At 40.2% G+C, this 144,179-nt stretch overlaps 1 protein-coding gene across 1 annotated transcript; it reads left to right on the top strand.

Annotated features, from left to right (window-relative positions):
- The first annotated feature begins 26,799 nt into the window (after positions 1–26,799).
- On the top strand, positions 26,800–92,454 carry ngfra (nerve growth factor receptor a (TNFR superfamily, member 16)). The gene is made up of 6 exons (XM_033971285.2): positions 26,800–27,180; positions 32,584–32,746; positions 53,178–53,540; positions 74,740–74,971; positions 77,422–77,645; positions 92,027–92,454. Exons 1-6 carry the CDS (start codon positions 27,118–27,120, stop codon positions 92,077–92,079), a joined length of 1,098 nt encoding a protein of 365 aa, XP_033827176.1. The 5' UTR covers positions 26,800–27,117; the 3' UTR covers positions 92,080–92,454.
- The last annotated feature ends 51,725 nt before the right edge of the window (positions 92,455–144,179 follow it).

Raw genomic sequence — 144,179 nt, 5'->3', positions numbered from 1 at the left:
TATATTTTAAATTATTGTCTGAGACCTGCTGAAAAGGCTGAAGATTTATTTTTAACACATTCATCATTTGAGGAAATAGAAATATACAAATAAAAACAGCTGGAAAAAAATGACTGATTCAATTGTTTCTGTTGAACAAAATTAAGCTCAAATCTTTATCAAAATCACCACATTTGAAGCTTTATAAAACTTTAACCTTTTACACTAAGTACATTTTTAAACAGGTACTTTAATACTTTTACTTTAGTTGATGTGATACTTTTACTTGAGTGCATTTTGCTTTGGTATCTGTACTTTTAAGTAACAAAACTGAGTACTTCCTCCACCTCTGTATATCATATCTGCATATCAGTTGAGGCTCGTTGCTAAAGTAAAACTCTACCTTCCATTGGCCCATTTTGAAAAAGTAATCATATCAGTGGCATCTGGATCGTTGTGATTCTTTATCTGTGGGGCTGGACGAGAGCTCCCTGCAGAACTCACAGAACGGGTCAACTCAAAATGCTCTTTATTGTGTTTAAATGTGTCACTCTATGGGTCCTCTTTAAATGTGTCACTCTATGGGTCCTCTTTAAATGTGTCACTCTATGGGTCCTCTTTAAATGTGTCACTCTATGGGTCCTCTTTAAATGTGTCACTCTATGGGTCCTTTTTAAATGTGTACACAGTTTAAGACCAGACTGAAAACCCACCTCTTCTCCCTGGTATTTAACACTAGACAGGATACAGGTGTTTTATTGTTTTATGTGTTTTGTTTGTTGCTGTTTATGTGAAGCACTTTGAGCGGCTTAAGTTGTATTTTAAATGTGTTATATACATAAAATTGAACATCTCTTCATGTGTGGTCTTGAGTTTCAGTTACACGGCACCTTGCACCTTGAATACAAATAAATATTATAAACAAAAGTGGTTTATTTTCATGTTCATGCGAGGAGCGAGCACAAATAAACAACACAAACATACAGACGCATTTATATCTGAATTAAAGGAGACTTTCCAGGACATAAACAGGTCTCTGCCTGAATGAACAGCGCGGCCCATTACACGTTATCACTTTTGATCACTGGTAATAAAACAGGTCTAATTGTCCACATACATCTGCATCTACAGTAACTTTAATCCAATCAGGAAGACGGATGCAGGCAGATGATTGAAGCTCCGAACAAGAGCTTCTGCCACATGTTATTTAGTAATATTGAGTTGTTTGTGGAAGTCCAATGCTCAGGAGGAAGGCAGAGGAAAAGATCAGGTTATTTATGACTGATATTTGATATGGTCCAACCAGCTAATACTATTACCCAGCTTTCTATGTCTCGATGTCGATAAACCGCTGGTCAATGTGCTGCTTTTAGAACTGCAAATGGTTTTAGTTCATCGAAAAAGAGAAAAGTATTGAAATTTTGGGTGAGTTTTGGGAGTTGAAGTTGCAAACGCTCCAAGGTGCAAAGGGAACATGCACTTTTGTTACTGGAAAAACTGTGTTATAATTGAAAACATGCAAAAGTTACCTGTTTTTAAAGACTATCGACTGAATTAGGGATGAACTGATCCGGCTTTTTCAGGTCCAATATTGATTTCAATAATATTATATTGTAAATATCTTTTAAAAAAGAGAAAAAATATTGAAATGTCTGAGAAGTTGAGATCGCAAAAGCTCCAAGATGCAAAGGAAAGACCCACTTTTTTTTGCTTATTTTTCAAACTGGTAAAACTGGGTCATAATTTCAAACATGTAAAAGTTTATAGAAAGAATTAGGGATGCATCGAACCAGCTTTTTCAATTCTGATTTCCGATTTCAATACTATAGCTGTAAATATCTGTCAATAATCGACCGAAAATCAACCGATACTGGAGCAGACACTGAAAACAGCATTTATTTCTGGTCCAAACGTGTTACGTTTGCTGTTACATAAAACTTTAAATACATACAAATTCTGAGACTTTCTGGGACAAATATGACCAGGAAATAGTCTTTTTACATCAATTTATGTGTCCGACCAGGATGATTCATGGATGGCACTGTAGCTTCTTCTTCATATCCAAATATTTAAATAAAAATATGACACTTTTAGGCAAAATCATGCTAATATTTTGCATATTTCTTCCCATTTTAAGAGCTAAACATGTTTAATTCCAGTTTATGGTGTCATTAGATGTTTTTTCTCCGTGTTTTTAAGGTCCACATTCTTTCTTCAGTTTCATTCTAATCATGTCGGTGTCTATTCCTTTCACTGTCGGCTACAGGTCACGTTTCAGGCTAACAGCTATTGATTCTAGCCTAATTTTAACTGCTTTGTCTCTGCACCCTCTGCTGGCAATCGTGACACAGTGCAGGCTCAGAAATCCATCTGAAATCCAGTCTGCGGAAGCGCCCGTTGAGTTCAAACACCTGAATTATACTGAATATCTTAAACCCATTCATACAAAAGCTCTGTCTTCACAACAGAGAGTGGAATATAAAAGGGATTTGCCCATGAAGATGTTACGTTGCTGACAGAACGCAGTCACCAGCCTCGCATTTACATATATTTGAATGACAATTTGAATTTTCAAGCAGTAAACTGAGTGATGCCGGAAGAAGCTCTGTCTCGTGTCTTTGAGAGAATGAAAAAAGTATCCACGAGTGACAAGGTTCAAACTCACACAAAAGCGTCAGCAGCCCATCATCTGGAGCGAAACGGCTCATTTGCACAGGTGAAAGATGCTCAGAAAGACGCGTGATGGCTTTTTATTCAACCAAAAACCAAAAGTAAAATCTAACAACTGGGAGAAAAAAAAAATTGTAGGAGTGAAAACAGATTTTACATTTAGCTTTTACTATGGATCAGACCTGGACGACTGAGGGATTACACAGAGATATTCAGTTTTAGGTCGTTTTAGGATTTCAGGTAGGATCAGATCTGAACTGTCTCTATTCATTTTGATAGACAGAACATGCAAATGAATGCCCACCGCAATAACAAGGGAAAAATCCAATCAGTTGTACAGTTATTCAGTTTCTTTTGGGAAATCCTCCATCTGCCTGTCACCGTAGAAAAGCTACTGCTGGATTTCAGACAATATCACAACATCATAACAATCAAGAGGCCAATAATATTTAATCCAGATGGGGGCAGATCAAATGTATATTGTTAAAATTCACTTTTTTTTGTACTACACTGAGTTCTTGGGTCTAGTCGCTAATAAAAATGATTCAATCCCAAATGTATGCGTTTATCTTCTGAATATTTCATCAGAAAGTACAAGTAAACCACAAATTGTATGGCCTAGAATGTTCCGCAGTATGACATTAACCTGATCTATCAAGTGCTTTCTTCATTCTTTTTTTTCTTTAGTCTATTGTAGGTGTTTTTGTTGCTCATGAAATGCCTCAAATTACATGCTTTCTTACAGTAAGTGGAACAGACTCTCCATAGATCTGACCTGTTACTTAGCCTAGTAGTCTTAACTGCTTGTCTCCATGGAGATAGATCCCTTTATTGTGGAAAATTCCAACATTTCTATTATACATTGAACTTTTTTTTTTACAGTAAGCAAATATTTGGCTCAAGAAGGATCATATTGTCAAAAATCTCAGCGTGTTTTGGAGGATTTTGACAAAAATAACAGTATTTTTTTGTAATTAGAAATGAAAATGCCTGCAGATGTCTTGGCTCCACAGAAGTGAATGTAAAACTAACCCATTTTTCATTTGCTGATTCAACTTTCTCCATTCATATGCTCAGGGACTTGTGCACACATTTTGAATTAAACTCCTGCTTTGCACATTTAAAGGGACAAATAACTGTACGTAAAACCAACTTTAGCGAGTTTTTAGCCATGTTTTCAGGACCGTCGACAGAAATTTGGGGGCATGGAGCAAGAAACCTCACATGGGCCCCCGTCTAATATAAATGAATAGTGGGAGTTTTCAATTCTGGGCTCTTAAAACCTCTTTGTCCCACCCGTTGACTCCCCTGCATGGTATAATAGTGTTTCCTCATCATCATCTTACCCAAATTTGGATTTCCATTAATTCATGTAAGTAAAGTAGACACGAGGGAGGGGGACAAAGGGGCGTGTTGTCTGATCTACCTGTTAAAAGTAAAATACGTCTTCTTTAAAATAACGTATTAGCAGAAGTCCGTGGTCTCTGGGTGGTATTACTCGCCTGTAGCTGTTTATGTCTGCGGTGAATCCAGACTTTCCATGTTGTTAGGTTTTATTCCTTTGTGTGGGTTTGTGAATGCGACAGTAAAATGGCCTGTATACTGTGTCCTCCTGTTTCACCTGTGTAAATACAACCTGTCGTCTGCGGTTTGCAGGTAAAGGTCACGACCTTTGAGGGGCCAATGCTTTACAACCTGCTGCCTCAACACAGGGCACGAGGAGGTGAACGAGGGGAGTCTGAAGCAACAGAGGAGGGAGAGAGGAAGAAAGAGGGAGGGGGGGAGATAAAGAGAGGGAGAGCAAGAGAGGGGAGAGAGAGAGACAGTGAAAGAGAGAGAGTGAGAGAGAGAAAGAGAGAGAGAGGGAAGGTTAGATAAGATTGAGACAGGGAGAGAGAGATGGGTCAAAGAGAAATGAAGAAATAAAGAAAAAGAAAGAAAGAAAGAAAGAAAAAAAGAGAGAGGTGTGAGATGGACGGGGGTGTGAGATGGGGAGAGAGAGTGAGAGAAAGAGAGGGGGAAAAGATGGTGAAACAGAGAGAGAGCAAAAGATAGAGAGAAAGGGAAAATTAGATAGGATTGAGATAGGGAAAGAGAGATGGCTCAGAGAGAAAGAAAGAAAGAAAGTGAGGGGGTAAAATGGATGGGAGAGTGAGATGGAGAGAGAGAGAGAAAGGCAAAGAAAGGGGAGAAAGATGGTGAAAGAGAGAGAGAGAGAGAGAGAGAAAGGAAAAATTATATAGGATTGAGACAGGGAGAGAGCAATGGATCAGAGAAGAAGACAGAAAGAGAGAAAGAGAGAAAGGAAGAAAGAAAGAGAGGGGGTGAGATGGAGAGAGAGAGAGGGGAGAAAGATGGTGAAACAGAGAGAGAGAGAGAGAAAATTAGATAGGATTGAGACAGGGAGAGAGAGAGGTGGATCAGAGAGGAAGAAAGAAATGGATCATAAAGAGCAAAAAAGACAGGGGTGAAGGGAGTGTGGGAGGGTTAGGGGGGTGAGGGTGAGTGAAGAGGGGAGTGCACAGAGCGTTTTATCGAGTGGTCTGGAATGTGAGTTTTCACCTGTGTCTGTGTTTATGTTCAGGAGCCGAAGGTCAGACTGTGAGGGTCAGAGTGTCCGACAGCAGGACCACACTCCTGTGGAGCACTGGCTGTGGGCTGGTGAATGATGACTGGTCAAGGTTTGGGAACAGCACAGACCCTAAATATAGTTCTAAAACTATATTTAGTTTTCTCCATGGAGATTTAGCATACAGAGCTAAAGCCTCAGCAAACCGGTACAACTACGACCACGAAGAGTCTGGAGCCTGATGTTCACTCAGACAGACTTTAAACCATTGCACAGTGTACAAATGTGCTTTTGAGGTGAACAGATACTGCAGAGACTTATTATTATCATAAAACTGATAATAAAACACCTGACAAAATAGCCAAAGGAAAAAGAAAGAACAAGAAAAATGCCCATGTGACACTGAGGTGGGGCATCTCATCAGCCTCTTGAGCCTCATAAAGAGTTTGTTCAGTCTTCAGTGATGGACCACACATTCACTCGAGAGCCAAGACTTCAGCTCAGCAGCTTTCATGGCTTCCCATGTAACTCCTTAGAAAATTGAACAAAACATAGATTTACTTTTTGGTGACAAAACATGGAGATGCATCACTAATTTGCTGAGTGGCACTTCTGAAACAAGTGCTACATTTACCGCTTCTGGTACATTAGGAGTGAAGCTGGTTAATGAATCCATCCATCAAGGGAAGCAGTGGAAGCGGGGACTCCCAGACCCCAAGGCGTTCCCAAGCCAACTGAGACACATTGTCCCTCCAGCATGTCCTGGGTCTTCCCCGGGGCCTCCTCCCTGTGGGACAGTGGGACATGTCTGGGACGTCTCAGCTGATCTGTCCAACTACAGTGACTTTCCCGAACAGAGCCTGATGTTCACTCAGATAAACTTTGGTCATCACCCCAACTGATCATGTGTCCATTGCACAGTCTGCATGTGTGTTGTCTCACGCTGTTTAGTGCGACATCCAACAAAAAGACAAAAAACAAAAAAACGTGCAGTGGACACCAGGCTTAAGATTTAACAATCTATATATATTCTATATATTCCAGGCAAAAAAAGTAAGATAACTGGGACAAACAGGAGATGGACCGTCCACTAGAAAGGTTACGTAGTGCACCTTTAACAACTCAGCTATAAATACCTATTAAACTATTTTTAACTTCACAATATTGATTTTTTATTATTAGATTTTTTCAGTCTGTTTGTTGTTCTGTGCTGTCACATAAAAAACTATTCACTGTAAGATAAACTGTCTGAAAAATGTTATTTATAACCAACTTTTAAATAAATATGATTCGCCTTTGCAATGGGAAAAATACAACACTGAAATAATGTTGAAATGGTGCATTCCTTATCAGACTTTTTAAAAAATCATGAAACATAAAAAGAATGATGCAATTTATTCCAACCTGGAGATTCTTTTGTTGCAGCCACTTCACTTTTCAATCAGATTCACTTGTTTAATTTGGGATGACGGACTCGGGCCATCGATGAGTCACACACGGAAACAAGCACAAAAAGTTGAGCTACAAATCTCTATAAATAAAACTCTTCAAATGTCATTAATCTTCTTGAAAAGCAAACTTCAAAAATTTCATTAACTTGATGCGACCATAAATATTTTCCCTATCTTGCAACATGGGTCATAAACCATCCACTCCCCAAAATGAATCCGGATTTAAAGCTTCTTGGAGGGCACCGGATCTCGGTTTCAGAGTTTATAATGACAAATATGTGTAGAGGTTATTTCATCATTATTATAAGGTGCTGGGAGTTTGGACATGGGTTTTGAAATAGAGAGTACAGATCCAGTATTACCACATATATGCACTAAACCAAGACGCTCAGAAGTACTAATACAATTGTCCCTCACTGTAACGCGGTTTACCTTTCGTGGCCTCGCATGCTTTTTGTACAGAGTATGAACATGCATTGTGTTCTGCGTCCTGAGTGACTAAGGGACTGTAGACCATTGTCAATCTCTCTCTCACTGTTAATTCACAGTGAAAGTACGAAGTAGGTCCAAGTCATTTCCCTTGTGGATCAGTTAAGTTTGTCCAAGTCTAAACTAGCTTGTTCTTGGGCGTTGGGAGTGTTCATGTTGTTGTGAAGCTTTGGGGCATGTGCAGTTCTGTCAAACCAAACAAAAAACATAGCAACATTCTTTCCTCCATGTGTTTGTGCTCAATAATATGTTTCATAATTAGACGCAGACACTTCGCAGCGGTCGGATTTGTCACAAATTGTTGCATTTACAGTATGCTCGATTGGGAAAAAGTCTTACAAGAATAAAGCTGGATTTTCCACTTTTACATTTATAGCCCTATGTGACAAACTATAGCATGTATCCAGTCTGTAACTACCAAAGGTGGAACATAACAAAGTACAAGTAGTAGTACTGTACTGAAGTTTACATTTTAGATATGTAGATTTTAAAGTAGATACTTTATACTTTTATTAAGGTATCTCTACCTTCTACTTCACTACATTTTTGAACTGAAATGAAAACTAAAAGTCCATCCTCTCCACAGTATTTTAAATGAACGCCTCATACTGACCACTGTGCATTTTTTATAACAAACACTTTGTCTGAAACGGTGGTATTTACATGTGTTGATGTTTCAGTGGGTCTTGAGTCCGTTATGCGTCTAGTGTCTGTTTGTATCTGTGTTCATGTGTTGTGTACATGTAGTTTGTATGTGAGTCCATGGCATTTTAGTTTCCCCTTCAGGATCAATAAAGCATCTGTCTTTCTGTCTGTCCGTTTACCTGTCTATCTATCTATCTATCTATCTATCTATCTATCTATCTATCTATCTATCTATCTATCTATCTATCTATCTATCTATCTATCTATCTATCTATCTATCTATCTGTCTGTCTTTCTGTCTTTCCGTTTACCTGTCTATCTTTCTTTCTATCTATCTATCTGTCTTTCTGTCTGTTTACCTGTCTATCTATCTATCTATCTATCTATCTATCTATCTATCTATCTATCTATCTATCTATCTATATATCTATCTGTCTGTCTTTCTGTCTGTCCGTTTACCTGTCTATCTTTCTATCTATCTATCTATCTATCTATCTATCTATCTATCTATCTATCTATCTATCTATCTATCTATCTATCTATCTATCTATATATCTATCTGTCTGTCTTTCTGTCTGTCCGTTTACCTGTCTATCTTTCTATCTATCTATCTATCTATCTATCTATCTATCTATCTATCTATCTATCTATCTATCTATCTATCTATCTATCTATCTATTTATATATATATCTGTCTGTCTTTCTGTCTGTCCGTTTACCTGTCTATCTTTCTATCTATCTATCTATCTATCTATCTATCTATCTATCTGTCTGACGGTCTTTCTGTCTGTCTGTTTATCTGTCTATTTATCTATCTGCCTGCCTGTCTGTCCATCCGTTTAATATCTATCGATCTACTTATCTGTCTATCTGTCCATTTATCTATCTGTCCATTTATCTATCTGTCTGTCTATCTATTTATTTATCTATCTATCTATCTATCTATCTATCTATCTATCTATCTATCTATCTATCTATCTGTCTGTTTATCTGTCTGTCTGTCTATCCATTCATCTGTCTATCTTTAAGTTAATTTTTAACTGAGTACAATAATACTTTTGCCTAAGTAGTTTCTTCATGTGATACTTTTACTTTTACTTGAGTGTTTTTTACTCCAGTATCTGTGCTTTTACTTAAGTAACAAAACTGAGTACTTCTTCCGCCTCTGTTAATCACACGTTAATCCAAACTGTACTGACTTTACACTGGAATAAAGCCCCAAGTCCCATGTTGTTTATCCTAATAATATCACCGGCTCATGAAATGAACTTTAATCCTAAACTATAAACCTGAGATCTCATTAGATGCAGACGATTATTGTGTTGAGCCTTTGCGTTCATTTCAAAGGTTACCATCACAAATCAAACAAATCAACCCGTTAAACATGTTTGCTAATTTGTGGTTGTAAAAGCATCAGTGCCTTATCAAAGCGTTTCCACATAAAACAGGGCCTGGATCCATGTTGTCAAAGTTATACCAGCAGAAAATGAGCAGATTTATTCTACCTGATATTTACAGAGGCATTTACTACACGTATTAATTGTGAATAGAAACCGGGTTTGACAATCAGCCGCTGCAGAATCGGCCTGTTTTATGACTTTCTGTTATTTTATGAGCCAATAATTTGAGTTTTTACGGTTTCGGAGGTCTGTGTTGGCAACATGTATAACACACGCTGGCCTAAAATCAAGCTATCCTGTTCAGTTAGCTACAAGTATCCGCACTGCTGAAGTAAAGCCACGAACAAGCGCAAACTGTGTGTAATCATGGCTAACTCGGTATGCTAATTGCGCTAACTGGGGCTTTTTCTGATCTAAACGATGAAAGATTTACCACTTATCCGTCAACACGTCAGGAGTAAGCTGTCACTCACCTGCTCCAATTAGCGCTTAAGCTAATCTGCGCACTGCGAATTCGTGTTTTAAAGCGACTAAAGTGTAAATGTGCTGCCGTGTTTAGCAAAAATGTGTTGATGTGTGTTTTGTTCAATAAACCAGAAGCTCAAAATGAAACAGCCACAGGAATGAGCTGCCAAACAATTGATTGTGGTTTTCTCACTTGTCAAAAATATATTTTCAAAAGCGCGCGGCCTGGGTTGTCTGTTTTAAATAATAACGGGGTTTAGGCAGGACTTAAATTGATCCAGTTTCTCTCAATTTTCGGCCCATAAGGATCTGGGAAGTGTAATTGTTTGATCCGGTCATTTTCCTGACTGCTCTCTCTGGCCGTAGAAGCTAACAAGGGCTTTTCCAAATGACTGTAACTCTGCAGAAGAATGTGCAATCGTCACAATTCAAACAGCTGCTTAAAGCTAAGACCTGGCGCTTTCAAATGCTACCAAATGTTATTACGGTAACTGAAGAGCATGCTAACCCCGAGTTCAGCTGGTAAGTGCTTTAGCCGACTTTTAGCGAACTTTCAGTGGATCTTTAGCACATATTTAGATAAAACAAATACACATTGTTCTTGGGTGTTCTGTATCACATTTTTTACCCATTTTATGAAGTAGAAGCACCATTTTGTCTAAGTTTTTCATCTTTTTGCTGTCATTAATCAGACAAAGCTGTAGTTTTACCTAAATAACTGGACTGCATTGGTAAAACGATGGGCTGTGAGGAAGAGAAGGCCCCAGGGAGACGCGTGGCCGAGGATGGACAAGCGGAGACACCCTCATCCATAACAAAAGAGAAATAAAATCAGTCAACTGGACAAAAAGTTGTAGGAGTGAAGACGTTTGGGTGCTCATCTTCAATTCTGGTCAGATTACTGCTGGACACTGCCTTAAATCTGTCTGGACGACTGTGGGATTACACAGATCATCCTTCATCCATAGTAAGTAACAGGGTTGAGTTTACAAACTGATCGTGTCACAGTCTAATAACTGTATAGGCCATTTGTTTTATTTTTTTTACAGGCGTTGAATAAAATGCCTTTCACTTAATTATATTTTGTGTGTTTGTTTTTTATTACTTAAAAAAAAAAAGTTTTCAGGTGTTCTAGTTAAAGTGTTTATGACTTACTGCAGACATGTCAGACTCAGGCCCGCAGGCTAAAGTTGGTCCACGGATCTCTAATACTACGAATCCCAGAATGCTTTGCAAATGTGTTGGCGCTGACCCCCACCAGTTCTGTTAACACTCATTAGCATCTACTATCTGTCGCCTCACTCAAATTTAATCCACCTCTTCAGAAAAACATGCAAATGAAATTTTTCCAGCGACTTTTCACAGTTTTTTATTTTGGACCTCTGTGAATTTGAGTCTGACACCCCTGACTTACTGGTTCTACTTACTAGGCGGCCAATACAGGTTGATTAGGGTCGTTAAGGCTGAAACTGGAGACAATAGCTGTTTACAGTTTCAGTCTAGTTAGCTCCTCCCTTCAGACAGATATCTGACCAGAACTGAAGAATGAGCAGCCAAACATCTTCACTCCAACAACAATTTGTCCATTTGACAGATTTAAATTTTGTCTTTTGTTACTAAGTCTATGTTTATGACTTACTACTCTATTTGAAGGACAACATACTTCTGTTTTTTCCCAAACACCATCATTTGACCAACTTTATTATCCAATTTAACTTTAAACCTAAATGTTAAACCTTCTCTAAAAGAAAGATACGGTCGGGGAGCAGAGTTGGAGACAGTTTACTGATGCTGCTGGTCAGACCTCAACAACACCACCCAACCACCCAGACTATCCCAAAGTGAAACAGGGACATGTCTGGGCTTTAGGTCTTTGTTGAGGAGCTGTGAGGAGGACTCCTGGATGGTCCACCTCAGCGCCACAGTCACAGCTCCTCTCAGGACTCACTTTATCACGTAACACAAGACCAGCCCAGACAATGTGACACTTTGTGCAAAAGAAGAACCTCTGACATTATGACATGTGACAGACTAAGCCCTGCCATCAAACAGAACAGTTTCAGACAAATCCACTCAAATAAACAAGCCTCAGAACAGCCTGTAACATGAGCCTGAACACAAGAGTTTGAGCTGATGTAAAATGAGTGAAGTCTGAGTTTTGTAAATTTTTGTATGCATTTTGGTTTTCTCAATATTATACAAAGCAGTTTTAAAGCCCGTAACAACCACTACTTGCTAGTTTCTCAAAATGATATTACTTTTTGACAAGTGTGTTAAAGTTTCATGAACATGGGACATTATGGGAGAGTTATTACAGGCCTAAAATAGAGTTGTGCTGTTTAAATAGATGCACATGTCTTTTTGTGCGTTCTGTAACTGTTTTAGCCTGATCCCCTGCCTTTTCACTCAGTCTGTGAAGTGTCCCTGAATATGGATTTACAAAGTAAGCACTGATTTATAGGGAAAGCTTAAAGCAACGCAGGTTTATTTGAAGAGCAGTGTTAGCATAAAGCAAATCAAAGTGCTTTATTGAATGAGAAAGACATTAAAATCACTATAACAGTAACTTTAAAAGAAGCCACAGCGCTGTCACTAGGGCTAGTTTAATTTCTCCAGTCATTAAACAAGATGCAAATACAAGATGTTTTCACTGCGCCACGTAAATGCTCCATAGTATGGCATTAACGTTGTCTGTCTTGCATTTATTCAATTGCAGGTGTTTTTATTGTTGGAAAAAATTGCTTGAAAACCAAAATTCTTACTGTGAATGTTGCTTCTCTGTAACTTGGTCTATAGTGGCATCACCTGCTTTTCTCCAAGGTAAGTTTAATGTTATACTGTGGAACATTCCAAGCAAAGCAGTCACCGAACATCTCCATGAAGACGAGCTGACGACGTGCCATGAAAAGTTACATAGCGTGACGAAAGCTATTGTATGTAAACCAGGTTAATAAGATGAATCATTTTGCGTACTAAACCGGGCAAATGTACTCCTCTAATAACTGTAATAGCCCTAAAGAGTCGGCTAAATGGCTTGGATGGAATTGTCTGCTCCAAAGTCCATTTTCATCCCTCTCTTTGAACTCCTGATATCCGAGCTTAACATTCCCGATGGAGCCAGTCCTTTCAAGTCAATGTTAACCAAGGACAAAAGCCTATAACCACAAATATGACAGCTTGAAAACAGCTCGCACCCCTACCATTTCACTGGCCTTTTTCCAGTTTTTGGCATGTACTTTTTGGGGTTTTTATCTGCAAACCGCTTGTGAAGGGTGACTACATCTCCGCCGTTACGAATAGGGGCTGTAATTCTTGTTTTTAGAAGTTGTAACCAGTCGCAGGTGAAGTCCTATCTCTCCGCTTGGCTCTTGGTCCAAAACATGTGGTCTGCACCCTATACACTTTCACTACACACCCCCAGCTGGTTTTCCCAAAGCATGCTGGGACAGTTCTGGCCTGCTCTATATCAGCCTCGCAGTGTCAGATCAGCAGTAGAAAGATAAGAAATCACTGTAGCTTTGTAACACTAGATAAGGCTCATACTGTCTTTTAAATGGGAACAGGAGAAGTATTTGTCTGAGAAAGACCTTATCGTGCTTAAACATATGTGTCCATTTCACAAAACCACATTTTTAACTGGGACGAACTGCTGAGTGAAAGAGTGTATCTAAAGGTTTCAAAGCAGAGGCTGAAGTCTGGATGTAAACCACAGCTTTATAATCTAGGACAGAAAGAAACGTTGCTGGAACAATTTCTTTTCTGTAATTCAATGAGATATAAGGTTTGTTTCTATAATACGATGATCATTTTGATTTTAAACTGTTACATAGTTCTAAGGTATGTTTTTTAAAGGATACATCAAGCCAAAACCCAAATATTTACAGCTGGTAACTCTTTTAATCAATGTACCATCTATTATATAAAGATTTGTAGCTTGCATACTCACTTATATGTTTACATATTATTTGCATTCAATGATAATTTAAGATTTTTTGGGGAATTTTGGATTTGCAGTTTTAAAAGTGCCTGATCAGTAGAGGAAGCAGAAAACAGCATCATCTGTATATAAATGTATGGAATTAATAAATATAGTAAAAAGTAGCGGACCCAAAATTGAGCCTTGGGGCACCCCTTTGCTTAAATTTAAACATTTGATTTAAACCCATTGCCTGCTACTGCCTGGGTTGTGTTTGAAAGACCATTTTGGAAATTAGCTATGCTGGTACAAACATATCTGCCACTGTGCTTAATGTAATTGTACACTGTCCTAATAAACCAATAAATGAAATGACATGAAATGAAATACATGTACAGTAGCAGTGTTTATTCTTCAGATCTTGAGCACTGATAAATCTTCAAAATATAAATGTTTTTAATGCTTAAAACTTTGAAATACCTGCATTCTTACTGAGTGGCCTCGCCTTTCCACGAATCTGCTCTATAACTTGGCCTGGTGGGGTCACCTGCTTGTCTCCATGAAGAAAATTCCAAGCAAAGTAAAAACATCTCAAGCCAAGATAAGCACGAGGAAAGTGTCATGGTGAAACTTTATGGAATGTTGCAATGAACAGATTTATACAAAAACACTCCAAAAACAAATTCTGCTTTGGGAGAATAAAAGTAAACATCTTTTTTCAACCATTTCAAAACACAGAAGTAGTAATTAGTAATAATTCAAATCATCAAATCAAATGTGACAAAACATATTCATTGACCCTAAAATTAACTGATAAAAAGTGTCTGAGAGAGAAGGAAACTGAGTACAAGAACAGAAGTATACAAAATATGACATCAAAAACAAAGTTAAATAAGTACAGTGGTCCCTCGTTTATCGCGGGGGTTACGTTCTAAAAATAACCCCCAATAGTTGAAACCCGCAAAGTAGTCAGCTTTATTTTTTACAATTATTCTATATGTTTTGCAGCTGTAAAACCCCTCACCACACACTTTACACACTTTTCTCATACAGGTATTAACATTTCCTCACATTTCTCTCTTGTTTAAACTCTCTCAAAGTTCAAACCTTCGTAGGTGTCTTTGTCGGTGCAGAACGTTTCATCGACATTGTGGGTTTTGTCGGGGAGAAAACTTGCAAACATACAGCACTTCAGAGTCACACTGCGATCCAACATTTACACGTCACCCACCTCACCCCCAGTGTCTGTGCACACTGGTGTGTGAATGTGTGTTTGTGACTGTGTGAGTGGTTCCTTGCAGTAAAGCGCTTTGAGTGTCTTAAATGTGGAAAAGCTAGATATAAAAATGTGTGTCCAAACGATTACTTCTCTTTGGTTACACAGTACAGTTGGACGAGAATAAAATGAATAGCAGGTAATGTGTCTTCAGTCTTTTGTAGCAGTTAACATTACTGATTACTACAGGTGGATGACACGTGTGCAGAGTCTGAAAACAGCAGGAAGAAAAGACCTGCGAGACACAGTGAGGATACATTTGGAGGGTTGACTGGTATTAAATGAGTGTTGGTAAGTTTGTTTATGGAGAAAAAGCACAAACCAAGATGCAATATATAAAGGCGAGAATACTTAGCACGCACATTTTTCCATTAACAAATACAAGTCATGACGTGTATTTTGGTTTGAGTGAAATTTTTCATGTATCTTTATTTCTACAGGGAGAGCCCAATGAGAGCACCAGACTCAGACAGAACAACACAAGCAAAAAACAAACAAACACTTAACTGCATAGGTCCATTTAAAACATTAAAAACAGGAGCATTATGATTATAAATGTTTATTTCCTGATTATTAAAGTGCATTAGTGGCACCGACCTATGCAGTTTTACATGTCTTTGAAATGTGTTCCATTTTTGGGAAACAAAATAAGTAGAGGGAGCACAAAAATTCCATTTCAGTTCTAGTGCAGCGAGTTTTTAGACGTAGACAGTCATGAGATCTTGGATTAAAAGTTCCTGTATCAAAGTTCAACAAACACATGAGATATTCAGGCAGGCTATCAAGTAGCCCCTTATAAATACATTTTTGTGTTGCTCTCTGCTCTGGCTCCTGTGGCTCAGAAAACAGACTTTAAAGCAGCTCTGCTTGTGAACAAGTCTCTCCATGGACCAGCACCAAAAAACAACTCCCACATGTTAGAGCCACATGAGCCATCTCACACTCTGAGGACTAAACCAGGACTAAATCAGGACTAAACCAGGACTAAACCAGACCTGAATCAGGACTAAACCAGGACTAAACCAGAACTGAATCAGGACTAAACCAGGACTGAACCAGGACTAAACCAGGACTAAACCGGGACTGAACCAGGGTTCTGTTTATCTGTGCATATGACTGAAAGGGTTTTATTCTGCCTCTTTTCTTTTAATGTCAATGTTATGATGATTATTTATGCTTGTCTTTGTTTGTATTGTATTGTATTGTGTATTGTCTCTCTTATTCCATAAAGCACGTTGAATTACCTTGCGTACCAATTGTGCCGTACAATAAACTTTCCTTGCCTCTTCTCACAGACAGCGATGGCCAACCTACTTTTTCATAGAGTGAAAAGTGATGGATTTTAAACTCATCGCCTTTTATGAAACAAATGACTCAGTGAAAGAGCGGATCTAAACGTTTCAAAGCAGAGGCTGAAGTCTGCATGTGGATTATATCTACATAATCTAGTCCATCGTCTCAAACTTTAGGAACGGTACACTGAGTTCTTTCTATTTCAAACAAAGAAACCACCACCACTGAACAAACGCAATCAACAAATTACAAAAAAAAAACACGAGTCTTTATAAATCCACAACGCCTTTTTACAGATGAATGAGAACTAATTGATTCCTTTATACAAATCCCATTCACGACTCAATTATAAATATTAATGCACATAATCAGGGCACAACACAATACACACAGTTTTATCTTCACTCATCTGTAACAATACAACGTCTGCAGCTAAACATGGAAACAGATGTGACTAAATGGCTTCTTTGTTTTTCTTTGGCAAAATTAAAAACATTTACATAATGAAAATGCAAAACAACACAACTAAAAGGATTGTGTTCATAGAAGTTAATGATCTTATTAAGGAATTGTTCTAGTTATTTCCCTAAAGGCTTCGTCTACATCCCCGTGGTTCAGTTATAGTCAGTATATATTTAACTTTATGGTTTGAGAAAGTGCAGATAAACGGCCAACTTTTGTTGCAAGGATCACATGTGGTACTCAGAGTCACAGCGAATGAAAAGGGCTGCATCTGGTAAGGCATCTGGCGTAAAATTTATACTAGAATGCTTTCAAAGAACACAGTAAAAGTGTAGGATCCAACAACACTAACACTCCTATTATGGTTTCTACCCATTTCAAAGTGGCTGCATGGTCCTTTAATAACAAAAAATACACAATACACAAAAAAAAACAACCAATTTTATTGCTTGACTGCTTGACTCAGCGCTGCCAGGCCAAGTTACAGGTCAGATCTGTGGCGAGGCAGGCCCTGTCACAGTAAGATTGCTTTGTATATGAAGAGTTCATTTGCAAAAACAAACGAAAAGTCATCAGAGGCTTGCAGTTTACTCTTTGTATAGTACATAGACTGTATATATAATATGGACATAGCTAACCTACTAGCCACCACGTTTCAGATATGAAGTGATCATAGGCGCGCTTCCGGCTCCATCGACTCTGGCTCCAATTCACTTTCTACTGAAAAACTGTAGCCCCTTTCTCCATAACTGCTGCTGTCAGACTCGTCATTTTGGTCTTAAATCGTTCGTATTAACCCGCTCTACATGGTCCTGTTTTTATTTCACTATTGTGTCCGCAAATCAAGATATGAACATTAATAACAGACAAATCAGGTGCCATCTCTCTCCAGAGATCGCTCCTGCTAGCATTTGATTGATGTCGTTGCTAAGTGTCCGCTCCCTGCTAAATGGATTGGCTCTTTGGTTGCTATGATACTCGCAGTTGGAATTCCAAATACGAAACTCATCTCCAAATTCGCCGCTATAACTGCTCTAGCCTTGATGAGCTTCAAGTGGATGACGTCACACTCACTCAGTCCACGTTTTCAAAAATCAAATGTATTTTACTCTTTTCAAAATATGAGTCCGTCTCTCCTTAATTAAACACGCTAGAAATTGTATTAATTGTTATTGTTTATATTTACCTCTATGGCTATTTTATTTTTAAGCATATCTTTTTTAACTTTATACATGCCCTTATTTGTATTTATAATAGCTATATTTCTACTATTTAATATTATTATTATTATTCAATGCTTTATGTTTCACTTTATCACCAAAGAAAGTTCTTAGTTTGTGTTCACTGACAATGGCAATAAAAGTCTTCTGATTCTGATTCTGATTCTATAGAAGATGGTAAAAAGAGGACATTTTTCAAAACGGAGATAGCTGCTTTTGCTATCGGACTCTTCATATCTTTTTAGCAATGAAAATGTATTTGAATAAAAGCAAGATTTAATGCTATCCTGTGTAACATTCCAGGCAAAGCAATGCAGTCTTGATGTAGAGAAGCATCTTTCATTTGCCCCATGTAGCTTATTGTTTGAATATGATTTTTTAATTTTTTTTTCTACTGGACAAAAATAGTGATTTCCAAGTCTATTTTAACCCTTTGTAATTCAAGACCCCGCTCCACACGTCCAGACTCGGTGCCACTCTCCTGGACTGTTCTTAATGACTTCCGCTGGCTGCAAGGATCTTCATCAAGATTGTGTTTTATTGGCGACCTTGCAGATGGACACGACGTTTCCTTTCGCTGACCAATCACACGGCTTGAAATCTGAGAAGTCCAGAGAAAAATACATGTACCCGAGTAAAGGTCCGGTCAGCAGCTTTCCTTATACCCATAATGCTACAGCTACAGGGGTGGCTCTAGAGGACACTGGCTATTTCTGGACTTTTAGACGATATACGTTTCATCTGACGGGGAGTTGTACTACAGATCAATTACACTGTTGTCTGGCTTTGTCAACAACGCGGCGTTAAGTGTTAAAAATGATGATTTGCTGCTTTTTTTACGGAAACATCAGAGATATGATGTGCTGTGGTCAGGACGTTTGGGTGCGTGCCTGTTCTCGAGGAATCTGTATGATAAGTCTTACTCAGCAGTGAAAGTACGCCATTTTGTTATGTAAAAGCACAAGTACAGAGGTAAAGTTACTCAAGTAAAAGTAAAAATATCACATGAAAACCTTATTACTGTATTTTCCAGACTATAAGTCGTACTTTTTTTCATAGTTTGGCCAGGGGTGCGACTTATACTCCAGAAAATGTGGTACTTAAGTAAAAGTATTGAAGTACTTTTATACCTTTGTATTATAATGTTACCTCTTCAAAAACATACCTGGATTTGTGTTTTGTTTCATTCACACATTTTTGAGTAGCACTTTATTATTATTATCATCTGTCTACATCTAAAAAGATCCAAATGCTCTGTTCCACCTTGTGATGTCATGAAGTGGTAGCTCCTTTTTAACCTTTAGTTCAGTAAAGATTGCCAATTCCACAGCAGAAATCATCCAAATGATTCTAGTGAAGGTGTATGGAGTTTAAAAACACAGTGGAGCACTTTCTGTATTGCCACTTGATGACATCACAAGGTGGAACAGAGTGTTTTCTGTTTGAGAGAAGAACTCAGAAGCCTAAATGTGCAGGGTTTGTGTGTTAAACATGTGTGAATGAAACAAAACAGAACTCCAGGTCTATTTGTGATGAGGAAACATTAGAACACAGATAAGAAAACAGTGTAATATGAGCCCTTTAATGTCTCTATAAGATGAGACGTTTTATGGCAACCTAGATTATTGTGATTATATTAAACCAGTAGAGACACACGGAGCGTTTGCCTTTCTGTTATTACAGCCTCTGTGCCTGATTTTAAGTCTTAAAACATGAAAAGTTCAAAGTAGTTACCATATTTTCCGGAGTATAAGTAATAATAATGAAGAAAAAACATATATTTCACATATAAATCGCATCTAAGGTGCACTCCTGACCAAACTATGAAAAAAACGTATAGTCTGGAAAATACTGTAATTTCAAAAGGTTTGCAGTAGTCCAAAGTTATTCCTCACTTACTTTATGCATTCCGGGCATCCTACTTATTCACCATGATGAGTTTATAAGCACTTTTCACAACTATGAGAGACACCAGAGCAGAGTTTTGTCATCACAGGAAAGCTAATAACAACTAGCATGCTAACACACAATTCCTGATTGTCAGTATGACTAGGACTAAGGACTAGGACAGTATGCAGTGGAAACGTTTTGACCTCAAGAGCTGCTTATACACATATCACACTACAGGGCCTTTAATACTCCATGTTTTGATCGTAATGCTGCTAATGAAGCTTTTATGAAATACTCTGGATGCCCTTCCGCACTTAACCCTCTTCACGTAGCTGTTCTTTCTTCATGCACTATGTGTTAGGTCAAGGACTAACCCTCGATACAAGAGGAGAACATCTCACTCCACATCAACTTCAAAACGCATCAGGTGAGTCATCAGGGTAAAGCTGCAGTTGTGGTAGATTGCTGTAAGCAGAAGATTGTTTGTTTGTCTCTAGAGAAGAAATGAGGATGTGTCTGGGATCATCTTCCATAGAAAATATATGGTAATCAGTTCTTCTTTTGATATTTTTCGACAAACCAAAAGGTGGCGGCAACTTTGAGGATTTGAATATAAAGTATGTTTTAAAATGTATGTTATTCAAATCATCCGTATTGTGTTTGTGTCGCTCTATAGTTCTCATCTGACACCTGTGGATCATTATATTATAATTTACACATTTTAAAACCCAAGCCTTCATCTAAAATGACTTAATAAAAGAAACACGTCTGCTTAGTTCCGTTAGAAAACTGTGGTGCTCAATGGGAGCTGACGTCGCCGTAAAGGTCATCACAACAAAGCGGCGCTTGCTGTCGGTTCCCCCTACAGATAACTGCACATCACACTAGAGCAGCACATTTGTTTTCATTTGTACCAAAATGACTCCGCAACGCTGCTGAATCCTACGAGTATCACCGATTAAGAAAGTAAAACTGGAGAAGGAAGTGCGTACGTCACAGTGGGCGTGTACCAGTGGAGGCGAAACTCAGCAAAATGGCGTCTTGAAAATAAGAGATTAAAGATTACTCAAACACGAATCACTCCAAAACAACAGCTTTGAAAGTGTAAATAAGAAGGAAACAACTATAACATGGTTAAAAGCTCTGAGAAAAGTCTGCTTTAAATTTTTTTCTTTACTACATAATTCCATATATCTTACTTCATATATGAGATGTCTTCTATGTGTATATAAAATGTAGAAAGTAGTAAAAATAGACAGGAGGAGGAGCTAACTATACCGAAACTAAAAACACTATCTGTATCTGTATCTGTATCCTATCTATAACTCCATCCTCTGACCCAAAGCAAAACAAAGAAAACATTAGGGCTAGCCAGGATGCTAATAGGTGTGAAATCACTCATTAGGGGCTTGAATGACTATGCTAAGCAGGAGTCAGGCACAGCGCACACTTAGGATAGTAGAATAGACCTAGAATACACACAAAAACTGTAACCAAATAGTTGTTTTAAGTTTCACTGTAGTTAGCTCCTCCCTTCAGACAGATATAAGGCAGTGTCCAGCAGTAATCTGACCAGAACTGGAGAAGCCTCTTGGATGAGCAGCCAAACGTCGTCACTCATACAACTTTCTGTCCAATTGATCAGATTTTATATTTTTCTTTTGCTATTGAATGAGAGGGCATGTCCAAACTTCTGACTTGTTGTGTACATCCATGGCTTCATCAGATGGACAAAATGCTGCCTACAAACACCAACGCAACTCCAACAAAGCTCCAACACAATTTTTTTTTGTAACCCTCACATCAGAAGTGGACAGGCCATGATCCACGTCGGGAAGGGAGGTATTGATGCTGAATACTGCTGTCGAAGGCACCTGAAGGAGGTTAAACCATGACAAAGGATGGGTATAGGAAGTGAGGAAATTGATGTGTGCTTGGATCAATAGAGCAGAGCATTGAGACCTCTTTGGTGAAACTGAATCACACTGTACTCTGCGTCCCCTGAGCTGAGACGAGGACGCGACAGGGTCATGTGACCAGCAGAGCCACAGAATCACGAGCTCAGAACAAGATAAAGCCTTTATTATTATTATTATTTGAGGGGATTCCTGCTGTACGACTTTGGGGAGCGGCGTCAAAAATCCACAATGATCATGTCTGGGTTTAAGGGTAAAAGTAGTGCCATATGAATCATCTCACACTCTGAGGAATTCAGGGACTAAACCAGGACTAAACCAGGACTAGACCAGGACTAAACCAGGACAAAACCAAGACTGAATCAGGGCTAAACCAGGACTAAACATATGCATATGACTGAAAGGGTTTTATTCTGCCTCTTCTCTTTTAAGGTTCATTTTATGTTGATTATTTTTGTTTTGATTTGTTGTATTGTGATTTGGCTCATCGAAGAGCAAACACGATCAGGCCAAATGTATGCCTTTGCTCAGTCGCCTTTTCTTTTCAAACCACCAGACAGAGAATCAGCTCCAGACTCTGAAACTGTCTGTAGATTTGAATAATTTCACTAGAAATTTGAAAAAGTACATTTTAGATAATCAAATGTGTCCACATCAGTCTGGTTCATTTATATTGTTCTGTTTCACTGTAAAAACCTTGTTGATGACCTTGATGAAATGATTTTTATATGTGTTTGGACTGTAGGAACCATCATGTACTGGACATGGGGACATTTTATTGTATTTAACTGCAACTGAACTGATAGTAATTAATGTAATTCTAATGAAATGTGTATTTTAATGTGTGTTCACTGCACATGGAAAGCCGCAGTAGCTAAATCTGGTTCAAATCATCTTTTCTTTTGTAAGATTAATACATTTGTGCATGGTCCCTGACAAATAAAAAAAAGAAAAAAAAGAAAACAAGAGGAATAACTCAGAAGTGTGTAATGGATTAGTGCAACTTTCTGAGCAATTATTAGTGAACGAGACAAGAGGTTTGCTGCCTCTTCAAAAACAGACCTGGACTTGTGTTTTGTTTCACTCACACATGTTTGAATAACACTTTATTATTAGTCTGTCTACATCTCCAAAGCTCAAAATGCTCTGTTCCACCTTGTGATGTCATGAAGTGGTAGTTTTCAAGTTAACAGCTCCTTTTACCTTTAGTTCAGTAGAGATTGGCAATTCCAGGACTGAAATGATCCAAATGATTCTAGTGAAGGTGTGTAGAGTTTAAAAACATAGTGGAGCACTTCCTGTGTCACCACATGATGACATCACAAGGTGGAACAGAGTGTCCAGGTCTGTTTGTAATGAGGAAACAATATTATAACATAGATCCGAAAACAGCCTAATATGGACCTTTTAAGATGCTTTAGGGACATGGAGGAAAGAGAGGAATTTTGTTAATTTAATACAATTTTAGGAGATGAAGATTTAAGTTTTGTTGTTTTTAGTAAGACAAAATGAAATGTAATCCAAAACTTGATCAGCAGAATGAGCAAAACAAAAATCCTGTTCTTGTACTTACCTTTTTAGTCTGTCTCAAACAAATGTCATATAAAACTGTGAGTATTTCAGCAGCGTTGGAAGAAGTACTGTAGTAAAAGTACAGATATTGGAGGGGAAAAAAAAACTCAAGTAAAAGTAAAAATATCACATGAAAAAAAATAAAAAATGCACTTTAAGAGTAAAAAGTACAAGTATTTCTGCAGATTTTGAGGCCTTATAAAGCTTCAAATGTAGTGATTTTGATTGTATATTGTATATTTTTAGATGTGTTAAAATAAACCCCCAGCCTTTTCAGCAGATCTCAAACTGTAATAAAGATACTTTTACTTTTCAGTCCTGTTTAAAAATATAGTGGCATAGAAAGTACAGATACTGGTCTCAAATGTAGTGAAGTAAAAGTAAAAAGTACCCTGTTAAAATGTTTTTAAGTAAAGTACAGATACCTCACATTTTTAATTCTTAAGTGCAGTCCTTTATACTTTATACTATGACTTTTATACGTTCCACCTCTGTATTTGAAGCACATTTTATTTCAGGCATGACACAAGAAAACGTCCTGATATCGAAGCGCATCCGTCCCATTCTCTATATCTGTGTTTACATTGTGAGTTTCGCTGCTGCTGAGTCTGGGCGCTGAACTGGATTAAAATAAATGCTTTTTCCGAGTGAACGTTCTCTGGGTCGGTCTCATTTGAAACGCCAAACCAAGTGCAAACAGATAAATAAAAATGATTTCCCCACAAACACTGTCTTGGCTGAGGACTCTCGCCTTATAGTGAAATAACAGCCTCATCTTTCATAGTTACACTCAAGACCGGGCCGCTGCTGAGAGGTGCGGCGCCCTCCGGTGGTACATGGAGGAAACGCTGATTGATTCTGAGCCAATGAGCCTACAGCAATGAGCGTTTTCAATCAATCAAATATAGCCTGAATGTGTTCAGTGCATATCAGGAGTCGTGCATTTGTGTAGAGCTTGCTTAAACGTGAGCACAAAACTAACTGTAGATCTAAAACATTTTAATCTAAATTTTGTGTTTTGTCTCAGTTTGACAAAGCGAGCCGTGTTTTCGATATTATTCCTGGTTCATTTGTGCATATGCAAGTATCGAAAACACATGTGTGATCAAATACAGGGTTTAAATTCTTGGAAATCTACAGAAGATTCAATAAAAATGAGACAATGAGAGACTGAGATTAGAGTCAAAAGTGAGCGGTATAGAATTAAAGGTACTATATTACGCAAAATTGACTTTTGTGAGTGTAAAGCCATGTTAGAATGATGTTACATCATCAAAAACATACCCAGATTGGTGTTTTGTATTAGTCTGTCTACATCTCCAAAGCGTAACATGCTCTGTTCCACCTTGTGATGTCATGAAGTGGTAGTTTTCAAATTAGCATCTATGTTTTACCTTTAGTTCAGTAGAGATTGGCAATTTCAGAGCTGAAATGATCCAAATGATTATAGTGAAGGTGTATGGAGTTTAAAAACACAGTGGAGCACTTCCTGTATTACCACATGATGACATCACAAGGTGGAACAAAGTGTTTTCAGTTTGAATATGCAGCCTAAATATGGAGGGTTTGTGTGTTAAACATGTGAATGAAACAAAACACAACTCCAGGTCTGTTTGTGATGAGGAAACAACATTAGAACAGATCAGAAAACACCCTAATATGTGATCTTTAAGACGCTTTAGAGACATGGAGGAAAGAGAGGAATTTGTGAAATTAATACAAGTTTAGGAAATGACGGTTCAACTTTTTAGTTTTTAGTAAGACAAAATGAAATGTTATCCAAAACTGTGATTGTCATAATGAGCTAAAAAAAAAAAATCTTGTTCTTGTATGTACCTTTTTAGTCTGTCTCAAAAGACTTTTCCTCAAACAAATGTCACTATAAAACTGAGTATTTGAACAGTGGTGAAAGAAGTACTCAGTTTTGTTACTTAAGTAAAAGTACAGATATTGGAGCAAAAAAAAAAAAAAAAAAACCTCAAGTAAAAGTAAAAAAATCAATGCATTTCTTGGAGATTTTGAGTCTTATAAAGCTTCAAAAGTAGTGTTTTACATTTGTATATTTTTGAACCCTCAGCCTTTTCAGCAATTCTCAAACGACAGATAATAAATGAAACAAAACACATCTCCAGATATGTTTGTGATGAGGAAACAACATTATAACACATAATGTTATAATGTGTTAGAATGTCCCTTTAAACTGCATTAGTTATGAGCATTTTCAAACTCAAAATCATGATTAAATTTGGAGGTACAGGGCTGTATTTGCACCTGACCCCTGCTCTACATCAGAACTAGTTTCTCAGTGGGCAAACCAGTTCATCACCGTGAACTTGGCAGAGTGGAGCAGACAAGCTGAGACGAGAAACACGTTTACTACTTACAAAAGCATATTTCTGCCTTGAAAATATTTGGTTTTAACTCTTATTTTTCTATTAAAACAACACAACAACAGAGATATGTTCCTCACTTAAATACGTCTTGCAGGTATCGAATTAAACTAGTATTTATTGGTCAAATATACATGGAAAAACAATGTGTTCAGTATTGCCTCTCCGCAGATCTCACTTGTATGATGCTTGTTTCCATAAAGACACATACAGTAAGTTAATGCCTTTCTGGAAAATGGAACATTCCAGGTGAACCAGTCACGTCTCTGATAAGCAGGTGGCACATCCTAGCAGAAAAGTTACAGAGTACAGCTTTAATCAAAACTAAACTTAAAGGGCTCGTGTTACGCTATTTTCTGATCTGTTCTAATGTTGTTTTCTCATCACAGACAGACCTGGAGTTGTGTTTTGTTTCATTCACACACGTTTAACACACACACCCTGCATATTTAAGCTGTGTTCTTCTTCCCTCAAACTGAAAACACTCTGTTCCACCTCGTGATGTCATCATGTGGTAATACAGGAAGTGCTCCACTGTGTTTTTAAACTCCACACACCACATGAGGTAACAGCATTATAACAACTTAAACCTCACAAGAGTCCATTTTGTGTAATATAGCATCTTTAAAGTGTCTTGTGGGTAACGCGTCGATATTTCAAAAGTCTGGTCAGTCCCAGCTAAAAAAAACAAAAACATCCTCATCGTTTAAAAGTGACTCAAAGTGTTGAATGTGCTGCGTGACTGCTCGAAATATCTGAAATTAATTATTCATTCCGGCCAGTATTAACGAATGTAAATCAGTTTTATACCACTCAACAAGACCTCAGACGAGATGAAAGCCCGCACTGACAGACAGAGAGAGAGGAAAGAGAGGAAAGAGAGAAGGAGAGAGGGAAAGAGGGAGGGAAGGGGAGGAGGAGAAGAGAGGGGGCAGGTTGAGTCGTGCTACCCTATCCCGCCACCGGAGTGCAAAGGAGCTCTCATAAACCAGCAGACTGCGAACGTTCCCTGCTCCTCTCCCTCTCCTCTTTCCTCCGCAGTGCACTTGCAGCTGATGCCCTCCCTCTCTTCCCTTCCCTCCTCCCCTCTTCTCTCTCTCTCTCTCGCTCTCTCCCTCTCTCTCTTCCTTCAAACCTTCTTCTCTTTCCCTCCCTCTCTCTCAGTGTGTCAGTAGCTGTTTGGCTGCTGTAGGGTGCACTTGCGTCGTTCCTCCTCTCCTTCTCTCCTTCACTCTACCTCTCTATCCCTCTATCTCTCTCTCTATCTCTGCATGTGGAGTTTCCCAGCCCGAGCCGCGCGCCTCAGTGTGTGTGTGTGTATGTGTGTGTAAAAACCTCGGGGATCTCAGAGCCATTGATAAAAACGCCGGATTAGAAATGAGTTGTCCCGCTGCGTTCCACTCTTCCTCCTCCTCCTCCTTCTCCTCCTCCTCCTTCTCCTCCTCCTTCTCCTCCGCGCGCTGTTCTTCCACATAGCGCTGCCTTCCCTTCCCTGCTCTGTATACATCTGTTTTATGGGACTTGGGCGAAGCATGAGGATGAACGCGGCGTTAGCAGTACTCCTCTGGTGCGCCACGGTGAGTACGTTTGCTTTGTAGGGAGTATTATAGCGTCACGCATGTTCATTCATGAGTTTGTGGCAGATTTTTTGGGGGATTTTGAGTAGGATGCATGGAAACTGATTTGAAAATAGATTTTATAGTAATTGTGAGATGCTGAAATGTTGAAATTACTTGCGTATAAATGGAACTTTTTTTATTTTCATGGGAATGCAAACACAAGATTTGGTTGGTTAGATGCAAGTATATGAAGTTTATGGTTTTGTGGTTTCATGTCTTGAGTTAATTAAGTTAAGTTTGCACATAGGGAGGGCATCTGGTTTAAAAAAAGAAAAGAAAAGAAAAAAGCATGCCAGTTGAATACGCTGCATAACTATCAACATTTCAAGCCGCTTGAATTGGATTGGATTGTCTGTTTCTGCAACTTTTTCCCATTCAAAAAGATTATAATATTTAGTTTAAAATTGTTTATCGCTATGGTAACTTGTCATTTATCACCATTCTGGAGCCCGTGCATTGAAAGTGTTCAGATCAGTTAAGTGCTGGTGGCAGGTGTTTGAGAAGGACCACAGTTTGCAGTTTTTCAAATGGAGTTACTGCACATACAAGGTGATTTTAATCGCAAAATCCGATCTAATTTTGCGGAGTATGATTGACTGCGATGTTTCAGGACAGTTTAGTATCCCAACAGGTGAAAAAGTCCCTGTCCTGACTGGTAGATGGGGGCTTGTGTCTCGGTGCAGGCTGCTGTAGCTGATAAGAAAAGCAGTACGGAGCAAAGGGGGCCCCGTCGCTGTTCTTACCCCCACGGCAGCTGCTCTAATTGGGCTTGTGTGCTTCCCGCGGGCCCCCCCTCTCCGCCGCCTCAGCCCCGGTCGTGTTAGTGCAGCGGGGATGTCCTGTTATGACAGTTGGTACAGAGGGGCACGGTCGGCTGCTCTTTGGCTACGATTTCATTACAAATAAACGGTCAAATTGGGCGTGAAATTGGGCAATGGTGCAAAGTCGGAACGCTGACTTCGAAGTGTGTGTTTAGCTCGTTTAAGAGTGAGTTTACAAATCGGTCTCACGGGGTTCTCACGTGCATCATGTCTCACGATGGAGGCTCGTGTCGGTGGTTTTTAGGACAGTCAGATCTTGCAAACCTGCCCTGAAATGTACTGGGGCTGTTTGTCCATTGATCTGAAGGTTACCGGTTCAAATCCCGCTCTCAGCATCAACATAAAATCATTAGTAGAACAGTCTGATTTACTGACGTACACATTGGCGGCACAAATCCAGCTCTTACAGATTAATGCTGTCATTGTGTCCTTGGGCAAGACACTATTGTATACTGTTGTTTGGATGGGTGAGTGGTTCCTTGATGTAAAGTGCTTTTGAGTAAAAATTTTATAAATATGTGGCCAAAATTGTAAGAAGTTTGGATATTGCAATATGGACAAGCTGAATTTGAATTTTAAAATGTAAAAGTCAACTTGAAGTTTTTATATAGCACTTTTCCACCTTCAAGGGACTCAAACCACTCACCCATTCCAACCAACGACAGTATTCATCTGTGGGAGCTGGAATCGCATCGCCAATCTGTGCGTCAGTGGATCTGACCGCTCAACCAATGAAGTTTGTGTCGAGAGTGGGATTCGAACCGCAGACCTTCAGACCAGAGGATGAGCCACTGTCGCCCAAATCCAAATAAAAATATGTTTTGAATGTTGAAAAGTCCTCAAAATGTTGCCTCTATATGAACACAGAGCATAAGAGTGTTTAGAATCAAGGTCCAGCAAGACAGGACTGAAAGGATGGGACTCAAAAGGCCAGATTGACAGGACAGGACTCACAGGACAGGACTCACAGGACAGGACTCACAGACGTCTGCTGGAGGAATCGTTTTGGTTCATACAGTTACAGCCTCAGGTCTGCTCAAGAGAAGCTGCCTGTACTGTACTGTATTACACAGCATCGACTGTACGCAACACCAGAGAGACGGAGGGAGAGAAAGAGGAGAGAGGGAGGAAAGAGGGAGAGTAGGGAAGAGAGGAGAGACGGAGGGAGAGAAGAGGGAGAGATGGAGGAGTGAGGGAGAGAAGAGGAGAGGGGAAAGGGAGGAGAGACGGAAGGAGAGAAGAGGGAGAGATGGAGGAGAGAGGGAGAGAAGAGGAGAGTGAAGGGTGAGGAGGGATGGAAGGAGTGAGGGAGGAGAGATGGAGGGAGAGAAGAGGGAGAGATGGAGAGAATAGGAGAGGGGAGAGACGGAGGGGGAGAAGAGGGAGAGTGGAGAGGGAGGAGGGATGGAGGGAGAGAGGAACGAGAGACGGAGGGAGAGAGGGAGGAGGGGAGAGGGAGGAGAGAGGGAGAGTAGAGGGGGATGGGAGGGAGAGGGGGAGAGGGAGGAAAGAAGAGTGAGAGAGGAAAGAGGAGGGAGAGGGGAGAAAGGGAGGGGAGAAAAGAGAGAAAGGACGAGAGAGGAGAGGGAGGAAGGAAAGGAGAGAAAGGGAGAGTGAGGGAGGAGAGAAGAGGAGAGGAAGAGGACAGAAGAGTGAGAGAGGAAAGAAAAGTGAGAGAGGAAAGAGGGCGAGCAAAGAGAAGGAGAGGGAAGAGAGAATAGTCAGAAATGAGAGAGAGAGTGAGAAGAAAGAAGAGTGAGAGAGGGAGAGAGAGAGGGAGAGAGAGAGAGAAGGGGATAGACAGGAAAGAATAAAAAAGAATACAGAAAGGAGAGAGAGAAGACAGAAAGTAGACCACAGGGAGAAGGAGACAGCAAGTGAGAGAAGGGCAAAAGAGAGAGATGGAGAGCGAGAAAGAAGGAGGGAGAGAAGACAGCGGAGGGAAAGGAGCGAGAGAGGAGATTGGATAAGTGAACACAGGGGAAAGAGAATAGCTCTCTCAAAATCTAAATATAGAGACACAGAGTTTCGAGAGTTCCTCTGCAGATATTGTTTACGTCGCTGACCAGACAAGAACGATTCTCAAACTGTGGTCCACGTCACTCTGGCGACAGTGTCCTTTATCTCAGAGGTGAAGGGGTTAAATGACAGTGTTATTGGACCTGTGTTCTGTTTATGTCTTGGGTTAAATCCTGCGTTAGATTAATAGAATATATGTATAAATGGACATAGCTAACCTGCAAGCAGCCGGGTTCCAAATAGGAAGTGATTATGGGCCGCGCTTTCGGCTCCAATTCACTTTCTATTGAAAAACTGTCTCTGCTCTCTGTAACTGCTGCTGTCAGATTCGTCATTTTGGTCTTAAATGTTCGTATTAACCCGCTCTACATGATCCTGGTGTTTTTATTTCGCTATTGTGTCTGTAAATCAAGATATGAACATTAATAACAGACAAATAAGGTGCCTTCTTTTCCAACGTTTGATTGAAAGGTTTGATTGACAACCTTGCTGCGTGCCCACTCCCTGCTAAACCAGCAGTGTGAGCGGAAAGGGGCGTTAACTTCAACAGCCTCACTCTGGATTGGCTCTTTGGTTGCGATGATACTCACAGTCGAAATTCCAAATGTGCAACTCTGCTCCAAATTCCCCCCTATAACTGCTCTAGCCTCGATGAGCTTCATTTGACTGGAGCCGAACGCTGTGGGTGACGTCACTCTCACTTAGTCCACTTCTTTACGCAGTCTGTGATTAAATTAATCTGACAGAAGAGTTTTTCACTCATCTCTGATCTAAGCTGGTGGAGAGATTACACATAAAGGCTCAGATTTAAGATAAACTTAAAGATCTGTGGAAACAAATTAAAAGAAGTGAGATAACCTGAGGACGGCACCTGCCCATTTTCAGCCTGATCCCATCTCCTCAGTGTGTCCAGCTCCAGGGGGCGCCATCGTTTCCAGTATGGTGTAATAGGGTTAAAGCACGGCCCGCACAGCTGTATGCTTTCAGTTTAAATATATTCAGTTATATTAAGGATTTATTATGTGAAGACAGAAAGAGATACAGGGAGACAGTAGCTCAGTTGGGCGAGTGTTTGTTCACTGATCTGAAGGTTGGCGGTTTGAATCCTGCTGTCAACAAAAACATCACTGGATAGAACAGTCAGAACTATCAGGGCAAGTTACAGGTCAGATCTGAGGAGAAGCGAGCTCCCACATAGAATCCATACTTTTTGCAATAGATACATCTGTAACGGAATGCATTTAAGTTAGCTACATTTAACGCTATACTGTGGAAGATTCCAGTAAAAGTAATATTTGCCTAGTTTGTCCACTGACCCACAGATTTGCCGTGTGATTCCAACTCCCACAGACGAACGCCGTCATTGTGACCTTGAGCAAGACACTTAACCCACCTCACCCCCAGAGTCTGTGTACACTGGTGTATGTATGTGTGTGTGAATAAAGATAAAGATAACCATTATTGTTAGGATACATCTAGTCTTATCAAAATCTGAGAAAGAAAACTGGGAATCTAAACAGTTTTGCTTTGAGGGATTACATCGTCTCATTCAAGTCACTGTTTTAAAAATAATGTACTGGATTTATAGAGTTGTTTTAGTCACTCAAAGAAGCTTTACAGTGAGTTATTCATGCACTAGACACTCGGTGGAGGTACTATTAAAGCCACAGATGAACTGGGATAGACTGACAGACGCGAGGCTGCCAATCTGCGCCACTAGCCCCTCCGACCTCCATCAATCACTTACACACTTATTACTGATTATGTAGATATAATAAACATGCAAACTTCAGCCTCTACTTTAACGTTTAGCTCCACTCTTTTACTCAGCCCTTTGTTTCATAACAGGTGATGAATTTAAACCCATCACTGCTCACTCTAAGGAAAAGTAGGTTGACGCTATCTGTTATCTGTCAGAAGAGAACAACACTGTATAAAATGTATTTATAAGGGACTACGACGACAGACTGACTCAATATCTCACATGTTTGTTGAGGTCTGTTTGAAGAGTGCGAAGAGACATTCAGCAAACAGTTAAAGCTGGGAATCAACTTTAAGACCAAATTATAATATTGCAAAGTAAAATCTGTATTAACTCATTTGTTTATTTTCAATAATAAAAAAGCAAAAGGGCCGTGCAAGCTAGGTTGACACTAATCTTGAAATTAAAGCGCTTAAAAAGATGTAATCAGCGGCCGGTTCCTCTCACGTTTTGACATTAATCCTTTCGGACGTCTGAGTAGCGTTGTGCACATGTGACTTCACCGTTTTGTGTCTGTTTTGGGGGGGTGTCAGGAGTTCACTATTAGAGCTGATGGACCTCGGGGGTAGAGCTATTACGCCAAGTTACGGCGTTCAAAGTGTGTCCGGTACACTCCAACAACATGATTTATGATCAACACTGATTTTGAGTTTGCGTCTCACACCTGGCAGTCATTTTCACCCATTTGTCCAGCTTGATTTGCGGTGTAATAGCGCAGTGTTAACGGTGTTGTTGTTGTTGTGTCTCTTCGTGCACTAGGTGGCGCTGGTGGGGACGACAAAGACAGAGCGAGCACTGTTCTCGTCATGTGACTCCGGGCAATACACGGATGATGGCGAGTGCTGTAAAGAGTGTCCACCAGGAGAGGGCGTAGTCCAAAAGTGTGGAGCTGCTCAGACTGTCTGCGCCCAGTGTTTAGACAGTGAGTACGATTCCTATACTGACCCCTATGGAACGGGATGAGCATTACACTGTGAGGTTGTGTATTTTTATGATGCAAGGAGATTCTTAAAGTGATACTATATAACTTTCCGGAGGTGGAAAGTCAAATGCGTGATTCCATGGAGATAGAAACCTAAAATTAGTGCTGCAAGCGTCACCGAACAGCCCTCGCTGGCAAAATAAGAGTCAGGTTTGTGGAGATGCAAGCCCACTCACAGTAAGGACGCATGTTTTTTTTATACATGTTTCAGCGCTTTAAAAACATCCATAATGAAAAACATGCTTTTACTGTAGTTTTTTCTGGGAGGCAAAAAAGCTTTAAGTGAAAAATATGCTAGTTTATAATGTATAGCTCCTTCGTTATGCCCTACTTTATGAATTTTGAACATGGTTGATCTCAAAACAAAAAATCCATTAAAAACCTCTAGTCCCGCACACAATATTAAAACAACTTCACCAACACGTGACAAACACAACATACTGAGGGAAATATTCACTGACAAACATATATTAGGCAAATGTGTTCACCAAACAGCTGCAGGGTCGTCATTTCAAACCTTACACAGACTATCAATGTGGCCTTTGACAAGACACTTTTTACCTACATTGAAATTCCTTTCACAGTTGCACCATAAAGGGCATCTGGCTTGTAAGAAAATGACCATACAACAAATTGGCTATTCATCCATCTTCTTCCACTTATCCGGGGCAGGAGTCTAAGCAGGGACTCCCAGACTTCCCTCACCTCAGACACACTTTCTCCTGCTCCTTTGGGGGGATCCCACGATGTTCCCAGGCCAGCCGAGAGACATAGTCCCTCCAGAGTGTCCTGGGTCTTCCACAGGGCCTCCTTCTGGTGGGACATGAACATCTCCCCATGGAGGCGTCCAGGAGGAATCCAGAACAGATGTCCGAGCCACCTCAGCTAATCCTCTCAACACAGAGGAGCAGCAGCTCTACTCCAAGAACCTCCCGTGTCACTGAACTCCTCACCCTATCTCTAAGGGAGTGCCCAGCCACCTTGTATCTGCGATCATGTCCTTTTGGTCATTACCCAAAGGTCATGACCATAGATGAGGGGAGGAACATAGATTGATCAGTAAATCGAGAGCTTTGTCTTTGGACTCAGCTCCTTCTTCACCACAACAGTCTGATTCAACGACCGCATCACTGCAGACACTGCACCGATCCAACTGTCACTCTCACGCTCCATCCTTCTCTCACTCATGAACTCCACCTTCTGACAATGTCCCCAGTAGAGGTCTCCATCTGCGCCGTAAGCAGGGCTGGTGAAGCACTGGTCCCCCTCCTGAGGCATCGTACGTTTTGCCAGAATTTCCTTGAGACCGACCAATAGTCCTGTCCCATGGCCACACATTAGCTATGGCAAAACTAAAAAAAAAAAAAAGTCCATTTTACTTTTAACTCAGTCAGCTTAAATGATGCAAACAAAAGTTATTTAGTCACTTTTTCTTCTAATCAAAGAGACATTTCATAATTTGACTCAGCATTTAGAAAGAGAGTGGAAACAGGAAAGAGATTTAAGAATCACACAAGTGGGGTTTAGTTCTACAACTCAGAATGACTCCCTTATACACATGGCATTTTGATTAGCATCCAGCAGCCACATGGAAGAACAAATGGACATCCGCGGACATCACTTGAGGCTATATTTCTTGCAGAGGAAGCAGCTCTCTCTGTTCAAAGCAGGTCTTGTTTTATATTTACGTGTTCATTCTGCCTACGGACATGAACGGATCCACTCTATTTACTATTGTCTCTCCCATTCCATTTGACATAGTAAGCAACTGTAATAAAATAAATCTGTAATTTTAACAACAAAAATCACTTAAAACAATATTTGGCTCTCAGTATCCAAACTACTTTAATAATGGCACAGCATGAGTCTATATATTGACACAACGATCTGAACCAAGTCTAAACCATAGACTGTATAAAAAAGTGACATCACCCACAGCGTTCAGCTCCAGTCAAATGAAACTCATCGAGGCTAACAGTTATAGGGTGAATTTGATGACTGGAATACCGACCGCGAGTATCAAAGCAACCAAAGAGCCAATCGGCAGTGAGGCCGTTGAAGGTAAAGCCCCTTCCCATAGCTTGGCAACACTGTCAGTCAAACCTGTTGCCGATGCTAGCGGGAACAACCTCGGGGAAAGAAGGCGCCTGATTTGTCTGTTATTAATGTTCATATCTTGAATCAAGTACAAAATAGCAAAATAAAAACACAAGGATCATGTAGAGTGGGTTAATACGAATGTTTAAGACCAGAATGATGAGGCTCAGAGTCGATGAAGCCGGAAGCACGTCCATGATCACTTCATATTTGGAACGTGACAGCTAGTGCGTTAACTATGTCCATTTATATATACAGTCTATGGTCTAAACCACATAATGAACCCACATAAAATTAAACAAAGATCAAACTAAAGCAATAAGAAAAAGGCAAAGTCAAATTGTATTGTTTTCATTGGAGACTTTCGTTAGAGCCAATAGTTTAAAATAGAAGTGGAAAGCAAGACTCGTGTGCAATTTGATGTTCAAGATTCAACATTTTTATTTGGTATGAGTGGACTTGTACAAAAATGATCAGGTTTAAAGCGGCACTATATAACTTTTCTGGTAGAGCAGATTCCACCATCTGATTATCGCCATGGAGACAGTAATTTCTATGAGAGAGTAATTTCTATGCCTAAAAGATTTCACAGTTTGGCATTAAACTTTTCAATCTTAATCGCATTTATTCAATTACCTGTGTTTTTGGTGCTAAATGAGTTCAGCGAAAAACATGCTTTCTTTTTGTGAATGCGCTCGCCTCTCCACAGATTTGAACCTGTAACTTAGCTTGGTGGCGTCGCCTGTTTGTCTCTATGGAGATAAATAAGTTTAATGCCTTACTGTGTAACGTAGGCAAAACAATATGTATCCAGAAAGACAAGCAGTTGACAGACTCTTCACCTTCCCCACAAATGGTCATGGCTCTTCACTGAAAAGTTAATAAGACAGTTAATACAAAGATGTAAATGTACAATGCCATTATAACTAAATATTTGATCAAACCGCTTCTACCCTCCATATTTATCATTATGCTGAAAATAAATATCTAATTTCATGTTGGAACTCAAGCCAAACTCCAGTCGTGTCACGGGTCAGATAGCATGCTAATCGACGCTAATAACGGTATTTTCCACAAATCACTTCCACTTCCTGATACAAAACAGAATTTCCTTGGCATCACGTTCAAATACAAACCAAAGAATCTGCTGCAGAAATGATCACTAGCATTCCACATATGTTACTACTTCTAATAACAAAATCTTTCCATACGTCATTTTTATTTATAACGCCATTTTTTTCTATGACAGCTCCAGCTCGGAAATCCAAACATATTGTCACTGCTGCCAGAACAAACTAGTGGCTATAGTACAATTTGTATAATGTGTCGGCCGGTCCTTTTTTAAGTGTCCAGTGAAATAATGCAGGCGATTCTCATAAGCTTGAGGCTTGTAAGTGGCTCCAAATGTGTTCGCTTAGATTTTGGCCCGGGCTGTGAATCATTAGAAGAGAGCTGGGAGAGGTGCCAACGCTACAATATCTCTCAAAGCATATAAAGACATAACAAACAAGTTGGTTTTGATTCGGTGGTTTAATGTAAGACAATCTCACATAAGCTACCCGTATTTTACACCCAAGAACACAAGCTCAGTGTGTAGTACAAGGGCTGGTAAGGCTTTCTTCTGGCTGCACATGGAAGTTTTTTATAGTTTAAGTGAAGTTTACCTAAAGGTCCACTATGCAACTTTCCTGCTGGAAGATCTGCTACCTGATGCCTCCACATAGACTGTATATATAATGGACATAGCTAACCACGTTCCAAATAGGAAGTGATCATGGGCGCGTTCCTGCCTCCATTGACTTTGGCTTCAGTTCAGTTTCTATTGAATAACTTTGGCCCCTCTCTCTGTAACTGCTGCTGTCAGACTCGTCATTTTGGTCTTAAAATGTTTGTATTAACCTGCTCTACATGATCCTGTATTTTTGTTTCACTATTGTGTCTGTAAATCAAGATATGACCATTAATAACAAACAAATCAGGCACCTGCTTTCCCAGAGGTTGCTCCTGCTAGCGTTAGCAATCAGATGATTGACAGCGTTGCTAAGGGCCTGCTCCCTTCTAAACCAGCAGTGCAGGTGGGAAGGGGCGTTACCTTCCACAGTCTCGCTCTGGATTGGCTCTTTGGTTGCTATGATATTCGTGATCGGAATTCCAAATATGGAACTCGGCTCCAAATTGTCCGCTATATCGGCTAGCCTTGATGAGCTTCGTTTGACTGGAGCCGAACACTGTGGGTGACGTCACACTCACTTAGTTCACTTCTTATGTGGTCTGTGTGCCTCCATAGAGATGTTATTGCTATTACATTTCTTCCGTTTTATTGCTAAGATTAAGATGAACAACGTGCATTCTGTGAGTGGGCTCATCTCTCTACAGATCTGACCTGGTGACCCGATGAGATGGTGACGGTCTCTGCTAGTCTCCATGGAGATATAGTTTAGCACTTGTTTAGACCCGTTTTATTCTAGTTTAGTTCTTCATGCATCATGTGCATTTAAGCGTTTTAGATTTAACTTGAAAATCCTGTGTGTTTTTGCCAGGGATCTAGAACACACATTTCTTCACTGCTTTACAATGATGTGAGCCTAGTCACTGGTTAATCTCCCAGTGACTGACAGGTGGATTATCCGATCGAGGACACGCATGGTCTGGTATTGGAAAAAATAAAGGAAAAAAATATCACAGGGTTGAAAAACATGGTGGATTTCTGCAGAATCAATTAGTGAAGCCTAAACTCTGTTAATCTGAGGTGAGAAAAATGTGATTTTATTTGTAAATCACAGGTGACCAATGAGCTCCTTCATTTCACGTATGTCACTTTGTTACACATATCTATCTTATATCTAGCTTGTATTTATTTATTTTTGGACAGCAATACCTTGAAAACCATGCATCCCTATTGTGGATGGGGCCGCCTCTCCACAGATCTCACCTGTACTTTGTCCTTGCATTTTGGCTTGAAATAAATGGATCTGATTGGACAATCACGTTTGACTGGGCTTGAGACACAACGGAGGACACGAACCAGACTCATGTCAATCTGTATAAAACATACAAAGCGATAACTGTCTGGATTGGCCGGGCAATACGTGGATAGTACTTGGTCTGAGATGTATATATATATTTGTAGCCGTACTGCATGCATACAGAGCAGCTACAGTATATAGACTTGATGTCACGGGCCGGTCAGTTACAGCTAATGTCCAGTCTTGACTTCATAATCACTGCCGGATTGTCACGACTGACCCGTAACTTCATTTATAAATAGACTTGGAGAAAGCTTTGTTCTTCATTGATTGATTAATCCACCGAGAAAGCAAATGTAAACTTTTGCAAATGGCGCGTTTAAATCGCCGTACTTCTATCAACCGTGCGAAATTAGCAACAAGAATGTATGTAATCATAAGACAGCACTGTAGTCCGTCCAAAGCAAATTCTGATTGTTCCACAGATGTTAAACTGTTGTGTTTTGTTACTAGGAAGATTCTCGACTGATTTAGAAACTTTGAAGTTTTTGTTTTGCCAAGAGTTGAGGTAACGGGCAGTAGGGTCGATAGCCAATTCCTCACATCGAGAGTGTGACAGACAGTGCCATGAGGTGACAATAAAAAAGTAATTTTCGAAAAGCGCCTGTCAAACCAAGTCATTGTTGAGGGAAAATTGAAGCAACGAAATAAATGAAACTCCAGAGAGAAGAGAGAGGCTTCCGGTTACTGCGCTAAATAGAGAGTAAGCAGCACAATTACCAGTCATCAGTCACATGAGGGTTGGGAAAGATTGGAAGAAACGGCTGAATGATTATAAGGTGTCTGTAGCATACACCAGCCATGTAATGGACAAAACACATTATTGGATGAAAACGCATTTCAAACAGAGGCTCAGCTGTGAACACACGGAGGGCACTGGCTTCTGCTTGGCTCTCCCGACGCAAACGATAAAGATCATGTCCAGTTCATTGTTCATCTACTTTACCTCGAAAAATGAACTCAAAGGTGCACTGGAGTGGCAAAGGTGATCCAAAAGTTGCCGATTCGAATCACGCTCTTGACATAAACATCATTGGTAGAGCGGTTAAATCCACTGAAACACAGGTCGGTGGTGCGATTCCAGCTCCTAAAGATGAATACTTCTGTTGTGCAAGACACCCCCCTCACCCCCAGTGTCTGTGTACACTGGTGTACGAATGTGCGTGTGAATGGGTGGGCGATTCTTTGACGTAAAGAGCTTTGACTGTGGAACTGTGGAACATTTCTGGATGAGGGTACCTGCTTGTCTCCATGGAGATGTTATTGCTTTGTTTGGAATAACCTACAATGAATCCAGCATCCCGCATTACACATATCCATCTAACTTATATCTAGCTAGCTGTTTATTTTTGGACAGAACCTTGAAAACCATGCATTCTTATTGTGGATGGGGTCGCCTCTCCACAGATCTGGCCTGTATTTTAGCATCACCTGCTTCTCTTCATGGAAATAGACACATTTAATCCCAAACTGTGGAACATATAGGCAAAGAAATACTATCTCCATGAAGACAAGCAGGTGGGAACGCAGGAGGCAACGAGACGAGAAGGTGGCAGATGGTATATCAGAAAACACAGTACAACTTTAAAAATCTATATTAAAACATGACTAAGTAACAAGTTTTAGTATCTATATATAGATCCACTGAAAACACATTTGCACCTTAACTAGAATCTCCACTATAATGGGATTTTTCATTCATCCCTTCTTCATGAACAGTTCCCTGACATAATAACCGACACAATTCCCACTACAGGACTGCATTTGTCTTATATTCGCTTTCCATTTTCTACCCTGCACCAGCCAATCTCCCTCCAACTCCCCAGTCGTGATCCCCCCCCTCCTCCCTACCCCCCCCACCCCTGGACGCTCCGCTCCTCATCCCCTCCCCTCCCGTTGTTGTATGAGTCATCCTCTGTATTAGTGTATAAACGGCGTTACAGAAGCAGGTAGCAAATGGGCAAGATCAGCATATCACGCGTAAGGCTCCAGCAGCTTCCCTCCTCTCTGATCTGACTTATTAAAGCGTATTTAAAAACCTTTTCGTGTCTGTAAGAGTGAACCATTACCACCGCGATGCAGGGACGGGAGCTGATAAACACTCCACAATTAAGCCCCAATGCTCACGAGGTTGCAGTCAATTTCCGGAGTGAGTCAATTTTCATTTCTGTTTTTCAATTTTGTTTTGGTTTCTGGGGATAAGATCTTAATGAGGCCCAAAGGAACATGCATAGTTCTAATAAAATGAATATTGAATTTACAGATTGCGATCTTAACAGTGCTGACAAAAATAGTTATGACTGCTGTGGAATAGTGAAGTCAGCGTCTCCAGTGGGGGAGGGTCTGGAGCGCACAACAAGGGTCTGGAGCGCACAACAACATTTGGCTCCCCGTGGCTCGTTTACAGATGACTGATCATGTACCTTTATAATAAAAATAATAATAATAATACAGTAGACCCTATTCATAGAACCATCTAGCCTATTCCTGCAACATTCATTCTCTCAGTGGACAGCAGGTTACAAATGGATGATCACAGACACCATGTTAAGACCTTTACGACGCTAATGCTAATGCTCATCTAATTAAATCTCAAAATGGAACACAAAACAACGTTATGACAACACATCTAACGACCCGTCTATTGTTTTTCTGTGCAAAATCATTCAGATTGTTGAGCGATTTTAACACCACTCATTCGTTTTTGTTTCAGTTAGCGTTAGCATTAGCTTCAAGATGCAAATACGTACTTTTCGAATCACAGAAACTTCCTCCGGTGAAGCATTTACATCGTCTTGACATGTCGTATGTGATTATCTTCTGCCTGGTAGTTAAATATTGATTTATTTTAGCATGACATGGCTAATTTCCAATACACAATGAATGGAAAAGGAAGTGTGGCTCTACAGTTTTTGAGAGAACCGGAACTAACCAAACAACTCCGGGAAAAGGGCCTATCGTACTGCAATTCTTGTCTGGTTTTGTAAATGTAAAAAACATCTCCTCTCAGAGCAAACTTCATAACCTTTCTCATAACCTTTCTTCAACGTAACAAAGCCGTCATGTTTGTTTGATACAAAATAGACGCTACATTTCTCCGACTGGTAAATATGCATATCAATCCGGCCAGCTGGAACGTGAAAAGAATCCAGTCTCTTTTATTGTTAATATGAAAAAGGCAGACCAAGACGGTAATACTTTTGGACATTGACTTGCGGCTTTGCATTGGGGGCGACAGTTGCTCAGTTGGTAGAGTGTTTGTCCATAAACATCATTGGTTGAGCGATTAGATCCACTGACGCATAGGTTGGCGGTGTGATTCCAGATCCCACAGATGAATGCTCTCGTTGTGTCCTTGGGCAAGACGCTTAATCCAAATCGCCCCCAGTGTCTGCGTACAGTGATGTATGAATGTGCGTGTCAATGGATGAGTGGTTCCTTGACGTAAATCACTTTGAGCTCCTTGATGGTCGATAAAAAATGTTTACAATCGCATGAGTTGAGACACGATATGAAAACGCTAAATCCGTCAACTGGACAAATCGTTGTAGGAGTGAAGACATTTCGCTGCTCATCCAAGCCGCTTCTTCAGTTGTGGTTCTGAGAATGTTCAAAAATAAACCTGACAAGACAAAACTGACAAAAACGGCTTTAGATCTAGGACAAAACGTCTATTTCAACGTTCAGACTATGTCCAGATGTTGTCGTCTTAACCTTTTGTTCCACTCACTGTCTAAACTTCAACCAATAATGTCCGAAACAGATGCTTCCATTGCCAACTGCCGCCAAACAGCTCCCACATGGCCAACATCAAAGTCTGCATTAGCCCTACAATGTGATTAACACACTACCGGACACATTATGATAGTACAGTAATAGAATCAGGCTAGATGACTTCAGGGCAAGCTCTAACGTCCTCTGGAGCCAGGGCATCTGACATTTACACATTTTTCAAACAGATTAGATGTTTGCAAATCACATTATCAATAAGTGTTTGAATGCTGTTTGCCATTGTGCCACTGGGCAAGACGCTGCTAAATCACATGCAATTGGATCTCAGCTGCTAAGAAATGTATACATGGATTATTATAGGCCTATCAAAGATTATTATTCTCATTTTAATACTTTAAAATAGACTTAGATATAGAATTAGATAAACTATTGATTGTTACATTGCAGCTCATTAAAATAAATAAATAAATAAAATACTGGAAAGGCCAAGTAAAAGATAATAAAATATGAAAAAATAAATAAATAAATAAAAAATCTAATATTCAGATTTACACAACAAAAACCTATTGATCCTTGTGTTAAAGCTCATTAAAAAAATGCATGTTTTTTTAATAATGAAAAGCCAATTAAAAGTTAATAAAATATTTTTTTTAATTTATATTTTATATATATATATATATATATATATATATATATATATATATATATATATATATATATATATATATATATAAAATCTAATATTCAAATTTATTTAAAAAAAAATACTAGAATGTTTTTTTTTTTATAATGACAAAGGCCAAATAAAAGTTAATAAAATATAATGTGTTGTGTTGAAGCTCATTAAAAAATAAAAAAATAAAAAAATAGAATGTTTTTTTGATAATGAAAGACCAATTAAAAGTTAATGAAATATTTAAAAAAATATATGTATATCATATCCAAATAAAAAAAAATCTAATATTCAAATTTTACACAACTACAATAAACCAAGCAAATATTATCCAGTTTTTGTATACTTTTTATATTGTCTCTTATGACTTTCCTCCAATGAAACTCCATATCTGTAATACACATTTCCTGTTTGACGGTAAATACGTTTGAACCTTTATTTACCACAAAGCCCCGTAATCCCCTACTTCCTGTAAGTGACCCCCCAGTGTGACCCCCCCTCTCACCCCACCTTCCCCCATCCCGGCGTGGGACAAGAGCCGGCATCAGCGCTGATAAAATATTCATCAGTCAGTCTACTCCACGTTTCCTCCCTTAACGTAAGACCCATTGCTTGGCAAAAAGTCGCACTCCTGTAATCCCCCTGAAGATCTGAGGCTGAGATCCAGTGTAGCGTTTAACAGGGGGCTTGACCGAGCGCACACACATGGAAAAAAGGAGGGAATAAAGGAGGAAAGGGTATCTCCACAGCTGCCTTCAATGGGATCAAGGCAGATAACAAATTGGGAAGTGGAGATTTTGACTAAAAGGTCTCCTGGGGCTGAAGATGGGTCCAATTACAGAGCAGTTCTTAAACATCTCACTCTAAGAACTAGAAACTTGGAAACCTCAAAGGTAGATAATATGAATACTTACACCAACACATTTTGAAATCAGAATTTGTTATATCTATCTTTACTTTGATTGGCCGTTTTTATCCAATCTTCAATTCGTTCACAGTCAGTATGTTATGCCTGTATTGTCCTGTATCCCAGTACAGTGGTCCCTCGTTTATCGCGGGGGTTATGTTCTAAAAATAACCCGCAATAGGCAAAATCCGCGAATTAGTCAGCTTTATTTTTTACAATTATTCCATATGTTTTGCAGCTGTAAAACTCCTCCTCACACACTTTATACACTTTTCTCACACAGGCATTAACATTTTCTCACATTTCTCTCAAAGTTCAAACCTTCGTAGGCGCCTTTGTCGGTGCAGAACGTTTCATCGACATTGTGGGTTTTGTCGGGGAGAAACTTGCAAACATACAGCACTTCAGAGTCACACTGCGATCCAACATTTATGTAAATTTGTCTGAACACATTCTGTACTGTACAGGAGACACGGCCCAGAGGAGACTGATGGACAATGGTCTACAGTCCCTCAGCCAATCAGGACGCAGAACACAGTGCATGCTCATACACTGTAAAAAAAAAAAGCAAAATGGCACAAAAAAAAAATCAGCGAAACAGCGAGGCCACGAAAGGTAAACCGTGTTATAGTGATGGCCAATAAGCATTTTTGCACTTTTAAACAGAAAGCCGAAGGACCTGTTTAATAATAATAATACACGTTTGCAATGAACAAAATGCAAAGTAACTACCAGAATTGAAATTCAAGAAAAAAATTGTTGTCTTTTCTTGGTGATATGGGTCCTATACAAAAACGAAATTCCTTATCTTATATTGAAAACAATTTGGAAAGCAAAATGCAGTGTACATTTTACATATTCCCATGTTACAGATCTAATATAGAGCCTTGCCAAAAATATATATATAGCAATTGAACTTGTCTTTTTAAACTAAACTAACATGTATAGCTTGTCTGGCTGTCGGTTGGAAGCCCCTTTAAGATCACACAGAACATGGGCGATAATTGTGCTCATTCATGCTCACTTTTAAACATAAATAAACCGGTGTCACGGATCCTTATACACGCTAGCCCTTTCTCCCATTCACCGCGGGGTCACTGGTTTTGGCTGGTTACAAAATGGGGTCCGATCTGATGGATGGTCGGCCTTGCTAACAGCTTACACCCAAAGTGCTGATTGGGAAGATCATGGGGCAGATTCAAGGCCACAGAGCTACATTATTGATGACCCTAATGGTGGTGGTGGGAGGGGGGATAGGGGGATGGGGGTGCGCTCGCTCGGAGTGGCACATTTTTGAGTGCTCTACCCTCTTTGTAACTTTAATTCCGCTGAACATAGAAACGGACTATGGCGGCGAGCTCAACTGGGGGCGATTAGACAGAGAGTAATGTTTTATTTAAGGTGACTGGCTTTCTCCAGACGTTGCTTTTATGTCTTTTGCTTGTCAGTTACCAGAGCACCATTCAAAAGTGGAAAGATTATTTGAAGCCTACATAGCTTGTCCTATGAGGTGGATAAGTAGCCAAAATTTGTACTTGAGTAGAAGTAACGGTACTTAATAATATTATTTGAATAGGAATAATGTCCTAAACCATAAGGTCCCATTTTTATACAGTGTTCCCTCGTTACGTTCTAAAAATAATCAGCGAAGTAGTCAGCTTTATTTTTTACAATTATTCTATATGTTTTGCAGCTGTAAAACCCCTCACCACACACTTTATACACTTTTCTCACACAGGCATTAACATTTTCTCACATTTCTCTCTTGTTTAAACTCTCTCAAAGTTCAAACCTTCGTAGGCGTCTTTGTCGGTGCAGAACGTTTCATCGACATTTTGGGTTTTGTCGGGGAGAAAACTTGCAAACATACAGCACTTCAGAGTCACACTGCGATCCAACATTTATGTAAATTTGTCTGAACACATTCTGTACTGTACAGGAGACACGGCACGGAGGAGACTGATGGACAATGATCTACTGTCTCTTAGCCAATGAGTAATTGTAAATGAAAAAAAAAGACTCAAAAAACTACCCGTCTCTGCTTGTCCTTAAAGTTTGAACACTATTATGAAGAAGAAATGAATACATTTTGATGCTGACTTTAAAGGATTATGGCTAAAATAAGTGCAGTTCATCAGGTTTTCTGACAACTAACTGTATTAGCGCAGAGGGCAAAGAAAAATCACAAAATAAACACACCAGTAAAACCATAAAGAAAATCAGATAACTACTCATCCACCCAAAAGATTAAATAGAACTGAAACACAGATGAAAAGTCAATGTCATATACGAAATACGAAATAAAACAAACATGTGGGAAACAGAGAGGGATAAGTTCAGCCCTGAAAGTGTCAATCTCTACTAAGCAAAAGGTTAAAAAAAATATGTTAAACTGAAAACTACCACTTCATGACATCACAAGGTGGAACAGAGCATTTTGAGCTTTGGAGATGTAGACAGACTAATAATGAAACAAAACACAACTCCAGGTCTGTTTTTGAGGAGGTAACATCATTATAACAAGGACCTTTAAATTGTTAAATGAATCAAAGTATTTATTTCTTTTGATAATTCTTGTAGGAAACTCAACATTTGAAAATCCTCAAAGCACAAAATGGACATTAACAAGTCGAGCCACACAGTTTCTTCCTATGCCTGCACGGCGAGCTCATTACATATGGTCACGTTTAGGTTTGTTTACACATAACTGCAAAAGGGGGCTCAAGCATGCAAGTTCAAATTAGCAAGGCAGCCGGCTCGCGCTCTACGGCATAATTGAAACGAATGAGGAGAGATTTACCGGTTTCGACCTGGCTGCAAAGAAAATATAAGCCATGTTAAGCTCTCAACTTCAAATAATCAGGTCCTTTTGAGGCCTGCCGTTTGTCAAGGTCTAGGTCGAGTCCGTGTCAGTTCATAGCCTGTCTCGAGATAGTCATAAAAACAAAAAGGTGCTGACAGACGGAGAGGCAGAAAACACCGATTTGAGAGGAGGAAGTTACTTACATGGTCTACAACTCGTTTCCTCTGACCTTTCACCTCACCGTTGTTCATCACAAAGCCGTGTCTTTGAATGTGTAGAACGACTGCTCAGAAAATAGAGTGAAAATGCATTTTGTCGTCTGCCCGAAAATAGGTTTAAAAACAGGTTCAAAATTTGCAGCTCTAAAAATCATGATTGACTTGTTTACGACGTTCCTCGCAAAAAAAAGATTGAGTTTAGTTACAGAACAGGCAGCATTTAAAGGTGCACTCTGTAACTTTTAAACAAACTGCTCATCTATTGGTTCACAAAGTATTACAAAAGCACTTAAACAAATAATAAAATAATTGCATTCCTATTGTAAGCGGTGTCAGCTCAAAGTTTCCATGAAGTTAAATAAGTTTAATGCCATAGTGTCGAATATTAAAGAGAATGCTATAACATCTCTATGGAGACAAGAAGAAAACCGGAAAAGTTACAGATTGCACCTTTGTTGGATGCTGGTCCCATGAGGTTTATCTGGTTTATCTGGTTTTCTGATCATTTATTTTAATAGATTTTTTTTTTTTTTTTCAGACCAAAGTTTAGTTTGTTTTCATCCCTGACAGTTTGGACTGCTCACTAGCGCCTCAGAGTGGTCACGTGATGTTGCTGTGACATGTCCGGTCAGACTTAAACAGGTTTTGGCGCCGTCTTTCTACCTGTGGAGGCAAAACAACAGCGCCATCTGCAGTCCGACTTCTTTAGGACAGTATCCCAGGTGTGTGAGAGTAAAAAGGCCCCTCGTCCCGGTTTAAAGATGGCAGAGCTATGTACAAAGCTGCACCTGGTCCTGTTGTCCTGCCTCCACCGGTCAGTTGCCACTTGCCAGTCGTGTGTTACAAACACCAATGGCCTCATTTAAACTTAAACTTATTTGACGCTTCTTTCAGGCTTTACAGAGAAATGACGCCAACTTATAAACATTAGAATGAAACAACCATTTCATCTTGTTGTCGTCATTACACCACAACATATCAGAGCACTGGGTGAACATTTCATCAAATAAAGGATTTATAAATTTATCATAAAATGGACAATACAACATTATACCAAATCACATACACAAAGTAGGTGAAGTTGAAGTATCTTGCCAAAGGAGCAGCTGGGATTGAACCACCTTCTGAGCCGCTACCATCTTGTACTGAAACGTCCCACTTTGCAGAGTTGATTGTCACTTGCATAGGATACTTCTCAGATCTGTTTTGACGTTTCATTTACTTTTTCAATCCGTTTTGTCAGTGTTTGCTCCTTTCTCTGCATTTGTTGATACACTTGGCCAGTCCGTCTTTCCTCCATATCATTACGTCCATCTGCTCGTACAGAGAACATGACAGTGCCCACTGGCCCACTGGCAGTTGTGGTTGTTTACAAGGTGTTTAGAGCCTCAATCTGTGCCGGAGGTTTTTTGTTTTTTTTTCTTCTTCAGAGGCTTAAAACGCAATGCCAGAGCTGGGACACTGCTCCAGGGCTTTTCACACTGACAGATACAATATGCTCCTGCACAGTAAAACACCCACAATGCAACACTCAGCGCACATACGGAGACATAGGCCTATTAGCAGATGAAATGCTGAGGATTCATTACAGGGCACGCCCAGCAGTCAGGTCTGATTCACCGGTCAAAACCTGAATTATTTCTTGGCATCTCATCAGAGGTGAGATCGGTAATTACACAGAGCAAAGATGTTGGAACATAAATGTACTGCTTTGATCTTGTGTTGTTGTGAAAGTTTGAGAAGTTGACCAGCACACTGAGACAAAGGTTAAAATGTGATGTTGAGTCTTATATACGTGTGATGTTAAGTCTTATATTTGTATTTCCAACATTTTTTACCAGGGATGCACCAAACTTTTATCATCCTCAAACCAGGAAGTAAGTCTGGTGCACTGTTAGCATTCAAACCTCCACTCTGGCCTCTGAGAGTTGTGAAACGTGCTTATAAACTCATCATGGTGAATTATTAGGATGCTTGGAACAAGTCAGGAAAGTGAGGAATAACTTTGGGCCGATGCAAACTATTTCAAATTAACCCGTTTTGAGTTTCACATTTAAAAATCAGGTACAGCTCAATAATGCACTGTCAGTCGGGATGCACCAGTATTTGCCAATTCCTAATATTAACCGATACCAGAGCAGAGACTGAAAACAGCATTTTATTTCTTAAACCAAAAATAACATAAGATCAAACTGATCAAAATGTGCAGCTCACTGTTTGGTGTATCCCCAGCTACTGCAAATCTGAACAAAAATTATTTGTAATATTATTGGCTAGAAGATTTATCTTATTGAATTGGGGGAAAAAAAATAAAAAATATATAAAAAAATATATAAAAAAAAAAATCCAATTTGCACTACACTACTCTACGTCTATTGTATGACGTAATAAAATTCAACTTTAATTTGAACTTAGAAGGAAAGTGGACATTTTTACTTGACATGAGATGTGTTTCTGGAGTACTTTGACAAACAGGTGAATATGCTTTATTTATTTTTATTTTATTTAATACATTTTTTGTTATTTAATTTTTTTATTTCTATTTAATTATTTGTATTACTTTAATTAATTGTATAATTTATCTGTTTATTTATGCATTTATTTTTTATATAAAAATACATATATATTGATTTTATTAATTACTTTACTTAATGTTTCATTTTTTTTCTGTTAAGCCATAACACATATATAAGGTTATTACCAACTATTATGCTGCAAAACAAAACAAAACAAAACAAAAACAGTTGTTACGTAGCTGTTCTTTATCTCTCAATTAACAACAGAACAACCTTGTATAAATAAAAGTTCAAACATTTTAAGACTTTTCCGTGTACGATCAGTGAGTATTTATTATTATTACATCAATTAAATGTCTAACCAGGATATCGACTGAAGCGATATTTCAAATCCGATATCTGATCCAGCTCATTTATCTGTATCAGCGCTGATCTCTCATACCTGATAGGTGGATCCGTGTTTCTTTTACCAGGACAATAACATTTACCTTGCGTTAAAACATGTTTAATCTGATTCTCACTCGTCCATTCAGTTTTTACATCAGTGATCCAAGTTCCTCAATTAACTTACACCCTCAGAACATCCTAATTATTCACCATGATGAGTTTATAAGCACTTTTCCCTGTTCTTAGTGACCAGTGTGGAGTTTTGCGGAGAAGGTAAAGTTAACAGCTAGCATACTTACACGCCCTTCCTGATTATCGGACAGTAAAGCGCTTTATAATTCGATTCAGACAGCATGCAGTGGACATATTTTGACCTCGAGAGCTGCTTATAAAATATATCTGAACTGAAGCAAGACAACGTTTGCTCAAATACATGGGGAAAAACTCACGTACAAGGCCTTTAACATTACTTTGGATAGAATATAATTGTACCAAAGCTTAGTACAACCGCTTATAGGTATGTTTAAAAAAACAAAAGTCAAAATAACCTTATCATTAGTAAAGAGGTCTGTTTGAATTTGACTTACTGGGGTTTGGTCTCTTGAAGAATATAGTCTCCATACACACGATTCAGAACAGCTCCCATAAACCACAGTCTAACGCTGACATAAGCACGTGATTTCATCCCAGCACATAGACTCTTCCATCTGTGAAATCTGGATTATAAAATCACACATTCAGTCTCTAGGTGACGACTCCTACATACTCCTACTCTACACCATCCACCATATCATCTATACCATGAGCAGGCCCATCGACAGAGATTTCAGGGCCTGAGGCAAGAATCCTTACATGGGCCCCCCTTTTTGATATAAATGAATACTCTGAAGGTTTAATTCTGGGCCTCTAAATCCCTGGGGCCCGGGACAACAGACCTCATTGCCCCCTCTGGTGACTCCTCTGACCATAAACATGCGATAATCTTGATTTGTGAAATATATCCACTGTCAAATTCTATCCATCTGGTTCAGTTGTATTGTTCTATGCTGTATTCATAGCTTTTATAATAATACAAGAGCTAATAAATTTCAAAATAAACTGCAAAAATAAAAGAAAGTTATATTTATTCACCTTTGTGTGGAGTCGTTTCAAAATTACCTGAGTCTTAAAGGTCCTACATTGCACAAAATCAACACTTGTGAGCTTTAAACCATGTTAGAATGTTGTTACCTCCTCAAAAACATACCTGGAGTTGTGTTTGAGTAATCCTGATTTATGAGTCTATCTGCATCTCCAAAGCTCAAAATGCTCCGTTCCACATTGTGATGTCATGAAGTGGTAGTTTTCAAGTTAACAGCTCCTTTTACCTTTAGTTCAATCGAAATTGACAATTCCATGGCTGAAATTATCCAAATGATTCTAGTGAAGGTGTGTGGAGTTTAAAAACACAGTGGAGCACTTCCTGTATTACCACATGATGACATCACAAGGTGGAATAGAGTGTTTTCTGTTTCTGTTTGTGATGAAGAAGCATCATTATAACATAGATCATAAAACAGCGTAACTCGGGCCCTTTAAACATCAACATATAGATATAAATACCTGTTTTATTGCATTTCTGTTGGATTGACGTAATGTCATGTACGCTGCTACTCTGAGGTGAAAAGTCCAAATTAAAACCAGCCAATGCATTATTTCCCAAGACGTTGACTTCATTATAGTCCCTGGTTTTGTGGCGGTCTTACAGTAATGCGCAGGGATTTACATCACTCTTTATAATGAGGCTGCAGACAACAAAGTGACCAGACTGAATGAGCCGCGCTAACAACAATATGCAAACGACGCACAGTCTAACGAATACGACTGAGACGCAAAGACTACAGATTACAGTTTACTTGTACGAATGTCTGAGTGAGACGAGATGGGACAACTCAAATACACTTGGATCAATATTACAAGCACTGTCAGAGGAGATGGTGGCATGATGTAATCTTAATTTTATTTATTTTTTTACTCAACTGTAGTTTGCAAACCAGTACAGTATGCTATTGGTTTGCCTAGAATGTTCCGTAGTACCATCGACTATATAAAAAAGTGAACTAAGTGAGTGTGACATCACCCACAGCGTTTGGCTCCAGTCAAATGAAGCTCATCGAGGCTAGAGCAGATACAGCGGTTCATTTGGAGTTGATTTCCATATTTGGAGTTTTGACCACGAGTATCATAGCAACCAAAGAGCCAATCCAGTGCAAGGCTGTTGAAACTTCTCTCCTGCACTGCTGGTTTAGCAATGCTGTCAATCAAACCTGTTGCTAATGCTAGCGGGAGCAACCTCAGGGAAAGAAGGCGCTTTATTTGTCTGTTATTAATATTCGTATCTTGATTTACAGACACAACAGTGAAATAAAAATGCCAGGATCATGTAGAGCAGGTTAACACAAACACTTTAAGAGCAAATTGACAAGTCTGACAGCAGCAGTTACAGAGAGAGGGAAAACAGTTTTGCAATAGAAAGTGAATTGGAGCCAGAGTCAGTGGAGCAGGAAGCGCGCCCATGATCACTTCCCGTTTGGAACAGGTTAGCAAGTTAGCTATGTCTAGTTATATATACATTAAAAATATTGATCTTGCATTTATTTTATTGCAAGTGTTCAGTGTTCAGTCACCTCCTTGTCTCCATGGAGATAGATAGGGTTAATGCCATACTACTGTGGAACATTTTAGGCAATGTAATATCATCTCAGTGAAGACTAGAAGTTACACAGTGCACCTTTAAGATGATGTTTGTTTAAGGCTGTTGGAATATTCGCGACATGTTTATTTATTTATTTATTTTTTCAATTATGAGTCTGTTTTGAGGAGCAGGTGACACAGCTCCTTGGTGTCGATACAGGAAAATTTAATGTGACTGAATCCCAGTAGCAGTTCACTCCTCATGTGCAGAGTATCTCTACAGCCCAGATTACAGCTGTTTGCTCAAACTCATTGACTCAATCCTGTAATGAGCCCAGCAGGCGTCAGACCTGTCCACGACCAGAGGAAGAGAAAGTAAACGCCCAGTGGATCAATGCCTCCTCCTGTGGAATCAATGAATAGTAAACATGATTAATGTCATTAGATTCTACGTTTATCTTAGCTCCTCTTCGTTCTGTATGTATGAAATCACCCATATGTGTCACATCTGCTGCACATGTCCAACAGGAAGTACAACTATAAATACAAAAGAGGCAAGATTTTTAAATAAAGTTTTAAATATAATTATATTAACTATGATTTTGGTGAACCTGTAGTAACCATGAGTGGTGAAACCCGTCATATACACTTTACTGCCATTAGACTCACTCTTTGTCTGCCCCCTCTGCTCTCATCTGCTCTTTGAACTTATGGACCTGCCTTTGTCACATCTGCTGCATATGTCTCCAACATTTTTGTCCTGTTAGTGCCATATGAACCATCTCACACTCTGAGGACTTCAGGGACCGGCCTCCTGCTGGTGCCCAGAGGACTAAACCAGGACTAAACCAGGACTAAACTAGGACTAAACCAGGACTAAACAATAATCGTTTCAGTTTTGTGCAGTTAAAACCTGGAACAGTCTTCCTGGAGATGTGAGACAGGCCTCTACTTTGACAAAGTTTAAATCCAGGCTCAAACAGTTCTGTTTAGCTGACTGAAGGGGTTTTATTCTGCACTTTTCTCCTGTAATGTTAATTTTTTGATGGTTATTTGTCATTATTTATGTTTTGATTTGTTATATTGTGATTTTAATGTATTTTTTATTCTGTAAAGCACTTTGAATTACTATGTGTACAAATTGTGCAGTACAAATAAACTTGCCTTGCTTTGCCTATGTCAAACCAGGAAGGAAAATATACATTTCAGCCAAAAAAACAAAAAAACAAAAAGCAAAAACAAAAAACAGGCAAGATGTTTAATAAAATCTTAAATATAATGACGTCATATGTACTTTAATACCACAGACTTATGGATCACCTCTCTGCCTTTCCCACAGGTGAGACGTACTCGGAGAACTACAGCCACACAGAGACATGCCTGCCATGTACACAGTGTGTGGGCATGATGCGCATGGAGACGCCCTGCACCGACTCCAATGACGCCATCTGCGTCTGCAACTACAACTTCTTCCTGAGCGACATCACGGGCCAGTGCGAGCCCTGTACGGTGTGCCCCATGGGACAGGGCGTGTTGGAGCATTGCACCCACAACCACGACACGATGTGTGAGGAGTGCGTGGACGACACCTTCTCCGAGAGGGACAGCTCCTTGGACCCCTGCCTGCCCTGCACCATCTGCGACGAGGACACGGAGATACAGCTCGAGGAGTGCACGCCCATAAGTGACTCTGTCTGCCATAGTAAGTGTCACACGGCAATACAAAAAAACAAAACAAACCTCAGTTGTCCACGTCTGACCCAGGCTAACAAACATTAGGGCTAGTCTGGATGCTAATAGATGTGAAAGCACCCATTAAGAGCTGAATACATATACTAAGTATGTCTCGGGCACAGTGCACACTTAGTGTAGCTCAATACACCTAGTCTACAAACAAACTGAAAACAAGAGATGTTTTTATTTTCAGTGTTGTTAGCTCCGACCCTCAGACAAATATAAGGCAGTGTCCAGCAGTAATCTGACCAGAACTGAAGAAGCGTCTCAGATGAGCAGCCAAACATCTTCACTCCTACACCTTTTGTCCAGCTGACAGATTTTATTTTGGCTTTTACTTAAGCAAGACACTTTACTGAATGACCCTTTCTTTGTGTAGATTATATTACTTGATCTTATATTACTAGGTAAGACCCTTCACCCATGTGCTTATTCTGGTCACAGTTATCTATGTATGTGGCAGCTTGCATCTGGGTACGGCATCAGGTGTAGATACCAAATCTGGACCAACTGGAACCAACACATTTAATACTTTCAATTCAATAGCACATTTAAAACAACGTCAGCTGACCAAAGTGTCTCATAAATGTCAACAAAGAACAAAAAAAACAACAATATATACTGTCTAGCTACTGTTAAATGCCAGGGTTTTCTGTCTGGTCTTAAACTGTGTTAAAGACTGAGAGGATCTGACAGGCAGAGGGCGCTGTTCCATAGTCTGGACGCTGCCACAGAAAAAGATATGTCACCTCTGGTCTTGAGTCTGGCTTTAGTGGAGTATAGGGGGTGAAGATATTTAAAGAGGACCCATAAAGTGCACACATTTAAAGAGGATCCATAGAGTGCACACATTTAAAGAGGACCCATAGAGTGACACATTTAAAGAGGACCCATAGAGTGCATACATTTAAAGAGGACCCATAGAGTGCACACATTTAAAGAAGACCCATAGAGTGCACACATTTAAAGAGGACCCATAGAGTGCACACATTTAAAGAGGACCCATTGAGTGACACATTTAAAGAGGACCCATAGAGTGGACATTTAAAGAGGACCCATAAAATGACACATTGAAAGAGGACCCATAGAGTGCACATATTTAAAGAGGACCCATAGAGTGCACACATTTAAAGAGGACCCATAGAGTGACACATTTAAAGAGGACCCATAGAGTGCACACATTTAAAGAGGACCCATAGAGTGCACACATTTAAAGAGGACCCATAGAGTGACACACATTTAAACACAATAACAATTTGAATTGGACCCGATCAAACCTAAACTACAATGTAAACCTTGTATTATGTTTCCTCCAGTCGATCAAAACTACATCAAAAATGTACTTTAAATGACTGGTTTAGTGACAGGTTTCACTGACAGCAGCACAAAATACACTTAAAGTCAAATCAGCAGAACAGGTGTGAGACTCTGCAGCCCCAATAAAAAACCCGTCACATCTGTTTTTTCACCCATTACTGTCATGGGAGGAGTGTGAGGTAGTATTTACAGGTAGACGATAACAACACTTCTTTTTGAAGTATGGGAACTCACATTAGGACACTCATGTTTATAATAATCGCACGTAATTACACAGTACATGGCTCTCGACCAATTTACCACCAACTGTAAGTGAGTCATGCTACCGCAGCGCTACCTCGAATAACTTAAAATACACGTCTGTATGCAGAGATGGGAAGAAAATGTATTTAGTTGCACAATACTGAATATTCCAATATACAAAAGGTGGTCGAAATCCCACAAAGGTTCATATTGCAATACACTTCACTGAACAAGATTTACTTAAACTTAGTCTGTAAGTATTTAGAGGTAGAGAAGGCTGTTCACTGTGACCACTAACGCTGTGGTCCAATTAGCATTTCTCAGTATCTTTGTGTCTTGAAGCAAAACACTTTCCCGAACAATTTTTCCTTTTGTGTAGTTTATATTATACAAACCGTAAATGAACAAATATTGAACATTTCTATTTTTGACTAGACCCAACTTGACTGGAACTTCTGTTAAAAGTTGGAGTCTTTATGACCATAATAACTGCCAAAGATGTTGATGTTCCACAGTACGGCATTAAACGTACCTATTTTGGATTTCTTCAATTATAGGTGTTTTTATTTCTCAAAAAAATCGTGACAAACATGCATTCTTACTGTGAATGGGCTCGCCTCTCCGCAGATCTGACCAGGTGGTGTAACTTGCATGGCGATAGATAAGTTAATGTCATACTGTGGAATATTCCAGGCCAAGAAATAAAAAATCCATGATGGTATAAAACATTACATTATAATATTGGCGACAGTGGCTCAGTTGGTTGAGCGTTTCGTCCATTGACTCGAAGGTTGCCAGTTCGAATCCTGCTCTTGACATAAACAGTCAAAGTCTGATTTGCTGACGCACAGGTTGGCGGTGTGATTCCAGCTCCCACAGATGAATGGTGTTGTGTCCTTGGGCAAGACACTTAACCCAGTAGGTCAGTTGATAAAGTGTTTGTCCAGTGATTCAGAGGTCGCTAGTTTGAATCCCACTCTCTTTATAAACATCATTGGTTGAGTGGGCAGATCCATGGACCCACAGGTTGGTTGGTGTAATCCCAGCTCCCACAGATGAATGCTGTTGTGTCCTTGGGCAAGACACTTAACCCCCCTCTTCCCCAGTGTCTATGTACACTGCTGTATGAATGTGTGCGTGAATGGGTGAGTGGTTCCTTGATGTAAAGTGTCTTGAAAGTGGAAAAGCGCTATACAAAAATCTGGCCATTTCATATTTTCAGCAAAGAGTCCATTTGACACCAACCATTTACAAGTGTTAGCGGACTCAGATCCTCATAGCGGGTTTACATTTCGGTCTCGAGCTCCGAACACAGCACATGATTCGCACATGTCGCCGTGGGAGCCTGGGAGTTCAAAGGTCGTGTTAGGTGAGACTTTCAAATACCAGGGAGCAGAAAGCCATAGCTACGCAGGGTCAAAGACGGCTGCAGTGTAAACATCGGGACTATTAATAATGAGCTCTGTCTCCTGCAAAATGAAACGCTACACTCGCGTCTCGTAGTATCTTTGACTGAGGAAGCTATAAATTCACGCGAGTCGGACGAGCAGTTTGGGTGGCATCGGTGAGGAGAGAAAGTTTTCATGGAGATGCTATTGCTTTGCCTGGAAAGTTCCACAGTATGGCATTACATCTATTTAGCATTTATTTAAAGGGCTAAAATTACGCTGTTTTCTCATCTCTGTTCTAATGTTGTTCCCTCATCACAAACAGACCTGGAGTTGTGTTTTATTTCATTCACATGTTTGACACGTAAAACATTAATTGTCGGTGGGCTGGGCTCACCTCTCCACAGATCTGACCTATAACTTGACCTGATGGTGCCACTGGCTTGTCTCGCTTTAATAAGTACTGCCATCTCCCGTGCGCTCTCAGTGCTGACCGCTGCCACCCGCTTCACACTCCTGAGTCCATTTTTAATCACAGAGCCTGTACACAAATGTGCTTCCTGTCACATTAGTAAAATTGATAATAAATAATCCAAGACCGCAGTGAGAGTAAATCAGACTGAAACTCCTCCGCTGTGTGTGGAGGTTCTGCTAATGGCGGCTAAACACTTCCTGTGGCACTTTCAAAATAAAGGTCTCCCTGCTTACAGCTACAGAAGGAACTTTATTGTGACAAGATGTGACACTGACAGATCATTAAACACTGTGTGTTTGCAGACAGCCTCATACAGTTCATTCTAACAGATTAATACCGCAACTCCATTGGATCATTTACACTGTTTAACTAAGGAACCTTTGCTGTATCCAGGCAACAAGTACAAAATCCCCCGTTTTCTCTTGAATATGCAGCTAAGACCAGGGGCAGTTAAGACCAGCGGCAGTTATGGCCAAGGGCAGTTATGACCAAGGGCAGTTTACGACCAAGGGCAGTTATGACCAAGAGCAGTTATGACCAAGAGCAGTTATGACCAAGGGCAGTTACGACCAAGGGCAGTTATGACCAGGGGCAGCTAAAAACAGGCCAGTTACAACCAGGGGCAGCTATGACCGGGGGAAGCTACGACCCGGGGCAGTTACAACAAGGGAAATCTAGGATCAATAGCAAGTACAACCAGGGGCAGTGGTGGAACATAACAAAGTAAAAGTAGTAAAGTACTGTACTTTTAAAATTTGAGGTATCAGTTCTTAAGTAGATTAAATGTATACTCTACTTTTACTTCACTACATTTTTGAACTGGACTGAAAAGTAAAAGTATTTTTTATTATTGTGTGAGACCTGCTGAAAAGGCTGATTTGGGTACAAAAATGGGTGGACTACTGTTTATTTTCACTTTAAGTTATACATAATTCATAAATTCAGAAGCACACACTCTCATGCTCTAAAGGGTCGAACGCTCAAATTCATGTATAAAATGATGCATATACCACAGAACGTGAACAAGGCATACATAATAGAAACAAAACTCAAATGAAAACCAAATGAATTGTGAGAACACGTTTTCCTCTACTGTACTCCTGAAATACAGCACATGTCTCCAGGCCAGAAAGCAGACTACGAAAAAAGACCCATTATGAAAAAAACGGTCTCCTCTGGTCCACAGTTTTATTAATACATCATGAAAAATTAATGTTCAGTAGATATGAATCATTGGTCAAAAGCAGTGGCAAAGTCTGTGTCCATAAACCAGACGAAAGGTTGAGCAGGAGTCAAGGACGGTCCAGTAACACGCCGTTTATAACCTTTCAAAAACATTGTAAATTACTGATTAAATTGAATGCCTTATGTTATCTCATTAATGACCAGCTAAAAATAATGTAATTCACTTTGCCATGGCTCGGTCCTATCATAAAACTTTAAATCAAATGGAATAAATTTGGTGTATTTAGCTGTGATCCGCACAAACTGGTTTAAATCATAGATGAAGTGGATAAAAAAGTGGACTGAGTGAGTGTGACGTCACCAACAGCGTTCAGTCAAATGAAGCTCGTCGAGGCTAGAGCAGTTATAGCTGCGCAAGTATCGTAGCAACCAAAGAGCCAATCCGAAGCGAGGCTGTTGAAGGTAATGCTCCTTCCCGCCCGCACCACTGGTTTTGCAGGGAGTAGGCGCTTAGTAACACTGTCAATCAAACCTGTTGTTAACGCTAACCAGAGCAACTTTAGGAAAAGAAGGCGCCTGATTTGTCTGTTATTAATGTTCATGTCCTGATTTACAGACACAATGGTGAACTAAAAACACCAGGATCATGTAGAGTGGGTTAGTACGAACATTTTAAGACCAAAGTGACGAGAGTGACAGCAGCAGTTACAGAAAGAGGGGACACAGTTTTCTCATGTAAAGTAAATTGGAGCAAGTCGATAGAGCTGGAAGTGCACCCATGATCACTTCCTATTTGGAATACGGCAGCTAGCAGGTTAGCTACATCCATTTATACATACAGTCTATGGTTTAAACTGATCAGGCTATGAACTGTATTCAGGGTTGTAAGGCAAATGATTCCTTCCTAATGTGAAGGATTTTATGAAGATGTTCCCCATTCAAAATATATATTTTGAATTGATTTGCATTATACAGTTTGAAGCGTTGTTTCAAAAGTAAAATGGCAAGAGTCTGTTTACATCCACACAGCGAGGATCAGGCTGAAGCTGCTGTAAATTAGTGATAGCGACTCTACTTCCTGCGGTTTATCTCCAGCCTTCTGTGCATTAAAAGCATTTATCTGAACCACTGCACCACATTTCACTCATAATAATAACATGGTTTGCACTCTACACTGATATTTGGAACACTTTAGAGTCTCAAAGTGAGTCGTTTTACTGTAAACGGGAAACAGCTGACGGAGGTGCGGTCACAACTTTTAGCTTGTGGTGTGCGGTCTCTTCGCCGCCATATCCCACGGCAGTCGGACATTTAAAATCATATCCGATTCTCTTTGTGTCTGTGGTCTACACTTTCTGTCACAGGTTTAAAAATCATTTAAGAGTGAACAACCATGTAGTGTGTGACAGGCTTAAGTAAGTTGTTTTAAATTTGATCCTAACAGCGCATGTAAACAAAGCGGAGATAACCAGATTTTGAGATACAGGATTCTCATTGTTTGCATCAAGCACATCTCCAGTTGCAGGACATGTGTGGTGAGGGCACTGTCCCTTTAAACGGGCCCCGGAGGCTGCACTATGACAGGACTGACAGCCATCAAAACAAACTGGCCCCTCATGTCAGTGCCCAGATCAGATGAACCGCGGGGGCATAATGGAGCCTTGTGCGGCTCCCTGAACTCCCACCCAGGACGCCGGTCTGACCCCTGCTCTGGATCTGTCCCACACAACAATACACAAGCTTTTGAAGGGGGTATAATAGAGATGAGGAGCGGGCATGTCCGGCCACACCAATGGAATACACTTTTCCACTGCAAATTGGAAAACGCCACACCCCCCCATGATAGATAGACAGAAGGATTGATAGATTTAGTGTCCAGGAGCAAACACAATCATACCAAGACTCATCCATCTGCTCTATAGTTATAATCTATGACACCTGTGGATCATTATGTTATATTTTACACATTTTAAATCAAAATATTCATCTAAAACCACTTAATAAAAGAAATATTTCCGCTGACTTCTGCGTTAGAAAACTGCTGTGTCCAACGGGAGCCGACGTCGCCGTAAACGTCATCACAACAAAGTGCCGTGGAGGTGTTGGCGCCCCCTATGGATAGCAGTTTGTTTTTGTTTTTTCATTTGTACCAAAGTGACTACGCGATGCTGCCGAATCCTACGACTATCATTGATTAAGAAAATAAAACTGGAGAAGGACGTCACAGTGGGCGTGTACAGGTGGAGGTGAAAACGGAGGTAGATCGACAAAATGGCGTCTTGAAAATAGTCAATTAAAGATCACGCAAACATGAATCACTCCAAATACAACTTCAGAGGATCAATGAGAAGAAACAACCTGCTTGTCTCCATGGAGATGTTGATACCTTGGCTATGGTTAGGGTTTCACAGTATGGTATTAAACTTAATTATTTCCATCTCTTGTTTTTTTAGGTTGCTATGGAAACTCTATTAAACTTATATCCACAAATGTTCAAGAATATTACGTATATAAAATTCTTTTGATATTACATTTTTCATGCTACACCCTTCACGAGACTCGGTGTCATCGGATTATTCTGAATCTCACAAATCTCCAGTTTATATCAAACTGCAGGTCACGTAATACAGTCCACAGTGACACAGAGGGGAGGAGGAAGAGGAGGACAGGAGAGAGAGAGGAGAGGGAAAGAGAGAGGAGAGAGAGGAAGGAGAGGAAGTAGAAAGGAAGGAGAGGGGAAAGAGAGAAGGGGGGAAGGGGGTAGAAGAGAGGGAGAAGAAGTAGAAAGAGAGCAGCAGAGAGAAGAGAGTAGAGTAGAGAGAGAATGAGAGAAAGGGGTAGAGAAGAGAGAGGGGGAGAGAGGGGAGCAAAGTGAGGAGAGAGGAGCAGATTAGGGAGAGGAGAGGAGAGAGTAGAGAAAGAAAGAGGAGAGAAAGAGGAGAGAAAGGGGAGAGAAAGACAGAGAAGAGAGAGGAGAGAAAAGGAGGAGGGAAAAAGAGGAGCAGAGAGAGGGGAGAGAGAAAGAGGAACAGAGAGAGGAGAGAGTGGCCTGGTGCAGACTGGGATGTTGAGGATCGATATGAGTCGGGTTTCTCTGAGTGACCTCTGTGAGTCTGACACTCCACAGGACACACACCACTGCACCCTCTACAACTGAACAGAGCTGGAGAGCCAGAGAGCCAGAGTCAGAGAGCCAAAGTCAAGAGAGCCAGAGAGCAAGACAGCAAGAGAGCAAAAGCGCCAGAGTCAGAGAGCCAGAGTGCCAGAGAGCCAGAGCCAGACAAACAGTCAAGAGAGCCAGAAAGCCAGAGAGCTAGTGAGCCAGAGAGCCAGAGCTAAAGAGCCAGAGAGCCAGAGAACCAGAGCAAGAGAGCCAGAGAGCCAGAGAGCCCGAGAGCCAGAGAGCCAGAGAGCCCGAGAGCCAGAGAGCCAGAGAGCCCAAGAGCCAGAGAACCAGGGAGCCAGAGAGCCTGAGAACCTGAGAGCCGGAGAGCCTGAGAGCCAGAGCAAGATCCGGAGCCAGAGCCAGATCCAGCTGTATTCATTACACTGTACTTTCATAACATATACATATATATAAAAGGAACATTCACAAATGAAGCTGTTATTGCTTTGCCTGGAATGCTCCACAGTAGAGCATTAAACATGTCTATATCTAGTATTTGTTTAATCACAGGTCTATTTACTGTGAGTGGGGTCTCCTTTCCACAGATATGACCTGTAACCTGGCCTGCATGGTGGCACAACCTGGCAGCCATGGATCAATAAAGCTATAATTTGAAACATCTCTATGGAGACAAAGGAAAGTCATGCAGTGGAGCTTTAAAGAGGTTAAAAGTACTGTCTTAAGTCTTGTGTCTCATGTAGAAGTTTGTAGAAGTTTGTAGAAGTTTGTAGAAGTTTGTGGGATGTGCGTCTGAGATGAATGGACATAATATGGTCCAAACGTCCCAGAGCCGCAGCCTCCGGATCGTTTCCATTAGACAGAGACATTCACCACATGTGAAAAGCACTTTGATGAGGAATTAAAAACAGTTCTGCTGTTTCAGCCACGACAAATGGACAGAGGGAGAAAGAAAGATGAGAGAAGAGAGAAACAGAATGAGAGAAGGAGAAAGAGAGAGAGCTGGAAGGAGGCCGAGTGAATGAGTGAGAGGTAGTAAGTGAGAGAATGAGAAAGGGAGAGAAAGAGAGAGGAAAAAACTAGAGGGAGAAAGAGTGAGTGAAAAAAGGAAAGAGTGAGAGAGAAGGAGAAAGAGAGAGAGAGAGAAAGGAGAGAGAAGACAGAGGGGAGAGGGAGAGAGAGTAACTGAGAGAAGGAGGGAGAGAGAAGGGGCAAGAAAGAGAGAGTGAGAGAAGGGGTGAGAGAGACACAGAGAGAGTGAGAAAGAGAAGGAAACAGAGAGAGAGTGACTGAGAGAAGGAGGGAGTGAGAAGGGGCAAGAAAGAGAGTGTGAGAGAAGGGGTGAGAGAGATAGTGAGAGAGAGAAAGGGGTGAGAGAGATAGTGAGAGAGAGAAAGGGGTGAGAGAGAGAGGAGAGAAGGGGTGAGAGAGACACAGAGAGAGTGAGAGAGAGAAGGAGAAGAGAGAGAGATAGGGGAGAGAGGAGACAGAGGGGAGAAGGCGAGAGAGAGTAGGGGCGAGAAAGAGCGTGAGTGAAGTGAGAGAGAAAGTAAAAGAGAGAAAAGGGGCAAGAGAGAGAGAGAAGGGGTGAGAGACAGAAATACAGTGAGAGAGAGAAAGGGCAAGAGAGAGAAAGAATGAGAGAGAAGGGGTGAGAAAGAGTGCATGAGAGAAGGGGTGAAAGAGAGAAAGTAAAAGAGAGAGAAGGGCCGAGAGAGAGAGAGACAGAGAAGGGGTGAGAGAGAATGAGAGAAGGGGTGAGAGAGAAAGAGAGTGAGAGAGAGAAGGGGTGAGAGAGAGAGTGAGAGAAGGAGAGAGTCAAAAAGAGGGAGAGAAGAGGAAAGAGAGAGAAGGGTTGAGGGACAGAAAGAGTGTGAGAAAGAGAGAGTAAGAGGAGAGAGAAGGAGCAATACAAGCTGCCTACATATGAATATAAACATACATTTTTATTTGAACACACACACAGAGAGAGAGAGAAGGACATAGAGAGTGAGAGAAGGAGAAGGGAGAAACAAAGAGTAAGAATGAGAGATACGAACTGCCTAAATATGAACACATGCATCAATCTGTATGTGGACACTTGAGTCCAGAGAGGCTACGGCAGAAATGTGACTCAAATCAACCGTCCATCAATTTCTCTGGATTCTTAACAATCGGCATCGACCATGGGAAAAACCACATATCGCTCGATCCGTTTCCGAAATATCACTGCATTTCCCATTTCCAGCGTCCACATCCCTCGCTCTGAACTGGCTCGCTCCCTGTTCTCTCTGTGGACGGTGGCCAGCGTGGACCAAACTCCTTCACCGCTGCCACCGCTCCAGCCATAATGACTCCTGCTAATCAGAGCACTTCACAGCGGCTCCTCTGTTCTCTCTCTCCCTCTCTCTCTTCCTCTCATTCTCTCCCTCTCTCCGTCTCCAACACTTCGCCTCTGTGTCCTCACTCTGTCTATTAACCCCGGCGTGTATAATGTGTGCGCCTGTGTGTGCGTTTGCGTGTGGTTTGTGTGTGTCAGCGTGAAGGATGGACAGAGCCGGATTGAGATGGACATAGAGGGAAGAGTGTTAGCCGCTGATAAAAAGGTCATTGTGTGCCTGCGCTGGGTCTGATAGCTACTCATCCCCACACCCTGAACTGCCTTTAGCCAAAACCCAGGGGTTAACTCCACCGTAAGGCCCTTGAAGCCCCATAAAAATTACATCTCTGGTCTCTCCCTCCATGCTAATAAACACATCTCGAACACTGGCCAGTCTTGTAAAACGCCGGGTTAGTTTTATTTTGTTCGAAAGCCACTAAAGCTCGAGTGTTGTATAGTCTAAGCGGCCCCACCAATGTTTTAAGGCTGCTATTGTGCGGGAACTGAGGTATGCGGTCTCTAGAGTCCATGTTTTATCCTCTGGGCGACCGCCAACCGCCAACCCACTCTCCTCATCTCCACTCTGAGAAAAAAACGAAAGAGGAGTGGCCGTTAAATGGAGTTGTACTGCACCTTATGAAGCCCACAGATCAAGTCCGGGTTTTGAATATGTCACCAGTGCGGCTCCAGAGGATTAGGACAGCAGTGCTAACATGCATGTAAACGATGGGGGCTGTAGCTATGGCGATGTAACATTATGACTGTTTACTATAGTTGTTAATAATAGTAATGCATTGGATTTATATAGCACTTTACTGGACACTCAAAGACGCTTTACAGAGCATTATTCATTCATATCTTTCTTTCTTTATTCTTTATTTGTCAGGGATCATTAATCGTACAAAGGAAAAGATTATTTGTACCAGATTTAGCCACTGCTGCTTTCCATGTGCAATCCCTGAGCAGGTGAACACACATTGTACTGGCCTCGTAGAACCTCATTTATACTTTCCAGGAGTTAAACACCTCCACACAATAAGTGTTTTTATATGGCAGGTGTGAAACTGCAACAAAATAATACAGTGCACATTAGTAATCTTGCAAAGAAACATGCAAATAACCAATATGCTAATGTTAACCCATATACATGCTAGTAACGCAACATACCGGTAAGTTAGCATCTAAATTAGTTTGTTAATAGTTCATTTTTTACTCTTTAACTGCTTACACACATATTATTTATGAATACCTTTAACGTTTTAGACTATGTTGTGTACCTACATGAACTTATCACAGTGTAACCAATACATGTCAGTGAGCGGAGATGTTTCTGTTGTACTACCACACATTACCTGTAGGGTCAACATCCTGCTTTTTATTAAAGGGCCAGATCACTTGGCCAAACTAAAATAGAAAATAGGCAGAATATACTGTCAGAACACACATTAAAATACACATTTCATTCAAATTACATTATAAGTTTAGTTCATCATTGACATTAGCAGTAAACTACAATAAAATGTCCCCATGTCCAATGCAGTTTGTTTCCCACAGTCCAAACATATAAAAATCATAATGTGCAGGTTTTTACAGTGAAACAGAACAATACAAATGAACCAGACTGATGTGGACACATTTGATTATCTAAAATGCACTTTTTCCACATTTCTAGTAAAATTATTCAGATCTACAGACAGTTTCAGAGTCTGGAGCTGATTGTCTGGTGGTTTAAAATGAAAAGGCCCTTGAGCAAAGGCTGAGGAGCTTTTTGGAACAATGCAATTTCGGCTCACAGAGACTGAGTGGATCGGGGAGTTTGGTTGGAACAAAGTTTAAAACAAAAAAATCAATGTAGGTGGAGCTGCTTTATTAATAATTTTGAACAAGTTTCTTAGATTTGATAATAATAAAAAGCTACAGAACGATCCCCGTGCCTCTGCGCATGATCTTCAAAAACTAATAAAACCCGCTCTTGACACAACAACAGTTTTTGCCACTGGCGCCCCACTCTGGCACTTGGTATTCCCTGCGTTCTGGGAACTAGCATTGCAATAAGAAACAGTTTAATCTTTCACCTTTCTACCAGAACCAATATTAACTTCTTGATTAATCCAACTCAGAGCATGCCCAGTAGTCAAATCCTCCAGCTAAAAGCCAGACCAAGCGTAGTTCAAGATCTAGAGAGTTCCCAGGTGCGGCACTGCAGCGTCCAACGTGTAAATCGCACGTTAATCGAATCTTAAATTAATCATGAACGTGTCTTATTCGATGTGATTCCAGAGGCTCAAAGTTGGTTTACAATTTCACCAGTTTTTTTTTAGAAAGTTGTCTGTCATTCTCCCCTCCGACCTCCATCAACCACTCACTCACACATCGTATTCATACCCAGGCAATGTCAATGAAGTGTCCTGCCTCGGGACACAACAAAAATGTAAAAAAAAAATCCTATCACAAAAGTATATTTTATTAATGTGCTTATCTAGATGCAGCCCTTCAATCTCTCATGAAAAACTTCCCCATTAATCCCGCACCAGTGGCCTTTGGTGCGTTCATATTTCACTCCTTAACCACATTCTTGAAAAGGTTGCATTTGAGATATTTGCTTCCATCCAAAATGTGGCTTTCATAAAGTTCAAAGCGAGCGTGATCTTTACCTCAGCATTTTTACAGTTGGCTGAAGAAGGCTGACCATACCACGCGTGACGCCGTGAATGATTCAAACCACAAATAAAACGCATATTTCAAATGTCGTGTATGAATTCCCATGGCTCTGAAAGCGGCGCATACGCTCGCATTTCAACACGGGTTACGAGGTTCGGCATTCGAGCTATTGTTACGCAAAAGTTTGAAGTGAAGTCATCCAAAAAAACACAAAATCAACCAACTTGTCAATGCATTTTGATTATTTCGCGAGTGTAACACGATGTGGACAAATAATTGAGTCCAGATGGGAACATAAATATTTGGATTATGAATGACCAGACCCGGAAAACATCATTCTGAGTGACTTTTTCAACTTTCACTGAGCTACTATCACTAACCATAATCCACCAGCACAAAACTCGCACGCTGTTGTTGTATCCTTGAGCAAGACACTTTACCCGACTTGCCTTTGTATGAATGTGGTGCCAAACTGAGTGATCACCAGTTGTCAGAAAAAGTGAAGGCTCAGATTGGCAGTCTTGCTTCCGTAACTTTACCAACTGAGCTACTGTCAGCTGGTAGAGTTTCTCCATGGATATAGATGAATTCATTACCTACAGCGTAACATTTCAGGCAAAACATCAACATCTCAGGTGGCAGACTCTTAACCAGAAAAGCTCCACAGTGAAACTTTAACAAAGCGCCTAAATCCAGTCGTGGTAATGCTCTCCGTCTTCTTAACACCTGCCCATTCACTATGTATTCCATTTGCCGGTTAGGTTGCAGTTTTAATAGTGTTAGGCAGCCCTGCATTAGCCGTGATGTATGGAGCGGCAGTGGAAACCTGACCACAGCCCGGGAAAAGGTCAAGAAATGCATGTTCTATGGACACTTCCAGTCGTGTGAGCGCCCCCTCCCTTCGGACACATTCAAATCAATAACAGTGCTTTAAATAGGCACAGTTGGATCCTGGTGCTAAGTATGGCCAACACATGGGCAGGATTTTTCCCCTCTATGGAGCATATTTTCTAGCTTTGCAGAAAACCGATCTGCCTCCCGGGACCTGAGAATGCCCCGTCATCCCACGACACAATGCAATGACCTAAGCTTTTTGTATTTCTATTTGGGATTTGTCCACACATGCTGACCCTCACAGTCCCGCGGGGAAGTTAAAGAGAGTAAATGTGCGTAAATTATGCAAAAAATCAATGCGGAGAAACTGGACGATTTGCCATGTCAGTGAAAACCTAAATATGTGTGGACAGGACCTGACTGTGATGGTCCACTGAAGCATATGTTTCAGCTGAAACACAGAGCACAGACACTCTATAGAACATGTCACAACGGAAAACAAGAGCAGATTGTTTAAATGATATCAGACATTTACAGAACCATAGAAATGGCACTAGTATTACGACTACTACTGCCACTACTGCCACTAGTACTACTACTACTACTACTACTACTACTAATAATAATAATAATACTACTGCTACTACTACAAGTACTACTGCTACTACTACTACTACTACTACTACTACTACTGCTACTACTACTAGTACTACTGCTACTACTACTACTACTGCTGCTGCTACTACTGCTACTACTGCTAGTACTACTGCTACTGCTACTAGTACTACTACTCCTGCGACTACTACTACTACTGCTGCTATTACTACGACTACTATCACTATTACTACTACTACTACTACTACTACTACTACTACTACTACTACTACTACTACTACTATTACTACTACTACTACTACTACCATTACTGCTATTACTACTACTTTTACTACGACTGCTGCTACTATTATGACTATTACTACTAATAATTTCACTACTACTACCACTACTGCTACTACTACCACTATTACTATGACTGCTACTACCGCTACTACTTCTACTACCACTACTACTACAACTACTACTATCACTACCACTTGTACTACCGCTACTCCTACTGCTTACTACCACCACTACTATCACTACTTCCACCACTACTACCACTAGTACTACTACTCCTTGAGCGTGTAACTTTGCAGCTGCATTGAATCATTATGAGCTGAAATGCTTAAAGCCTAATGATACTTTGCATTGACATCACGCTGGTGGTGTTCTGCATGCATCTCTATGACGGAATCTTTATCAGTTACTATGGTTACACGACGCACACATTTGCACAAACAGACAAAAACAGTTTAAGATGCAAGAAAGAACGCAAGAAAAGTGGATTTAAGCTGCACATTTTCAGGAACCGGTGATCAATTTGAGTGTAATGCTAATGCTAATGCTAGCTAGCTTGAGACTGTAATGTTATTTGAGCGAGACATGTTTAGCAGCACAAATCAGCTCATCTGGTGTAGTTCCAGCTAAATCAGCTCTTTCTGGTCAGATTGTGTTAAAACAAAGTTCAGATAAAGTCTAACTTCAGTAACACAGCTTCAGACAGAGTAGTGCTTCAGTTAGCTTCACACCCCCAGGGAAAGTATCAATACCAAAAGACCAAAGCCACACATTAGCGTTTTGGCCTCAGTGCTCGTGTGTGTCCTTGAATGCAAAGCTCTGGGTCGTTTTGGGGTTAATCCTGTAAAAGCTGAACAGAACTAACAAGCTGCAGGCGCCGCGCTCAGACAAATTCAACCCATGACTAAAGCAGACTGAGGCACTGCGCTGTCTATGCACTGTCACACTATCACAGTGAATCAGCCTGTCTTGTTTTAAGTTGTTTCGTCGAGTTCATTGTACTTAAACTGTTTGCAGGTCAGACTATCAGACTGGTTTTACTGCACTTGGACTTGGATTGGTCTTATTCTAGTCTCGGTTTAGTTCCTTGTCTAGTCCTGGTTTAGTCCTGGCCTAGTCCTGGTCTAACTCTGGTTTACTCCTGGTCTAATCCCGGTATAGTCCCGCTGTAGTTATAGTCTAATCTCGGTCTAGCACTGGTCTAGTCCCAGCCCCAGCACTTTCTGACAGCATTGGGGCAACAGTGGCTCAGTTGGTAGAGTGTTTATCCACTGATCTGAAGGGTGGCAGTTCAAATCCTGCTCTCGACATAAACATCACCGGTAGAGCGGTCAAATCCACTGCCCCACAGGTTGGCAGTGTGATTCCCACAGAAGAACACTGCCACTGTGTCCTTGTGCAAGCGTGTTTGTATCAACGTAAACCTGAAAGTACAGTAGCAGACAGTGCTTTGGCCGTCCACCCCAGTTTAACTTCGCTGTGTGAAAAAAGATGTTCTAAAACTGTAAAACGAGTAGAGGTGAATATTAGTGAAATGCAGAGGGTTAGATTTAAACAGACTTCCTCTTTTCTGGATTGGAAAACTAACACTCCAAAGTCTCCAGTTAAACCATTCAAAAACGTACATTTATGTTTAAAAAAAAAACTACCAAACAGATTTCACTACTGACTGTGATGGTCCACTGAAGCATATGTTTCAGCTGAAACATGACGCACAGAAACTCTATAGAACATGTCACAACGGAAAACAAGAGCAGATTGTTTAAATTATATCAGACATTTACAGAACTACAGCAATGACACTATAACTACTACTATTACTGCTACTACTACTGTTACTACTACTACTACTATTATTACTATAACTACTACTGCTACTATTACTGTTGCTACTGTTACTACTACCACCCCTACTTCTACTATTACTGCTACCACTACTGCTACCACTATTACCACAACTTCTACTACCACTACTACTGTTACTGCTACTACCACAACTACTACCACTACTGCTACTACTATTACCATGACTTCTACCACCACCACTGCTACTACTACTACCACTGCTCCCACTGCTGCCACTACTGCTACTAGGCCTACTACTACTACTACTACTTCCACTACTGCAGTACTATTTTCTGTGCTACCGAATCGACTGAGAAAATCACTGCGTGACTCACCTCAGTCAGAAAATGAACCCTCAACTGCCAAACCCGAGTACGCTGACGCAGTTCCTTAAAACTGTTTTCTCCTGAATGCGTCAGAGTCTAAAATGATATCAATTATACCAAATCCTAAATCCCAAATTGTGCGCACCAGGAAAAAGGAAATGGAACAATTTGGGGGAAAATAAGAGACTCCTGTAGCTGGACTGGGAACCAAATGGCTGATTTTGCCGCTGTTTGGATCAGAGAAGGCGCCTCGCACAGTGATGAGCTGTAACGACGAGGCCTTCAAGACGAGCGCAAAGAGCACATGGACATAATGCTTTTTATATTATGTTCTGCCAGGGAATGACAAAAGCAGGTTTTTGAATACTTTTCCACGTCAACACACCTTGAAATGGAAGCATATTTTCGCTAAAACGACATTGCAACGTTCTCTAAACCTATATATTTAGAACAGGTACAAAAAAGGGTAAAGTGGACTTCGTAATATGCAGATTATTGTTGGAAAATGGTGAGTTCAAGGACCAGTCGTAAACCATCAGATTCCGAAAGCCACCATATGTCATCAGGCCAAATTACAGGTCAGATCTGAGGAGAGACGAGCACACTCACAGAACACATTTAATTAATAAATTTTTTTGCACTACACTCTCACTATAATGCGGTTCACCTTTCATGGTCTCGCTGTTTCGCAGATTTTTTTGTGTAATTTTGCAGCCAAATTTACATAAATGTTGGATCGCAGTGTGACTCTGAAGTGCTGTATGTTTGTACGTTTTCTCCGCGACAAAACCCACAATGTCGATGAAACATTCTGCACCGACAAAGGCACTTACGAAGGTTTGAACTTTGAGAGAGTTTAAAGAAATAAAATGTGAGAAAAAGTTAATGCCTGTGTGAGAAAAGTGTATAAAGTGTGTGGTGAGGGGTTTTACAGCTGCAAAACATATAGAATAACTGTAAAAAATAAAGCTGACTACTTCACGGATTTTGCCTATTGCGGGTTATTTTTAGAACATAACCCCCACGATAAACGAGGGACCACTGTATGTACATCTCCAATGGAATACATGTTACCCAAATACTGTGGAACATTCTGGTAAAAGTAATAGCATATCCATAGAAACAGGCAGACAGGTAGCTCAGTTGGAGTGTTTGTCCGCTGATATGCAGGTTGGCGGTTCGAGTCCCGCTCTTGACGTAAACATTATTGATAGAGCGGTTAGATCTACTGACTCACAGGTTGGCGGTGTGATCCCAGCTCCCACAGATGAATACTGTTGTGTCCTTGGGCAAGACACTTAACCCACCTCACCCCCAGTGTCTGTGTACTCTGGTATGTGATAGGTGAGTGGTTCCTTGACGTTATCCAGTTAAAACTCTTTTACGTGTTGTTTAGCGTTGCACATTCGATTGCGCTCTCGCATATATCGCCACGTTACATCCGTGTACTCGATATGACCCGATAACACGTGACATATGAGGACTTTACATTTGAACATTTGGATTTATTCTGCACATGCCAACACCTCTCCTCACCCCAAACCAGGCTCATTCTCCCTGTGCTCTCAGCGCCTCAGCCAGAACCATCTGTCTTTGTGAGGCAGCTGCTGTGTGTGTGTGTGTATGTGTGTACGTGTGTGTGTGTGTGTGCAGCCTACCCACATCTGCTCTGGGACCTGGTGATTACGGCCCGACAAAGGCTCTCAGTGCAGATATGAAAGTGTCTACTCTGCTGCTCTTCAGTATATAGACATAAGCAGACACAGTGATGGGCAGATAGACTAAAGTGTGCTGGGTTTAGTTGTATTAGTTGTGCGTTTTACAAACGTGCTAGCTTTTCTGACCAAATTAGCACTAGATAAAAGGTAATTTGCATGATTTGATAGCGCACGTTGGCTTGTGTATGTGCATTACTTGACACTTGCACAATATTCCCTTGAGGCGAGCCACAGTAACACTGATAATAATAATGATAATAATAAAGGTCACACACAGCTCTATTCAAGCGGCTAAAGATGCTATCGTGTTGGTCCAAAGAACTAGAAGTGGAAGGGCATCCGACTTAAGCTGAAATCAGTGTAAAAATCCCTGCACGTTATGATTTTTTATACAATGTTACTGTGCTGCTAATGAGACATTCAAACATGCTTCACTCCCCACTGCTGCCTGTAGATGGCGACGTTTCATTTAAGGGTCCTCTGAGCATCACATGTTTTCCTCTGCACAGCCTATAGACAGAAGGAATGTAGCAAAGTAAAAGTAGTAACGTACGGGACTTAAGTAAATTTTTAGGTATCTGTACTTTATAGTAAAAGTCAAAAGTAAAATCTGTCAGTGAAGACGTTTCGCTGCTCATCCAAGTCACTTTTTTACTTTTACGTCAGTACATTTGAGAGAAATATATGTACTTTCTACTACACTACATTTTTGAAAAAGCTGAAAAGTAAAAGTATTTTTTATTATTGTTTGAGAGGTTTATTTTTTATGTTTTCATAATCTGAGCAAATTAAAATATACAAATACAAACAGCGAGGGGGAAAAAATGTGAACAAAAAAATTTGAACAAAATTCAGCTCAAATCTTTATCAAAATCACTACATCTGAAGCTTTGCTAGATCTGAAAATCTAAGTGAAATACTTTTTCTTCATGTGATACTTTTACTTGAGTATTTTTTTGCTCCAGCATCTGTACTTTTACTTACATAACAAAACTGAGTACTTCTTCCACCACTGTCTAGAGCAGGGGTGCTCAGACTTTTTCAGTATGTGAGCTACTTTTAAAATGATTGTGTCTGAAAGATCTACCACCTAATACAAAAATGTTAAACATATATTTATTTGTAAATGTATTATGAATTCTTACATGTACAGTGCATTTTTATGTACCTTGCACAACGTCATGAGATAATACTGCACAACACAATTGAACTTCTTACATGTTCATAATTACTTGTATGATGATTACTGCACTGAATAGAATCAGTGAGGGTTCATAGTTCGGGCAGTAGCTTCTGACAGGAGCCAGGAGTAAAATTGCATTTTTCGTTTGAAAGCGATAACAGAGCTAATCATGTTGATTACGGTTTTGTCTTTTTTTATAGCCATAAAAATCATGTTAAACGAAGTATCAGAATTTACTGCATTTTTTCACACAACTACTTCTATTTTACACATCCATTTGTATTTTTTTCTTTTACGCATCGAATAAATGACTGGGAAAATCCCCGCAGCACCCGCGCTCTCATTCGTCACCTTCGAGGGACAACAAAGGCAGATTACCGTAATGATGGTAAAATATTTAGATAGCTCCATGTCTCCGCTTTGAGACGGCATTTGAATTTGAATGAGAGCACGACTGGGCGCGGAGTTACGCTGCTGGCAAGTCCGCAACCGCGCTCTATCGGCGACGACAGGATCCGACGCTATAGGGATAAACAAACTCGCCCTTGTTTATGCGTGTGCAGCGCCCATGATGTGACCTAGGGTCAGGTCTGACTGGTTGTCCTGTATATTAGTCATGTGACTGGATGGATGATGGGACGTGATCTATCCAAAATGCCTTCGCGATCAACATCGCAATCGATGTAATGAACATCCCTGGTCTAGAGCCTCCATCTAGTTATAAAACCTGAAATACTGCTTCAAAGAAAGTCTGTCAGAACATATCAGAACAGGACATTTAAAAGTAAGATTCAAACTTGAAGATTTTATTGTCATTGTCATAGAACTGTTTCTGTATTTATTACTTATTCAAGTTACAAATATTACTTATGCATTTCCATAGATGTAGAAACTATGGCTGTATAACTGTGTATCTCCTGATAAAGTGTCCTTTTAATTTACCTTGTTGTGGGCCACATATAATGACATGGGGGGCCACATTTGGCCCATGGGCCTTGAGTTTGTGGATTACAGCATCAAATACTGCAGAGTTTTGATGTGGAATACAAAAACTACAAGAGCCCATCCAGTAACGCCATATACAGTGATGCGAAAAACACAAAATATATTTAGTTACAGAGTACTGATTTAAAATGGATTTTGTGAGTAAGTACTGCATTCTGAATACTTCAAATACTTTTACATCAAGTTGCATTTAAATTACAGAGTAAAAAATGCAACATAGGATCAAAAACAGCTGTTTTTATGTTTGTTACACATCTGTTCCCATCTTTGTAACTACAGAAGGAAAAATCACGCCTGAACTCACCACAAGAACAGTGTTTATTTTTCTCACTAATTATGTACAGTTTGAAGCCTAATACTGTAAGGTATTTGAAAAAGTAAAAGTACATGTATTCAATTACTTCCCAACACTGCCCTTAAATAACCCCAGTGTAAACATCAGTACAATAATGACATCGGTGCAGCACATGTGTAATAAACAGGAACAGTCTTAGCCTCGCAGAGACAGTCAGATATGTGGAGTTTTTCTCTTATTAAAAGGACAGTAATAAAGATATCCATTTAAACTTTCACATATTAATACCATATTCCTTCTTTCCCTTTACAGATCCTCTGCTTCCCACTTATGTCCCTCTGACGGACACAACTATGCCACTGCTCTCCACAAGCCTCTTCTTTCCTGATGGATCTGAGAGCCCGTTGCCGGGGGAGACCACCACCTCCAGCTCCGGTTCCCCGCGGTTCCTCGGAGGGGGGCTCAACGAGAACCTCATCCCCATCTACTGCTCCATCCTGGCGGCCGTCGTGGTGGGATTCATCGCCTACATTGTCTTCAAGAGGTAACTGGTCACATTTTTACACAGCACTTTTCCACCTTGAAGTCACTCAAAGCACTCACCCATTTGAACCGGCAACCTTCAGATCAGTGGGCAAACACTCGACCAACTGAGCCACGTTATTTATCTTACGAGTTACTACAGAACAACTTTGCATGAATAAAAACTCAAACTTTATGAGACTTTCTGGGCTGAGTACGATATGTAAATTGTCTTATTACATCAGTGTATATGTCCAAACAGGATATCGACTGAACCGATATTTGGAAGCCGATATCTGATACCAGAATTGTATCGTGCATCCCTAGGCAAAGCAAGGCAAGTTTATTTGTAGAGCATAATTCATACACAAAGTAATTCAAAGTGCTTTACAGAATAAGAAAGACATTAAAATCACACACTACAAAAAATCCTGGTTAGTCCAGGTTTAGTCCTGGTTCAGTTCTGGTTTCGTCCCGCTTTATTCCTGCTTTAGTCCCGGATTCTTCCCGGTTTCATCACGGTTTAGTCCAGGTTCAGTCCTGCTTTAGCCCTGATTTAGTCCTGGTTCAGTCCTGGTTTAGTCCCGGTTTAGCCCTGGTTTATTCCTGGTTAGTCCAGGTTCAGTCCTGGTTTAGTCCTGGTTTAGTACTGGTTTAGTCCTGGTTCAGTCCTGGTTTCGTCCTGGTTTAGTCCTGGTTTAGTCCTGGTTTAGTCCTGGTTTAGTCCTGGTTTAGTCCTCAGAGTGTGAGATGGTTCATGTGGCTCTAACATGTGGGAGATGTTCTTTGGTGCTGGTCCATGGAGAGACTTGTCTCAAGCAGAGCTGCTTTAAAGTCTATTCTCTGAGCCACAGGAGCCAGAGACCTGAGCACAGGACACATGTGTGAAGTACTTCCTGGTTCTAGTCAGGACCCGAGCAGCAGTGTTCTGTCTTAACACTTGTTTTATCTCTATATAACACATGCTTTCACTTTGTTGCGTTTCATTACTGGCACTTTACCCCTGTTATTGACCTGCACCTGGTTTATACAGACGATCACTTAAACCCACGGTGAGTAAGTCCCCTTTAAGGACACCACACTTAATACATTTCAGCCCTACAACATTTTAGTGAGCATATGCCGGCGGTGTGCGAGGAGAACACATCGGGAACAGAGTAAACAAGCTCATTACAAACATTGATTGGTTCAAAGTGGCAACAGGGGGGAAAAAACCCTACTCGGAGTCACGCACACATCTGGGTATAGCTCCTCATGTAATTATCGTCATGAATCAAGACACTTAGCACCCAATACATCATAAAGAAACGGTGGAAGACATGTTGACTAGCGCTAAAGTCCTCATGAATATTTCAGATATGGGCTCTGATGCAGCGTCAGGAGAGAATTGGAAAGCTTAATCAGTCGGTAATGGTTTAGAGTGGTCCTGTTGACAATCGGAGTCTCTTCCATTGATCACGGGCTTGTGCGGCTAAGAATAGCTCTGTTATGGTGCAGTGGATTGAATCAGATCACTGTTATGACGACTACGACGGAGAAGAGAAGAAGAGTTTGTTATGCTGCGTTTTAGCTACGATTTAAATAGCTAAAAAGGCTCGTAGAGAGATTGGACTCAAATAAAAGAGCTGCGGCTTCAAACTGATAATACTCAAGTGTAGGCAAGGAAGTACACACAAGTAGGAGTAAAAAAGTTGTGCTCCATGGAACTCCTGGTCAGTGGTGGAACGTGACGAAATAAAAGTAGGAAAGTACTGCACTGAAGTAAAAAATTTTAGGTATCTGAACAAGACTGAAAAGTTAAGGTATTTTTTATCGCGTGAGACCTGCTGAAAACACGTTCATAATTTGAGCACAACAAAAATATACAAATCTTGTGAGCTTTAAGTCATGTTATAATGCTGTTACTTCATCAAAAACAGACCTGGAGTTGTGTTTTGTTTCATTCACGAGTTTGCATAGCCCTTTATTATTAGTCTGTCTATATCTGCAAAGCTCAAAATGCTCTGTTCCACCTTGTGATGTCATGAAGTGGTAGTTTTGAAGTTAACAGCTACATTTTACCTTTAGTTCAGTAGAGAGTGACAATTCCAGGACTGAAATGATCCAAATGATTCTAGTGAAGGTGTGTGGAGTTTAAAAACACAGTGGAGCACTTCTTGTATCACCACATGATGACATCACAAGGTGGAACAGAGTGTTTTCAGTTTGAGAGGAGAAATATGCAGGGTTTGTGTGTTAAACATGTGTGAATGAAACAAACATAACACAGATCAGTTAATACTGCAATATGGGCCCTGTAAGAATGATTCAGGCTTATTAAGTGCTTCATTAAACTCTATTTATTATTAATTAAATCTTCGCGCGTGCTTCATTAAGGCTGGTGTAGTGCATTGATTATAAAGTGTTAGCAGTGCATTACATATTCATATATTTAGAGTCATTTAAACCCTTTGACCTGTCGTTTGTCTGCAGGTGGAACAGTTGTAAGCAGAACAAACAAGCGGCTAACAACCGAGCGGCGACCAACAACCAGATGGTGACCCCGGAGGGCGAGAAGCTGCACAGCGACAGCGGCATCTCCGTGGACAGCCAGAGTCTCCAGGAGCAACAACAACAACAGCAGCAACAGCAACAACAACAGCAACAGGCCCAGGCAGAAGTGCAGAGCCAGCCGACACACGCACCCGAGCAGATAGGTGAGAGTCGTACAGAGCCGTCAACGCCACTTATTCTACAGTGTAAAAGCCAAAAGTAAAGTCTGTCTGCAGTTAGCTCCTCCCTTCAGACAGATATAAGGCAGTGTCCAGCAGTAATCTGACCAGAACTGAAGAAGCGACTTGGATGAGCAAACGTCTTCACTGATGCAACGTTTTGTCCAGTTGACAGATTTTACTTTTGGCTTTTACTGTGAATCAGACCTGGACGACTGAGCGATTACACAGATGTAATTGTACACTGTATGAAACCTGCTGTTTGTTACCGTTAAATACAAATTAGTGAGTAAAAACTGGGATGAAACTGCACTGATGCGACTTTATATATTTGCCCCTTAAACTGAGATTTTAAAAAAAGCAAACAAACAGTTAATCAAAGGTCCTATATTACACAAACTTGACTGTTAAATCATGTTCTAATGTTGCTCCACTCAAAAACATACCTGGACACCCGAGCAGATAGATGAGAGTCATACAAAGTCGTCAAAGCCACTTATGCACCTTATAGTTACCATGGGCGCCGCCATTTTGATCCAGGTTGTTCTAAAGGGACTACGAGGCTGTTTTAAAGCCTCCAGAGACTCGCTGCAGTGTTGACTCGTTTACCACATGAACACTGAACGTTTTACACAAATGAACCTGCTTTATGTCACATTTTAGCAGCAAAACCTTTCCCAAATTCTCCATTGAAATGAACGGGATTCGCGCTTTAACGGAAGTGCCACCACAGAAAAAGGGGCAGGATAAGGTGAATATGGATTCTTGAATATTTGCTTAAAGGCGGACTGCTTAACTTTTGCAGATGTCCATATATTTTGTTGGTCTTCTAAAGATTTCTGTTTTTAGTTAAAGCTGACGTACCTCATTTTAACACCGTAGAAGGAGGAAGTACATAGCAGATCAAGCAGAGCCAATCAGAGCACTTACTTCCATGTTGATGTAATGAAAATGTATGATTATGAGATACAGCCTCATGTTGTCACAAAGGGCTTTTAAATTACACTCAATACACAAAATGTACTTACACCAGATGTGTTTTTGTGTCTCGTATCATTCAGAACAAAATCATTTGACCTCACACTTAAAGATTTGAGCGACTCTGCAGAAATCCATGCTGTTTATCCATCCTTTTTCTGTTTTATTCATATGCCACCATGTTTGTTTTGACCAATGGTGGAAGGCAACAAAGTAATAGTAGTAGTAGTAAAAGTAATACCTAAAAAGTAGAATTTTAACGCATCTGTACTTTACTCAATTTTACAGTGGGTACGTTTTACTTTTACTTTAGTACATTTGAGAGCAGTATCTGCACTTTCTACTCCACTACATTTATGAACATGATTGAAAAGTAAAAAGTACTTTTCATATGATTTGAGGGGTTATTTTTACCACGTTTATTTCCAGTCCAATTCATAAGTAATCATCAAATCATCAGGACTCATTGTTTAATCAATATCACTACATTTAACACTTTAACAAATGAACTAAACTCGATCAAAATCTGTGCGAAATACTTTTACTTTTTACTCTTAAAGTACATTTTTAAGCTTTAATACTTTTACTTAAGTGGATTTTTCCGTGTGATTTTTACTTTTACGGGCATGTCCCACCGGGTGGAGGCCCCAGGGACACGCTGGAGGGACTGTGTCTCTCGGCTGGCCTAGGAAGGCTTTGGGGTCCCGCCGGAGGAGGTGGAGGAAGTGTCTGGGGTGTGGGAAGTCTGGGCATCAGTGTCACTGCTTAGACTCCTGGATAAGAGGAAGAAAATGGATGAATGGACTGTTACTTTAACTTTTTTTTTAACTTTTTGTCTCAGTATCTGCACTTTTACTTGTTCGTTTGTGCTAGTCGTAGTAATCACACCCCTGGGACATCACCGTAAACATTTCCAGACGATATTTCTTCACAAACTCCTGTAAAAGTGTGTAATGTTGGACTTCGACGATGGGACTTGGCAAACTTATTCTGTTTTTCCAATACAATTATTCAGTCTTCGTTTCACTTTAAACCGGCCCATTTTATAAGCTTCAACATTCTTGACCCTCCCCGTCGCTGTGTTAACACTCAGATAAAACCCACACAGTTCACAGCCTTACATCAGCATAACTCAGCCCCGCTCTCCAGTCACTCACCGTCCCCCAAGATGTTCCCCCGATACGTCAAACATGTGCGGGTCTTTATCGGGCTTGTGAAATCGTCTTCTGCCTTTGAGCCAGCACTTCGTGGATTGAGATCAAAAGCGATATTTTAGACACGACTGGAATACAGCTGAGAGGCGAAGGCGGGTTGAGTCTGTGCATTCAAACGCTCCGTGATATATCTTCGGCCAAAGGAATGTGCAAAGCTGCTGTGACAGGAACACGCTCAACATTAGTGCTTATGGTTTTGTTGTTATTTTGGCAGCGGGTTTCTTAATGACAAATGTTCAGAGTTTGACATGAACATTACGACGGACGGAAAGCCGACACTGTCCCTTACTACAAGTGTGCATGCCAACGACATAGTGTGCACAGGCTGGGAAACGGCATATGCTTGATCTAGCGGTGCGATACTACTGCGCTATATTTGTACCAGAGGGGGCTTCAAGTATTTTAAGGGTGTCTGTAGCACAAATTCGGCCACGTCGCAAAATCGAGCTTGTTTTGTAAGAGGAACGCTGGACAAGCCATCTGGACGAAGCCAACATTTGAGACGTGTGCTGCATGTATACGGCCGCAGCATTAAGACGCAAATGGGAGAGTGCTTTAGTGGAATTACATTAGACTAAATCAGATCTGAAAGTTTTATTGTTAAGAGTAATACTTGCCGGTCTTGTTCGTGCTTAAAAGTGCACTATGGAACTTTTTTATGGAGGGTTTGCCACTTGGTTGTCTCTATGGAGATGTTAATGCTTTATCGGAAATGCAGAATGGCCTTACACTTGTAATCTCTGTGGAGACAAGCAATGAGGCAACCAGGCTATGTTATAGGTCAGGTCTGTGCAGAGGTGATCCCTTTCAATTCAAATCAATTCAAGTTTATTTATAAAAGCATTTTCAATCTGGTCGTATCTATAGAAAGAATGATAGACTGATATTGTGCACCGTTTTCACGCTTTTTCTTACAGTGTATGAATGTGCATTGTGTTCTGCGTCCTGATTGGCTGAGGGACTGTAGACCATTGTCCATCAGTCTCCTCTGTGCCGTGTCTCAGTACAGAATGTGTTCAGACAAATTTACATAAATGTTGGATCACAGTGTGACTCTGAAGTGCTGTATGTTTGCAAGTTTTCTCCTCGACAAAACCCACAATGTCGATGAAACGTTCTGCACCGACAAAGACACCTACGAAGGTTTGAACTTTTAGAGGTTAAACAAGAGAGAAATGTGAGAAAATGTTAATGCCTGTGTGAGAAAAGTGTATAAAGTGTGTGGTGAGGGGGTTTTACAGCTGCAAAACACATAGAATAATTGTAAAAAATAAAGCTGACACTTCACGCGTTTCGTCTATTGCAGATTATTTTTAGAACGTAACTCCTGTGATAAATGAGGGACCACTGTACACAGATGCACACACATAGTTGTATAATTGTTAAAGTTTTTGTCATGGTTCTCAAAAATTCCTTGCTGTGGTCGAGTTGCTTGCACTTGTGGTCTCTATATATAGCAGCTAATGGCATCTCAGTTTAAGCGGGAAATGTTTTTTGTTTTTTTTTTCTTAGCAAAAAACATGCTGCACTCACACACCATTTTATTTCCTTATTTAAATAACCTATATTTTATTTTAATAGATAATTTTTTTCAGACCAAGGTTTAGTTTGTTTTCATGTCTGACAGTTTGTACTGCTCACCAGCGCCTCACAGTGGTCACGTGATGTTGCTGTGACGTGTCCAGTCAGCTGAGTTAAACAAGTTTTGGCGCAATATGCCGTCTTAAATTGGTAAAACGAAATACGTAAACGTGGCCAGGGGACTATAAACTGGGACGAGGGGCGTTTTTACTCTCACGGACCTGTCCTGAAGAAGTCGGACTGCAGATGGCGCTGTCGTCCTGCCTCCACAGGTAGAGAGACAGCGCCAAAACCCAATATATTAAAATAAATTATCGGGAGTCCAGATAAACTCATTGGACTGAACAGCGCATACATTTGCATATTTATAGTTAAGTTGATTTGTCCATGTACTGAATGAGAGAATCGTTCTTGAAAAAAAAGCTTCTATTGTAACTGAATCCATCCAGCTGACTGACATCCGACCTCAACACGTCTCTCTTATTTAGAATATCTTTTTCCTTCCGAGTCCTTTATAATTTGAAAGAGTAGCCTGTCAGTTATTACACGCCGATATGATGTCGGAACCAAACAACTGCTCAGCAATGCTATAAACAACCCCGCTCACTGTGTCCTTGATAGTCTCCATTACTTTCTAATGAGCCTGGGGGAAACTCATTCATTTTTTTCCTCTTTCATTTAGCGACAGAACAAAAACTACGACCAGTAAAAGGTTGTATTCCCTCTCTGTGATTGGTTGAGTGTTTTGTAGACTGCTCTATTAACCTTGGCACCTCTTAAAGTGATAGGCTCATTAGCAGGTGTTAGGAGACAGGATCCAGCTCGGGCCCCATGCCTCTCGTAGTCAGATCCAGCGCTCGCGTTTACTATGTGCTAATTGGCAATGGCAACGCCTGTGGGCACGGAAGCATTAAACAAAGAAGAACATGCTCAATAGTGAAAAGACCACGGACTTGTCTTAAGCCAATAATGTCCTAAGAATTATGCAATAAATCCCCGATAATCGCGGGGGGTTTCCTGTTCCTATTGAGGATATTTTTGGCAGCTGGAGTAATTGGAACTAAAACAAATCTTATAAGCTTTTAAAAGCAGCTATAAAACTGTTAAAATACATTATAGTTTGACTGACAGCATTCAGGAAGATGGAGACTTAGACCTGTCACAATCACTATATCGACTTATTGGTCAATATATTAAAGATGGAACAATATTTTTGGGAGGCGGCAATATTTATCAGTACTTTTTCTTTGCAGAACTGGGAAATTTCTGGTTATTTTTTTGCTATATGATAAGATTTAAGCTGTAAAAGGTTGAATAAGTAACTTCTTTGGCTCAGTACAGATGAAAACTAACAACTAAAGTGTTTCATTCTGTTGTTTATTTATTGCAGCTCATGATTTTTTAACAATACTGTAGATTTAGAACAGTTTTTGAGGTTTGAATCTGCTCTTGGGTTTCAATATTATCGTTTATTGTCTATATTTACTTCAGCGATATATTGAACTTAAAAAAAAAGCCAAGCCAGTTAAGATAAGCTACTCAATGCAGGCTCCCCATCTCCATTTGAATCCTCCAGTCCAAACACCACACTCCTTCCTCCTCTCGGGGTTGTGAATATTGAATGCGTTTAAATTTTAAACAGGTTTGAATACTTCACACTCTCTTCACTCCTGAGTCCAGTATTTGACCCACAGACTGTATAAAGAAGTGGACTAAGTGAGTGTGACGTCACCACAGCGTTCAGCTCCAGTCAAATGAAGCTCATCGAGGCTAGAGCTGTTATAGCGCCAAATTTGGGGTCGAGTTCCATATTTGGAATTCTGACCATGAGTATCATAGCAACCAAAAAAACAATAATGTTCATATCTTGATTTACAGACACAACAGCGAAATCAAAACCCTGGGATCATGTAGAGCGGGTTAATACGAACATTTAAGACCAAAATGACGAGTCTGACAGCAGAAGTTACAGAGAAAGGGGACACAGTTTTTCAATAGAAAGTGAAATAGAGCCACAGTCGATGGAGCCGGAAGCGCACACATGATCATTTCCTATTTGGAACACGAGCTAGCAGGTTAGCTATGTCCATTTATGTATAGTCAATGATTTGACCTCACTGCTAAGTTAAAAAAAAATCAATCAAATGAAACGGTTGCAATCAGTGAGGGTTGTTCCAGATCATGTAACAAAAGTTAACTAGATTCATTTTAGCTGCTCTACATCCGTGTTAAATGTTATTGGACTATAGAATGTTGTGATGTCATCTGAAACCCAGCAGAAACGATTCCTACAATTGCAAATTCAGAAAAAAAAAAATCTCTTATTTTTGATCCACTCTTGTTAAAAGCACTGTACCTGATTTGTACTGACTTAAAAACATGAGTTCATTCTTAAACTTGCAGCGACTTTGCATCAATCCAAGGTCATTCCTCACCTTCCTCTGGCATTCCAAATCATTCACAGCGATGAGTTCATAAGCGCTTTTCACAACTTTCCGAGACCAGAGCGGAGTTTTATAGTCATAGTTATGCTACAAACAACTAGCATGCTAAAAAGCACTTCATAATTAGACACAGTCAGCACACATCAGTTTCACTTTGACCCCAAGTGCTGCTTTTACAATATATCTGTACGGGGGCAAAAAATAAATAAATAATGGGTACAGCCGCTTTAATGTTGCTGTCTGTCCATCCAGGAACTGAATCCAGGACCTTCTAGCTATGCAGTGAGTCTTAACTGCTGCACCATCAATTATTTGTCACCCCTGATTGCATTATATTACAGAAAAAAGCAGTAGGTTGAAATATTGAATAATACAACTTGTGAAAATTGTCAGCTATGGCCGATATTAAAAAGAACACATCATCTTTGCTGTCAGCGGAGAGGTCATTCAGTCAGATTTAGAGACGTGCGAAGGGTGGGCAGACTTTCAAAATGAAAAATTGGGACACACCTGGTAATATTATCCATTCTCGTCTCACCTGTGTGCCAGTCATAATGTGAAGGACTTCTGTTGGTGCATTTTTTTGCCTTATGCTCATTTACAAGCACCGTTTTTGCATTTTAGCTAGACAAATGACAATATATTCCTGTTCCTGGGCTCAGATTGGTCAAAAATATGAACATCTGGGAAATTTCTTGCATAAAATTGAATCAAATCACTTGTTTTGGCTAAATCTGCTGGGACAGAGGACACAGGGCTGAGAACTTGGACTGTCCCAGGTCAATGAGGGATGTTTCTTCAGCCTAGGCAAAATGCAATTTAGTTACAAAATGGCTACAGCTACTTTAATGTTGTTGCTAAACCGGCCCATGCAGGAATCGAATCCGGGACCTTCTAGCTAAGAGGCGAGAGTCTTAACTGCTGCACCACCACCAGATATAGACACACATGTGATAAAAAAGATGAGAAAACCCCCAAACAAAACACTCACCTCCAAAATGAGGCATAGGGAGGCTTTGAAAAGCAGGTAGAGAGATGCTATGGGTGCACATACTCATCAAGGAATCGAAATTGTGACCTTCTAGCTACGGGGTGAGAGTCATAACTGCTGCACCACCACCAGATGTAGACACCTAAGTGATAAAAAAGATGAAAAAAAAAACCCAACAAAACTCAAACTCAACTCCAAAATGAGGTGTAGGAACGTTTTTAAAAGCAGGTGAAGACACTATTGGTGCATTTATTCATTCAGGAATAAAATCTGGGACCTTCTAGCTATGGGGTGAGAGGGTTAACTGCTGCACCACCACCAAATTTAGACACGCAAGTAATACAAAAGATGTAAAAAAAAAACCCCAACCAAACTCAAACTCAACTCCAAAATGAGGTGTAGGAAGTGTTTGAAAAGCAGGTGAAGATGCTACTGGTGCATATATTCATCCAAGAATCAAAATTATGACCTTCTAGCTATAGGGTGAGAGGCTTAACGTCTGCACCACCACTAGATTTAGACACATAAGTGATAAAAAAAAAGATGAAAAAAACCCCCCAAACAACACAACTGAAACTCAACTCCAAAATGAGGTGTAGGAAGTGTTTGAAAAGCAGGTGAAGATGCTACGGGTGCATATATTTATCCAAGAATCGAATCTGTGACCTTCTAGCTACGGGGCGAGAGGCTTAACTGCTGCACCACCACTAGATTTAGGCACACACGTAATTAAAAAAGATGAAAAAAACAACAACAAAAAAACGAACAAAACACTCAAATCCAAAATGAGGTGTAGGAACGTTTTTAAAAGCAGGTGAAGACACTATTGATGCAAATATTCATTCAGGAATCAAATCTGGGACCTTCTAGCTACGGGGCGAGAGGGTTAACTGCTGCACCACGAATTGCTTCACATCGCTGGTTGGATTATATTACAGAAAAAGCAGTTATTCAGTCAGATTTAAATATATAAGTGATAAAAAAAGATGAAATCCAACGTATGACTTATGACAGTGTGGCGACTCGAGATGAGGGGTGAGTTTGACGATGGCAGAGTGTCCGCCCTCGTCATGTGGGCAGATGACAGGCAGCGGTGACGCAGCGATCGGCTTTCACTGAAACCAGAGCGCAGCCATGTGACTCATATAGCCTACATTATACTGCTGTGTTATGTTACGAACAGAAGTCACGACTCCCGGTGTCCTACTCCACAGACCTTGAACAAAATATATACAGTGATGGGAAGAGTACTTAGAAAATGTATTTAGTTACCTGCATTAAAATGTATTTCGTGACGTGTTCCGATACATGGGCTAATCAGAGTACTGCGATCTGAAATATGAATGGATATGAATGAATGAATACTTTTACACCCAGATGCGTTTAAATTATAGAGTAAAGACTCAGCATACGATTAAAAACACAATTTCTTCTGTATTTATTTATCAGTTATTTAAATTATTCTCACTAATAACGTACAGTTTGAAGTCTAAACTGTGTGATCGAGTACGAAAATGTATTCTTTTGATTTTACAAAGGTAATTCTGTATTCTGAACAGGCCCGTCGACAGAAAATTGGGGGCCTGGGGCAAGAAGTCTTAAATGGACCCCCCTCTAATATAAACTAATAGGAAGAGTGGAATTCAGGGCCCCCTAAAACCCCGGGGCCCAGGACAGTAGACCCCTTTTCCCCCCTCTGTCGATTCTCCTGATTCTGACCAAATACCACCAAATGAAAGAGAAACTGTACTGGAATACGAGTACTCAAAATTAAAATTCATATATATATTAAAAGTGCAATATGTCACTTTTCAAGACGGGGAGTCACCTGCTTTATCGCTATGGGGATGGTAATGCTTAGCCTGGGACGTTCCACAGAATGACATCTAACTTATTCATCTCCAGACCAGCAGGTGACAAAATCAAGCCAAGTTACCTGTCAGATCTGTGGAGAGGCGACCACGCATGCTCACAATAAGAATCTGTATGTTTAAAGGATTTTTTTGGGCAATGAAACATCTGTAACTGAATAAATGAAAGGTAAATATGTTGGAACATTCAAGCTAAAGCGTTAACATCTCCATGGCAACAAGCAAGTGACGGACATTGTGTGAAAAGTTACATCATGCATAATAGAATCCACACGGAAATGCACTAAATTCGTTGCTATGGATTTTGGCTTTTGTTCTCCTGAGGTTGAGACACCAAATCATCACGCTCCTTATGTTATTTTTGTGCCAGATGCCCTTCCAAACGTAACCCTCTTGTTTTACAATGATCCACTGTGGTGATTCAAATACATAATCATACCATTGTCCTTAATAGTGCTGATAATCATTTGTTTCTTTTCAATCACCCATTTCCAAGCAGGTCAAATCAGAGAGTTAATAAATGTGTATAGACCGTGCCCATAGAGATCACTAAAAAGCCATAAGTGGAGGATTTTCCCAAGGACTCTTTGTGATTACGACAATCTCCATCTCAAGTTCAACCGCAATCCACAATTTTAACTTTAGCTTACAGCCGCGGGTCCAATCAAGACCAAACAAAAGCTCTGATTAGAAAGAACGAATCCCACTCTGCCCATTTGAGTTCACGTTTCACTGCAGACCTGGTTCAGACACAGGCAGCTTGCATCGATTCCTGAAATGAGGTTACACTCGATAAAGCTTTAGGTAGCGGTCCATGTGGCTAAAATTATAACTCGACTCCAAAACGAGGCGAGGAGACGGTTTGAAATGCCAGGTGAAGACGCCATGGGTGCATATATGGTAGCAGGTGCGTGTGTGTCGGAGGATATGGGAATGGTTAGGATCTCTGTCTCTGCTCTGTGTCACCGCCGCTGCCTGTGGAGTGTCTGCATAAACAGGAAGGATGAGGGGATGAGGGGATGAGGGGATGTGGACCGGGGCCATCTGCATAAAGTGTGAACCAAAGCAGAGGCGCCAGGTCCAAAAACAAAACAGAGGGAGGATAGAAAGAGAGAGAGAAAGAGAGAGAGAGCAAAATAGGTGCGGGCTACGGAATTCTTTGGACTTATTGTGACAGTTCCCAAACCGTGAGTGAAGAGGGTTGTGCAATTCATATCAGGAACAGGCCCGGCGGCAGAAATACGGGGGGCCGGGGCAAAAAAGCCTCACATGGGTGCCCCCTAGAGCCAGATTTTTCTATAGCTAACGTTGTGGTCTGTCATGAAATATTTAAACGATAAATTTACCAATATTTAACCTGATAATTTCTACGAGCGACTAGAATTACAACACAAATCTGCATTTTAATAGTATTTATTTTGCCCCCCCCCTCCCCCATTATTCATTATTCATTTTTGTGATTATTTAGTAATTGTAAGGACTAAGGATAATGATTATAATCGTATAAGAGTCTAAATGAGGTCATTCACTTCACAAAAAGGATGCTTTATTATCTGTAACTTCTTCTACTGCTTAAACATTTATTTATGATTGATGTAAAATACTGAGGAAACATCATGTCTACAGAAATGGGAAGAGTACTTTAGTTACAGAAATACTTGGATTAAACTGTATTTTGCAGTATTTCGTTACATTGTCCAATCAGAGTACTGTATTCTGAATATTTAGAATACTTTTACACAGATTTGCATTATATTACAGTGTAAAAAAGCAAGACATATAATTATATAAGTGGTTGTTATGGATTTATTTAGAGTCTAATTAGAAAAGAAAAAGCATACCTGCTTCACCAAGAGCTGTGTTTTGTATTTTTCTCACTAACACTGTGCAGTTAAAAGCTAAAACTGCTTGATGAAGTACTGCCATGTACTGTATCTTCCAGACTATAAGTTGCACTTTTTTTCATAGTTTGGCTGGGGGTGCGACTTATACTCAGATGCGATTTATATGTGAAATATATGTTTTTTTCTTCGTTATTATGCATTTTTTGGCTGGTGCGACTTATACTCCGGAAAATCATTTTAATTTAGAAAAGTAACTGTACTCTGAATACCACCAAATCTAAAAGTAACTGCACCAGAATACAGTCACTTAAAATTAGTATTCAGAGTATTTTTGGTTACTGCGCAACGCTGCAGATCAGAGCCCTGTTGGGTTTATTGCAAATTGGTTTTAGTCCTGGGATCTAGATGGATTATCTGGCAACCCAAATGAGGGTTGCTGGTTCATTCTGCTTTTTCATTGGATAATCAGCTTTGAACCAAAACAGAAATGGTATAATAGTGAAAAGAGATTATATTTTTCTATCGCACTGTATTTAAAGTTCACAAAAAGTCCCATCCAAAGTCATTTTTTCAAGCCGAGATGCTCAGTTGACTCGTCTTCACTGCCTTTTGTCAGTTGAGTCAGATGTAAAATGTACAATCAAATAAATATACAAACAGACCCCTGCACATATCTCATCTGTAGTAAATGGTTAGATTGAGTCCTGGGACGCTCACAAACCCCTCTCTCAAACGCCTCCACATTCCCGGCGCGTCTCCATGGCGGCGCCCGGTCCCTCCGCAGGTTAAGAGGGTGCTGGGAAAAGCGGCCGTTTGTCCCTCGTCCTCATTAGCCTATAATGACGGAGCTCTGGGCTTTCACTGACAGAACAGGGACCTCCACAGGGACCGGCAAACTGACAGAAAGAGAGATTGTGAAAAGCAATTATTTTTAAATCTGTGCTCATCCTGATATCCAGTGAACTAAACGCTCGAATTAGGATGTTTTTTGCGCAATATATTTTTATTTATTCAGGTTTTATTCATTTAAAAATTTGCTTTTTTTGGGTTTGGCTGGTATTAGTAGTAATGTTGGAGAAGTTATGGTGGTAATAGAAGTGACAATCTCCCAGTTATGAGCCAAATAAGTCTTTTTTTCTCCACTTGTATCTTACTAATTGCATGGGAAGCTAGTAGTATTCATATTGCTAGTTATGATAGTCAAAAGCAATACACTTTTTTACATAATGCATATAATATTATTCAATTAAAATCTGTCCCATTGCTTTTTTGTTTAAATCAAAAGCAGTTATTTTTAAATCTGTGCTCATCCTGACATCCAGTGAACTAAACGCTCTAATTTGGATGTTTTTTCACAATGTATTTTTATTTGTTCAGTTTGTATTCATTTAAAATTTGGCTTTTAGGTTTGGGGAGTATTAGCAGTAATGTTGGAGAAGTTGTAGTGTTATTTAAAGTTGTGATCGCTCTGCCTGGTAAATCCAGACAAATCTCAGTCAAACGTGATCGTCCAATCAGATTTGTTTATTTCAGTGACACATGTGAAACGAAGAAGCTCATTGGTCACCTGTGTTACAAATAAAATCACATTTCTCTCAAGTCAGATTAACAGAGTTTAGGCTTCATTTCTGCAGAAATCTGCCATGTTTTTCAGCATTTTTTTTCCTTTATTTCTTTCGATATGGACGGACAATGCATGTCCCTGATTGGCTAATCCATCTGTCAATCATCAGGAGTTCAGCAGTGACTAGACTCATATCTTTGAACAGTGTGCGGATCCCAGGCAAGTAAAAAGGAAGCTAGCAGTATTTGTATTAGCAGCAAAACCAGTACAGTTGTCCCTCACCTTTACCTTTCTTGGCCTCGCTGTTTTGCAGATTTTTTTTTTGTTGCAGTTTTCATGTTGTTGTTTTTTTTTACAGCATATGAGCGTGCACTGTGTTCTGCGTCCTGATTGGCTGAGGGACTGTAGACCATTGTCCATCAGTCTCCTCTGTGCCGTGTCTCCTGTACAGTACAGAATGTGTTCAGGCAAATTTACATAAATGTTGGATCGCAGTGTGACTCTGAAGTGCTGTATGTTTGCAAGTTTTCTCCCCGACAAAACCCACAATGTCGATGAAACGTTCTGCACCGACAAAGGCGCCTACGAAGGTTTGAACTTTGAGAGAGTTTAAACAAGAGAGAAATGTGAGAAAATGTCAATGCCTGTGTGAGAAAAGTGTATAAAGTGTGTGGTGAGGGGGTTTACAGCTGCAAAACATATAGAATAATTGTAAAAAAAATAAGGCTGACTACTTCACGGATTTTGTTTATTGTGGGTTATTTTTAAAATATAAAATAACAAAATGAGGGATCACTGTACTAGCAAAACCAGTACATGCAGAGTAACTGTTGTAGTAGTCAAAACAATACATTTTTCCATTACATTCTAGTTTAAATTTTCAAGTACCAACTTTTAGAATCTATTTGTTTTACTTTTTGCCAACAGTTCCTCATGGCCGTGCAGCACAGATAAGATTCACAAAAATAGCTGTACAAAGCCTCTGTGCTGAAAGCGCCGTGCATCTCATTAAGGTCTAATTACTCCAATCAGACGACAATATAACTTGAGTGGAAGTACTTAGCACTGCCTACATCACGCTGCTTTAAACACAGGTTAAAATGGAGTCTAAACGATTTGGAGTCTCCCTGTGGTTTAAACACTCGCACCGTTCTCTCGTTCACTGCGTTTTTACACACCAAAAGTCTGCTCTTTATCTGATCTGAAGTTTTAGATTCTGGAAATGTAAATTGCTCGAGATAATCTTGCTTCTCTCTAACTGATTCTTTGTGGGGTAACAGTTGGTCAGTTGGTCGGCATTTGCCCCATTGATCTGAAGGCTGGTGACACGGAAAATTAACAACGAAAAATGTAACTTACAGCTCCATCGACTCTGGCTCCAATTCACTTTCTATTGAAAAACTGTGTCCCCTCTCTCTGTAACTGCTCCTGTCAGACTCGTCATTTTGGTCTTAAAATGTTCGTATTAACCCGCTCTACATGATCCTTGCATTTTTATTTCACTATTGTGTCTGTAAATCAGGATATGAACATTAATAACAGACCAATCAGGCGTCTTTTTTTCCCTGAGGTCACTTACGCAAGCGTTAGTAGCAGGTTTGATTGACAGCGTTGCTAAGCGAAAAGGGGCGTTACCTTCAACAGCCTCTCTCTGGATTGGCTCTATGGTTGCTATGATACTCGTGGTCAGAATTCCAAATATGGAAGTCGGCTCCAAATTATCCGCTATACCTGCTCTAGCCTCGACGAGCTTCATTTGACTGGAGCTGAACGCTGTGGGTGACGTCACATTCACTAAGTCCACTTCTTTATAAAGTCTGTGGTGATTACTTCAGTTATCAGATGTCCCCAGTGACACTTTTCTGTTTTTCTTTTGCAGTTGTGCGAGTAGATGGTGGACCGCAGCCCGACTCCCCCCCTCCTGAGGTCTGAAGAGAGGGCGGGACAACACACAGGAAGAGGAACTCAATCTCGGACTCAAAAAAACAACAAAAAACAAAAAGGGGGCTCAAGTAGTTTCAGAGCAAAGACATTGGTGAGGCCCCCTAAACCGGAGCGTTGAATGAGACTCTTCAGGAACCTGGAGGACAATGGAAAACCCAGTGCCTAGACTTTTATGGCAATATCAACCACTATCTTTACCAACATCACTGTACAAGGACACAACTCATTATGGTGTGATCTTAGTTTAACACTCTTCAAGTTTGGTCCTATGCCATCATGTGTATCTGCCATCATGTGTGCACTGGCTCTATGATTTCTTTTACATCAGATGCCCTCCCGTATGCTTTCCATTTATCAAGGGTTGCAACTGTCACATGTCATGGATGCACAGACTAAACACACTTTTTATTATATACATTCATAATATAGTAATAATGCTTTTACAGGTGGCAGTTTGCATCTTTGACCCCTCGCACCAACGCCAACAATCCACTTTCATGCTAGGTGATGTGGGTGAAGTGTCAGAACAACGGAATTTGTTGGTCTGAGCAGGAATTGATCCTCTGACCTGCAGGTTAGGGGACCAGAGCTCTAACCACTGAGCCACTGTCACTTCATTTAAAATCTTCGCTAGCACTTAATGCATCGATAGCCCCATCCGCTAGCAACACAGTTAGTATCTCATGTTTATTTTCTTCAAAGTATGGGACATTTTACGCATGGATGTCGCTGCAAAACTCATTATTTTTCTCTGGGTGAATCCTGATGCATTTTGAATTTAGAAGGCTGCATCTACACAGTAAAATTAACATTGACAGTGAGTAGTTTTGCCACAGTAAAAAAATAAAACTTGACTTTGATACTAAAGAAAAAGATTGATACTCGAGACCAATTTCGATACAGAAATGATAAAAACACAACACACATTTCAACATATATGAATCAAAACTATTCAAAAACTGTTTATATTCCCATGTGAAGTATTTTAATATCAATACTTGTTCAAATGTGTATCTAGTTTTAGTGTATCAGTCTTTCTTCTGACAACCCTACAAGGAAACAGCTCGCCATACGCCTCGCCAAACGCCGACGCCGTTTCCTGTGCCCATTTTCACTCCGTCCATTTCCTCTTTAAACACACATGAAACGTTTATGCCTATTCGGGTAAACAGCTAGAAAGAAAGTCCATTATCTCGTTGTCTCTCCTCTGTTTCATCCATCTTTCCTTCTGTGACGATGTAATCTGGCTACGCTCTGCTCCATCAAGCCCCCGCCGCCCCGTGCCCGGACCCAGCAGGCGAGTCGTGAGTCACCCCTCTACTTTCCCCCACATTTTAGTTATTTACCGCAGAAACTCTTGGAGGCATTAAAAGCTCCGGTGCCATTGTTGAGTCATAATGTTTGAGGGAAAGGTTGCATTACATCGCAGTCTCTCTTTCTCTCAGTGTCTACAGTATAACATCCATCTCCCACAGGAGCACTTTGGTAGTATTTTTGTTATTTTATGCTATTGCTTCGCTGGTTTGAGTTACAAGTCTGAATCAGCAGCGGGGAGATACGAAAGGAGACACGTTTTGACTCACCGAATGCGCTGACGGGGGAAGCCATGGTGTCAGGTCTGACGTCACGTCCAGAGATACAGGAATTCTGTGAACAAGAACAAAACCAATTAGGGATGCACCGATCGATTTGTCAATTCTGGTACAGATTCCGATACTATGGGCTTTGTTGGCGCAATAATAGTCGTAGTAGTCACATTTTTATATAGTGTTTTTCCACCTTCAAGTCCCCCAAAGTGCTTTATATCAAGGAACCACTCACCCATTCACTCACACATTCATGCACCAGTTTACGCAGACATGGAGAGGGAGATTCGAACCATCAACCTTCGGATCCGTGGGCAAACGATCTAACGACTGAGTACCTGCCGATGCCCGATATTAACCGATACCAAAGTGAAGAAACTGAACACAGAGTTTACTTCATTAGAACATAAATAACTGGTCCAAACGTGTTACGTAGCTGTTACTTATCGTTCAAGTTACTACAGAATGGCTTTGTATAAATAAAAGTTCATAATGAGTCTTGTCCAACCAGGATATCGACTGAACTAACATTTGGAAGCCGTTGTTGTTTCAGTTTTGGTGTCGATATAAGATTGCAGTATTGCATCGGTGCATCTCTACGTACAATATTTAGTTATATAGTAGTAATAGTTATAAAAGTTTTACCTAATGAGACAAATCACTCAACCGATCTGATTTTGGGTCGGTTCAACCACAGCCTCTTGTTTCTAGCTCCTCTCTCTAATGTGGAAAACATCTCCTGAATATCCTCCTCTTAAAATCTAAATATATAACTTATTTTACCCAAGATTTAGCAATTCTGCAAAAAAAAACACTCTTTCTCAGTGTTTTTTTCTTTCTTTTTGACCTGTAAAATGCCCTGTTTGCTTTGACCTCATTGGTTAACCTACCCTTCATTTACAACCATGAGAACTTGTGGTAACCGTAAACAGTTCCAGGCTAATACCTCTTTGTAAAGTACCGTAAAAGCATGCGGTTTGGCCAGGCAAATCAGGTCTAGTTTATCTTATACAGAAAGAGAATGGAACCATTGAAAAACACTAGGATTTTATAAACAGAAATGAGTATAATGAGTCAACCTTTCATGCAAACGATGTGCTCAAACTGGATCTAAGCATCTTTATTAGGAATTTTATCCTTTCTCTGCTTTTCTAGGAACCAAACGAGAACTTAGAACTAAAATGGACTAGACCAGGACTATCAGGACTATGGACCAAACCATATTGACATCAAAACTAAACTTTGGCTCAAACCAGCTCCCTTACAAGCAAAACCATTCTGGAGAACTACAACCCAAACCAATAATATCTTACATCTTTACTTCGTTTGAGTTTACTTAGCTCCTTTAGCGTTTCAATGGCTTCCTGTGACTTCCGGACATCGTCATGGAGACACGGCCCTCTTTGAAGTGCATCTGACATTAAAACCCAGCTGACATTTACGATATCGTCACGGAAACATAAAGCACTTAGGACGCTGTGGCTAGTGTGGGTGGCACCTTTTAGCGCTCATAGGGCCAATTTGGTGTGACCTCTCCCCGCTGTGTGAACCGCAGGCTTATTATGTTGTTAAAGGTCTGGACTGGACGGCTTCAGAGCGCTGCCGGCGTGCTGTCTCAGGATCCCTATAGTACTTTTACTGTCAGTATATATGTGTGTGTGTGGTACAGCTTAAGTTTATTACTATCTGCGTATCATTGTAGTTATGGATTTAACATAGAGGAGCACTTTACTGCTGTTAAATGTTGTGTCATGATATTAACAACTCAACTGATTTTGATACCACAATGACATAAAACACCTTATTCAGAAGAGAATGAAGCTTTCAACATGACTGAGTAATGTTACTATAGATAATATTACTACATGGTCTTAGTTCTGATAAAGATCAAAACCATTCTAAACTCTTGAAAAGGCCCAATTTTGTCCGGTTTTAGAGTGAAGGCGTTTCGCTGCTCATCCAAGAGGCTTGTTCAGTTCTGGTCAAACCACAGACTGTATAAAGAAATGGACTGAGTGAGTGTGGCGTCACCCACAACGTTCAGCTCCAGTCGCCCCTCCTATTGCTAAACCAGCGGTGAGGGCGCTTAGCAACGCTGTCAATCTAACCTGTCGCTAATGCTAGAGGGAGCAAGTTGTCTGATTTGGGTTAATACAAACATTTTAAGACCAAAATGACAAGCCTGACAGCAGCAGTTACAGAGAGAGGAGACACAGTTTGTCAATAGAAAGTGAATTGGAGCCAGAGACGATGGAGCTGGAAGCGCACCCATGATCACTTCCTATTTGGAACGCAGCAGCTAGCAGGTTAGCTATGTGCATTTACATATACAGTCTATGGGTCAGATAGATATAAGTCAGTGTCCAGCAGTAATCTGACCAGAACTGAAGAAGCCTCTTGGATGAGCAGTCAAACGTCTTTACTCTAAAACTTTTGTCCAGTGACATAATTTTATTTTTCTTCTGTTATGGATACAAATTTTAGTATCAGTTAGTATATGGGTGTACATTTTTTTGACAAAGTTAATACAGACTACACTGGACTGCATCTCAACATCGTTTTCAGACTGACAAAATCACCGTTGCCATAGTAAATGACAATAAAACAACCGGTAAAAAGTAAACAAAATATCAACTTTAAAACTGGAAGATGAGGCCTAAAACACACACACATAACTTTGGTAAACATTTGTGATTTCAGCTTCATTGCAGAAAACCAAACCAAAACCAAAAAAAAAAAAAAAAAACAATTGACAATTTCAAAGTTTATAATTTGACTTCGTGGTTGGACGAGGGCAGCAGATGTGACGCTAACAGAGATGATTTCATACATTTACCTAATTTGAACAATTATTTAACCACTAAAATATCTGACAACACCTTCGTTTTGTTCAGTGAATGCTTAAAAAATGTGTTCCTTGTTTGAGGTTGTTGCTTTTTGAGTGAGATTTTGTGCGTTGACGACATAGTTAAAGGGATTGTTTTTAGGAATTCAGAGCTACTTTCTGTAATTTCCAACTTTTACTTTTCTTCATAATCTGCCAATGGACTGATGTAAAACTATGATGAATATTTACCACAGAAATAAAAAGAAATAATTAGAAAAAAAAATGAAAACCCCTTATGTGCACTTTAAGCATATACTTTTTACTTAAAGGTCCTATATTACACAAAACTTTATAACACAGATCAGAAAAGAGCGTGATCTGGGCCCTTTAAGACGACCGCTTTACCCCGACGGCGTTCGCTCATCCTCAGACTTCTGCTTTCAGACTCGTAGATGGAATGTACCACATATATGCAACAAAACCTCCAAAACCACACTTTCCAGTATTACACTTTGGATAGTATTTTCTGTAATGAGTTTGATTTTGTAGCACTTATTCAATGTAAAGTGAATGCGCTCTAGGGGGCGCCATGTTTCAAGTGCCTGTGTACAGCGTCAGGTGACTTAACGTTTGAATTTAGTTTGTTTTGTGTTTCTTTTGTTGTATTTTGTTGGTATTTTTAGAGAAAATGAAGGTTTTTAGGTTTTTTTAAAAGGACTTTGGAGCTTCAGTAGGAGGGGTTTGGATCTGATCTAGATTTATTCATCATCGGGTTTGAACGCTACAGTCGTGACAGTGGTGGAAGACGTACTCAGTTTTTTCACTTAAGTAAAAGTACAGGTACTGGAGTGAAAAAAATACTCAAGTAAAAGTAAACATGATTAAAACAACTTAAGTAAAAGTATTAAAATGTGCTTAAAGTGTTAAAAAGTAAAAGTATTTTGCGCATATTTTGAGATCTTATAAGACTTCAAATGGAGTGATTTTGATAAATATTTGAGCTGGATTTTGTTCAACCAGCTACTTCTGTTTGTATATTTCAGTTTGCTCAAATTTAGAGATCGGCTGATATGGTTTTTTCATTGTTGATGCCAATACCGATTAGCTCTGCCGATATTTTTGAGCCGATTTTGATTATTTTCCCCAAATGATATGATTTGAAATGTCTAAACTCCTGCCTTTTCTGCAGGGCTCAAAGAATCATAAAAATACTTTTACTTTTCAGTCCTGTGGAGCAGAATGTACAGAAACCTGCTCTCGAATGTAGTAAAATAAAGTATCTAAGTACAGATACCGTAAAAGTACAGTACTTTACTACTTTTACTTTGTTACGTTCCACCACTGAATCTTGAGTTATCTTTATTTCAGTATAAACTATGCCTTTGTAAGAGTTAAACAAACTTCCTACTGAAGCTTCGAGCGTCAACAGAAACAGCAGGTGGCTAACAGACACAAACTGTAAGATACTGTACAAACTATAGGACCATGTAGCATTTAACAACATGCTGTAAACTCCTATTCTAAACTCATATATGCTCTTAGCGATAGCACCAGTGCTAGCAGGAGTTTGCATGTACAGTGAAGTTCACCTCCATCTGAGAGGTCATAGGTCACAATAGCTAATATTGTGCTAACATGCCAGATTCAGGACAAGCTGAATGTCACCTGAACTTATCTACTAATGTACGATTTATTGTGTAAATGTGAATTTCTTAGAGAGGATTTCAAGATACAAGTACGCTATAAAAAGAAAAAAAAAAATCTGCAGATGAAATGAGCATCGATAATACAAATAAAAACAGATGTCATTGCACTGGCTCTTTGTCTTATTTATTATGAACCCAGACTTCAGGAGAGAATTATAGTTTTCACCTTTCAATAGTTTCCTTTGTGCTATAAAAATGACATCCAAAAATCACAGAGGAGTTATTAAGGCGAGACGCTGCAGGTGAACAGGAAAAAAAAACGTAAACGTGGAGATATGAATTTGAAACTTGTTCTGTTGTTTACTCACATAAATATAAGAGAAAAATATATTACAAGTTTTTCATCATGTGATGTTTTTCTATAAAAGGAAGGGATTTTAAGTGTAAAAACTGACAAAATGGACCATTTTTGGGACATTCAAAACAGAAACATGAAAAGAGACACATTTAAATTTCTTGCTTCTTTTTGTTGACATATTAGATATTAAAAACATACAGAGGAGATTTTAGATCTTATTTAGTATTTGAGTAAACTAGATCTGACTGAAAACTTGTCTAAAAAATCAAATTTAGCCTCATTTTTTGTTTAAAACTTGAATAAACCAGACTTGGAATTAAATATCAAAAAATTCTTCTGTTTGTTTTGTCCAGGATTATAAAGTTTGGTGTGTGTAGGTGCTGCTTTAAGCTTTGATCCTTATGTCTCTATGGAGAAAATGCATTTTCAGAAAACGGCTTTTGAATTTAGAAAAAAAAAGAAAAAAGAGTTTTGCCACTTAAATTCAGTTATGAGGAAGTTTAGCAAATTTAAAGGTCCTATATTACACTATTTTACATTCTATGTTCTAATGTTGTTTCGTTGTTTCCTCGTCACAAACAGACCTGGAGTTGTGTTTTGTTTCATTCACACATGTTTAACACACAAACCCTGTATATTTAGGCTGAGTTCTTTTCTCAAACTGAAAACACTCTGTTCCACCTTGTGATGTCATTAAGTGGTAATACAGGAAGTGCTCCACTGTGTTTTTAAATCCCAGACAACTTCATTAGAATCATTTGGATGATTTCAGACCTGACCTGAATCTCTACTGAACTAAAGGTAAAAGGAGCTGTTAACTTGAAAACTACCACTTCATGGCATCACAAGGTGGAACAGAGCATTTTGAGCTTTGGAGATGTAGGTAAGGTAATAATAAAGAGTTACTCAAACATGTGTGAATGAAACAAAACACAACTCCAGGTCTGTTTTTGAGGAGGTAACAGCATTTTGACTTAAAGCTCACAAGAGTCCATTTTGTGTAATATAGGACCTTTAAGGTGAACTGTATTGTCCCTTTATGATGTTGCTTTGCATTTGACCCGTGCATTCCTCAGCGCTGGTAACACATGGGACTTCAGTGAACACAGTAGCGCACAGGACCTAACTCTGGATCTTCAGTCAGGTTTATAAGTGCTACCAGAGCTGCTGACGAGAACACAAAACTTTATTTGTTTCACTTCAACTATAAAAGGTAACAGTTCAAACCACCCAAACAGTTTTAGATAATTTTCATCTGCTCCCGACTTGGTAACATACCGAACAATCCCTCTTCACTTAAACTCCATCTTAACAAAGAAAAATGGCCCTGGTGAGATGACAATAAAAGTTGAAAGTATGTGTGTGAGGAGCAGCCAAACCACTGCAGAAACAGGACCATATGTGAGGCCAGTGGGTCCGCAGTGTGGCTCCCTCCTGCCTTATCAGGACCACAGGCCGCACAAGCCCACGGCCCAGCTCCCATTACAAGATAAATGGGGATTCATAGAGGTCTCATAGACACATGGAAAAGTCCCTGAACTCAAAACAACTTTACAGCGCTGTCTATAAATGACAAGGTCTGGACAGCTTCATCATCACAACCAAGACAATCTCGAAGATAAACCCTGACCAAATCAAAGGTGACTCAGCTTTATCTGCAATGTCCAACAATAATGCATTAAACTTTCTCCATGGAGATGAGCCTGGTCTCACGCGTGTCCATACCACAGCTGTTGTATCTTTCATATTTAGACTATTATAAAAGATACATGTTTGTTCTCAAATGGTTTTGATTAAAAGCAGAGTTTTATTTTAGTGAATCACAAATGCATCTGCAGAAAAATGAGGAAAAAAAAAAAACTCACAAAAAAAACTCACATTCTAGTCTTATGTTAATAAATATTTAAAGGCGCACTGCGTAACTTTTCCAGACAGCCTGTCTCCATGGAGATATTCTTGCATTGCTTAGATGTTCTACATCATACCATTAAACAGATGTATGCAGCAATTATTTCATGAACTTGGAGTCACTGCAGAGGACCCTGCTCTGATGGATGTTTTTCAAGTATTTTTGAGCATAAAACACGTGTAATGAAGTAAATGCTGATAAATCTGTTTAATGACATCATGTGGAACATTCCAAGAAATGGCTCCATGGAGACAAGGTATCTGGAAAAGTTACGTAGAGCACCTTTAAATATGTATTAACAACGCTCAAGTTTTAATTTGCGAATCACTAAAATAACCTAAATGAGACAAAAATCACTTTTTGGAATTGAAGACATTTCAACTCAGTAAATTTTCTGTTTCAAGAGCCCAAAGTCACAACAGTAGTAACTAAACTGTTGATTTAACATAGAACGGGTCCAGACCAAAATGGCTGAGGATGCATCCAAGTTTCAAAGTGGTGAAACCACCTCAAACAAGGGTGTGAGAGACAGAAACTTCAGGGAGAACCACAGTGAAGGAGGATCCACTCCCCTGGACGGACAGGAGATGTGTCCATGGGAGTGGAGATGCATCTGCAGATAGGTCCACTCCTGTGGACAGACTGGAGATGTGACTGATGCATCTGCAGATAGGTCCAGGTCCACATGGCTTTAGGACGGGTTTAAAACAGGAGAAGCTGACACAGCACTGGGCTTACTATCCCTTTGTGAAAGATTCCTCTTTATGATAAACTGAACACAGTAAGATTATGTCGACAGATAGACTGCAGCATTGTAATGTGATCAGCAGGGAGCACTTATACAGAGACACTAATCACGCTCACTTTTTTACTCTGTCAAAACCAATCCAGTTGAATGACAGACAAAAGGGTTTTCAAACAGGAAACACATGACCATTATGAAAACAGAAAAACATTAAAATCCGCTTTAGGCGATAAAACTGCACTTTAAATGTAGGAGTTAGCCACCTTCAGACATTATACTTGACACAGCCATAAGAGCAGCTGCCAGGGCTTTGTTTATAGCTACGGCCTTATTACATTAAAGGCATTAATAGCACTACATATATTGACTGATGTCGTGCTTACAAGTCTGCGATCGACCAGCCAGTATGGACCAACAAAACAACACACAGGATGCAGATAAACAACTCCACAGACATTTTAAAAGCCTTCAGCTGAGTTACTGTTTACATTTGTTGTTGGCATACGTTTCCAAAATGGCCAAAGAAAATGATCCAAGAAATCAATTTACTTTTATGTCTTGGATTGAACATAAAAACAGAGCCAGGGTGACATCACTGTAACGGCACACAGCTTATGATATGATTGTTCCGACAGATATTTGATTGGATTGCGTTTTGAGTGGTTACAGAACTAAAAGTCGTTCAATAGTTTGGACTGAAGAGAGAATATTATGTAATGACAATGTGCAATTTAAAAGATGTGGTCAATACAAGCAAACTGAAGCTAATATGGAGACTACAGGCAAAACTTTTGGTCAGTTTGGTCTCTTAGCGTACAAGCTTTCACATGGAAACAACAACATTATCCTGTCTGCACTGAAAGATGTTTTAATATTTAATTAAACCTGCCTCCATAGAGTTATATGGAACACTGTAAATTCAAAGGCTGTTTTCTCAAAATGTATTTTCTCCATAGAGACATAAGGATCAGAGCTTAAAGCAGCACCTACACACACCAAACTTTACAATCTTGGATCTAACAAGATTTTGTTGAAACGTACAGAAGGATTTTTTGATGTCTAAATCCAAGTCTGATGTTTTAATCTCTAAAAAATGAAGCAAAATTTCAGTTTTTAGACAAATTTTCAGCCAGATCTAGTTTAATCAAATACTTAATAAGACCCGAAATTCATCTGTATATTTTTGTATCTAATATGTCAACAAAAAGAAGCAAGAAATTTAAATGTGTCTCTTTTCATGTTTCTGTTTTGAATGTCCCAAAAATGGTCCATTTAGTCAGTTTACACATAAAATGCCTTATTTTTATATGCAAACTTGTAATCCATTTTTTCTTACATTTATGTGAGTAAACCACAGAACAAGTTTCAAATTAATATCTGTACATTTTTTCCTGTTCACCTGTAGCATCTCTCTCCTTAGTACAGTCAAATTGCTTTTCAAATATTGTACTTCCTTTCAAAAACAATGCACTGATAAAATAAATCTAAAGTCATGCATCTCAAGGGAGAATAGTACAAGAAAAACCTGTACCACACCACAACAAACTGGTTCCAACCATGGGACTAAATCTGGAACTAAACCAGAACTAGAACAAGTCCAAATGAAGTCTACCTTAGGACCAGAGAATGTATAAAAAAGTGGATAAAGTGAGTGTGACGTCACCCACAGCGTTCAGCTTCAGTCAAATGAATCTTATCGAGGCTAGAGCAGTTATAGTGGAAAATTTGGAGCCAAGTTACATATTTGGAATTCCGACCGCGAGTATCATAGCAATGAAAGAACCAATCTGAAGCAAGACTGTTGAAAGTAACGCCCCTCAATCAGTGTTCACACGATAGCAAAATAAAAACACTAGGCACATGTAGATCGGGCTAATGTGAACATTTTAAGACCAAAATGACGAGTCTGACAGCAGCAGTTACAGAGAGAGGGGACACAGTTTTTCAATGTAAAGTGAATTGGAGCCAGAGTCGATGGAGCCGGAAGCGCGCCCATGATCACTTCGTGTTTGGAACGTGGCGGCTAGCAGGTTAGCATTGTCCATTTATCGGCCTATATACAGTCTATGATTTGGACTCAAATCAGGACCAAAGGAGGATGTGTGAGCGGATCTCACTTGGAACTAAAACTGAACTATAAACCTGGATGATATAAGTTTTATGAAGCCCATTGACTTAAGAGCAGCTGTAAATATATTCAGTTGGATTCATTTATCTGTCCTTAGAGCTGAGCAGGGAGTCGAACCAGCCCCTCCTCATCTGGGCACAATGTGGGACCATGTTTTTTGAGAATGTTCGTGAGTCTGAAGATCTTTCATTTGCCTCCAACAGCTGATAAGTAAATATACTGCAAATGTGTACAGGATCAGAGCCCACTAAAGCAAACCAAACACATCCCCGAGGTCACCACCTTTAAAACAAATACGACTCTGGTGGGAACAAACTGAATGGAAAAAAATGTAAAGATCTCCTCAAATACAGTGGTGGAGAATAGCAAAGTAAAAGTAGTAAAGTACTGTATACATTTGAAGTATCTGTACTTTATTTGAGTACAGTGGGTACGTTTTACTTTTACTTTACTACATTTGAGAGCAGTATCTGTACTTTCTACTCCACTACATTTTTTAATTGGACTGAAAAGTAAAAGTATCTTTTTGTTGGACACCTGCTAAAAAGTCTGAGGGTTTATTTTTAACACGTTCATAACTTAGAAATATGCAGACAAAAACAGAAAAAAATATTGATTCAATTGTTTCATCAGCTCAAATCTTTATAAAAATCACTACACTTGAAGCTTCATTAGAAATATGTGTGAAATACTTTTACTTTTTAATCTGTAAGTACATTTTTAAACAGATACTTTAATACTTTTAGTTAAGTAGATTTTTTGATTTTTGTTCTTGTGATACTTTTACTTGAAAGTTGTTTTTTTTGTTTTTTTTACTTCGGTATCTGTACTTTTATCTAAGTAACAAAATTGAATACTTCTTTCACCACAGCTCAAATATGTATTAAGTTAAGTTTTAAATAAATGGTGTTCATCCACAATTCAAACTATAAACAAAATAGAGCATAAAAATATCTTGTGTAGCAAATAAATTAAACTAAAGGTGCACTATGTAACTTTTCTGTTGGGGGGCCTCCATAGAGATGATATAACTTTTTTTGCTTGGAATATTCTACAGCTTGGCATTATCTCCATAGAGACAAGTATTTGGAAAAATGACATGATGCACCTTTAATCTATTACTTTCCAACAAAGAATACGTTTTTCTGCTCTTATCTCATCACCGCTTGTCCATTATATTTGTGAACCATTGTGAATGAAAAATGTAAACTCTCACTTTTGACTCCATCCCTTGACACGAGCATCGTCGGAGATCTTCAGCCGCTCCCTTCAACCGACCTCCCACAAAACCCCAAACATCCCGCTGTACGTATAAAACTCTGGAATGGGATTTCGATTTGGAAAAACAGAGGCTGAGACGGCTGCTGTCCATTTGTACGAAGGGGGCGCTCACCATAACACCTGCCTCCAGTGGATAACCGAGGTTCCTGTATTCAGCTACGCCCAACCAGCCGAGCTTTTGTCATTTATCATCGCGCACGTGTGGATCAGGAAGCTGTGAAGTCCATTTATAAAATACAACGCCTTAGTCCAAAAATATGACCCTAGAGGTATCGCAGTGAAATACAGACATTTCACACCTACAAACGTCTTAATCAGGTCCATATGTAAAAGTGAGCTGAACAACTGTTTCAGGTTCTAATGTCATAACTACTTTGCTTAAGCTGCAGCAATCCCTTAAGCTGAAGTCCCTCAGTAGTAAGGTTGCAGGTTCAATTCCTGGCCAGCCAACTTCTGCCTCTGTGGACCGGGCCTGTCCTCCCAGTGCTGCTTTGAGTTCTGATACTATAATCCCGTATTTATCATTGACCATAGTGTACTGGGAAATAACGGAAACTCTACCCTGACATTACAATGCGAGGCCTGTAGGTGCTGTCACAACTGGACATATATATATAGAAAATGTGTGTATATACAGTGTGTGTATATAAAGTGTTTGTATGTGGTGTTCTAACCTCTGTCAGTCTTTATCAAAATGAACAGAAGATGTAATGTTAGTGTGTCTAAAATTCTGGATAAACATTTAAACTTCCAATCTCCAATCTTACATAACAAACATGTGCCGGTATAATCCAGTTAGGTTCATTGGGTCTTCATGTTTTAATAATGTAAAGATTCGTACAGTCAGAACTTGTGATACTTTGCAACCATAGAATGTATAAAGAAGTGGACTAAGTGAGTGTGATGTCGCCCACAGCGTTCAGCTCCAGTCAAATGAAGCTCATCGAGGCTAGAGCAGTTACAGGCCAATTTGGAGCAGAGTTCCATATTTGGAGCATCATAATGACTAGAGAGCCAATCCGGAGAGAGATTGTTAAATATAACGTCCCTTCCCACCCGCACCGCTCATTAACAGGGAGCGAGCGCTTAGCAATGCTGTTAGTCAAACCTGTTGCTAACATTAGGGGGAGGGACCTCCGGGAAAGAAGGCGCCTGATTTGTCTGTTATCAATGTTCATATCTTGATTTACAGACACAATAGCGGAATAAAAACACCAAGATCATGTAGAGCAGGTTAATATGAACATTTAAGACCAAAATAACAAGTCTGACAGCAGCAGTTACAGAGAGAGAGGCCACAATTTTTCAATAGAAAGTGAATTGGAGCCAGAGTCGATGGAGCCAAAAGTGCGCCCATGATCACTTCTTATTCAGACCACAGTGACTAGCAGGTTAGCTATGTCCATTTATATATACAGTCTATGTCTGCAGCTGATGTCATCAATATTCCCTGGGGGTGTGATGCTAACTGTAGGCAGTGCTCTGTCTGAAGCTTTATTAGACTTTTATCTGGGCTTTAATTTAACACATAAAACACATTGACACCATAAAGAGATGACTTAGCTGGAACTACAACAGGTGAGATGATTTGTGATGTTAAACAAGTATCTCTCAAATAACATTACAGGCACAAGCTAGCTAGCATGAGCCAACAGTTTTTCAGTTAGTCACTCTCACCTTTTTGTTGAAAATCAAACTTCTAAACAGAACCATGAATGCTTGGATTGATCACAGCCCCCTGAAAATGTGCATCTTAAATCCATTTTGTATTTTTTTTATTGAGTTTGTAGATTATTTAAACAAATTCTTTGGCAGTGTTTGTAGAGATACATGCAGGACACCCCCAATGTGACGTCACTGCAAAGTATCGATATATAAGTTATGTGCATGTGTAGCGTTGTGAAATTAAACACCCAAATTGGACTGACAACAACACAAACGTTTAGTCTGGCAAACCTTCTCCTGATTACGAGGAAAGAAAGCTCTTTAATCATGAGCTTCACAAAGATTTAAGTCTCAAACGTGACAAGTTCACAAATACAACTGATGCGCACACTGTTTAAGGTAAACATCTTTAAGCAGGAGAAATAGTGTTGCATTATGGGTAGATGTCTTTATGTACAACAAAGAAACCTGAATTTGACACAAAACCAGGCCAAGGTAAAGTGATCTGAGAGCTCACTGAATGTGTTTATGTTATTTTAGAATACCACCTTTATGCAATCCACCCATGCATCTCTTTAATCATTACAGTTACATTAGAGTACCATTATTAAAGCAACACAGTGGAACTTTCTGGAGGTGACATGTCATCTGCTTGATTCTAAGTTAAGATTTATCATTTTTCTAAACATTTTCCATGGAGATACTGTAGAATATTAAAGCCATAAGAACACCATTTCTACGGAGACAGGCAAGGGAAGTTTATTTTTACAGCATAATTGATTCATAAAGTGCTTTACAGAATAAGAAAGACATCATAATCACAATATAAACAAATCAAAACATAAATAATTATAATAATTGGCACTAAAAGAGAAGAGTGCATAATACAACCTTTTCAGTAATGCACAGCAAAACAGAACCCCATGGTCATGTTTGTGTAGTCATCCAGGTTTGATCCATAGAAAAAAAAATATATATAAAAAAGTATGACTCAGGGACAGTTCACATTTAGTATAGCTGTGTTATCTGTGTAATGCCTCAATCGTCCAGGTCTGATCCAAACTAAAAGCCAAAGTTAAATCTGTCAAAGGGACAAAACATTGTAGGAGTGAAGACGTTTCACTGCTCATCCAAGGCACTTCATCACTTCTGGTCAGATTACTGCTGGACACTGACTTATATCTGTCTGAAAGGAGGAACTAACTACACTGAAACTCCAAACAGCTATTGTTTACAGTTTCACCCTTTAATGGGTCTACATTCAACCTTTAATGGCCCTACTGGCTCACTCTATTGTTCTCCTTGTTTGCTCCGTTTGCTTTTGGGTCTGAGGATGGAGTTATAAATTGAGGACAGGTGATGTCCTCAATTGTTCCTCAAGGAATGGGGGGGAGGGGGGGGGGGGTCCTCAAGAAATTTGAGTATTGTGTGTTGTTTTTCCGTTCTACAAGATACACTGCAAGAAGTGTTAAAAGCCACACTCGTTTTTATCAAATCCTTTAGTCTCACAGGTAACTTTGTGTTTTCCATTTACACGTCTGCTGTTTTATTGCACATGCTTATTGTTTGATCATCTTTACCTGTACTCAAATGCTAATGTAAAGGTGTGATCTCTGAAATAAGAAGGCCAAATGATGTCCAGTCAGACTGTTCTAAAGGTAGACAGTACTTGCGGAAGAGCTTGGGCCTCAGACAGTATTTAAGTGTGTTTACCCCATCGTTCTGAGCCCACTGCAGAGCAAACGCTGTCTGTCAGTAGTGGGGTCTTTTATTTATCAGTGTAAACATAATCAACCAACACAGACAGTCTTCTTGTATGTTTTGGTATTATTTTACAGACAATTTCCAAGATATTAGCTCCTCCGTTCAGACAGATATAAGGCAGTGTGCAGCAGTAATCTGACCAGAACTGAAGAAGCGGCTTGGACGAGCAGCCAAACATAAATGGAACAGTTTTGAGCCGGGATTCAAACATTGCGGCCCTTCTCCGTGACATATAAGAATCAGCTTTGTGGAAATGCAAGCCACTGTAAGGACGTTTTGCTGTATGATTTTTAGTATGATAAAAATATCCATAATTTAAAAAAAAAAACTACTATTTTTGGCTAAAAAGTTACACAATGGGGCCTTAAATATTACATTCATACTGTATATTAGATATTTTTTTCACTGTAAACCCACTAGACACTCTGAAATGATGAACAAAATGCTCTTTTTTCTCTCTTTTCTTTCATTTACTTGGGTCTTTTTGTGCCTTCCTGGTGCAGCTGGCATGTCCATGTCCTCCCCGCTATGCCCCATGAATACTGAGCACCCAAAACCCGAACGAGTCGCCAAGGTGTGGTCCTCCGGGTGCCTCTTTATAAGCTTTAAATATGCAGAGGAGCCTGATAAGACAGAGGGCGAGCAGCGAGCGTTTTGGGAGATGCGGAATAGTAATGGTTTTTCGGGGTTGTCATAGAGACGCTTCCTTCGGGACGTCCCAGGAGGAGCGAGGGAGTGACGGGTGGGAGACAGATCGCTTGGCTCCATACACCCTCCAGCACCGCGAGTGATCCTGGAAATCAGTTTACGATGAAGCATTACCGCGCGTCTCCGTTAGGGCAGGCATCATTATGTAGAGACGATAACGTGAAATTGTATTACAAACGCAGCCCCGATGATAACTTACTAGTAAAAAACAAAGCCATGTGTTACCTGAAGTAAAATGAATCTTTTGGTGTTGTTTTTACTGTAAATTGGTGAACAGTGACATTCAGGTTTCAACAAAAATCCTATTTTCTTCACTTTTCTGGGTGAGAATCAAAAACGCAGCGAGAGACTTGATGTGAACTCCAGTTGTGAGGCTGAGAATTGACAACGGGCAGCTACATGTGATTCATTGGATCGGTAACACCCCAGGAATTGTTGGAACAGTTTAATCTTACCTTGAAATATGAGTTTTGGTTAAAGGATTAGCAGGGCTGTCATTGGTAATGAGATTAATCAAAACAAACTGACGCATCATCCACAAACTAACGCAGAAATCACATCTTTCTGTTTTGACCGATCACAGACGTACGTTGAGCTGAGAGGCTTAACCTGACAGGAGGACGGCTGTGCTCAGGAGCTGTACTGATAACTCACGTTTACATTTACGCATAAAGTACGTGGACGAGCTCAGAAATGGCGTACATCTCTGTTACACGCAGCAAATCAAACCAAAGACGCTGCAGAGATCTGGAGTTGAACACTGTGCGCTCTGTGAGGAACATACGGTCCCGTGTGAGCACTAAAACAAGAGAAATGGGCCAAATGTTTCACCAAACTGCTACAGTACAACGGAAGGCCAACTCAAACAGCTTACATCAGCTTAAAACCTTTTGTTTTTTCATGTACATTAATCTGAAACATGTAATCGCACAAATTCATTATGAAGTGCAATTTCTAGATTTATAATATATAAATATTCTATTTACATTTGTGGAATAATTTAATAAGTTTGATGAGTAATCAAAAAAAAATAAAAATAAATGAATAAATAAATAAATAAATAAATAAATAAATAAATAAAATGATACTTCTTGTTGCATTTTGGACACATTTTTTCTCCTATCTGAGTAACATATTTTAGCATGTAACAGTGCTCTTACTTGAATTACACTTTTGGTTAGTGACAAAAGCTTTACGTCGACAATAAATGATTTAAACTTTTGTGTTTCTTGCAGCTTTCCATCACATATGATTTCATTTCTTATTTTTGTGCCTGTCCTTAATAACAGATTTTCTCCATTGATATTTAGACCCACCAATTCCGAACATCAAAATATAAATGAGGCGTTAAGTCTGGGTACATCCCTTACTTGAGTAGTATCTTGGATGTATTTCTACTTGAATAATATAATTTTTAAGTAATCTGTACCCTAACTCGAGTAATATTTTGGCAACTCTACCTGCATCTGAAAGAAAGACACAGTTGCAGTTCCACGTTAGAAAAATGCTTTATTATGACGACAGTAGCTCAGTTTCTAGAGTGTTTGTCCACTGGTCTGAAGGTTGGTGGTTGGAACATACTCGAACGTACTCGAACTCTCAACGTAAACATCATTGGTAGAGCGGTCAGATCTACTGGTCCACAGGTTGGCCTTGTTTTCTGACCTTGTCCATTGGGTGAGTGGTTCCTTGATGTAAAATGCTTTGAGTGCCTTGAAGGTGGAAATAAAAAATGTGACCTTGTTTTTCCATCATGAACAGCTAAACCGCATCTGTTCCATCCCACAGAGAGAACATTCAGAAGACAAACCTTAAATCCAGTCCAAGAGATCATAGGAGTCAATGGAATTTCATATTTTTGGCCATTTTAATACTAATAACTGTCAGCTATTCCAGTCTGGAGTTTGCATTTAAGATGTCCACCTGAAGGAGAATCCAAGGCCGCTCTACTCAACTAAGACACGGCGTATTTGTATTGGAGCAAAAATGCTGTTTCTCCAAGGTTTTCTGTCAATCACAGCCAACCCAGCACCTCATCCCTTTAAACGTCCTCTCTATTTAGCCACTATACAACCCACAGTATTGCATTGGATTACACTGATCATGAAGAAAAGTACTTGAAGAGGAAGTGGCTATCCAGTAAATTGATTTTGAATTACTTTAGGTGAGTATTGAAGCCATGTATGGAAGCTTTTACCTGTCATTAAGAGCATCTATGGAGCAGAGCAAAACACAAGCCAGACATGCACTTTGCCTGACCACCCAAAGCCCATCCAACAGCCCCAACACGTCTAATGGGTAATTACCTTTGCTGAACAACCACACTGACCACAGCGGCTTTTATTGTTACAAAAAGCAGACTGGAAATAGCTGGGTTCTCATAGAGCTTTTGCGACATTACTCCTGCAGAATCTCCTCGGACCACTTTCTGATCGCTGAATCGTCTTTAATGAGAGATGAGAGCGGTTATTAAAATAAACCACAGAATCCATTAAAAAGAACAGCGCAAAAACATCAGAGCATAACTGCCTGATCACTTAGGAGACAATGGAAAATAATCATAGACCGTATATATATAAATGGACATAGCTAACCTGCTAGCAGCCGCGTTCCAGATAGGAAGTGATCATGGGCACACTTCCGGCTCTAATTCACTTTACATTGGAAAATTGCCCCTCTCTCTCTCTGTAACTGCTGCTGTCAGACTCGTCATTTTGGACTTAAAATGTTCATATTAACCTGCTCTATATGATCCTGGTGTTTTTATTTTTTATTTTTATTTTGGCCCCTATAACTGCTAGCCTCAATGAGCTTTGGGTGATGTCACACTCACTTAGTCCACGTCCTTAAACAATCTGTGGAAATAATGCTGCAGTATATACTGAACAAGCCGGCATATTTGAGTAAAGATGCATCTCACAAAAACTTGGCAACAATTATCCATGCATTTATATCTACCAGTTTGGACTACTGCAACTCGTTATACGTGGGTCCCCCAAACACCAGCATTGGCAGATTACAGCTTGTCCAAAATGCAGTTCCAGCTCAGCTCCATTAGCTACCAATGACATTTAAAATAGAGTTTAAAATCTACTATTTGTTTTAAAAGCTCTGAATGACACTGCCCCATGTTACCTACTCAGATCAACCTCACAGCACTTACACTTTCTTCATCCCGTCTTCATACCAAAGAAACTTAAGCTCCTGATCCATGTAAAGAATGTCACATCTATTCTCTTCTCTATTAAAGACTCACCTGTCTGATCTGGCTTTAACTAGTGCCACTGTTTTATTATTGCCCTGTTGTTGCAAATGTCTGCTTGTTTTTATATCTCTGTTCTGTTTTATGTTAGATGCACGTTTAAATAAAGAAAAATACAACATGCATGTAGTGTATCTATGCTACGCAGACACTGGAGGCAAGGTGGGTTAAGTGTCTTGCCCAAGGACACAGTGATGGAATTTCAGTCGAGAGCGGGATTCTAACCGTCAGCTTTTTATGCATATGACTGAAAGGTTTTTATTCTACACTCTTCAGTTTTAATGTTAATTATTTATGTTTTGATTTTAATGTCTTTCTTATTCTGTAAAGCACTTTGAATTACTTTGGGTACGAATTGTGCAATACAAATAAACTTGCCTTGCGTTTTTGATCAGTGGACAAAGACTCCACCAACTGAGCTACTCTTGCCCCGTAGGGTTGTTGGGTAAGACAGTTCATTCACATTGCCAAGTATGAATCTGCTGTGTGTGAGTGTTGGTGGTGATCGGAGAGGCCAACAGACAGTGCAGAGTGGGAGCCTCACTTCCATCAGTCTGTCCCAGGGCAGCTGTGGCTACAATAGTATCTTGCCACCATCGAGTGTGGAGTGAATGAATAATGCACAAAATTGTAAAGCAACTCTGAGTGTCTGGAAAAGCGCTGTATAAGACAAAGGGATTTATTATTATTATTATTATTATTATTATTATTATTATTATTATTATTATTATTATTATTATTATTATTATTATTATTATTATTATTATTATCAAAAGCAGTCTTTGGACAATATAATTAAGTTTAAATGCTCAGAAGAACTTGGTCACCTTGAGAGATTCTAGATAAAAAAAAAAAAAAAAAAAATGTTAAGGATAAAAATCTGTCTCCTGGTCTCCATGTGTCCTTGGAGGAAATGAATAGTTACTGTAAATGAACCAAAGAGCTTCAGCGATCTAAAGTCATCAATCAAAGTTGTGCAGTTTCATCAACACGCTGAGGAGGTGGGTGGAGAAGAGGAGACTAGGACTATCCAACAACTCCACCTCTGATTAAATAAGTTGTGAGGATTTACTACCTGCGAGCTGGAGTGTGCCATATGCAGCGTGACAGGAGGCTTTGACGTATCAGGTGACACCGTGCAGCTTTGAAGGACAAGGTAAAGAGCAGTTCAAGGTTGGGAGCGGAAAAACCCCAAATAGTTTCAAACTAGGTCCCGAATGAGTTCATCAATCAATATCACGCGCAGGTGCCTGACAGCGGCCAGGACACAGGAGGAATAAAAGGCTTTTGATAAGTTTGAGCCAATTGGAAAAGAGGAAATTTGTTTAATCTCAAGTTTTACATTCAGCGGAGATGAAGTGGTTCTGCAAAACACAAATCTATTACTAAAAACATTGAAAGAGCTATCTGAAGTCTTCGTTCTATTTGTACAAATAAAACATAAACCGCACGTGTTTTTTTTAATCAACGTTCTGGGCAGTTTTTCGTATTTGGAAGTAACCTAAGTTTCGAGTTTCCTGGATGCATTTTTGGCTACTCTACACTTAATCTTCCGGTATAAATTATCAGAACTAGCCACCGACTGATACTGGATCTTTCACGGCTGAGAATCCAAAGAAACGATGGCTGACACAGTTTAACTCACTACAAACTCACCCACAGCCTTTTTTAAAACCACAAGCCAAACAGAGCTGTGTAGTCACATTCTTCGCAGTTATCTCTTCGCACTAAAGTTTTCAAATAAAACTTTATGGGTATTTTTTTTGGCAGCAAGACAGCCAAAACTAAATATCACTCTGTGCTGGAAATTTACGACCGATATGCTAAAAAGTTCAAATATAGGTTTATCTCTAATCAGAATTGCTTTATTTGACTGTTACATTGAATTGGGTGTGTACAAAGTATGTTGTTAATCAATATTTGTGATTATTGAGGTCACAAAATGTAAAAAAAACACATCCATCTATCCATTTCCTTCCGCTTATCCGGGGCTGGGTCGCGGGGGCAGCAGTCTAAGCAGGGACTTCCCGACTTCACTCACCCCAGACACTTCCTCCAGCTCCTCCGGTGGGACCCCAAGGCATTCCTAGGCCAGCCAAGAGAATCAGTTTTACATTAGCTTAAAACTTCATTCAGAAAGTTTGTGTTGAAAAAGGTGGCTATGGCTGTTATATTGGATAGCATGAAAGAACATATCTTTCACTGTTATTTGGCAGCTAATCATAAAGCTGTGATGTTTCTTCTGACAATAACTGTAAACACTAAAATTTGATATCATGGCTGACATCCCTACTTTTATCCCCAAGTAAATACATAGCGCCTTCAATAAAACGACTACAGCATACCTGCAGCAGATGAAGTGGAGCAGAGTCAGTATTTTTCCCTTCTCATTTGTCTTATTCTTCCCAAACGTTCCTTGTGAGAGCTTATCAACACAGGTGTCGGCTCTGGTTAGCATTCCCATTCATTTTTCCACTGTGTTTTCCTACGGCGTCACTGGATCCCTCTGGCAGTGCCGCCCGAGCCTTATGTTTCCTCTTCAGGCCTCCCACTGCGAACAACCACGGCGGGAAACTCAACCCCACGCTGACCATCTCCTCACATTAACCCCAAAATCTCCAGGGCTGATTACAAAAACACTTGACTCTTGTTTTGGGAGCTAATAAAGAAAGAGAACACGGTACACTGATTTTCACAGCTGAGTTATAGCCGTCCGAGAACAGGTTGATCTATAATTGGACCCAATGAACATCTGGAAGTAAAACATAAATTCTGCTTTTTTGAAGGAAAAGTGAATTGATTCCAAATGTTGTAACGTCCCATGACATGATTTGTTCAGAGCTGTGTTAGTTAATTGTAAATCACTAGCGGCCAATAAAGTTTTAGACACTGAAGTGATCTGACTGAAAGCAGCACGTGCCAGTCCATACATCTCAAAGTTCAGTCAGAGTCCAGCTGTGTCAAGAATCTACTCGAAAATAAGTCTCATGTCAGTTGATGAGATTGAGACTAAGATGGTGAAAGAACAAAGTAAGAGAAAAATTTATGTTTGGCTAGAAAAAAAATAGGTTGAAGACATAATGAGATTGACAGTTGGATCAGTGCAGCATCTGCAGTGATGAGCTTTGGGTAATGACTGAAAGGACAAGATTGCGGATACAAGCGCTCGAAATGAGTTTCCTCCGCAGGGTGGCTGGGCGCTCCCTTATGGTGGAGGAGGTGTCTGGGGTGTGGGAAGTCTGGGAGTGCCTGCTTAGAGTCCTGTCCATGTTATGTTTGGTATTGGGTTAGTTTGGGGTTTGTGTTAGTTGGGATGCCTGTGCAGGTTCATTATGGAGGGAAAGTCCATAATTATGACTGTATGATACAACTGAAAAGATCTGTTTTGGAAAACCCATAAAATAAATTGAATATAGACCCTCTGCACTATGTGGGTCCTCTTTATATGTCTGCACTCTATGGGACCTCTTTATTTGAGGGAGTCACTGCAGCCCTATACTCCACCCAGAGCCCTGAGGTCAGAGGTCAGCTGACCATCTGCTGCTGCTGTGCCAAAAGCCAGGCTCAAGACCAGAGGTGACAGAGCCTTTTCTGTGGCAGCGCCCAGACTATAATACAGCCCCTGCTGGCCGTCAGATCCTCTTAGTCTTTAACACAGTTTAAGACGAGACTGAAAACCCACCTCTTCTCCCTGGCATTTAATACTAGCTAGACAGGATATCTTGGTGTTTCATTGTTCTTTTCCTATGTATCTGTATGTTTGTTTTTTGTTGCCTTTTATGTGGAGCACTTTGACGTTGTTTTAAATGTGCTGTAGAAATAAACTTGAATTGAACTGAATAAAACAAAGGCAGAAGGGCCCAAGGAGCAGAGTAAACACATGACCGTATGCAGTACTATATATAAAATAATGAAGTCATATCTAAATCCGTGCACCCACCACACTGATTACACTGTCAGTCACCATCAACATCCAAACAAGTGCCTCATCCTCCTCCCCTGTCTGCTCCAGAAGACAGGAAGTGCTCAAAGATGCTACAGCTATCAAATGCATTAAGTTTTATTGGCATTCTAATTGTCATCTGGTTATAGCAATGAATAGATGCACTGTTTTTCTCTCCCTTAAGAATGGAGGTAGGAGGAATCGAAAAAGACATTGCTATCTGACAGCCAGGTCTCGAGCGAGCAGAGGGGCTGAGTTTGCAGCTGGGTTTTGTTGTTGCTCAGCCCACGTGGATTCACTCATGGTTTTTATGACAGGACTCCCATTAAGTTGTATTATATTAGGCTCTGGTGTTCCTCCCTCACTGCCTCTCTGGTTATCATCCAAAGACACTGACACAGAGCAGCCCAGTTCGGACAAATATATAACCATCCAGGGACATGGCAAATCCAATAAGACCACTGCAAAGAGCTGTTTAAGGGTCCTCTTTCTTATTATCAATATTCGTTAATGTTTTTTACTTGATACGTTGTTTCAGGTAAGGTTTAGTTCTGGTTTAGTCCTGGTTTTTCCAATCCAACTTTTTCACATTTTTATTCAGTTGTCCCTCACTATAACGAGGTTCACCTTTCGCTGCCTCCGCTGTTTCGCAGATTTTATTTTACAATGTATGAACGTGCATTGTGTTCTGCGTCCTGATTGGCTGAGGGGCTGTAGACCATTGTCCATCAGTCTCCTCTGTGCCATGTCTCCTGTACAGTACAGAATGTGTTCAGACAAATTTACATAAATGTTGGATCTCAGTGTGACTCTGAAGTGCTGTATGTTTGCAAGTTTCTCCCCGACAAAACCCACAATGTCGATGAAACGTTCTGCACTGACAAAGACGCCTACGAAGGTTTGAACTTTGAGAGAGTTTAAACAAGAGAGAAATGTGAGAAAATGTTAATGCCTGTGTGAGAAAAGTGTATAAAGTGTGTGGTGAGGGCCTTTACAACCATATGTAATAATTGTAGAAAATAAAGCTGCCTACTTTGTGGATTTTGCCTATTGCAGGTTATTTTTTTAACATAACCCCCGTGACAAATGAGGGACCATTGTAGTATTAACAGGCCTATATACTACTAAATATTTTTTGAGAAAGCAAAAGGTGGCCACTTTGAGGATTTGTATATAAAACCATCCATTTTCTTCCTCTTATCTGGAGCTGGGACTCCTAGACTTCGCTCACCCCAGACACTTGCTCCAGCTCCTCTGATGGGACCTCAAGCCGTTGGCAACATGGAGGAGCAGCAGCGGCTTTGAATATAAAATAAATATAGATGAAAAATATATATTCTTTTTAAAAAGTAGTTATTTACCTTTTATTTCTTTACTACATAACTCCATATATCTTACTTCATATGTTTGACGTCTTCTGTGTGTATGTAAATGGTATAAAGTAGTAAAAATAAATACACAGAATGAGAGGTCGTGTCTAAACTTTTGCGTGGTGGTGCACACTGATGCTCATATACTTGGTTTAGACCACTTTGAATATAAAGGCCCAGTTCTAATCCAGTCTGTGTTGAGTGAATGGGTGAGAGAGATTTTGTGGCACTAAATGGCCACTCCACTTAGTAACAGTAAATATGCCAAAATACCCAAAGGCCCAGTTCACCGCATGCACTACTGTTAAGCTGTGTACAGTCAAACCCATTAAACGACATTACTGCTCTAAGTGCTCAGAGCAGCGTAACTAAACGAGCACTTGTTAGCTTTATTGCATTGGTGGTATTGGCGTTTTCTACCCAGCTAACAGCAGTGCATTATGGGAGAGGCGTTTTCATTCTCGTCATTCTTCAACTTTAGACCACTTTTTGGGTAACTGAGGTCAGGTCATCATTACTGATTGGTTTTAATTAAAAAAGTCTATAATAAAGATTGGGAAGGAGCAATCATTGTAATTAACATGTGTGGAGAAAACAGAAAAACTGAAAGTGACAAGGACAAAGTTTAGGTGAGAAATCGCAGACTGTGCTGTGGGCTCAGTTGGTTCACGTAGGCACTGGATACAAAAAAAACAAAAACAAAAAAAAACTTTTTTCCATAAAAATTCACCAAAATAAAGCGCTCCTCAAAGATACAACTTGGGACCAGATCACAGTCACCGCGCTGCCACTGTACGACATGTTAAAGCGGTTTCATTATGTCGAAACATGTGGAGAAGTGGTGAGGAACGAGACACACCTCAGACGTCCAGGAGGCATCAAGAACAGATGTCTGAGCCACCTCAGCTACCCCTCTTGACGTGGAGGAGCAGCAGCTCTACTCTGAGCTCAAACCAAGGAATCAGTGAGGAAAACATAAACACAGCTCTCGTGGTGAGGCTTGTGATTTTATTTCTCTAATTACTGATGGAAATACAGAACAAACATAAAGCTGTTTTTAATCCCATGTTATGTATTTACTAGTGATTGGACCATATGTCACAAAACACATTTTTAATCAGGTATTCAATATTCTGTAACTAAATACATTTCAAAGTATTTTTCCCATCACTGTCTGGAGAGGCGACCCCGTTCATAGTTTAATGCCATTCTGTAAAAAATCCAGGCAAAACAAAACATCAATATATATTGCACACCTTTAATAAATGAACAAACAAATAACACAGATATTTATCTTTGCCAAAAAGAAAAGGTGTTACATTGCAATGTCACACTACCACAGTTGTATGGAGCAGCACAGATGGTGTAAGGAAGTGGACTAACAACGGAATCCACAGCGTTCGCCTCCAGCCAAATGAAGCTCATCGAGGATAGCAGTTATAGGGGCCAATTTGGAGCAGAGTTCCATATTTGGAATTCCGACCCCGAGTAATCCGGAGCAAGGCTGTTGAAGGTAACGCCCCTTGTCTTAGCAAAGCTGTGAATTAAATCTCTTGCTAACGCTGGCGGGAATGACCTCTGGGAAAGAAGGTTCCTGATTATTTATGGACACAATAGCGAAATAAAAACACCAGGATCATGTAGAGCGGGTTAATACGAACATTTTAAGACCAAATTGATGAGCCAGCAACAGTTACAGACACAGGGGCCACAGTTTTTCAATAGAAAGTGAATTGGAGCCAGAGTTGATGGAGCCGGAAGCGCGCCCATGATCCCTTCCTATCTGGAATGTGGCGGCTAGCGGGTTAGCTCCGTCCATTTATATATACAGTCTATGGGTTGCACGGGTTACAGTGACTTATAATTCACAGTGTTATAATTTTACCCTGAAAATATATTGCCTTGGAAACATTGGCCTAAATTACAGCATATTTATGTCATTTTGTATTCAGTGCAAAGTGCTGCGAGGCTCATAAAGCACAACTAATGCACTAAGTTCCTCAGTGGAGTAACACACTCCAGTCTGCTGCCCTAATGCGTTCAAGTGTAACAGCTCTGTACAATGTGCCGCGGGCTGCATCTCACCAGCAGCCCTGCACACGGAGAGGACATTTGTGTATGCTCAAATAAGTGTGAACGCACCAGAGCGCCGCAGGAGGAGCAAAACAAAGACGCTGAGTGGGTCATATGACAGAGAAGATTACAGTTTATCTGACTTGTCATCTGTCATCAAGTTTCTAGTTTATCATGTTTTCATCTTAAGCTGTTGTGTCCAGGCCAGCAGATACCAATTTTCTTTTCTTAATCGGTTATACACGCAGTATTCAGCAGCAGTGCGAAGTCATTTTAGCACAAATGAAGTAAAACAACAATTCCCAGACCTGTTCCCAATGCATGTTGGACTCCGACAGGGCTGCCCTTGGTCACCAGAGTTTCAAGGCGCAGTCAGGGGCCAAAGGGGGTCCGGTTTAATGGCCGGAGGGGGTCTGGTTAGGGGACCACAGGATCTCATCTGATGATGCTGTCTTGATCACTTTATTGAACCAGGACCTGCAGCAGGCACTGGAGCAGTTTACAGCTGAGTGTGAAGAGCCTGGGATGAGAATCAGCTCCTCCAAATCTGAGGCCATGGTTCTTGACCAGCAAAGGTGGCTTGTCCTCTCCTCCTGCCTCCTGGACGCCTTCCTGGGGAGGTGTTTCGAGTATGTTCCACTAGGAGGAGGCCCCGGGGAAGACCCAGGGCACGCTGGAGACTATATCTGACCTGAGAACAGCTTAGGGTCCAACCGGAGAAGCTGGAGGAAGTGACTGGGGAACAGGAAGACTGGGAGTCCCTGCTTAGAGTCCTGCCCCTGTGACCTGACCCTGGATAAACGGAAGAAAATGGATGGATGAAATTTTTTTTGCTGGTGCTAACCGCAGCTAGAGATGCCGGCTCTTTGTTCTGATGATGGCGTGACGTCAGCTCCCATTGAGAACAGCAGTTTTCTAACCTGGAGGTCAGAGGTCGTTTTACATGAATAGTGCAATTTAAAATGTGCAAATTATAATGGTTCACAAGTGTTATAAATTATAACTATAAACCAGACACAAGCACAATAGGTCCTCTTTATGCCAGTCCCTAACAGATCTGCGTCAATGCTGAAAAAACTACCCGAATGAGGGGCAAAACGTACTCTTTAAACTCTAGTTAGTTTTTCATTGTTATAGGACCTGCCTGGGCGACTGAGGGATTACGCAGCCAATGCATACACACACTCACACACCTTTTATAGCTGCTCCTTCACCTTGTACACGGCCGCCATTCTGCAGTTAAAGTGTCTGTTCTGTCCACACGGCCGACAGGTTCTGCAGACGACAGATGCCTCTCTCTGTGTGATGCTGCAGCTCATCTCCTCTCCTTTTAATAACAGCCCTGTGCCCATTAACCCATATCAGCACGTGGGCACAAACATTTTCAGACCAGCAACAACCATAACCACAGCAACTCAGTGAAATCGAGTTGTCTTTAAAGAGCACATATTACACTATTTTATGATCTGTTCTGATGTTGTTTCCTCATCACAAACAGACCTGGAGTTGTGTTTTGTTTCATTCACACGTGATTAACACACAAACCCTGCGGATTTAGGCTGAGTTCTTCTCTCAAACTGAAAACACTCTGTTCCACCTTGTGATGCCATCATGTGGTAATACAGGAAGTGCTCCACTGTGTTTTTAAACTCCACACACCTTCACTAGAATCATTTGGATCATTTCAGCCCTGGAACTATCAATCTCTATTGAACTTAATGTAAAAGGAGATATTAACATGAAAACTACCACTTCATGACATCACAAGGTAGAATAGATCATTTTGAGCTTTGCAGATGTAGACAGACTAATAATAAAGGGTTACAGTGAAACAAAACACAACTCCAGGTATGTTTTTGAGGAGGTAGCAACATTAGAACATGACTTAAAGCTCACAAGAGTGAAGTTTATGTAATATAGAACCTTTAGAATCATGAATGTTTGAATAATGCTGCATGTTTTTGATGTACCCCATATCTCTGCCCACTTTCCAATACTTCTTTACTTGTGATGATTGGGGGGAAAAAAAAACAAAAAAAAACATGGGTCATATACTTAGGTTTTTAAACATAACAAAGAACCATTTTCCAATAAGAAAACAGGAAGTGAATGCAGCTTAAAATGAATATTGTGGTTTCAAATATACAAATGTAAAATCATTATATACATAGGTTACAGTCAAATATGTGTGGTAAAGGTGTTTCTTAGTGCATGCAATTTCGAGTTTATATGTTTTCCTATAATTTAACAGGCTGAAAATGGTGATAAGTGGGAGGAATCTGGCAACAAGATGTTTGACGTTCTGTGGGAGGTGCTCACGTTGATCACAGGTCTTTTTCCAGCACGTTGTAATTATGAGTGCATTTCAGAGATTCATAATGGTACGTTAGGGCCGGAGTGGCAGAGTGCTACTAGGCTTCCAGTAAATTACGTAAACTTAAGAATAATTATAAGCCCAGCAAATGCGTCTTAAAAATACTGTTACCGTAGTGAAATATCCAACACGTTCACCTGATTCACAATTCAGTCTAAATCAGATCTGTTTCCAGAGCGTTTAACCGAGTTATAGTTGTTTACTTTTCATTTATCCTCTTGAAGTTATTTTTGGAGTGATTCATGTTTGAGTAATCTTTAATCGCTTATTATCGCATTTTGCTGATAAAACTCCATTTTCACCACCGCCGGTACACGCCCACTGTGACGTACACACTTCATTCTCCAATTTTATTTTCTTAATTGGTGACACTCTTAGGATTCGGCAGCGTCACATAGTCATTTTGGTACAAATGAAAAAAATTATAATCTGCTTCTCGCTAGTGTGATGTGCAGCTATCCATTATGATGATGATGGCGACATAGGCACCACTATGATTATAGTGGTCCCTCATTTATCATAGGGGTTAGGTTAAAAACATAACCTGCATAAGGCAAAATCTGCAAAGTAGACACCTTTATTTTTTACAATTATTCTATATGTTTTGCAGCTGTAAAACCCCTCATCACACACTTCATACACTTTTCTCACACAGGCATTAACATTTTCTCACATTTCTCTCTTGTTTAAACTCTCTCAAAGTTCAAATCTTCATCGGCGCCTTTGTCGGTGCAGAACGTTTCATCGACATTGTGGGTTTTGTCGGGGAGAAAACTTGCAAACATACAGCACTTCAGAGTCACACTGCGATCCAACATTTATGTAAATTTGTCTGAACACATTCTGTACTGTACAGGGGACACGGCACAGAGGAGACTGATGGACAATGGTCTACAGTCCCTCAGCCAATCAGGACGCAGAACACAATGCACGATCATACTCTGTAAGAAAAAATCTGCAAAACAGTGAGGCCACGAAAGATGAACCACGATATAGTGATGGACTGTATTGTGATTTAAAATGTCCAAATTATAACATAATGATCCACAGGTGTCATAGATTATAATTATAGAGAGACGCAAGCACAATATGTCTGTTTAAAGAAATGTTGTAATGTGAATTTGTAATAAAACCAAACAGTCCATTTAGCTCCCTTTGTAATCAGAGTTGTAAACCTCGCAGAGAATTCTCAGGGTAAAAGGGAGAGAGGCACGCTAACTCTACGCTAACATGCAACCCAGCTTGAGTTTGTGCATTTCAGATACTTTGAAGGAAATGTAAAAATAGGCCACACAATAAAATGTCACAAAAGGTACAAACATCCGGAACCTGTCTGGATGTAATTTCAATCAAATAGTTTCCGAATCGTAAAGTCGCAAACTCGTTGAGAGCATTTGTGCCGTGAGATTAGCATCAGTGCCAATGACAGCCCTGGTCTGACCGCAGAGCTTTGAGTGGGTTTGGTGTGTTATGGCCCATAAAGAACAGGCTGTGATCCCACATGAGCACTGTTTACTGTCAGGGCCTAATTAAAACAGAGAAAGGCTGCAGTTGTTGACAGGAAGTTACAGATACGATCTTATCTATGATTGGTCAGATTACACTCAGGCTCACGCTCAGACTTAGACTTTATCGATCCACAAGGGAAACGATTTGGACATTTAGATTAGATTGGAGCTCAAGACTTTTGCTTTAAGGGGAGACACTACAGGCAAAACATTTTTTTTCCCCCTTTTTTTGTTTCTTTGATCAGTTTGGTCTCTCAGCAATGAGCTTTCATGTGGAAACAACAAAACTGTCCACTGTGCACTGAAAGATGTTTTAATATTTAATTCAATCAACTTGTGTCCATAGACGGCTATTTACTCAAAATGCATTTCCCCCATAGAGACATAAAGATCAGAGCTTAAAGCAGCACCTACACACACACCAAACTTTACAATCTTGGACTAAACAAGATGTTGATGAAACGTACTGAAGGATTTTTTTAAGGTCTAATTCCGAGTCTGATTTATTTAAGTTTTAACTCCAAAAAATGAGGTGAAATTTGAATTTTTAACCAATTTTCAGTGAGATCTAGTTTACTCAAATACTAAATAAGAGCTCAAATCCCCTATATGTGTATGTATGTTTTTAGTATCTAATATGTCAACAAAAGGAAGCAAGAAATTTAAACCTGGCTATTTACATGTTTCTGTTTCGAATGTCCCCAAAAGTGGTCAGTTTTGGCTGTTTTTACACATAAATTGCCTGATTTTTATATGAAAACATCACTTGATGAAAAATGCGTAATACATTTTTTTCTTACATTTATGTGAGTAAATCACAGAACAAGTTTCAAATTGACAACACAACATTTAAGTTTTTTTCCTATTCACCTGGAGTGTCTCTCCTTAAGGGAGCTGATCGTCTCCAAGACCAGCTGTGGAAACACATAACCGCTCAAACTTTAGCACCTATCGTCCACTGAAGCAGATTGGAAAGTTATTACAACTGTGTGTGTGTTTTATTTCTGTGTGAAGTTTGCTGGTTGTTTCGGCTTGTGCACACACACATGTTGAGCTTAAATGCTTTTTGGGGACATTACATCGACTTAGGATAATTTCTTGGAGACTATTGTAAAGGATAGGATCAATTAGTACATCCCTAACCTTAACTTAAACCCTAACCCTAACTTATTTTACCCCATATCTGGACAATAAACCGTGTTGTTGATCTAATTTACAATATGAGGACCTGATTTTGTCCCCATAAAGAAGGCAGGTCCTCACAATGCAAGTGTGTTTACAGATTTTAACCACCACAATATGATAAAATCCCACCCACCACATCAAAACGGGGACTAAACATGGAAATAAACATGTGCCAAGACCAGGACCACACCAAAGACCAAACCAGGACAAATGTGTGAGAAAAATGTATGCTATTCTTAACAGCTCATAATAACATGCATAGCTGACATATCTTTCAGCTGCTCTTGACATTTGTTTGGAGTGACTACAGGGGACTGATTTCGCTATAGTAACCATAAAGACTATTAACCTCGCTTCACCTTATTCCCTTGGCGGTCCAGAGTGAGAATAACCGTCATTTGTGCCAAGCCAGTTAATCACTCTAGTATTCACATACAGGGGAGCTGACAGGGGGGGACAAAGGGGTCTGTTGGTACCTCTGAATATTAATATTAGAGGGGGGCCCATGTGAGGTGTCTTGCCCCAGGTCCCCAAATTTCTGTCGACGGGCCTGTTCATATATTTATTCAAAGTAAAATGTAATTGAAATCAGTGGTTCAAATTAGATGTGTGGCAATGGTTGAGCAAGGACAAAATGTGGGAGAAAAGATAAAGAAAGTGGCAGGACTTATACTATGTAATTAGTATAAGACTGAATCATTCGTAAAGGTCCATCCTGGTTTATTTGTCTGTCTACATTTCCAAAGCTCAAAATGCTCCACCTTGTGATGTCATGAAGTGGTAGTTTTCAAGTTATCAGCTCCTTTATATGTTTAGTTCAGTAGACATTGGCAATTCCTGGACTGAAATCATCCAAATGATATATGGAGGTGTGTGGAGTTCAAAAACACAGTGGAGCACTTCCTGTATTACCACATGATGACATCACAAGGTGGAACAAAGTGTTTTCAGTTTGAGAGAAGAACTCAGCCTGTCCATGCTTTATTCAGGCTATTAAAGATGTAGTTATTATAAAGTAGCACTGGTCATTTTTATGTCCTGGTATCAGAATGGTAAAGCCTTTGTTGGGGTCTAAGTTAAGCACCTACCCGTTTACATTTTCCCCTTTTCCCCGAGTCCACAGTTATCCAGTAAAGAGCTGAGTTTGCACCTTCATTTTAAAGTCCTAAAGTCCTGACCACGCAGCTCTTGTACACAGAGGAGCGACTGCGCTAACCAGCCTGAGGTGAAGCTAAACCGCTGCTGTGGGGCCTCTGCCTTCTCTGTGGTGACAGTTAAAACAACAGTAGACTCTGGATGGACATGGGAACAACCACTATGCTAACTAGCCCGGGATGCAGCTGTTTTGGATCCGTAGTCTAAGGGAAAAACCCTGTAAGGTGTCACACATGCAGATACCAGCGCCCCTGTCCCATTGGGTTAATTTATCCATGCAGTCCCAGCCCACACCAGTACTGTTTCTGCAGCTGTCCACATTGATTACTGCTCCATAGATATGAATAGGAACCAGCTGTCAGGTGGAATAAAAACATAATCAAGCTTTGTACAGGCCTTGTGTCATGTGGTAGGCTACAGCGCAGAGAGAGGAGGCCGGAATGCGTTTTCTCTGAACATGAATGCTGCCGTACATTTTAAACACGAGCCTATGAGAGACGTTAAAGCTTTGGTGTACGCTGTGGTATGGCACTGCATAATGATGCTGCTGGAAGCTATGTACAGAATATACACACTGACTTACACCAATGAAACAAACTCGTGATTTAAATACTGTCACTTGTAATCAGAACCAAAATCAGAAGTACTGTGCTTCTGCGATTTTGTTCAACATAAAAGTAAGTATATATAAGTGCGTATAAAAATATCCATCCATTTTCTTCCATTTATGTGGGGCTGGGTTGCGGAGGCAGCAGTCTAAACAGGGACTATCAGACATCCCTCACCCCAGACACTTCCTCCAGGTCCTCCGGTGAGACCCCAACGTGTTCCCAGGTCAGCCGAGAAACATAGTCCCTCCGGCATGTCCTGTGTCTCTCCTAGGGCCTCCTCCCCCTTGGACATGTTCAGAACACCTCTCCAGGGAGGCGTCCGGAACAGATGCCCGAGCCACATCAGCTACTCCTCTCAACATGGAGGAACAGCAGCTCTATTCCGAGCTCCTCCTCTCTAAGGGAGAGGGGGAAACTCATTTTGACTTGTTTCCGCCACCTTGTCTTTTTTTTCCTTGTCATTACTCAAAGCTCATGACCAGAAATGAAAGTAGGAGCGTAGATAGACCAGTAAATCGAGAGTTTTACCTTATATAAAAATATGATATTATAAAATGCAACATAGTATTTTGTCTTTCATTACAAAGTATTTTCTTTTGACATATTCTCTGATAACATCCTGGTCAGTAAAGCACATTTCTCTCACGCTAAAACTCAGGACAGCTTCATGATCAGGAGGATGTAGCTGCTGGAGGATTTTGTCTATTGTGCATTTCTGAGGTTGGTTCGGCCTGTTGTATGTATGACATGTTAGTACAAGCCTATTCTTTAATCAGCATATATTAGTTCTTTCCTTATACTTATACTAATAGACTATTGTTAGTGTATACCAATGCTGGCGTCTAAAATCAGGGTGCAAACTGTTTTAACTGTGGTTGTAATGCACCTGTTTGGCCTCTGTAGACCCGGACCTGGGATGACCTTGGACAACAATGGTAACATTAAATGAGTATCCTATATCAAAAGCTGCATGGCTATATTTTACTATTTATATCCCAGGTATTATCACGTTTGTCAGTTCAAATACCGATGACTATACTTTGGTTTGAGTATCTGCTGAGCCCTGACACCAACAGATACTAGGACAGAGACTGAAAATATGATTATGTGCGTTAAACCCAAACAATATAAGATAAAAATGATCCAAATGTGTTTTATAACAGAACAGCTTTTTAAAAATACAAGTTTAATATTATGAGACTGTCAGGTCTTGGGTTTTTTTGTGTTTTCTGTGCTGTCTTTCCTCCTCCCTTCTGCGTCTGTGCCTGGAGCTGAGCGGAGACTCAATCAAGCCTCAACCTCTGGAATACTAAGGGACCAAGGATCCTACAGACGCAGCTAGACCATCTGTGTTTCTACAGTGTATCCTCCATGGTACAGTTCTGCTTGGCTTAGTTTGTTTTTTTTGTGGTTATGGTCATAGTACTCTGTGTTTCTCATTTTTTTTTGCCAGATTCTGTTTCTTGGACCCACCTTGCACCTCAGCCTCCGACCCTCTGTTAAACCTTACTCCGAGTCTGTAACTTTGATCCCCCAGATGTTCTGACAGAGAGATATCTGTGTAATCCCTCAATTGCCCAGGTCTGATCCAGAGAAAAATATAAAATCTGCCAACTGGACAAAATGTCTTAGGAGTGAAGACATTTCACTGCTCATCTTCAGTATAGGTGTTTTAAGTGTCGTTAGCTCCTCCCTTCAGACTGATATAAGGCAGTGTCCACCAGAAATCTGACCAGAATTGAAGAAGCGGCTTGGATGAGCAGCCAAACGTCTTCACTCCTACAACGTTTTGTCCAGTTGACAGATTTTAGATGTTTCTTTTGATACTATGTTACATTTTGGGCCAACATTGCCCAGTAAATCGTCTTATTGCACCAGTTTATAGACCAAAATGGGATTATTATATCGGCTGAATTGATATCTTGGAAGCCGATATCCCATCCACCTAAATGTTCAATACCGGCGCCGAGATTTGATACCAGAGTCATATCGGCGCATCCCTAGTTAATTTCAAACATTTTTCTTCTTTCTGCAGCGTTCTCCAGCTATACTAGATCTTATATATTTGGAGAAAACAATGAATCTCTATAGGTTTTCAGCGCATGTCTTTGTATTTCTATGTTTGTTTTTCAAAGCAGAGGTCAGAGGTGACGGCCCTGTCCTCCCCACAATCTCAAGCCTGGAGCGAAACAGAGAGCTTTTTAAAACATAACAAAATAAAAGCTTTGACACTGGTCTGGTCTGGCCTGCATCCTCCCCCCATAGGCTCTCAGGCTCCTCGTCTTCAGCCTCTGTCAGAGCTCGTTTCAGATGCAATGAATACGATTAAGCCGGCGGTAATGAAATCACACTGTGCTCGGGCTAATGGAGCTGTTGGCAAATGGGGTCAGCCCGTGAACTCTCAGAGGGGGCACAGACCACAGACAGGGACAGGAGACAGCTGGACAGCACATAAAGGACTCACTGGAAGATCTTAACAAGGTGAACGCACATGGATTAAACAGAAAGCTTTGATGAGCGTTTATTATCGCCGACAAATAAACTCTATCTGCGTCTGCCGTTTGGTTTATGAGCGTTATTAAGATGGTGTTTAGTCTGTCCGGGCTTTGAGGACACGGTGTTATAGTCGTGCACCTGTTCTGTTTTGTGAACTTGGATAGTTTGACAATTTATTTTTCACATTGGCAAAGTCGTAAGAAACCGCTTCTCCCAGTTTGGCCAATTATTCTTATTAATGTGACTGGAAATTGTGCGTCAGGGCTGGAGGTAACTGATCTTTGTCCACAGTTTGCTTCTGAAAGCGTTCTGTGAATATTGGAATAGAGTCTTTGAAGATCATGCCCAGTCCGGTCCAGAAACCTGTTGTTAAGGGGCACAACGATTCTGGAGACTCCAGCACCATGGAGATGTTACTTTGCCAGGAATGTTCCATAGCAGGGCATTTAACATGTCTATTTCCATTTCCAAGTGCTGTACTTAAGCATCATTTTTAGGTCTGTACTTTACTTATGTAGGGGGATACTTTTTACTTCACTATATTTAAGAGCAGTATCTGTACTTTCTACTCCACTACGTTATTGAACTGGACTAAAAAGTGAAAGTATTTTTTATTATTATCTGAGACCTGCTGAAAAGGCTGAGGGTTTATTTTTAACACGTTCATAATTTGGGCAAAGAAAAAAACAAATAAAAACAGTTAGGGGAAAAAAACAAAAAAACCCCGATTGATTCAGTTGAACAAAATTCAGCTCAAATCTTTATCAAAATCACTACATCTGAAGCTTTATAAGACTCTATGGAAAATAATTGTACTTTTTACTCTTTAAGTGCATTTTATATTTTATATTATATTTTAAGACTTTTACTTAAGCAGATGTTTTCATGTGATTTCATGTGACTTTTTTCTCCGGTATCTGTACTTTTACTTAAGTAATAAAACTGAGTACTGTATTTTCTGGAGTGTAAGTCACACCAGCCAAAAAATGCATAATAATGAAAAAAAGAACACATATATTTCACATATAAATCACATCTAAGTATAAGTTGCATTCCCGACCAAACTATGAAAAAAAAAGTGCCACTTATAGTCTGGGAAGTACGGTACTTCTTCTACCACTGGTCAAATCTGTGAAGAGGCAAACCTACTAACAATGCTAAAACTCTTCAATACATACAAGAGAGATCGGTTTAATGCAATACTGTGGAAAATTACAGACAAAGCAATAACATCTTAATTAAGACGAGTGCATCTTTAAATCTAAATCTATCTAAATTGTCTCTTGTAGCTTTAAGTCATGTTATGGTGCCATTACCTCCTCAAAAACAGACCTGGAGTTGTGATTCACACATGTTTGAGTAACACATTATTATTAGTCTGTCTACATCTCCAAAGCTCAAAATGCTCTGTTCCACCTTGTGATGTCATGAAGTGGTAGTTTTCAAGTTAACAGCTCCTTTTACCTTTAGTTCAGTAGAGATGGGCAATTCCAGGACTGAAATCATCTAAATGATAGTGAAGGTGTGTGGAGTTTAAAAACACAGTGGAGCACTTCCTGTATTACCACATGATGACATCACAAGGTGGAACAGAGTGTTTTCAGTTTGAGAGAAGAGCTCGTGAATATGCAGGGATTGTGTGTTAAACATGTGTGAATGAAACAAGACACAACTCCAGGTCTGTTTGTGACGAGGAAACAACATTAGAACACAGATCAGGAAAAAGTTCCATAGTATATCTTTAAGCACAACTCCTTATTTTAACTCGAGTGTTAAGACACACCTTCACATAGACCTTCTTCGTCGACCCCTGTGGATAAATGGATCTAGTAAATCAACCAAAATGAAAACGCTCCGAGTGGCGTAACGAAACAAATGAGTTGGCTGAAGAACACGTGAGGAGTGTTGGAGAGGACGAGGACATCGGGTCAGACACTAAACCTACTGGACATCGCACATGAGATGGGAGTGGAGAGCAAAAAAATGTGCTTCTGTTAATGCTGTTAGCGCAGCCGTGTGTGTTGTCCAGGGGAGGAGACTTGTCCCGCAAAGTGATGGATGTTGAGGAAGCTATAGGTTAGGTCGTCTGAAATATCGAGGGGTGGGTTTTTCACTTGAGAAATGTGCAGAGCTGGAATCAAGCCAAATTATAAGCAGTAAATCTGTAGGAGAAAAAAAAAAAATCTGTAAAGTCGTGTAAATGGAAAGATTTCAAGGACACAGACAAAGCATTTGACCCTAAAGTTCAGCAGTGAGAAGGACTTCACATAATGCTAATTACTTAAGTGTACTTCAATACTGGGGCGCCCCATCAGGAGTGAAGCCCACAGCGTCAGGACGACCCAAGGATGGAAAGAACTGAGTACATATGTAGCGTGTGTAAACCATAGACTGTATATATAGGTGGACATTGCTAACCTGCTAGCCGTTGCATTCCCAATAATCATGGGTGCGCTTCAGGCTCCATCGACTTGCTCCAATTCACATTCTATTGAAAAGCTGTGTCCCCTCTCTCTGTATCTGCTGCTGTCAAATTCATCATTTTGGTCTTAAAACGTTTGTATTAACCCGCCCTACATGATCCTGTTGCTTTTATTTTGCTATTGTGTTTGTAAATCAAGATATGAACATTAATAACAGACAAATCAGGCGCCTTCTTCTCCCCGAGGTCATTCCCACTAGTGTTAGCAATACTGTAAGCTTTGGCTGACAGTATTGCTAAGCGCCCGCCTCCAGCTAAACCAGCGGTGCAGGCTTCAACAGCCTTAAATCCTAATGCCTCTTTGGTTGTTATGATATTCACTGTTGGAATTCCAAATATGTAAATTCAAATTCACCCCTATATCTGCTCTAGCCTCGATGAGCTTCATTTGACTGAAGCTGAACTCTGTGGGTGACATCACACTCACTTAGTCCACTTCTTTATACAGTCTGTGGAGTAAACTTAAAAGCAACCTCCAAATAGAAAGATTGCACACAGCCCGGAAACGATTATAAACAATGCTAACAGTATGCTAATGTAATTTTCCTGAAACCTTTCTCAGTAACACAATTAACATATTAGATGTACGAATATCTCTATATCAATAGGTGTGTAACATAGCTAAAGCATTTCAAGTTGTAAGCAATGAGGCAAGGGTGGGTATCTACATCATACATAAAAAGTTCTTCAAAAGACCCTGCATGTATCACCAGAAAGTGATGATGTTATAATGTTTTTTCCTCATCAGAAAATAGACTGGAGTTGTGTTTTGTTTGAGTTTTTCTCACAGACGGAAAATACTCTGTTCCACCTTGTGACGTCATCATGTGGTAACACAGGAAGTGCTTTTTAAACTCATACCCCTTCACTAGAGTCATTTGGATCATTTCAGCCGTGGAATTGCCAATCCCTACTGAACTAAGGAGCTGTTAACTTGAAAACTACCACTTCCTGACATCACAAGGTGGAGCAGAGCATTTTGAGCTTTAGAGATGTGCAACTGGTCTGTTTTTGAGGAGGTAACAGCATTAGAACATGACTTAATGCTCACAATGTTGCGTAATATGGGCCCTTTAAGCACCAACCATGTACCATCCCACAGAGAAATACAGGTTTACTGAATAATCAAGACACTATGGGCCTCAAGCCAGACCTAAAACCAGAAGAATCTTTTGTCTGTGCCCAGGAAGAAACATAGATGCCAATTTGACAGTGAATCTAAGTTTTCACTCTATGAAAGTCTAAAATAAGTGCCTCATACACAAACACTAGGTCACAGTCACATCGATTTCTGGTCCATTTGAGCTCCATGATAGATTATTATTGGGCGATTGATACTTTGCAGTGACATCGCGCTGGGAGTGTTCCAGTGAGAAGAAGCAGAATTAGGCGGCTTTTTAAGAGCTGCCGTGGGTGAAAAATATTGTTGTCAGGTTTGGCTATTTCCATGTAAAATTTATTCATTTTAGAAAAAATTCTAATGATAGTCCTGGATTTTGTTGACACATATCAAAAGTCATCAGCGCTCAGTGCAACTTCTGTTTGTGTGAGAGAGAAGGGATGGGGTGCGGCTATGTGAGGAGGGGCCGGAGCTGTGAGAGAAGGGGCTGTGGTTGTGAGGGAAGGGGGCGTGGCTTTGTGAAGAGGGGCTGAGGTTGTGAGGAGAGGAGGTGAGGCCTTGAGGGGATGGGGCGGAGCTGTGAGGGTAGGAAGTGGCTCTGTGTGAGAAAGGGGCGGGGCTGTGAGGGGAACAGGTGGGTGTGTGTGAGGAGTCGGGGCTGTGAGTGGAGGGTGCGGGGCAGTGAGCAGAGAGGTGTGTGAGAAAGGGGTGGGTCTGTGTCATCAGTGTAACGCTACTTTCTTAAATCAAGTGAAAAATAGAGCCGCACGTACGTTCCACGGGTTTTGGGCTGTTTTTCATGCGTTTTTGTGCAGTTTGGGTCTCTGAATCCTGGCAACCCTGGGGTATTCTACATGTATGTATATGGTGGAATGTTCACCAGTTACCATGGTGACACAATACACATATTGGCAAACACTGCCAAAAAAAGTTTGACAGTCAAGAAAACAAGACATTTTCAGGAGCCTGTGACCAATGTGAGCGTTCATGGTCATGATTTTCAAAAACAAAGTGAGAAAAAGTGAGTGACTAACTAAAAAACTGTTGGCTAATGCTAACTAGCTTATAACTGTATGTTATTTGAGAGAGACTAATTTAACAGCAGAAATTAGCTCACCTATTGTAGCTCCAGCAAGTCAGTTCTTTGTGGTCAGATTGTGTTAAAACAAAGCTCAAATTAAAGTCTAATTTGAGTAACAGTGCATCAGACAGAGCAGTGCCTACATTTAGCATCACCTTCAGCTGCAACGTATCAATACAGCGACCTGTGTAGACTTCCTGCTTTTTGCCCGGAGCTGTTTATGTCATTCCGGTTCATTCAGACATCATGAATCCATAGCGCGCACATGTTAGTATTAAGTGCCTGATTTATAGAGTGTACTGTCCAGCTCTCTGCCCTGGCATTGGCATTGCCCCGTCTCCAACTCGATGCAGTAATGTTCCCATGGGCATTAATCAGTTCACTGGTTGCCATAGAGCTTGGTAAATTGATTCTTTTTTTTTTTCTTTACACTGATGCATACGGATTTTAATCAAAACTTCCTGCGCAATTTGCAATGTTTTGAGAAGGCCTGATTAAATTACAGCTTTAATCTTGTGGAGCTAATTTTGCACTTCCTACCACATCATGCATGGAGGTTTATGAACAAACATACATTTGGAGTGTTTCCATAGGAACCAGGGTAACCAGCAGCACTGTAAACGAAGTGGTTCAGGATTAATCAATTTGCCAACCACTGTGCTGATTGTGGGGTTGTATGAGGAATTAGATTTTGTAAGTAATTGTTCATTATAAGAGAAAACAGAAGAGGGAAAGCTGTTGGAGTTTTGCTGGCCTATAAGGTTGCTGCTGAATGTCTCTCACTACTCTTTAACTCTGCCTCCTGTTGCTGACAATCTAGTACAAAAAAAAGAATATATATATAAAAAGATAATATGGATATTTGAATTTCAGTACGACTACACTATGATATAAAAATTATAGTGACAGGAGCTGAGTTGATCAAGTGTTTGTCCACTGAGCCGAAGGTTGGTGGTTCAAATCCCGCTCTCGACCTAAATATCACTGGTTGAGTGGTCAGATCCGCTGACCCACAGATTGGCAGTGTGATTCCAGCTCCTGCAGATGAATGCTGTTGTTGTATTGTTGAGCAAAACACTTAACCCATCTTGCCCCCAGTGTGTGAATGGATTACTTTTTTTGTCATTTATTTTCAGTTTAAGAACAAAAAGAAACAAACCATATGACAACTGATCACATTAATGAAGCAGTCTTCGCAATATCATATTACAGGCAGGTCAGCAGAACTATTACTCCCCACAAATGACAAAAAGTGAGTCCATATCTTGTTGGTTTTGTCTTGGGTGTTGTGCACCAGCCCTCAACTTGTGGCCCGTGGGGCTTTTACAGACCCTCAGAATTAGTCTGGCAGCCACAATAAAACCAGCCACTGCCAACCTGTACATCTACAATGTAAATCCAAGGGGCAAGAGGGACTTATTGTCATGATCCCTGTCGATCCTGCCCTTTTTTGCACTTTCCCCCCTCCTTCCTGTGTCTGAGCCTGGAGCTGGGCGGAGATTTTGGCTCCTCCCGTGCACACCTGGGGCTAATCGACAATCAGCTGCACCTGGGGAGGATAAGAGGAGCCAGGACCTGACACCCAGCGCCAGATCATCCGCGTATCTCTGTGGTACTCCTTGCTTCATATTTTTTCGCTGTTTGACTTTGCTAAGCTGGATATTTTGCTCCTCACCAGATTCTGTTCCCTGGACCCGTTCAGCTCTCATGCCTCCGACCCTACCCTACGGTACAGTCCGTCCCGTCTCAGACTCTACGACTCACGCTCTACCCTTGGACTACGGGACACCCCCCGCTCCCGACTCATTTGCTCACATTTGATCTACCATCATTTTTTGCACTTTGCACTTTTTGTAAATAAACACTGTTAAACCTTCCCCAAGTTCTGTCTTTTTGGTCCCTCTTGCCTGATGTTACGACACTTATCTCCCAGAAAACACATCTGTGGCGACATTGGGATAGTTAGGACAATCCACTTTTCCAGGTTTTTAATAATATCAGTCCAAAATGAAGACACCATGGAACATTCCCAGACGGCATGAAGATATGTACCACTATTGGTTTCACATTTTCAGCAGTTATTGTTCTGCAATAAGCCTATTTTGTGTACCGGTAGCTTTAATGAAGTAAAATAAAATGGATGAATAATTTTATAATGAATAAGCTTACTTCTAGCATCTTTTGGTGAGTGGTTCCTTGATGTAAAGTGCTTTGGGTGACTTGAAGGTCCCTGCCTCCCATTGCTTGTAATTCTGTACAAAAAACGCCTTAAACAGATACACCAGATATTTGAATTTCATTACATTAAGACGTCACCCATTAAACAAGATTATTATTACTACTATAACTTATACAGTGAATGGGCGTTTTATGGGATTACTTTTGAGTTGTCCGTTTACCGATTCCTGCAGCTATTATGACACGAGTAGGCAGTTCTTTGCTTTGCTTTACACCATCTCTCGCTTATATTTACTTTATTTCAGAAGTCTGTGGGAAAAATGTCTGTAGGTTTTGAGCTGCTCTTGTTTCTCTTTATTGAATCTTTGCCACAGGAAACTCTCTCTCCACCTCCAGCAAACCATAAATATCCCCAGTGTGAACCCTCTCCACGATGTTGAAAAAAACTCTTTTATCATCAAACTCTCCAAACTTTCTCTGCATGGCCGCACAGCGCAGACATCCACTTTATAAAGGCCTGTACCTGATTTGGAAGCGAAGACCATGGTTCAACTGTCAGGGATTGTCGCAAGTAGTTGTTTCCATGTGGTTCTCGTTTAACAATTACTCTGATTAGATGTTCTAATTGTCTGTTCTCGGCAGTTAGGTCTTTATAGCTCTCAGACATAGAGTGTATATATGTATATATGTTTTCTAAATAAGAAGTGATCATGGGTGCACTTCAGGCTCCATCGACTGGCTCCAATTCACATTCTATTGAAAAGCTGTGTCCCCTCTCTCTCTCTGCTGCTTTCAAACTCATCATTTTGGTCTTAAAATGTTCGTATTAACCTGCTCTCCGTGATCCTGGTGTTTTTATTTCACTATTGTGTCAGTAAATCAAGATATGGACATTAATAACAGACAAATCAAGGTCGCTCCTGCTAGCATTAGCAACAGGTTTGATTGACAGTGTTGCTAAATGGCGACTCCCTTCTAGGCCAGTGGTGTGGCCGGAAAGAGGCTTTACCTTCAACAGCCTCACACTCCAGATTGGCTCTTTGGTTGCTATGATACTCACGGTTGGAATTCCAAATGTGGAATTCTGCTCCAAATTGGCCGCTATAACTGTTCTAGCCTCGATGAGCTTCATTTGACTGGAGTTGAACACTGTGGGTACAGTCCACTTCTTTATACAGTCTTTGCTCTCAACCAATAAAATGCAAAACAAAATGTATCCGAAGGTTTCACAATAAAGAAACATTTTGACAGTTGCCATAGTGATAAACGATTTAAGAGGTAAGTCCACAAATTGTTGCATAAACCAAACACAATAAGTAAAATTGTTGAAATTTTTCATCAATAGCTGCTTTTAAAATATACATTTGGAAGCAATAAGAGTAAGATACAGGTCTGTGCTCTTTCGGAGACTGGCAAAGGACCAAAACTATATTGCAATAATCCTCCCGTTCACCTGTTCTTGATTTTCACCTTCAGATCTTCACACTTAGCTCTGCACTCAAACGTTGTATATTCAAGGGGGGATTTTGAAAAGTGCTCACCTGGGATTTGAACCCGCACGCTGTGATCGAATGACAGTGGATAAGTTGAGAGAGAGCAATCAGAAGACACACGATAGCACCAAGAAACCATATCTCGGAGTGTTGCTGTTTCAGCGGTGTTGTGTTTGGTGGAGTTCCTGCTGAAATGGCAGATTTCACAGAAGGGCAAAGTATATTTATAATAATTTCACCCTGCAAAGATACATGTAATGGTATGCTAACGGGATAAGTGCTGCCGTGTGGACAATGTGTTCAATGTAAAAGGTACAAATGTGAAGTTTCATCTGGCAAAGTCATGTGGAGGTGGAAGTTTCTGCAGTTTAGATCAAAAATGTGACTTCAGTACTGATGTTTAAACACTCGTAATCAGCCAGTTACAAATACATATAGTTTAATTCTGGCTTGCATCTTTAGGGTTGTAATACCAAAAAAAGTTTTATTCAGGTCTGGAATAAAAGTTTCTACTAGTATTGGTCCAGAATGTTCCACTGTCTGGCTTTATAGGTCTGTCAACATCTATCTAGCATTTTCTTTTGTTAATTACAGCCGTTTTTTAACTCAAAAATTAGGGATGCATCAATCAATATAGTATCAACCGATTTCAATACTATAACTTTAAGTATCAGCTTGTACCAGATATTAACCAGAGCAGAGACTGAAACAGCATTTATTTCCTTTAAACAAAAATAAAATAAGATAAAACTGATCCAAATGTGCTATGTAGCTGTTACTTATCGCTCAAGTAACGACAGAACAGCTTTATATAATTACATGTTCTAACATTATGAGGCTTTCTTGGCCAACTATGACCAGGGAATAGTCTCATTACATAATTTTTTTGGCCCAAAACATTTTTTTGGATTAGCCCAGATAGAGTTGGGTACATACACTTGTATTAACAATTCCACATAAAGTTTTATAAATAAGATTCTCTTGTAATGTGGGCAGGTGGAGCGACCTGCACGTCTCCATGAAGATAGACATGTTTAATGCCATACTGTGGAACATTCAAGGCAAAGGAATAACATTACCAAGCAGGAGAGCAGGTGGAGTACTCTCCACAAGAAAAGTTACACAGTGAACTTTTACAAAGTGAACTGTGATGTTAATCCCTTTAGTGAAATGATCCTGTTACTACGTTCTAAGTCTGATGTCAGACAGCACACAATCCAATAAAACAGTAACAAAACAACTTACAAAGCCCATTTGGAAATGTCACTGTCCTTTCTATGAGGGTAATTGGGCTCATCTGTAGTCCATTACACAGTCCCACCCAGTATACCGCCTTTCAGAGAGGCTACATCAGGCTTTTTACTTCTTAAAAATGATCGTACGAATGTGACAGGTAAAAAGAGCACATTTCAGATATCAACAACAAAGAAAACATAACTTCCAACTGGCAAAATGATGAAGATAAAACACTCCAAACGAATGAAGGTTGGATCCAATATCTTTTTTATAGAGGCACTTTGGAATCCCGGAAGCCCCTACACTTACCCTTAAAGGGGTAACATAAGAGCTTAAGACTGGGGTCTGGAGGAGATGGAGAACTGGAGGATTCTACTCCCTGGTCAGGACTGTCCGGATGCGGGGCGGGCCGTCCAACTTAAACTAATGGCGAGGGAATTTATGGTAACACTTAAAGAATGGGATCGATGGAAACAGTCCATCCAGCTGAGAGGAAAAGAGAGAGAGAGGGAGGAGAGGAGCGATACGAGGTCAACACCAGCCCTCACGGATCAGTTACAGCGCTAATACTGTCCATAGGAAGTAAAGAGAGCTCAGGACTTCCACCTGTGGACACTGAACTGGTTTGATCAATGCAGAAGATAGAGCTGTGAAATTACTGGGATTTGAGGTGGAGTTTCAGTCATTTCTAAGTGTCTTTGAAGCTTTGGAGCAGAGATCAGGCTAAAATGTGACTATTGTGTTAAATGGGAATGATTAAAATGCTGTGATGTTTATGTTCAAGAAATGATACAATAGTGATCTCCAGCTGACGGCTGTTATTCCTTATGACTGAACTTTCAGGATTCTACTTTCTTACACAAAATGGAAAAACTAAGTTGTATTTAAAAGCATCACACATACGATTATATATCCTTTATACAGACTGCACTGTCAAATATTACTTTAGTAAATATGGAGATCAACAGTGACAGTCTGCAGGTTCCAGAAGGAAATTTTCCATTCATTTTTCTCATTGACTTTTAAAAAAATTCAATTATTAATAGTTCAAAGGTATCGCTGAGGCTAAGCAGCTACATGCTAACCAGCCATGTGCTAACCAGCCATGTGCTAACCAGCTACGTATCCATAATTGTGTTGTTTTATGTTCAAAAAGGCTGTTGCAACATTCTGCGAAATGTTTTATTAACTTTGGTTTCTAAAGTTTCAGAAGCAGATTTTAAATGAAACTATAGGTTGGTCCTCACTGTTGAGCTACATTCTAATATTAGAATATTAGATGAATATTGTGTCACAAAGAATGGGGGGACCAAAGATTCAGACTCGGGGTAAAAAGTTTGTACAAAGTTTATTTACAGACACGGAAATGTAAATACAGGTCGACGGAGCAGACAGTTGAGAGCAGTGTCGTAATCTGAAGTCTTCCAGGAGGTCGTGGGTAGTGGGGTCAGAGGCTGGGGTATTTGTACCAGTCAAGGCGAGCTGGGTCAGAGGCTGGTGTGTTCGTAGAAAGCTGGGTCGGAGGCAGAGGTGCAGAGTAATTCCAAGGAGCAGGATCACAGGGGATACATGGACGAATCAACTGGAGGATGACATGAAGGATGACTTGTAGAAACACAGGAAGATATGTAGACAATCTGGCAGCCTCTGAAACAATCCACAGCCCCTTTGTACTCCAGAGGCTGAGGCTTGATTTCAGATCGTCTGCAGGTGTGTTGTGGGTGGTGCCAGAATCTCCGCCCAGCTCCAGACAAGATACAGAAGGGAGGGGGGAAAACAGAACAGAACACGCAAAGAAAAACCCAAATCCTAATGTGTTTTGTTTTTGTTGTGAAATTTCCAATAGTAAAAACCTTAAACAAAGAAGCTGTCTTCAAAAAGCCTTCAATCAACTGTGCACAATCGTCAAAGAGCTGTTGTCCCTCATAGTGTCATCTCGCCCTCAGCTGACAAATTAATATACATACAGTGTATTTATACCATCAAAACAATCGTACCAGTTTAATCTAGTTCAAATAGTTCGAGGCCGCTGGACGCAACAAACAAGAGATATACCTGTCTATGACAACAGATGGTATTATGAAGGTTGAGTTAAAGAGATCCATAACAATACAAATAAAGATTTACGGTAAAGAACAACATAACACTTCTCAAACTGATTATCCAGACAGCTCCTCTCTTGGGTTCATCCATTGCAAAAAAAAAAAAACTGTTTGCAATAATGTCTGTGTAATCCCTCAGTCATCCAGTAATCCAGGTATTTCACTAGTTTACAAAAATCCCATGATCCTTCCCTCCATGACACACACCCATCCCAGGTTCCATTGTGATTGTCTTGTAATAACTGAGAAACTAATGATTTTCTTTCATTCAAAGAACAATGTGGGTATCACCATGTGGGTTCCATTACGACTTCATTGTATTTTAATGTGTGAGTGGATTCCATGTTTGCCACCACTGTAACTTGTGCGTATAATGATGTCATGGCATCCCGTTTTCAGAAACATATTTTAGCGTTGGACCACTTTACGAGAACCACAGAAAGTTCCAGACACCCAACACGGCGCAGACACAAAGTTTTCCCTTTTAAATGCTAAGTTTATATAATTGCCTTATAAAAATGGCAGACAGGGCCAACATGCAGCCGGTTACAAGTGTGTTAAAGCAGGAGGAGAGGCTAAACCTGCTTCATGTCACATTCATACATGTTAATCCCCCGGGTCCAGCCTTTTCCAATTTCATTTTCTCGTGGTTCTGAATAGTGTAAAACCTCGGCATATTTGGGATGAAAACAAGACAATTAAACCTATTAAACCTATTTGGACAAAGGAGGGTCTAAACTGGGAAAAAATCAGAATTACAAAATTAATGTGTCTATTGTCTAACGGAGATTTATAATTAAAGATTGACTGATATGTTTTTTTCATGGATGATGTCGATACTGAGAAATTGTTGGCTGATGGTGGGTCGATATTAATTGAGCTGATATGGATTAGCTCAAAATCCAAAGTTTGTCATTTTTATTTATAACAAACAAGGTGTTCTAGGCATGTCACACCGGAAGGAGACCTCAGCAAAGACCCAGGACACGCCTTGGGGTCTCACCGGAGGAGCTGGAGGACCTTTTCGGGGTGACGGAAGTCTAGGAGTCCTTGCTTAGACTGTTGCCCCCACGACCCGGTTCCAGATAAGTGCAAGAAAATGGATGGATAGATTTATTACAAACTTACCAACAGCCCTCTTTAAATACAAACAGATCAGAGAGCTGTAGTCACATTTTGTGCAGTGTTTTCTTTAGACTTGGTGAGCACAAACCAAATAACGGCCTCTGATGGATAATATACACCTTCTGTCTGCAGGGTGTTATTGCTTTACCTAGAATGTTCCACTGTATGGTATTGAACTTATCTACCTCCATGACTACAAGTGTTTTCCCCAGGCAAAATTATAGATAATTTATAAAACATAACGTGGAATTCTTCTTAAAAGTTCACATATGGACAAAACACAACCCTTCTCAAACTCTCTCACCGCTCGTGTCTCTGAGCACACAACGCCCCGACGCTCAAAGTTCAGACATGTTGGACCTGAACACTCAAATCTGTGTCAAGCTGTTCTTTTATTAGCAATGTAAGAATAACTGAAATATCGTGATATCGTATCGTCAGAAGCCTACATGAAGACTACATGAAGAAACAACTGTGATTAAGCAATTTTAAATCTGAAGTCTTTAGATTAGAATCTTTAGATTATGACAGAACCAAAAGCATTTAAAAGGAAAAAGTCACAGTTTGCATCCACACACACACAAAAAAATAAAAAAATAATAATAAAATGAATATTGTACCATGAAATGAATACTGTGAAAGTATTGTAAGAGAGATTTGGATATTGTTACATCTATAGACTGCTTATATAAATGGCCATAGCTAACCTGCTAGCCGCCATGTTCCAAATAGGAAGTGATCATGGATGCGCTTCTGGCTCCAATTCACTTTACACTGAAAAACTGTGTACCCTCTGTCTGTAACTGTTGCTGTCAGACTTGTAATTTTGGTCTTAAATGTTCATATTAACCCGCTCTACATGATCCTGGGTTTTTTAATTCGCTATTTTGTGAGTAAATCAAGATATGAACATTAATAACAGACAAATCAGGCGTCTTCTTTGCCCATGGTCACTCCAGCTAGCATTAGCAACAGGTTTGATTGACAGCATTGCTAAGGGTCCGCTCTGAGTTAAACCAGTGGTGAGAGTGAGAAGAGGCGCCACCTTCAACACCCTCGCTCCAGATTGGCTATTTGGTTGCTATGATACCCACAATCGAAATTCCAAATAAGGAACTCAGCTCCAAATTCGTCCTATAACTGCTCTAGCCTCAATGAGCTTCATTTGACTGGAGCTGAACACTGTGGGTAATGTCACACTCACTTAGTCCACTTTTTATACAGTCTATGGTTACATCCTTACTTTTTAAAGATCATACACTTAACATGGAACTTCTCGTACATGCGCTTTATAAAAATGAGCCCCCTGATCTGAGGGGAGACGAGCCAGCTCACAATAAAAAATCTTCCATGTCCATTTGTGTTCTTTTAATTAGTCCTATGATGATGTAATATGGTGTCTTTTCATTTGGGTTTATACAAAACTGTGCACAAGTGGGCGTCTTTAAAAACATGACATTTAGTGAGATCAGATAAGATTCAGTCTTGTTTTATAATCTCGTTCATTCAGATTCCCGTGTGAACTTCCTCTCCTCACCTCATTCTCCAAACCAGAGACCAGACAGATACAATGGCCCGGCTCCCAGACCAGAGTAATACGATTCTAACAGCACATGTCGTCCAGTACAAATGAGATGTTAAACCCTGTGAGACTTGACCATCACAAAAACAACTGAAGGTCTGTTCCCCGAGATAACTCTGACACCCAGTTATGAAGCCAGCGTCTGAAAATGTTTGACCAGGGCCGATAAAGACGTCACTGAAGGGAGATCATGATGGATTTGTTGGAAATAGTTTGTCCTGAGATCCTCAACGCTGGAGAGAGGAGAAAAGATGGATAGGTTGAAGTGGTTGATGTATTTGCTGCTGTGTAGGAGAAGACAGGGCAAAGAAAAGTTGTTACATATCTGGATGATGGAGGGGAGAAAGAGAGGGGAGAAAGAGAGTCGAATTTTTTGAACGTTTGCCACCTGCCCAATGGAGATGTTATCGTTTTGCATGAGATGTTTTACAGTATGGCATTAAACTTATTTATCTCTATGGACATATGCTGGTTAACACTACTAGGCTGAGTTACAGGTCGTATCTGGGATGAGGTGAAGGTATAAAAGTACAGGTACCATCACCATATAAATACCATGCATTGGAATGTTTAAGGCAAAGCAGTAGCATCTCCATGGTTACAAGCAGGTGGCAGCAGAATAAAGTTGTGTAGTGCACCTTCACTTCAATACTGAAAAAAAAATTGCTGGATTGGATATTGGCTTCCAAATATCGGTTCAGTCGATATCCTGGTTGGATATTTAAATTGAAATAGACTATTTACAGGTTGTAGTCGGCCCAGACAGTCTCATAATGTTTGAACTCCAAAACTGTTCTGTCGTTACTTGAGAGATGAACAACTACATAATACATTTGGTCAATTTCTGTCTTATTTAATTTTTGTTTAAACTGAATAATTTACCGGTCAATCTACGTTCCTACCCTCACCTATGGTCATTGGCTTTGGGTAATGACCGAAAAGACAAGACCACGGATACAAGTGGTGGTTTTTCCTCGCAGGGTGGCTGGGCGTTCCCTTAAAGATGGGGTAAGAAGCTTAATCACACGTGAGGAGCTCCAAGTTGAGAGAAGTCAGCTGAAGTGGCTTGGGTATCTGTTCCTGATGCCCCCTGGA

Source organism: Periophthalmus magnuspinnatus, chromosome 8 (assembly GCF_009829125.3).
Source record: "Periophthalmus magnuspinnatus isolate fPerMag1 chromosome 8, fPerMag1.2.pri, whole genome shotgun sequence".
Lineage (NCBI taxonomy): Eukaryota > Metazoa > Chordata > Actinopteri > Gobiiformes > Gobiidae > Periophthalmus > Periophthalmus magnuspinnatus.
This window is presented reverse-complemented; position numbering and strand designations above follow the sequence as displayed.

Excerpts from the sequence above, each read along its gene's own strand:
- ngfra (XM_033971285.2), top strand. The coding sequence starts at position 27,118 with ATGGGACTTGGGCGAAGCATGAGGATGAACGCGGCGTTAGCAGTACTC. Across the intron at positions 74,972-77,421 it reads GCCTACATTGTCTTCAAGAG|GTGGAACAGTTGTAAGCAGA; the intron begins GTAACTGGTCAC and ends GTTTGTCTGCAG. Across the intron at positions 77,646-92,026 it reads ACACGCACCCGAGCAGATAG|TTGTGCGAGTAGATGGTGGA; the intron begins GTGAGAGTCGTA and ends TTTCTTTTGCAG.